Source organism: Dermochelys coriacea, chromosome 1 (assembly GCF_009764565.3).
Source record: "Dermochelys coriacea isolate rDerCor1 chromosome 1, rDerCor1.pri.v4, whole genome shotgun sequence".
Lineage (NCBI taxonomy): Eukaryota > Metazoa > Chordata > Testudines > Dermochelyidae > Dermochelys > Dermochelys coriacea.
This window is the reverse complement of record NC_050068.2, coordinates 82,656,941-82,801,119: the sequence shown is the minus strand read 5'-3', so window position 1 is coordinate 82,801,119 and position 144,179 is coordinate 82,656,941. Positions and strand designations below refer to the sequence as shown.

The 144,179-nt window shown below is 41.5% G+C and overlaps 1 protein-coding gene and 1 long non-coding RNA gene across 4 annotated transcripts; one reads left to right on the top strand and one right to left on the bottom strand.

Annotated features, from left to right (window-relative positions):
- The first annotated feature begins 60,137 nt into the window (after nucleotides 1–60,137).
- Nucleotides 60,138–60,616, top strand: LOC122457975. The gene is made up of 2 exons (XR_006277776.1): nucleotides 60,138–60,277; nucleotides 60,462–60,616. It is a non-coding gene; the product is annotated as an uncharacterized LOC122457975 (long non-coding RNA).
- Nucleotides 60,617–75,346: 14,730 nt separating this feature from the next.
- NDFIP2 (Nedd4 family interacting protein 2) lies at nucleotides 75,347–143,440 on the bottom strand. Of its 3 annotated transcripts, none has more exons than XM_038405944.2 (8): nucleotides 143,250–143,440; nucleotides 117,865–118,018; nucleotides 116,526–116,653; nucleotides 107,284–107,371; nucleotides 87,907–88,031; nucleotides 84,442–84,508; nucleotides 79,013–79,118; nucleotides 75,347–76,941 (listed from the first exon to the last, which is right to left on the bottom strand). In XM_038405944.2, exons 1-7 carry the CDS (start codon nucleotides 143,283–143,285, stop codon nucleotides 79,015–79,017), a joined length of 702 nt encoding a protein of 233 aa, XP_038261872.1. In that variant the 5' UTR covers nucleotides 143,286–143,440; the 3' UTR covers nucleotides 75,347–76,941; nucleotides 79,013–79,014. The 3 variants fall into 3 exon arrangements, with proteins under 3 accessions (XP_038261872.1, XP_038261880.1, XP_043360584.1); XM_038405952.2 differs by having other exon boundaries at nucleotides 75,347–78,111; nucleotides 143,250–143,417; XM_043504649.1 differs by having other exon boundaries at nucleotides 75,347–76,987; nucleotides 143,250–143,417.
- Nucleotides 143,441–144,179: the final 739 nt, after the last annotated feature.

Below are 144,179 nucleotides of genomic sequence, written 5' to 3'. Positions count from 1 at the left end.
CCACTCTCTGGAGCAAAATACTTGGCATTCTTATTATCAACTCTAAAGGCACCACCTCCTCCACTGCTCCAGGTTGTAGAAGTTATCATGAGTCACCATCCTGATCTGAGATGATGGATGAATTTACTGAGTTATCAAAGGTCCAGAAAGGGATGCCTACTCCCTTTTTTCTATGCTATGAAAAATAGTTGGAATAAAAACCACTACACCTGGAACTTTAGGGCACTTCCTCCATTGCTCCAAATTGTAAAAGGGAGTTCATTCTTGTTTTCAACAATATCTCATGAAAGGGGTCCCTGAAAAAGCAATGGGGAAGGTGGAAGGGACTGAAATAGGATAGAATATCCTTTTACAACATTTCCCGAACCCATTGATCAGAGGTGATTTCAAATCCAGGCTTCCCAGAATTTAAAGATGGTTGTTGCCAGAGGATTGGTGGTAGAAAGGAAGGGTGTCACAAGAGGTTCTGTCAGGGCTCTTGACACTGTCATCAACCCTCTGCCTGGTGGAAGACAGAGATCAGCAATAGCAGAAGATGTGGCGGGTCACCATTGCTTCTCTCTTGGCAGCTCTGAGGTTATGCTGAGGCTGCGTAATAGTACTGGCCAGCTGCCTGGAGGAATGTTGTGGTCTCACTTGCATACTTCTTGTGGCTGAGAAACAGATCCAAAGAATGCAGAGTTGCCCTGGCATCCTTTAACTAATGGAGAGCCTCATCCATCTCAGAATTTAAAAGTTCATTGCCTTCAAAGGAAAGGACCACATTTGTAGTTAAGACCTCCCTGGAATCCCTGAGAACTGGAGCCAGGAAGATCTTCCCATCACCACAGTTGTGACTGTAGTACCCCCCCACTATATCGGACTCATCCAGCTCAGCTTGTAGGGAAGTGAAAGTATCAGTTATCTCTTGGTCATGTTTGCTTCTAAGATCCACAGCTCCAGGGCAGCCTGTTAAGTGGATAGCACCTGAGCCCAGGACCCCAGGGCTTCCAGGGGGCACCAGTTCTGGGGCAGTCAACCAGAAGCACTACCTGAGCCAGGATTCCATTCCCCTTCACAGAGAATTATGAAATTGGAAGTGGAGGTGTTCCAATCCAAACCAGAGCACAACCAAATTTCAAATATCAAAAATCCTCCATGAAGAGGAGGAGAGCTCTACAAATAAGAACCTCAGTAAGAGACACCTTTGTGTCCTCTCATCCTTCTTGAAAATAAGGAAGCTCAAAAGATGCACAAACATAGTAAGTAACTAGGCAATGGCTTTATTTTTTCTTTGTAGCAGATCAGCTATTGTAAGTGTATATATTTTCTCAACCCATGAGAGTACATTTATGATCTTCCAGATTATACAGAATGTATTACAAATGTATTATAAGCCTCAATCCCACAAAAGAGTTAAACACATGCATAACTCAATGGGACTCATCATGCACATAAAGTTACGATATGCTTAAATCTAAGATCTATTATTGGATCCAGAATTAAGTCTGATTAATACTAATATTTTTCTTTGTCTCCCCAAAGTACTGAAAAAGCCCTCATTTTCAAGTAGCCTTTTCACTACTCACCTGTTTTATCAAAAATTTGTTCATTGACTTATTCATAGATACTAAGGTCAGAAGGGACCATTATGATCATCTAGTCTGACCTCCTACACAACGCAGGCCACAGAATCTCACCCACCCACTCCTGCAAAAAACCTCTCACCTATGTCTGAGCTATTGAAGTCCTCAAATCGTGGTTTAGAGACTTCAAGGAGCAGAGATTACATTCATATGTATTTGGAGATGAAGATTTCTATTTTAAAGCATCTTAACTTCAGTGCCTTCTCCCAGGATGTCACTGTGGAACGACACCATGAGATAACTTCTTGAACTGCCATAATAGCTGAGAGTGCTTCAGAAATGTGTTTCATCTTTTTCTGGTAGAGATAGTTTTTATACATTGCACCACAAAAATCTGTGTTATCATTATTTTTTGTATGCTGTGAAATATCCTGCATAAACTGAACTTGTAATTCCAGAGGATTCCTTGGTTGCTAACCACAGCATATGTTACATTTTATCTATTGATTGGGAACATTCGTCATGCAATGACAAATCACAATCCTCCCCTTCTTTTTCTGAGTTAGTACAAAAACCAGTCAGCAAAATAACTTCAGTTAAATACAATGTGATATCTAATTGAATTGGACAACAAGGTTTTTTTCTCTGTAAAATGGAAATATGGTCTTCTTGGCTAAGGCAGTAGAATGGGTGCCGGGGGGGGGAGGGGGAAGGGGGCTGGGCCTATTCCTGGCTCTCATACAGACTCCCTATGTGACCATGGACAATTCATAAAATGACAGATTTTGCTCCTCCCCTATACTCCTCTCCTTGTCCCTATACACCACTGGTTATGTGCCACAGGAAGACCACGGGAGAACTTCTCTGGCACAGGGTCGGGCCATTTATGGTGGTGTGGAGGGGAATGCTGGGCTGTTGCTGAGGGCTTAGGAGTAGGAGAGGCCAGTGAAGCATGATCTATGTGATTTCTGGGCAGCAGCGTAGCCCATATAAAGCTTGATGTGTCTGTCAGATATTACAGCAGCCCTTATCTGCTCCATCTTAACATGGTGGCCATTTTGACCTCATGGAGCAGCAATCTGGAGGATGCAGTGGTAGCTACCTTTTCCTTCCCTATGCCTGAGCTGTACCATCTGTGCTGCCCTTCCTGGAGGCACTGAAGAGGATCAGAGCCAGAATCTCTGTGTCTCTGGATAACACTTTAATGTACCCCAGAAAGATGATGGGAGGGTAAATCTTTTTGAGATGCTCAGACAACAGGTTGGTGCCAGCCACGGAAACATCTCTAAATAAATAAAACAAATCTTTTCAAAGGTAACATTTTATAAGGGGGGGGAAAAATTTTTTTTATCTCTGAAAGGGATATGAAGAGCTGTAGCAGGCCTAGTTCTCTAAGAACTAACTTCCACCCTCCGCTGGGTCTTCACCTCCCTGCATTCAGCATCCCACTCCTTTCGTGCCCTCTCTTATACCACCACAAGCACCCTTGTGCTGATGAGAATGGTCAGTCAGTGCTCCCATGTGGCACACCGTCTGGTTTTGCTACCCAATAACTCAACTGCGGCCCCTTTTTCACTGGTGCATTCACCTGCTAGTGCTGTGTCCAGAAGCCATTTTTAAATGAAAGACTGTGACTTAAGATTTCAAGTGCAGAGTCAAGAACACCTCTTTGTGGGAACTCTGAGGTGAATCCACATTCCTATTGTCCCCATGCGTCCTCCAAGACCATGATTATCTCCTTTTAAACAACATTTAGGGACTGTTCCTGCCACAGTGCAGGTATGGAGTGTTGGATACAAGTCAAATAGGGCCAGGTAGGAAGAGCAAAGGAATTCTATCCTGATGTGGTAGAAAACGAATAATGGGTGTGAGGAGGCAAAGTAGAGATTGGAATGAGATACAAATATAATTGGGTAATTTAGAAATTAGAACAGGAGGAAGATGGAGACTGGGAAGATGCAGAAGGCAAAGCCTGATAGAAATGGTTAGGATGCAAAGAGGAAGCAGCAAAGATTGAAGAGAAGGAGGGATTCTCGTGAAAGACCATGGGGAAGAATGAGAACACAAATGAGGGAAGAAAGAAAAACTAAGGTAGAAAGAAAGGAAAAGAGAAAAGGAAATGAAAGAAATTAAATTAAAATGGTGTTTGGTAAAGTGGAATGTTAGTTGAAGGTGTGCCAGCAAATGAAAGCACACAGAAATGTCTGCTTTTATGTACAGATTCACCACCCAATCTTTGAATATTCACAAAATTAGATGAAATCACCAGGTGAGTAATCCTTCCCTTGCCATACATTTTAAAGAACAATATGCATAATAGTAAATTTGTGGTATTTTGAGCAGCTCACAACACTTGACTTTAACTCCCCTCAGTTTAATCACTATCTGTGTATAATATGTACACAGATGACTCTGAGATGTGGGTGAGTCTTCAGTTTGAGCTTGATCCAAACAACTGTGAGGGTAGAAAGGACGTCCCATGTAGACCCAACAATTATTTCCCCCTCCACCTTCATTTCCAGTTCACTTGCTCACTGGCCTTTATTCTTATATCTACCTCTCCTTGCCCCTGAGTTTTCACCAGCACCTGCAACAAATACAAACGGTAATCTTAGCAATTCCAAAGAACCTGTTAACTCCATGCTCTTTGGGTAGTTTGACAATGATGGGGGCTGGTTTACACTGTGGTCTTATATGGTATGGAGATTTGTAGCTCTGAGCCCAGGCTTTGCATATTAATTTATTCCTCATAGGTGTGGGGGAAGAATTATTAAAAGGGAGAAAAAAAGACTTATTTAACTTGATATCATAAGGGAGTAGCAGAAACATTACAATTCCCTATGTCTCCAAAACACTGATCAGAAGAGAAAGTCATGACTTGTTGACCGATATGACTGAAGCTTTTCAAAACCAAAAACACAGCTGCCCAAGTCCACCTCTAACAATTACCCTTTTTTTTTTTTTTACCTGCTCACGAGCTTGCTAGTAGTCATTCTTGGAGATGACACTTGTCATATGAAACATCTTACTTTTTGTGACTCAGTCTCTCAAAAGATGCAAGTCTCAACTATAGCAGTAAAATGAAATAAGCCTAAGGAGTTACATTTTAGTTATTATTTTCTCTTAAAAGTTATTTCTTTACTGTCAGAGACTTTTGTCAGATTCATGTCCTGAATGCCACTGCAACATTCAGAAACTTGGTTTCAGCCCTGAATGTAGTAATCTGTGTGACATTTGCTGTTTGCATCTGCTTATACCTCTATCATTTAACACAGCAGAAAAAAATCTAATGCACAATCTTGTGTGTTAACAAATGGATTCTTCCAAGGTGCCCCATTGCGTTTAGCCACCTGTTTGTGGCTTGGCATAAATTAAAAGATTTATTCTAACAGCTCTGTAATGGCTTGGAATAGTTCCTCCCTGTCTGCATCGGAGGGAGTCCTAACGGCTGAGAGCCGATCAACAGGGGATTGGCACTGTAAGTCAGTAAAGTGTAGCCAGCCCTCTGGCTGTGGTAGGCCACAAACACCATCAGTCTCAGACCTCTGGGTGGGGCCAAGCAATACCCACCAGCCAGGCTCAAGCCCTCTGACTGGGACAGAGCAGAGGCAGTCTTTGGCCCGGCTCCCTGGCTGGGAGCAACAGCAAACAGTGTATGGCCCAGCTCCCTGGCTAGGAATGAGCAAAGCAGTGGCCCAACTCCCTGGTGGGGGCAGACAGCAAAGAAATGCAGGCCGTCTGTCCTAAGGTGGGTAGGTTGCAATCCCAGGAGTGGGGTTGGCAGCAGGAGTTAAGGGCACCTGAGCCCACCCTACTCCACCATGTCCCAACCCAGGCCCTAACAGTGGTGGGGAATCCTGCCACTGGGTCAGCAGGGATCCTGCCAAAACATGCTGACCATGACTTCAGCAAACACAACCGGACTAATGTCTGGTTTCCTTGGGCTACTTCCTACCCCTACCTGGTCGTAGGGTTTTGTCGCTCCTGGGCTCTCAGGCTCTTCAGGGTATTCTGCAGTCAACAGTTCCAGCAGCTCCTCAGGGTATTCGCAGGGTAGCAGCTCCTCCGGATATTCGCTGAGTGGCAGCTTCTGTATATTCCGCCAGAGGCAGGGGTTGATACAGCTCAGTCCATGTTTTAGGGGCCATAAGAACATAAGAATATCCATACTGGGTCGACCAAAGGTCCATCTAGCCCAGTATCCTGTTTTCCAACAGTGGCCAATGCCAGGTGCGCCAGAGGGAATGAACAGAGCAGGTAATCATTAAGTCATCTATCCTCTGCAACCCAGTCCCAGTTTCTGGTAAACAAAGGCTCTCTAGTCCCTGCTCTTGGTTGTTAAATTCTGCTGGCTCATCTCTGTAAGATCTCCATATTTCATACTTCCCATCCCTACCACCAAATTCTGGTCCACCCCTTGGTCATTTCTCACCTTGATTACCACCAATGTCCCTTCTCTGGTCACACTGATTCCTGCACTGTACCTCACAAGTCTATCTTCCCCATCGGCTTCTCCTGCCATGTCAGCACCTTCCCCACAATTTGAACCCCTGCATTGGATTCCGGACTCTCCTCTTGTTATTATAATAGTGAGTTATGCTCCATTGCTGGGGTAACTATTTCAGAATTAGGTCAAAGAAAAGAGAGTGATATAGAACCTGATTATCTTAGAAGTGTAAATGAGAGCAAAATCAGGCATGCAGTTTTTAAAGACTTTGTGATGGTAGGTACTAGAAGGCTGTAATTTACAACACTATGTGCTGCTTTTTAAAAAAAAAATTATAAATGCAGGGAACAAATTAATCCTTTGTCCAATATTTTCATCTGAATTTTTGAATACTGAAGTATAGGACTTCTGGTGGTCAGGAATTACTTGGCTGAATAAGTATATTTGCTCTGATTTTGTCCTTTTTAACTCTAGATGTAAAAAGTGTTTAGAGAAAGTAGTAAAAAAATGCATTCTAGGGTTAATTCTTGAGAAAGTAGCACAAATGCATTAAAAGCAAGCGAGACAAACATAAATCTAAGTTTTCATAACCCTATAACGCATCATAATGAAGTTTTTATTTCCATCCCTCAGAGTCTACTTTAGCAAATATCTATTAAGGAAACAGGGCTATCCAAAGAACAAGTGTTCTGTACAACAAATCTGCCAAATCATACATAGCTACATTATGTTGTTACCCTATCTTAAATGATTACCTATTTGTAAGCAGGGGAATAGTCCCGCTATTGTGGGGAACTTTCCTGGCTTCTGCACTACCCCGGTGAAGTGGGCTAGCGAAAGGATCGGAGTCCTCACTCCCACTTCCTTTACCCAGAGTCCTCCTTGCCCTTGAGGACTCCCCTTCCATTCTTCTGTCTGGCAGAGTCCTCGTAACCCCAACAAGGCTGGGCCCAGGATTCCTGGGGGGCTCGACCCCCAACCCTGCTGTGGTCACCTAGGATAGGGGCTAGGGTATCCCCACTCCGGGGTACTCTCTCTGCACTGGGCACTTCTCTGACCCAAGGACCATTACATACAAGTTAAAGCAAATGCAATTTATTTAATCAACAATTAATTTTAAAAAGAATAAGGGAAAATGAGAAAGGTTAAAGGAAACACATCAACCCGCTCTGTGGCAGGGAACATCACAAACAGTGTCTCTGGAATGTCAGGGCTGTTCACAGTCTGGTCCTTGTAAGTCCCAGGCCTTCTTCTCAGGCCCTGGCTGTGTTGCAGGGATGCTGTGGGTTGGACACTTGCTCTGGTGGTGGCCACATGCTCTCAGGCTCTAAGTGGTAGGACCCTTCTTCCCAGTGTCGCCCCTGCCCTGTCGGGGTTACGATCCAAGCCTGGCCTGCAGAGCCTCTTGGCTGAGGCATCTCCCTGTGCTGGGCCTGCTGCCCAGGGTCCTCCTCGCTCTCCCCAGCTGCTCACCACACCCAGCTCCAGACTGCTCCAACCCCAGCTCCAACACTTTGTCTCAGCACTGCTGCTGCTGCTGCTCTGCCTCCAGCTCCCTGGGCTGCTTCTTTGGCCCCTCTGCCTCTGGTTGCTGCAGTTCTGCTCCCAGGACAGGTCTGCTCTGCAGGCTGCTTCTGTGACTCTGCTCCCAGCACTGACCTGCTTCGTGGGCTGCTTTTCTGGCCCCTCTGGCTCTGGTTGCTGCAGCTCTGCTCCTAGGGCAAGTCTACTCTCTCTGGGCTGTGCCTCTGGCTTTGGGGCTGCAGCTCTGCTCCCAGGACAGGGTCTGCTCTCTCTGGATCTGGCACAGCTCTGCTCCCTGGCTCAGTGTGGGCCCCTGTTTTCTCCTTAGCTCAGCTCCACTCTGTCTGACCCAGGCAAATCCAGCTCACACTGAGGACGGGACCTCCCTGGCCTCCTGACTCCCTGATTAGCCTGCCCGCCCTGTCATTCAGGCTAACCTGGAGCATTGGCCTCTCCCCATTGTTACTGGGGACTATCAGTCTCAGGGTCCTGATTTCCCATAGACCCTTCCCCTTTTGGTACTGGGAGCTAGCAACTAAAACACCCCACTGAATGTTAGTAAGGGAGCAAGTGTCCCCTTACATATTAAAGGAATAAAGTCCTCAACCACTGCACACCTCTTTCCCTGCTAAGGAGATTGCAATAATAATTAGCTGAGTTGATAAGAGAAAAAGGAGTTTGTAGTGAGGCTGAACGGCTTCTCTCTGACACCAACAGGGAGGAATCATTCCCCACTCCTGGTGGATAGAGCCAGGCCGGGCCTGCCCCTTGCACTGGAAGCAGAGGGGCAGAACAGGAAATATAAGAGGCGGAGTCTCCAGTTCAATGGAGGGAGAGCCTGGGGGGGGGGTCGGATGCTGCTGCCTTGCTGCTGGCTATATGCTATAGCTAAGGTCTCAGTGGCAGCTGGAAGTAAATATCTGCATGTCAGTGGAATTCTCCCTGGTTGATCATTTCAAAGGATGGTTGATATTCTACCAGGTTTGTGTGGGCTCTATGGCACAGAACATTTTTTGATTATTGACAATTTTACTTACAACCTGTATGCAGCTAGGGTAGATATAAGATAAAAATACCAACTTTTTATCTATATTGCCCTCAACACTGCGTTAAATGAGCCTCAGTCTTCTCTGCAAAAGTCCCACACATATATCAATCCCACTTGCTCAAACACTGAGGGAGGCCAAGGCCTGACCCTGCAATTGAATCCACATGCATAGACCCTTGCACTTTCATGAAGCCCAATTGGCTCGACATGGGCTGAGGGGTACACCCACAAATATCCAGTTATAAGATCCAGGCTTTAGAGAGCTTTTCTATTCAATAAAAACATGCTTTCGGATAAATAGTAAATAGATTGGTTGTTTCCATCAATTGTCAAATTATTCAAATAATTTCGCTCTCATTGTTTGTCCTGCAGCAGCACTGAGCAAACAATATTAATCAAATTATTCCCAAATGTTTCTCTGTACATCTGCAAACAGTTAATTCGTGAATGAGTCTTTCCATTATTTTAGTATTTCATGACAGCTGAACTATTCCTTCCTTAGTGGGATCTTCAGTACATTCCTACCTGAAATCTATACACTAGTCCAGAGTATAGTAGACATGGATGGACTAGAACTTTCACCATTCTTTCTCTGTATTTACAAATATTATGTCACACTATTTACATGTGTATCTGAACAGCAACTGGAAGAGGTGTGTGGAGGGGCAAGTAGGCTTCTGCAAAACATACCAGTTGTTTTGACTATCTCCACGGCCTATCAGTAGAAGAGAAAGGAAGCATTGATTAAAGAAATTATAAATGGGTATTTCATCTCTGTCAAACATGACATATGCTACACCTTTACTCAGTTGATATATCAGTTGAGCTGTTATAATTTGCCAGTGAAATGGGGCGGAAGGTGGAGGAGGGTGAAGCTCATTCCAGTTCCTGACATCTGGTGACACCTCATTGAAGACTAAAGATAAGAAACAAGAGACATTATTGTGAGCTTTCTTTATCCTGTATAGTCAGAAGGATGTTTACTTCCACTTACCTGGTGGATACATATCAGGAGTTCCTCAATATCTGACCTGAAGCAAACAGACCTTTTTATGATGTTTGTGTCACCTCATTTCAGCTTTACATGCAGTCTCCATGGAGTCTGAGAAGCAGGCGGACGTGAATGGTTTTGACCAACAGGTGAGCTAAAATGCCCAGGGCAGGAAGATAGCATTCCTCCTTGTATAAACATACTTTTACTGAATAACTGTAGTGGCAGAGGGAGAAGAAATGAAGACTGTGATGGAGAGGAACAACTGGTTGAAGCTAAAGTGGCTTTAACAAAGGGCATGGGAGAGACTGAGAATGAGAAGAATGCATAAAGAACTATATCACAGAGATTAAACAGCCAAGATTACTCTTTTTTTATATGACTGGGCAGACAAACAAGGCCTCTTTAAGCTGAAGGAACGTTAAGAAGCAATTTAAAATTTAATAAAAAAGGTAGAACAAACAGTAACAGCATTTATTTTAGCAGATCTCCTTCAACCTCGCTACAGTCTGGTTCAAAAATTCCTGACCTTCTACTGAACCAATGAAAGCAGGGCGTGCTGCCTCTGTAGAACTATCTGCAATAGGCCAAGATAAACAGAATGTACTTGGTGTGGAGACGTTGCCTCCCTGTTAATTCTGATCTCTTCTTCTTCTTCTACACCCAGCAGCAAAATCCTGGAATATATATTTCACTTTTTCCTTGCATCTTAAAAGCTGGAGGTACTCTCCTTTAGCCCCAGACAGTCTGAAGGCCAACATTTTCTAAACTGGATGCCTGAAGTTAGGCACCTAAATCCATATTTAGGCATCTAAATACGTGGTCTGATATTTCCCCCCTTCCCCCACAGATGAGCTGATCAACAGCTGCTCTTAAGCACTTTAAGCTCAGCACCTCTGAACATCAGCTCACTTACTCAAATGCCTAACTGGCTTTAAATGACCATCTTTAGGCACCTAAGTTTGAAAATTTGGGCCTAAAGCATTTAACTGTAACTTAGTCTGGCAATGCCCATTGTGGTTGGGAGAGTTTTATTATTTTTTCACATAATCATTAGCCAATGATAATTTCAAAGTCATACATTTTAATCATGATGTAATTCCCTGTTAATATCTCAAAACTAGACAACTTCATTCAGCTTATTTGACACATTTTATTGCTGCTGCAATACTTGATAAGGAGAGGGTAGGGAGGAAGAGGTGTGAGGGAATGAGCTGTGAGTGTTTGCACAATCCTTTTTTTTTTTTTCCCAGCTCAAGTATGTAAAAAGTGAGATAAATGGTCAAACTGCAGACATACTGTTCTCAGCAGGAGCCAAAAGCTGCTCTCTGGATTGGCAACTCCAAAAGCCATCAGCACTGGATCCTTTCAGTAATTTCCAGCTCGGAAATGTCCTTCCATTGCTTGTGACAGACATAAACCAGCTGTGCTTCAAGAAGGGGAGAACAGAGAGAAGAAGAGACAGACTGGTTGGACACAAACAGTAACAAACATTGGAACCAGCTGCAGCCCGCAGGTCACACTTCCACGTCAACAAAAAACGTTATTTAGTATTTGCCAAACACTGAAGTAATTCATCACAAGATATAAGTGGATCTATAATATCTGAAATTGCCTGTTGAAGATTAACTGAATGTATCACATTTCCAATTTGATGACTTAAATGGGAATTGAAATGGTATGCGCTTTGTAGGAAAGGCACTTATTCAATTTGTGCAGTAGCAAAATTCTCAGGCTGGTCAATCTCAGCAATGTAATTTAGAAAATTCTAATGCTAGAATATTTGTATTCATAAAGAAGAGGGGGCTGTAAAATACAATGCCAGCCTGACAGAATTCAGTTGAGTCTGATCAAATATATGCAGCTGCTACTGACTAATCTAAAGCATAATAAGACAAAACTACCGTGGAACCACAGGTTGAAAGAGGAAGATGTTGATTATTTTAAACATGGTGGTGAATTGGTTTTGAACCACTCATTGCTGGCAGTTGCCGCTAAAAATATCTGCTTTGCTCAGGGACATTCCTCAAATGAACATCATGGTCCAGTCCATGGGGGGTGGAATCACTATTTGGCCTGGGCCTCAAGCTCAAAGGGGGCCTTAAATTTAGACACTTGTTAATTTTTTGGCATTTGATAAGTTTCACAACTTATTTTTATGTGCATCCCTATCGGACCAAAATGTGACACACTCTCAGCTTAGAGCTGCAATTTTAAGCAAATAAGAGATGTGATCTGTAAAAGACATAATTTTTTTGTTAATGGATATAGATTTTATCATATTAAAGAGTAAAATATGTTCATAAATATTAATAAAATTTGTCAGTTCTGATGGCATAAGATTAGACCATGTGTCGTCATTTTTTATTTGTATTATGGCTAGGGGCTTCAAAAGATGGAAGTGGCCCAGGCCTCTCTGGACCTCTAAGAGGGCCTGGTCCAATCTATGCAAGATGGCACTTCTAAAGATAATATTGGAGCACATTATTGTAATGCCCAGGTGTTCTTTCATCATCACTGAGCACTACTGCAACAGCATGGAAGAAATTAAAAAACAACACAGGACCATAAGAAAGAGAGGAGAACATACAAGAGATTTAATAAGAGAAAAAAAATTAAAGCAAATCTCTTAGCTGAGCTGAAAAGGAGAAGAGAGATGGGCTTGCGACTCTTTGTTAGTTATATGTATTTATTATTTCTGTCTCCCAAGAGAGAAAACACATTAATTCTGTCCCAAAGAGTTCAGAAATTAAGTTTCAGATTCTGCCTCCTTTTGAGTAGTATCTTACTTTGCGTATAATCAATGGGACTAATGGCAGAATGAGGTACTATACCACCCAAATAAAGGTAGAAGAATCTGACGATAAATGAGACATAATATAACAAGAGGGAAACAAGACAACAAGGAGGAGACGGTGGAAGAAAGATTGAGGAGATGGGAGAATTTCAACAAAACACAATTTTTAGCCAAAATCACCTGCTTGCATAGAAAATTTTGATTTTTTTCATTGAATATCCAAACACCTGAAAACGAAATAGCTTTCTGTTTTTGGCTGGAAACTGAAAATCTTCAGTTCAGAAATGCTGCCACAGTGCATCATAGGGGCTATAATTTCGGTGCTTCATACCCCCATTATCCTCTATGGACTGGGTTCCCCAGCTGGACTACATCTCCCAACATCCATCACAGCCAGGGACTCCTACCATGCATGCGGTGGCTCAGCAAGAGGGGAGATTATGCTTCATCATGGGATATATAATCTGGCAGAGGAGTCCACCCTGCAGAGAAGGAGGACATGAAATTCCCAACTATAATTCCCACAAGGCACCACAGTATTTCCAAATCAAAATTTTTCTCTTTTAAACCAACAGTTTTCAACCAACCCTTTTTAATTTTTCTTTGAAACTTTGAATTTTTCTATGAGGGGAAAAAACATTTTCTGACCTTCTCCACTGTTGGCTAGTTTTATGTAGATGTTGTGGCAGAAGTGGAATATAATGAGGAACTTAAATGTGGAGGGGGAAGGAACCTTGCAAAACTGTTCAGGAAGGGTATTCCAGCCATAAGGGGCATATGACTGGGCAGTCTGTCACTGAAGACAAGGAAAAGGTATTGGGAGAAAAAGCCAGCGTTTGCTAAACTTGTTTTGTTTTCCTGTTATTTGTTTGTTAGATGCCCAGCAGCTAGTTGCAGAGAGAAGGTTTCCAGTTTTAGACGGCTAGACCTAAGATCTGGGTTCCAATATAAATTTACCCTCAGACCTGTAAGTGGGATCTTAGGGCTTATGGAGCAGAGTAGGCTGGTTCTTCAGGACAGAGGATGAGAAGTTTAGCCATGTCAGGTATGCCTGAGCTACTCCAGTAGTGGGGAAGGGGAAAAGGCCTGGCTGTCTTTCAGATTACTATAAACCACTGAGCAATCTGACTTCAACAAGAGATAAAGTTGTTAGGCATCATACATAGTCACAAGAAGGACTGAGAGCTTTATGATGCAGTGAATACTCCTACATTATTAAATTAGCACTAAAATACTACCAAAATATTTTCATAGCATCCAAAACAATAGGTCTCTGATATTGATTGGGAGCTGCAGATGCTACCATAATATAAATACTAAATAATAATTGGTGGCTATTATGGTTGCAAAACGGGTAAATGGAGCAGTACAATTTTTGGGCTGTGTTGCTATATAATTCCTTCATTAATTCCACAGAACTACAGTTTCCTACTTTAAATGTGGTGAACTGGTTTTGAACCAGTTGAACTATCATTGCTGACGGTTGCCTCTAAAAGTATCTGCTTTCCCCAGGGACATTCCTCAAGTGAACATCGTGGTCCAGTAATTATGAAAAGTATTGAAGTTATGAAGGAACAGTAAGCTAGCAAGTATATACAACAGTCATTATACTATAACTAACCCATATAATGAAAAGGAGTACTTGTGGCACCTTAGAGACTAACAAATTTATTAGAGCATAAGCTTTCGTGAGCTACAGCTCACTATCGGTAGCTCACGAAAGCTTATGCTCTAATAAATTTGTTAGTCTCTAAGGTGCCACAAGTACTCCTTTTCTTTTTGCGAATACAGACTAACACGGCTGCTACTCTGTAACCCATATAATGGTTCTCTAATATAGTATTTCACAGGATTTTCTCAATAATCACTGAAGAGCCAACATAGGAGTGTTGTGTAAAACTATAACTATTCCTCTAGAGAACTGGATGCTTAAAAAGGGTTTTAAATTGCACAATTAAGGATTTAAAATAATGAAACATGTCAAGGTCACACGATGAAGAAAATTTACAGCATGCAGTGTTCTTTCATATGCCTCTCAATTTTTACTGGAATTGAATTGTATTAATTATGTAGGCTTCACAAAGGAATGTTCTACACATCCTGAAGAGGGAAAGAAAAGTTCAACTCCCGTTTCTGGGAAGGGTCTTAAAGCATATGCCCATTGCTGTAGTTCCTATGCCTGACTCAGACTAAGGGCTCACCTCCGGCCTTCGTACAGTGCATTTAGTAAAACATTGCAAGGTCTGTTCCTCATCCAAGGTAAAGTATTCCTTTACCTCCTCTATGGCTTTATGTGTACCTTTTCTCCTCTGCTGTTCTCTGCCCCATCCTCCTATATGACCCTTCCATTAAAAAAAAAACCATGTATATAGGATGTTACTCTGTCTCTCCTCTCCAAAAAGAGGTGGCAAAGGTTGCTTACATCCCAGTTTTGCTTGCCACTTCTGCAGTTCATAACCCATTTCACAAGCCCATTTTGCATAAAAGTGACTTTTTAACTTCAACAATAGCTACTGCCCTGAAATATCACAAAACACGCAGAATGCCAGGAGGCATGAAACCTCCTGTTTAGGAAGAGATACATTTTTCACTAAAAGTACCCGTCCTTTTGCACAGTTCTAATTTAAGTACAACAAACACAAGCCATCCCATTTTACAAACAGAGCCAGCGGAATGTAAAAGGGCCCCATCTTCCACCCCTCACTCAATCCTTCCTCTGGCAATTCTCCCATTCCCCAAGACCAAGAGCACTTTTACTTGAAGAAGTGAGTAATGACCTCAAGTCTGGCCTGTTTGAAAATTTGGACGATATCTTTAATTCCTTTAACTTTGTACTAGACGGCTTTCCTTCTTTCAGATAGAAAGAGATCCAATACAATATAATACTTAAGTGTAGAAGTAAGTGTCCCTTTATGACATTAAGATCATGCATTGCAACTGATCTGTGCACAGAACCCTGCTGATAGAAATGGCATGCACAGAACAAGACTAGTACAAGACCCATAGTTTCTCCCTAAACCACTGGATCTGATTCACTGCAGGAAGAGCTGATAGCCACTAAAAATGCTTTTCACAGACAAATGCAACAGAGTACATAGCTAATGGCTCAAAGGGAGGTTTCATAGAACCATTAAGGACCAAGTTCAGATCCCATATCGGAGTAGCTCATTCATTTGTGGGGGGAAACAAGTTACCCAAACCCTTGATGAATCTTGCTGTTGTGGGATGAGAACAAATTGAAAATACCTGTATAGGGGAATGAAAGACTGTAATAGCTACCAAGTAAACTCTGATTGAACTCACTGAAAGACCTGATTTCTTTAATTCCAGTTGGTAATCAAGAACAGCTGAGAGGGGGAAATGAACAGATGAAAACTGATGCTGAGAACAGCAATGGTGAAATCCCTTCCATTTCTGAAGGTAAATATTTTAATAGAGATCTTTCTGCTGTTTAATAAGGTTGTTTTACTTCTGATAAACGGGAATCCTCTATTCCCAAGAACCATCAAGGAGCCATGCTCAGAGTCCGAGGATGGCCATGTCAGTGTGGAGAGACAAACTCGAATCCTGGGACAGCAGATGTGGAATGGGCAGGAGCTGCTTTGCTGGACAAGCAACAAGGTGAATCAGATAAGGGTACCAGACCTGCCTCAGCCAAGTTGGTACCACTAGAATGACCTTGGCTGTGAATTATTTGATCTTGTTCAAAACAAAATCAGAGGTGTCAGAGGATATGCATACAGAAGGCTCCTGGTCCAAGGGGTAAGAAAGGCATCTCCCAAGGACTGAGGACCCAGACCTCCCCTCAAACAGAGCCCTTTGCTTTTCCTGTTGATGGCAGTCATGAAAAGGTCCATGTATGGAACCCCCCACATCAGGAATATCTGCCTAAGGATTTAAAGGTTCAGTCCTACTTGTCCAGAGAGCTGTCCAGAGAATGTCTGCTCAGATCATAGGCCTAATATTCCGTATGCCTGGAAGTGAAGAGGCTGAAATGAGAATGTGATTGACTACACACCAGTTGCACAGCTTTACTGCTTTGGCACATAAGGAGGGGAATTTTGGCCCTCTGTGATTCATAGATACTAAGGTCAGAAGGGACCATTCTGATCATCTAGTCTGACCTCCTGCATAACGCAGGACACAGGATCTCACCCACCCACTTCTGCGAAAAACCTCACCTATGTCTGAGCTATTGAAGTTCTCAAATCGTGGTTTAAAGACTTCAAGGAGCAGAGAATCCTCCAGCAAGTGACCTGTGTCCCATGCTACAGAGGAAGGCGAAAAACCTCCAGGGCCTTTTCCAATCTGCCCTGGAGGAAAATTCCTTCCTGACCCCAAATATGGCGATCAGCTAAACCCTGAGCATATGGGCAAGATTCACCAGCCAGATACTACAGAAAATTCTTTCCTGGGTAATTCAGATCCCACCCCATCTAACATTTATTTAGAACTTGCAGGCCATGTTGTTTGTCATGATTTTGATGGATTGTCCCTGATTAATGGAAAAAAATGAATGTAGGTATTTCTGAGTGTTCACAACTATAGGAGGTCGATATGAAAGAGTGACTCTTGAGGCAGACATTTGCCTCGATTGGCTTGTAACCCCAGATGAGCTCCCTACCCTACAAGCGATGCATCTAAAGACAAGTTTAGTAATTGTAGGTGCAGGTTGGGTGAAAAGGACTCCAGCACAGACTTTGGATGGATCCTAACTCCACTGAAAGAATCTAACACCTGACGGGGGACAGATATGACCTTGTCTAACCCATGTTTATTTGGGATATAAACTGTTCTGAGTCAACCCAGAAGTCAGTTTAGATGTAGCCTGGTAGGTGGTGTTATGAAAATACTAGCTGCCAAGTGACCCAGCAGCTGGAGGCAATTGCTTGCTGTAGTTTGGAGACTTGTTTGAATCATCATAATAAGATTTGTTAGTGTTGTAAATCTGTCCACAGAAAGGTAAGCTCTCGTAGTTGTGGCATCCAAAGAAGTCCTGATAAAGTCTATCTGTCGAACTAGAGTTAGAACAGACTTTTCAATATTGAGTTGAAGTCCTAAATTGTGAAATTATTCAAAATAGTTAAGTCCAAAGATGACTGTGAAGAGTTCCAGGGGGATCTCACAAAATGGGATAACAGGGCAACAAAATGGCAGATGAAATTCAACAAGTGCAAAGTTATGCACATTGAAAAAAATAATGCCAACTACACAAAATAATGAGGGGTTCTAAGTTAGCTATTATCACTCAAGAAATATCTTGGAATCACCATGGATAATTCTCCGCAAACTTCATCTCAATGCGCAGCAGTGGTCAAAAAAGGTTAACAGAATTTTTAGGAAATATTAGCAAAAAGAAAAGGAGTACTTGTGGCACCTTAGAGACTAACAAATTTATTAGAGCATAAGCTTTCGTGAGCTACAGCTCACTTCAGTAGCTCACGAAAGCTTATGCTCTAATAAATTTGTTAGTCTCTAAGGTGCCACAAGTACTCCTTTTCTTTTTGTGAATACAGACTAACACGGCTGCTACTCTGAAACCTAGGAAATATTAGGAAAGGGATAGAAAATAAGACAGAAAATATCATAATGCCACTATACAAGTTCATGGTGCACCCAAACCTTAAATACAGTGTCCAGTTTTGGTTACCCCATCTCAAAATAACATAGTGGAACTGGAAAAGTTTTAGATAAGGGCAACTAAGATGATCAAGGGTATGGAAGAGCTTCCATATGAGGAGAGTCTAAAAAGATTAGGGTTGTTCAGTTTGGAAAAGAGATGATTAATGGGAGAGATGATAGAGTTCTATGAAATCAGGACTGGTGTGGAAAAAATGAATAGAGAAGTGTTATTTATCCTTTCACACAGTAAAAAATCCAGGGATCATTCAATTAAATTAATAGATGGCAGGTTTAATACAACAAGAAGAAGTACTTCTTCACACAATGCATAACTAGCCTGTGGAACTCATTGCAGAAGAATAGCTTTTATGTCCAAAATGGTTGAGGAGCTTTTGGTCTTTGTCACCAGGGGTAGACATGGTGTGGTATTGTCTACAGCTATGAAACCAAACAGCTCCAGATTCTCCAAAAATACAATCAAGTTAAATGAAGATAAACAAAAACACTAAATTTCAAAACCAGAACTTGAAGCTATAGCTACTAAGCAGAAGGCGGACACTGCCAAAAGCTCTGTCTCAGGCTGTAGAGGAGTTGAGAAGGTACCGAGGGCTGTTTGCCTGCACAGCCCTATATCTCCTTGGTATGGCTTATGAGAAGTAGGGTGCATGCATGGGCCAAATGGACACTGCTACCAAAAACTTCCGATCAATGGCACATGGAGGACATGCGTACCTGATGTGGAGCACCCATGGGGACACTAGTCAAAAAAAGTTTTTTTGGACTCCTGCCCACAAAGAGTTTATACCCTAAGGGGAAACATCAACACAGGGTGATGACATGATATGCTCATAGCCAATGGCAGAGCGAGGAAAAGAATCAAGTTCTTTTGGTTCCTAGCAATCCAACCACTAGACCATGCTGACATCAATCCCAGAAATCTACTAGGCCAGTGATCCCCAAACTGTGGGGTGGGCCCTCATAGCGGGGCATGGAGGAACATGGACGGTGGGGCCCAGGCCACACACAGCCACGTCCCCACCCCCAGACCTGCTCCTGGCCCCAGACCGGCCCACAGCTGTGGCCCTGGCCTCAGTCCTAGCTCCCAGCCCGGTTGCAGCTCCAGCCCCAGCTCAGCCCCTGCCCCTGCCCCTGCCCATGGCCATGGCCCCAGACCCACTCCCAGCTGTGGCCCCAGCCCCAGCCATGGCCCTTCTCCAAGCCCCAGCTCCCAACCATGGCTCCAGAAGTGGGGGTGTAGAGAAGGGTAATGGGGAGTGTGAGGTAAAAAGTTTGAGGACCACTTCAGTAGGCCATGCTGCTTTTCTATGCATTCTATGGCATAGTCTGGTAGCTAAAGTAGCAACTGACACTTACCTCCAGAGGACAGTTTATGGTCTTATTCACAATTAAAAAAACCTCAAAAACCTTTAACTACATCCATGTTTAATAGAGAGAGGGAAAAAGACAAGGTGTTCAGGCCTGTGGGAGGCCTTTCTTTCCCTGCTATGCAGGTTCAGCTAAGGGCAGGTAGGCTTCCTTGTCCCACTATATTTGTCATCTCTTAATTATTTTTTAAAAAATTCACGATTAAAACCACTGATTTCTCTCTTTAATCTAGACCACTCTTCCAATGAGCATGGAGCCTAAACCCTGCTAAACCCTAAACCCTAAGCAATTGGGTTCAAAATTAGCTTAGTCATTGAATTCAATGTTTAACCCTAAATGTAGCTCTTTCCTAATTTCAAAATACTTTACTAGTGCAATAAATATTGGTTCAATGGAATGGTCTCTATAGGGAACAATTCAGACAGATTTAATCAACAGCAGAATGGACTTTATTTAGGTCCCAATAGTCTGTTTCATGGTTGCATACATAGTAGCCATCATTAAATAACAGTACTTCTGTAGCAACCCCTATTCACAGCCCATATAGTTACAGTTGTCATTGATCTATTTCTGATTACTCTCCGAACAAAGACACAAAACCCTTCCAGAGTCTCCCCAAAACACTAAAAGCTTTGCTACAGCAATACGCCTTATCTTAGCCCGTTGAGAGTTCTACTACTTCGGTGTAATTTCAGCTGTTTGGTTTAGCGTGTGGGTTGGTTGGTGGCCTGTGATATGCAGGTCGGACAGGATGATCTGCTGGCCCCCTTATGGCCTTAAGTTCTGTTCTTCATTTTTAAGGATAGTCATTAATGACATGCAAGGTGAGTCCCAGGAGCCCTTTCTCAGAGTTAAGTTTGCGTATTAACTCATTCAGGGCTCCGTCACAAAAGAATCACCTATTGGTGAGTTTACCACAGTACTAACAGAACCCCAGATTTATAAATAAAGCACATTTAAAATAAAAACTTAGTTAATGTCTTCTAACCTTTATGTCTCTAATAGAGGAGGAGGACGGTCCAGTGGTTAGATTAGTGGCCAAGGCCTGAGGTCCTGATCTGACACAAACTTCCTGTGTGAATTTGGGCAAGTCACTTTGCCCCTCTGTGTCTCAGCACCCCAGTTGTAAAACGTGGAGAATAGTATGTCCTTACCTCACAGGAGGGGTGTGAGGTTAGATACATTAAAGATGTGGGACTCTCAGAGACCATGGCACTGCTCTCCAAACACTTAAGATGGAACCTTGCTACTGGGCAGCAGTTAGGAAATGAGTACTATTTTTCAATGTCTCTGAGTATTTTGTTTTTAAAAATTCAGCCTCTGCTTCATATATCATTTGAGAAAGCAATGCCGAATATTTTCTTAAAACAACCTCTCCAACCCCTCCACCCTTTTGCGTAAGTGTCCAGATGCTTTTTGTTCCATGTTCTACGTTGTGGAGGGAGATCGTTGACTGTATTATCCTTTAAAGGGACAGATCTTCCATTATTTCAAGGTTTTGAAAATTTCCCCAAAACACAAGCTGTTCTCCACCCTATGACCTGCATGCACACTTATACCCATGTAAGCAGAGGAATAGTCCCGCTATTGTGGGGAACTTTCCTGGCTTCTGCACTACCCCGGTGAAGTGGGTTAGTGAAAAGATCCGAGTCCTCGCTCCCACCTCCTTTACCCAGTGGCCTCTCTGCCCTTGAGGACTCCCCTTCCACTCTCCTGTCTGGCAGAGTCCTCGTAACCCCAACAAGGCTGGGCCCAAGATTCCTGGGGGGCTCGACCCCCAACCCTGCTGTGGTCACCTAGGATAGGGGCTAGGGTGTCCCCACTCCGGGGTACTCTCTCTGCACTGGGCACTTCTCTGACCCAAGGACCATTACATACAAGTTAAAGCAAATGCAATTTATTTAATCAACGATTAATTTTAAAAAGAATAAGGGAAAATGAGAAAAGTTAAAGGAAACACATCAACCCGCTCTGTGGCAAGGAACATCACAAACAGTGTCTCTGGAATGTCAGGGCAGTTCACAGTCTGGTCCTTGTAAGTCCCAGGCCACCTTCTCAAGCCCTGGCTGTGCTGCAGGGGTGCTGTGGGTTGGACACTTGCTCTGGTGGTGGCCTCATGCTCTCAGGCTCTAAGTGGTAGGACTCTTCTTCCCAGTGTCGCCCCCGCCCTGTCGGGCTTATGATCCAAGCCTGGCCTGCAGAGCCTCTTGGCTGAGGCGTCTCCCTGTGCTGGGCCCGCTGTCCAGGGTCCCCCTCGCTCTCCCCAGCTGCTCACCACACCCAGCTCTGGACTGCTCCAACCCCAGCTGCACCGCTCTGTCTCTGCACTGCTGCTGCTGCTGCTGCTCTGCCTCCAGCTCCCTGGGCTGTTCTTTGGCCCCTCTGGCTCTGGTTGCTGCAGCTCTGCTCCCAGGGCAAGTCTGCTCTCTCTGGGCTGTGCCTCTGGCTTTGGGGCTGCAGCTCTGCTCCCAGGACAGGGTCTGCTCTCTCTGGATCTGGCACAGCTCTGCTCCCTGGCTCAGTGTGGGCCCCTGCTTTCTCCTTAGCTTAGCCCCATTCTGTTTGACCCAGGCAAATCCAGCTCACACTAAGGACAGGACCTCCCTGGCCTCCTGACTCCCTGATTAGCCTGCCCGCCCTGTCATTCAGGCTGACCTGGAGCATTGGCCTCTCCCCATTGTTCCTGGGGACTATCAGTCTCAGGGTCCTGATTTCCCATAGACCCTTCCCCTTTTGGTACTGGGAGCTAGCAACTAAAACACCCCCACTGAATGTTAGTAAGGGGGCAACAGTCCCCTTACACCCAAAATGTCCTGCATGTGCCTAAGGAAAGTTCTGTGTTACGATTACCATAGCAACTGCTGTCCAAGAGTGGCCTTGGTATTTGGTCTCCTGCTGCTTTTAAAATGCTTTTTCTTTTTTGCCAAAGAAAGCTTCTCTCAGTGACCTTATTTTTTAGAATATATTTTTCACTCCCCTAAAAAAAAAAAAAAAAGAATCAAAAATAGAGACTGCTGTGGTAATCAGCAATGTATTTGTTAGTTGTTTTTATGCTTCATTTCAGCCTTATGCATTTTAAAGCTTTTCTGGGGTAGTAGGTTGTTTGGCAATCATGTCCTTTTTGTAGATTGAGGGCCATGCTCTGCTGCACACAGCTACCATGACGTGCTAAGGGTCAAATTTAGCCACCAGGCACAGTGGCAGGCCTTCTACCTCCACATGGGGCGTGACAGCAGCAGCCACTGGGAGATGCCTTCACAACCTCCTGGAATCTTCATTCACTTACGTCTGGATGCATTGCTCTCATTTACTTTATTGCCCTTGACTGTTGTTCACCTTCCATCCTGCCTCTCACCTACCACAGCAATGGCTCTGCCTCGTTCTCTCTGCCCAATGCACATCTGTCCTTTCTACCTCTGCCCCTTCAATTTCCCTCCCTCTTTGCCCTCTATCTTATTTCAGCCATGACTTTGCTGAGCAGCCCAAGGTGAGCAGAGGGTAGACTGATGAGTTTGCTAAGTAGTGAATCTGTGGCTCTTCTCTCTCCTGCACTATCTATTTGGACTGCAAACTCTTCAAGGCAGGAAGACACTTGCTTTTGAGTAGGCCATCAGCCTGTTGGTACTGTACAAATAACAAACAATGATAAAAGCCACTTTCCGGATGGACAGCTGGTTTTGAAGCACAGAACTACTGAGGCACCCTTACCATTTGTAATTACAGTCAATGCCTCTTAAACAATACACACTTATGTAGGTGTTAGTTTGAATGAAAGACATGGCCATGAATCCACATCCTGAAATTTATTTAACAGGAATTAATTTCCACTTTATTGGGATACTTCCAATATCTCAACCTGGATAACAGAAATGGCTGGAGAAGGATTAGCCGTTTATCACCACATAGTGTAATCTGGTGTTTAGAGCAGAGCTCAGATTCAGCTATGAGCATTGAAACAATTTCTATCTTGAGCATTTCTGCTGGTGCCTCCAAGCAGAATGAACTTTCACTCCTTAGTTTACTCATAACATAAATGAAAAATGTTCAGGATCTTGAAAAGTCAAGCGGATTGAATCAGCCCTAATAATGACAAAACCATAGCATCATCTGCATCTGACTCTAACCAAAGTAAATGTGTGAGAGGAGCAAGCATGAGGTGAAAGATGCCCTCCCCATCTGTCACCTGCATGAAGGATCAGCTGTTTGGACTTAAGTTGAGACACAATATCAATGAACTTGGTAGGCAGCTACAGCAAGGCATAAGTAGTTTCAAACTGACAGGTAGCTGGTTATCGTGCATAGGCAATCAAGGCTGGAACTGGAATCAATCTGGTATCACAAGCGTATCAGCAGAACTGGGCTAATGTGTTTTCACATAACATGTACAAAGACTAGCCTGATGTCCAAGAAAATCAATAAGTCCGTAACTTTGATGTGATCAACATCAAAGCCACAGCCACAGAAATCATAGAACACACTAGGCCCTAGGAAAAAAATGCTTGCCATCTGCCGGCTGTTTGCTGGCTTATGTGAAATAAATTGAGAATTTATGTACAGATCCTACTGAATAGGGCATTAGATCACATTACAAATACATATTTAAACATTGTACCTGCCCCAAAGAGCTTGCTATTTAAATTGAACAGGAATAAAATGAAAGTTTGAAAGAAAGTGCATGGAAGTGGGAGCAGGTCAATGGAAGGCTTGATTCCACAAGGGGCCTGATTCTGATCTGATTTACACCAGCCTAAATCAGGAGTGGATCTGCTGGGATCACTGGAGTTACAATGGTGAAAAACCTATGTGAGAGCAGAATCAGCTCACAGGTGTTCCCATCAGTAAACTACTACTGTTACATTGGATACTGATTGGCATCTTTGCTGGTATTTTCAGCAGAGGACTCAAGAACTGAATGAATATGGAGACTGAAATACCCCCTTTCCCACAGAGATTGTCCTTTCTGAAGAAGATTGATAAGCAATAGCAGAGCAGAATGATGAAGTGTTTATTGACCTTGCCAATGCTGTACCTGTTCTGTAAATAAATAGAGAAATTCAGTCATCATGGCCAACAAGCTAGTTTCTTTCGAGAGCATTACATTCACTAATTAAGCCTACATTTTATAAAGTGACTAATGATTTGGGGCACTGCCATTTTAGGGCATCTAACTGTGACACTTTAAAGGGGGCAGATTTTCAGAAGGCAGGTGTTCAGTGCTTTCTACAAATCAGGAAAGTGTAAGGTGTCTCAAGTCTGGCACCCAAAACTTGGGGCACCCAAAATTATTAAACTCTTTTGAAAATACAGGCTTAAAATGTAAGAAGTATCCAGGTAGGGCCCCATCCTGCTCCCTTTGTAATCCACTGGAGTTTTGCCATTGACAGTAATGGAAGCAGGCCTGACTCCACAGGCACAGATACAATGGTAGAAATCTCCCCTAATAAATTAAATCTTCCTGATTCTTTGTCCTTCTCTAAAATGTTTGGAGCATGTAGAAGATTTTCAGTCTGGTCTCTGATGGCCAAAACAGTTGGCAGGAAAAGTCTGAAAGTCATTACTGCAGCATTTGAACATTAGCTCTGAATGTCAATCTCTCAGATGCTCTTGCTTTTATTGTATTTCTGGCTGTGGTAACTTTTTATCCTACATCATCAAGGTGTGGCTTAAACAACATTCACTTTGCCAGTGCCAGATATCTCACTTGCCTCTGTTCAGATTAACTTCTTTGAGAAATCCAAAACATTCTGGCACAAATGTTTACTGCTGCTTGCAAAAATGCATTTCAGACCCTTTCTAAACATTCATTTGACCTACATTTGTGTGCTTGTCACATGACAAAAAATGGGAATCACTTTTTATTGCAATATAAATTATATTAATTGAATTTCTCTCATAATAGCCATGCTATGCAACCTAATATTAATTCAAATACTAGGCTAGATTCTCAGCTGAAACCAACTATGCCAAGCATTGAATGAAATGGGGAGATGGTTACAGCTACCTGATTCTGGGAGCCATTTCTATGCCAGCCCTAGCCATGGTGTAAACTAGAGCAGCCCAAGATTGGCTGTAAAGTACCACAGTTAGCTAGTGGAGGAGCAGCTGAACTATTGTAGCACTGCATTCATACCCTAACGCATCTCTTGCGCCAAGGTACTGCAGGAGGAGATGGCACAGACAACTAGCAGCCAGATCGGGGCTCCCCATCACCCAGGGAAATCCAGTGGACTTCCATCTCCTTTCCCTTTGTGCTTAAATGGCACAAAGAACATCAAGATATTTTTCTGTTTTTTCCCCGACAGCCAACCACCCTTGATTACGTCCAATTCTTTGGTACTCCCAATCTTGGAATAGACCACAGCTAGCAATAGGCTACATGCCAAGAAAATCAAAATGCCCACAAAACACAGGTTAACGTATGCTTCTGGATTACAGAGACTGTTGATTTTTAAAAGATGTGACTAATATACACTAATTGACTGTGTGCACAGCTAAAAATGGGCCACAGGAAATCCACCTGAAAGCAAGTGATGCAGAATTGTTAATGTGGCTCTGCAAGAGGGATGTGCGTTGTAGAGAACAAACACACAGTTAATAATCATTTTCTAGGAATAGAGATCTATTAATAGTGCACACACAAAAATAGTTTTTACACTTTGTTTAAAGAACCATTGTGGTTTCAAGTCCCTTTTTTGTCAACAGAAATAAGGGTTGTATAATGCAAAGACACCAGCTATATATAAAATGCTAACTGGAAATAAGAAAGGGCTTTGTTATGTACAGCTGTATTTTTAAATCTTATGCACTTATGCTGTGTCTATTATAGTTTTATATTAACTATTAAAAAATTAACAATTTAGCACCATGCATACTCTTCTGTGTTGCAGTCATTACTATATTCTAAGGCAATCATGTATAAATAATATCAATGGTTTATTTTGGGGGTTAAAGATTCCATTAATCTGATTTCCCAGTGTCTGTACAAATGTGTAAAGATAGGAAGACTAAATAAATGTTTGTTGTTTTTTTTTAAAAAAAGATTGAACTATTTTATATAAATTTGCTTTAAACCACAGATGGCTGCAGTATTGGGCCTGACTCTCCTCCCAGTTAGACTGGTGTAAATCAAGAGTAGCTCTATTGAACTCAGCGGAGTTTTACCAGTGTGAAACCAATGTGAGTGAAAAGAGAATAAGGCTCTTTGTGCTTTTGATTTTGTTTAATGTAAACTAGAGGGGAGAAAATTGTTTTTAGCCTTGATCCTTTTTTCTCATACATGTCATTGGTTGAGTTTCATCCCTTGGAGAATTGGTGAATGTGGGAATACAGACTAATACAAAACACTTGGCCTGTTTTCAGTTCCTAACACATACTCCAGAGTTCATGTTATGGTTATCAGAAATAATCTATGAAAAATGAAGCTGCACACAACTGCAGATCATCAGCATGGCTTAACCTTGTCAAGTGGGGATGAAACAGGAAGTGCTTTGTGACACTGACTGGCAGAAATACAAACTGATGAAGAAAACACACTGCAGGAAAGAGGATCTCAGACAGTGAGTTAAAGCACAGGATGTTAACTAGAGCAATATTCTAGCGTGGCCAAGATCAGAGAAAGTTGACGTACTTGTTAAATATTTCAGCAAAAGAATCAGTTCCAGCAACTTTTTTTTTAACCTTTCTTATAACATAATTTACCAAAAGGTGGCAGAGGGCAACAGGGGTTGCCCTGAGTGATAACATTTTTAATTGTACAAATGCCATTCTTGATGTCATAATCCAAAGGTCAATGCAGCTGCAGGCCCTGAACAGATGTGCTCTACATCTGCTAAATGATATGGAGAAGTGGCTGTATAGTCCAAGTAAGGTGAAAAACATTGGTAGATCAATGGTGCCACTCACGTGGGTATTTGCCTCCTTCCTTTCCAACGTCTTCCATGTATTTCTATACTTCATTAAGAAACCGTAGCAAAACAAACAAAAAAGCCCGTATGCACAACTTATTGCTGAACAAGAGCCAATGTCCAGATGAAGTCACTATGTGAAGAAAAATATTCCATGTCTTCAAACTAAGGGCAAAATCTTGCCCTTCTTTGCAGTGGCTGTGAAAGTAACTGGGAGCAGAATGGGCATCAATTACTCAAATGGTCCCTGAGCCTGAGCTCCAAAACACCTTTTAATTCAAACAGTTGTACTGCGTCATCGTATTGTTAAAAAATGCTGAGATGTCCTGTTAACTTTTAAATCCAACTGCTAGATCTGTTTGCATAGGTCATATTTCCATATGCAAACATGAAGAAGAATTTGTGGAAGGCTGGTTGGTCAAGTGATTTTCAGCTTTTCTTACAATTAACACTTTTTTTTGAGTAAGAAGAAAAACATTTTCTTAAGAAATTTCACAATAGGTGCAAAGAGAAAAGTCATCTTCAGCTTTAAATAGAATACTGTTTTATTCTGTGTGTTAAACCACTGTTGATACACAAAAAGAAAAGGAGTACTTGTGGCACCTTAGAGACTAACAAATTTATTAGAGCATAAGCTTTCGTGAGCTACAGCTCACTTCATCGGATGCATTTGGTGGAAAAAACAGAGGAGAGATTTATATACACACACACAGAGAACATGAAACAATGGGTTTATCATACACACTGTAAGGAGAGTGATCACTTAAGATAAGCCATCACCAACAGCAGGGGGGGGGAAGGAGGAAAACCTTTCATGGTGACAAGCAGGTAGGCTAATTCCAGCAGTTAACAAGAATATCAGAGGAACAGTGGGGGGTGGGGTGGGAGGGAGAAATACCATGGGGAAATAGTTTTACTTTGTGTAATGACTCATCCATTCCCAGTCTCTATTCAAGCCTAAGTTAATTGTATCCAGTTTGCAAATTAATTCCAATTCAGCAGTCTCTCGTTGGAGTCTGTTTTTGAAGCTTTTTTGTTGAAGTATAGCCTATCAGAGGCTCGTTCACCTGCGCATCTACCAATGTGATATATGCCATCATGTGCCAGCGATGCCCCCCTGCCATGTACATTGGCCAAACTGGACAGTCTCTACGTAAAAGAATGAATGGACACAAATCAGACGTCAAGAATTATAACATTCAAAAACCAGTTGGAGAACACTTCAATCTCTCTGGTCACTCGATCACAGACCTAAGAGTGGCTATACTTCAACAAAAAAGCTTCAAAAACAGACTCCAACGAGAGACTGCTGAATTGGAATTAATTTGCAAACTGGATACAATTAACTTAGGCTTGAATAGAGACTGGGAATGGATGAGTCATTACACAAAGTAAAACTATTTCCCCATGGTATTTCTCCCTCCCACCCCACCCCCCACTGTTCCTCTGATATTCTTGTTAACTGCTGGAATTAGCCTACCTGCTTGTCACCATGAAAGGTTTTCCTCCTTCCCCCCCCCTGCTGTTGGTGATGGCTTATCTTAAGTGATCACTCTCCTTACAGTGTGTATGATAAACCCATTGTTTCATGTTCTCTGTGTGTGTGTGTATATAAATCTCTCCTCTGTTTTTTCCACCAAATGCATCCGATGAAGTGAGCTGTAGCTCACGAAAGCTTATGCTCTAATAAATTTGTTAGTCTTTAAGGTGCCGCAAGTACTCCTTTTCTTTTTGCGAATACAGACTAACACGGCTGCTACTCTGAAACCTGTTGATACACAGAGTGTCTAAAATGAGTGTTAGCTTACTTACTCTTTTCCTGTTTGTCTGATAACTATGCTGTGAGATTTAACATAATGATAAAAGTATACTAAAATGCTGACCACAAAAATATTAGCCCCATGGTTATACTTTGTATTAAAGAATGTTTTCAGGTATTTCTTGTTTCCTAAATTGATATCATTGTTTCAAATATCAATGCGGCTTCAGCTACAAAGGAGTCTGTGGTTATGATACACATTGGTGCCAGTGACATAGGGAGGCATAGAAGAGAGGTCATGGAAGCTATACTTAGATTATTAGGAGAAAGGTTTAAGTCCAGGATCTCTGGAGCCATTTCTTCTTTGATCCTTCCAGATCCCTACGCAGGATCAACTGGACAGCGGGAACTTCAGGGTCTTGGGCCTCGTCTACTTTAGAAAGGGTTTGCTGAGATCATTGTACTGACAAACCCTTCGTGTGGAGACACGGCTTATACGGGCAATTTTGTTTGTTTGCTGGTATAGCTTATATCAGTTCCCTGAATGAAACAAGTTATACTGTCAAAAGGACTTTTTTGCTAGTATAACTGTGTTGACTCTGGGGCTCTTGGCGGTGCAGAAAGGCCGCCAGAAATAATTCCCCACAACCAACATTGTTATACCAACAAAAACCTCTAATGTAGACCTGGCACTAGTGTGTGGGTAGGAAGACATTGTAAAGAGAAGGATGGTTCTAAACATAGTGGAACCAGGCTGCTGGTCCAGAAAACTGACAACTTTTAGGGGGAATACTAAGACTCGGACCTGGGGAAAAGCTGACAGGTGCTGAGGAGCACACAGGTCAGACATAGACATCTGCTAGAGATGCTGATAATACAAAAGGTATCTGGTAGAAAAGGGTATGATAGAAGTGACAACTGAACAGAAGGAGGGAAAGAGATTACAGAGGTGCATTCCAGAAAAGTAGCAGGGAGTAAAGCACAAATAGGCAAATGAGCAAAAATAAAAAACTATGCATGTCTGTAACATACTGTAAGAAGCATAAAGCAAAACACCGGGGTACTAGAATGCCCAGCAATGGAAGAGAATGGTGCCATAATCAACACTTCTGAAACACAGTGGAATGGTTAAAATGAAAGTAATAGTGTACTGCATTGAAACAGTGTCAATCAAGCCTGGATGTTTTGCTAAAAGATGTGCTAGCTCACTTAGAGACTATGGACCTGGTGCAAGAACCAATTGGTGATGTTCTATGGCCTGTGTTACACAGCCGATCAGTGGGAAGGATCATAATCACCTGAAAAATCTATGAATAACCCAGGTATAAATTATCCTGAAAGAACAGATTTGCTCATACAGATGAGGAAGTAGCCTTTTACCTAAAAGATTCCACAGAATCTAATGCTTTACCAAATTTGCCTGTCAGTTTATTCAACTTTTATTATAACACATTGCACCACCACCTAGTGTTAATTTACTTCTATGAGCAACTCAGAAAATATTAGAATAAGTAAAAAAAACACCACTGGAGTCTTTGTGCAATATATTTATGATCTAATACAAGATGTACAGAACCCTTCCAGTTAATTGTATGTTTGATCATCAATTTCCTGTCTTTCGCAAGTAAATACTCCCACACAGGAAACACAAATGTAGTACTTTTGAGTATAGAAGTTTTCAACCACTTTTAGTTTATTTTGTGGTCATTCTACATTCTAGTGTTAGTCTCTCTTTTCATAACAGGCCCTTAAACCAATCATGTTAATGAGCTTTAATGAAAGGCAATAAACAGTGCTAACAATATAAATTGAAAGCAAACACATAATACGAGATTTATAATGTTCACCACTCTATCAAGAGCAACAATTTACTAGATTTCTGTTTACAAATTATCAATTCCTACAGTACATGTGAGTGTGTAGTACATTACCAAATTTCCAGATTTCTACAGAAGTGGCTGAGGCCTCTTCCATGGTGTTCTGCAAACAAATCTTAGCATGCTACTGAGCGAGGGTCTGATCCAACTCAAATACAATTCAATAGCAAAACTCCCATTGACTTCAGTGGTGAAGGATTGAGCTCCTGAAGATGAGTTAGATACTTAACAAAGGCTCCCCACCCTCTCAAAAGTGTTAGAAATTTCCTGCTTAAGCAGTTTTGTCAGAACCCATCTTAATTGGATTCAATAAAAAATGGACAATAACTTGGACACAACAGAACCTCAGATATCTAGATCTTAAGCAGAAAAATTCTATAAGCTATATATATATGATTGGATGTTTAATTTCAGGGATTTTTGCTCACAATAATACGGTAGAATAAAACAACATCTGGGGCAGTAAGAAATTTCCCCCTGCTTGTCACAGGTCATATTGGGAGGGATTTTGGCTTCACCGAGATCACTATGATCAGGTAGGTATAAATCAGATAATTACTGTGACTGCAGAGACTAGGCACCGGGGAAGCTCAAATCTACCCATGTACTATACGTTCCAAATCAATGTTACGTAAGACTCTTCAGTCACAAACAATGAATATTGGCAATCTCAAGAGCCTGTGCAATTTGGAACCAAGCACTGACAACATTTGAAATCAAGGACAAAAATACAGCCAGTGTCCAGATTCCAAACAAGGCATGCCACAATCACAGACGGTTGTATGGGGCTCAGTAGCAGGGCTACAGGTACATACGTACGTACAAACACACTGTTGTAGTAGCCAGGCAAGGTATTTACAAACTTCAAGAGGACTTTATTTTTTAAAAGTGGAAACTTCTTTTCCAAGCTGCTGCTGCACCCTCAGTACCTCTCCCTCGACCTCTTCAACTCCTCCCTCCTCCTTCCTGTTTCCTGTCCTTTCAGGCTCCCAAACAGCCGGTGCTCCCAGTTCTAATAATTACAACAACATCTAAACACCACAACAATGGAATACAATCCTTTGATTTCATGGAAATAGCAACTAATCCACTTCAGCTCATTTCCTCAAATTTCTTATAAAAATATTTTACATTCTTTCTAAATGATCTATATTATAGAACTGGCACCAAGGAATGCTACAGTTTGCACCTCAAAGGGCCTGGCTCACCAATGCATTACTCCAGTTTTATGCCATGTAACTCCATTGATTTAAGAGGAGTTAATCCATTGAATAATAAGTAACACTGTGATGATTCATTATAACCCCCATTTTCACTCACTCAGGTTTTGTGAAGAATTCTCTTCTGGGGCTTAGTCTGTGACCTCTGCCCATAAGTGAATTTTTGTTTACTGCGCGTGACCTGTCCATGACTTTTACTAAAAATACCCATGACAAAAACTTAGCCCTACCCATAAGTGCATGCAGGAGTTACTGACACCCATGAAAGCCCTTGTTTGATTAGGAGATGGGAAGGTCTGAATGGAAAGTCCAACTGAACAACCAGTTGCAACGGGCACTCTCGAGATACCCAGATGTTTGATGGATGGCTATGGACTTGACCCTCAAAAGACAACAAAGGTGGGGATGAGGGAACAAGGGGTAAGGAGGGTGCTGAGGGAAAGCAGAAATAAGGGAGATCATCATAAAAATGTGTTCTCAAATTTTTCACCATTTTGGTTCACATGCTAGACCTGCATTTGAAACTGGCCCACTGTCAGGATTCAGATAAAAATTAACCCTACTGAATTCTTATTTTGGTAGCACCTGGTTCCAGACGACATCAGCCTATCCCTGCTCTTTCAACTGAACAAAAAGGATGGGGTTTTCAGGAATGCTTAGAATTGACCTGCCTTTGCTCCTCTTGAAGTCAATGGGAGCTAAACCATTCACTTCTAAAGGACCAGAATTAGGCCAAAACCAAGTGCTTTTGAAAACCCTGCCCAAAGACTTCTATAGTATTCACTTCTGATACACATCTTGCAGATACACATATTGTCACACCCAGTTATATTTATTCTTGCTTTCTGAAATAATGTTGCTGAATATATTATAAACAATCCATTCTAAGTACCCTGGAGCAAATTTTGGGAAAATACTTACATCAATAGTCCTAGATTAGAATCCCCTGTCAGTTCTTAACATTTAACAATACTATAAACCAAAGTATACATCTTTTCTTTTGGAAACAGAGGATGCCAAGGGATGACCAACCAACTGAATTACACAACTGTTGCTGTTCGGAAAAGCAATGTCCTGGAAAGAGGATCGTAAACTAGATTGTCCTTGCTGGGATGGAATGTGCATATGCAGTTCTCCCTCAATTTTCTTTGTGTAAAACTATTCAAGAAAGATGAATATGTTGGTTGTTTTACAATATATTGGCATGAAGGGGTTCACCAATGGTGGTGATATACAGATCTTTAAGTTTATTTTAGTGCGCTGTGTTCAGTTTTGGAAGGAAGCCTGTGGTGTTGATAGTTTTGATGATGAATCTTTTGGGGAGCTGTTGCAAGCCAGCAAGATAGTTTGCTCTTTGCCTTTCTCTCTCTAACAAGACTCAGTTCTTCCTGGGAGTTGCTTCCTGGGAACTGGGCATTGGTATCTGGCTCCGAGTTATGAAAGGGAGGATTTGCCTGCATTCCCTTTTGGGGCCACCTCTGTTCCAGGACTGTTGTATATGTGTAAATAAAACAACTTATGCTAAGCAAAGACCCAGACTCTGTATCCCTGATTGCTCCTTGAATGGGAAGCCAACTTGCAGGGCCTTGCTACCATTCAGCAGATGGGTGACAATACTGATAAGTTCTCTTAATGCTCTCTTTTTTCCTATTTGTGTTCTTAACTTGGGCAAAACTAGAACTGTTTGACTCAGCTTCATATTAATGGCCACACATTTTATATACCTACCTTGCAGAGACTTTTGAGGCTTAATTACTGCTTTTGCACTGCTTTGAAAATGTAAGATGCTATGTCACTGCTAAGTATTATAATTCGGATCTGAATTCAGTCTAACTGCAAGAGAATGAACAGTTTTGCAGGAATTCTTCACACTGAGCCACTGGTTCAACCAAGACATATACAGGGTTTAAAGGGCCTGATCCCAAACCCACTGATCAGGCCTAAAGTGAATTGAGTTTTGGTGGATCACAGACTTAGGAAACATTTGTCCAATCTGAGGCAAGGCTCAAAGGGCAGCACATGCCGCAGTCGGGAGAAGAGGGGGAGGGTAGCAGAACTCCCCAAGAGCCCCAGAGGGATGGTGGTTGAGCCAATCAGTACACTTCTTGGGGCTCCTTCTGCCGAGTAGTTCCCTCTGCACTATCTTAACTTAACTTACTGAAGAACTGCACCTTAAAGGAATAGTCCAGCCCTGAGGAAGGATTTGAGAGTCTGGCTCTGTGGAAATATGAGAAAGTTTAAAAAAATGAAGTCAAAATAAGGAGCAGACACAAATGTGTGATAAAAAATATAAATAAATGTAAAATGAACAAAGAACAGATCTTCTAAGAAACTTGAAGCACAAAGAAATGAAGTCAGCAGAGTCTTTCACAGGGGAAGTCCTTCACTTCCCCAATCAGTTGGAACATGCACAGAAAGCAAAACAATTCCACAAGACCTACGTATATGGGTTTCTAATCCAGTGAAAGTAATACATGCTCTGTTTTCCAATCCAGAGTCAACAGTGTTTTTCCTTAACAGACACAGCACAGTTAAACTATTTGTCTAACACTGATAAGGTTATCACCCAGGAATTTTTTTCAGAAAGGGTCATGTTTCCTTTGCAGAATTAAAATGCATGTTTAAAAAAAAAACCCAATATGTTGAATTGAGTTCTCTCTCTCAACTTAATTTACAGGGTACAGTGTAGATGACACTTAACATTAATATGCTGGCAGTCCTAAGGGACAAATATGATGACCCTAAATTATATCAAAAATCCTATCTGATTTGGAATCATTGGTCTCTGTAAATTACCAGAAGACAACAGAGCACATTTGCAAAACTTCCTTTATTCACTGCAGTAAAATACTAGCAGGATCTGTATTAATTGCTAGGAACAGTTCTTGTTTTTCAGTCAATCACTTACAAAACAAGATATATGGAATCAGACTTTCTGGATTGTCATAATTCTTCTAACAGCTCCAACCTCTTAGAAAATATGTGGGAAATAAAAATTAATGAGCCATTGATCATAAGCCAGAAGGCCCAGAGAAATAAATAAATAAAGCAGAAAGCTGATCTTCCCATTTGTTATAACTTCAGGTCAAGAATGAAATGATACCTGCCTAGAGCCAATTTTACATTTTTTGGATGCAGGAGTATACCTGTTTTTGACAGCTGCAAATGCAGGCATATGCTGAGGAGGAGAAGAGAAAGGAACTACAATTCCTAATTGAACCAAAGCTGATTTTACAGCAATTGCTTTAGATGAGGGATGTAAAGCTCATTCAGTGGAAGGAGTGGAGTTCCATTTTTAATTATGGTCAGTGGCCAGTACGCATGCAGGATTGCATAGTATCTTCAATGCAAAGCTGAGCCCCCACTGGCAACAATGGGAGGGTTACACAAATATCAAGTGTTGAATCTGGCCTTTAACTAAATGTTCAATTTTTATTGTTTATACTGTACTTCATTGTCATATGATACCTTGCCAAGAAGATATGCAGACCTTTAGGGCCAGCACTACTTCTGCCCTTTGTTCTGTTCCTTCCCCATTCTTCTTTGTCTGTTTCTGTCCAATTCCATGCAACTCAACACGGTCCCCTCTCAGTCCCCATTCAGCAGCTCCTGCCAACTGCAGTGGTCAGTGATTACTCAGTGCTTAATGTGCTTGCAAGAGATCTGCTTTACTTTGCTTCTGGTTTCAAGTTGCTGGCTGGGCATAACAAGTGCTTCACAGTGTCCTGCCCAAACTCTCAATCTGGGAAGCTCTGTCCTTAAAGGCACACTCCCCAACACCAGGCCCAGTACTCAGTCTGTCTGTCTACCTATTTCTAGTAACAGCAATCGCACTGGAATCTCAGCACTGTTATGCTATCTAGGCCAACTCCTCTTCCTCTGAGCATTCAAGAAGAAAGCCACTGATCCCATCTGGTCTTCTTTCTCCTTTCTGCCCCCCAGCCCTCCCCAAGTGACTCCTGAGGCCCTGCTGGAATCCTCCAGAGTCTGGACCTTTTCCTGGTGCAGCAGCAGTGGAGAGACGCTGTGAGGGTCCCCAAATTATTATCTCCTGCGCCAGATTGGAGCGAGAGCTGCTTCACATTTTATGTGCAGGGTATAGAGTTTTGCCTGTGGTGGATGTGAGGGTAACATACTGCGATGGGAGAGAGTGAAAGCTGAATGAGCGTGGAAAATAATTCAACCTCTCAGTGTAGGTGGAAAACACCACACACACAAACATACCAGAGTTTTGTAACTTGCCCCAAGAGCCACATGAGAAATGATACGTATGGCATTCTCTCCCACCCACACACATACACCTCACTGTACATTTTACCACCTGGCATAATATACAGTCCCAAAAACTACCAGAAGGAAACTCAACAAAGTATTCTTTTCTTCAGAAAGGATGTGCACATTTTTTAAGTGGAAAAAGAAAAAGGAATCTAAGTCTCTTTTCACAGTTAGCTTCTGAAGGGTTAACATCAATGCTTTTTTTAAAAAAAAACTAAACTAAAAGCTCTCAGCTACCGAGATATTATCAGTCTGCTAAACATAGGTAAGACTATGAGAGAGAAAGAGAAAGGAACAGATATACATGTAAGGAAAATTAAAACTCAGCATGTTGGATGTGGGGGGAATGTGCTTTGAAGTACAAAAGATCCATTGTTAATGTGGGACAAAACCTCCCCAGTATGGGACAGAGATAAAAAGGAGGGAGTTTCTAGAAGATCAAGGTCAACCAAGATATGTGAATAACATAAATGCTATTAATCTCGTGCAGCATGAATCAGAGAATTGCAACAGGGTAGAGTTGTATGGTGGAGTTCATGGCATGAGTGTTCTATGCCACTTTGTATTAGATAATGAATGTATTCATCAGACTCCTACGTACCATCCAAACTGGCAGAGAAGTAGCTTTAAGGAGCTTGAGAGAACAAATCAAAGAGCTGGCTCGAAAGCTCAGAAAGGTAATAGGGATGTTCAAAAACGCTGCCATAAGTTTAGATATTTGCGGCTATCCATACAATGTCACTCTGCAGGAAATAACGTGAGAAAGGAGTTCTGAGTTGGACAGCTTGAAGCTTATTATGCCTGATGCCGCCTCTGTGATTATAGCTATTTTAACAGTTAGAAAAGATGCAGAGTAATGCATGAAAAGACTGTACACTGGAAAATGTCACTTTTTTTCTTTTCATGACTAATTCAAAGTATAAAATGAACCATTGCAGAGGGCTACATCTAAACATGGCAGAGCTGCAAGAGACTGAGTCACGTGAGTCAAAACGTTCATAATCAAATGTAATACTGAAATCCCAGATCCAACTAATTCCCTCCCTCTAAAGTTTCCAAGGGTTTCTCAAAGTGAACCTAGATTTGTATTCAAATCTGTATTTCAGTACTGTGCAATTAGAGGAATTGGGCACCCTCCACAATGGGCCGAACTCTTTAGTTAGGAGTACATCCAAATTTTTAAAATTAGGGTTTTTCAATCTCTAGATTTTGCAGCCTGGGCTCATCTCTAAATTAGTCTTTATTATTTGTATTACCTAGAGCACCTAGAGGCTATGACAGATATGGAGCTCCTCTGAAAGAGTTTGTGAATACCTCATATTGACCTGGTTATAGGGCTGTTTTACTGTATGAATATATTGATTTAGTTTAAGGTGGGAGGGTGGTCAAGAAAAACAAGCAGGAAAGAAATAATGGCTCAAAATAAGCCACCCTCAGCAAACACTTGAGGGATGTTAAGGGACAATACCAGGACTATTAACTTTGGAAATTTTGCATCCTGTGCAACTAACCTACAAAACTGGTTTGAACCAGGACATAAAGAGGGCCACGCTCACAGGAAATTTTAAAAAAACATGGCAGGTTTAAAAAGGAACACTCACTCAAGGGGTGGGGGAGGGGGAGTGTTTGGGGAAAACTAGACAGACACAGAGACCTGACGTGGGTGACTGCAGAAGTTGGGATTGCCAAGGTTATATCGCCAACTTCAAGATAAAAAAATCATGAGCTGAACTCCCCAAAATCATGAGATTAATAAAAACATGATTTTTTTGGCCAAAGACTATACTTTTTATTAGTATTTTTGAACTCCTGTGTGTGTGTGTGTGTGTGTGTGTGTGTGTGTGAGAGACACTTATGCCCACTCTCCCAAATGTATTGGGTAGGGTTATTTTGGTCCCCTGCTGAAGGAGTACTCAACCCCGCACATCTTGGGAATTAAAACCAATAGTAAAAGGTTCTATAGCTATATAAATAAGAAGAAAACTAAGAAGGAAGAAGTGGGGCCGCTTAACAATGAGGATGGAGTGGAGGTTAAAGATAATCTAGGCATGGCCCAATATCTAAACAAATACTTTGCCTCAGTCTTTAATAAGGCTAAAGAGGATCTTGGGGATAATGGTAGCATGACAAATGGGAAGGAGGATATAGAGGTAGATATTACCATATCTGAGGTAGAGGCAAAACTGAAACAGCTTAATGGGACTAAATCGGGGGGCCCAGATAATCTTCATCCAAGAATATTAAAGGAATTGGCACCTAAAATTGCAAGCCCATTAGCAAGAATTTTTAATGAATCTGTAAACTCAGGAGTAGTACCGAATGATTGGAGAATTGCTAATATAGTTCCTATTTTTAAGAACGGAAAAAAAAAGTGATCCGGGTAACTACAGGCCAGTTAGTTTGACATCTGTAGTATGCAAGGTCCTGGAAAAAATTTTGAAGGAGAAATTAGTTAAGGACATTGAAGTCAATGGTAAATGGGACAAAATACAACATGGTTTTACAAAAGGTAGATCGTGCCAAACCAACCTAATCTCCTTTTTTGAAAAAGTAACAGATTTCTTAGATAAAGGAAATGCAGTGGATCTAATTTACCTAGATTTCAGTAAGGCATTTGATACCGTGCCACATGGGGAATTATTAGTTAAATTGGAGAAGATGGGGATCAATATGAACATCAAAAGGTGGATAAGGAATTGGTTAAAGGGGAGACTGCAACGGGTCCTACTGAAAGGCGAACTGTCAGGTTGGAGGGAGGTTACCAGTGGAGTTCCTCAGGGATCGGTTTTGGGACCAATCTTATTTAATCTTTTTATTACTGACCTTGGCACAAAAAGTGGGAGTGTGCTAATAAAGTTTGCAGATGACACAAAGCTGGGAGGTATTGCCAATTCGGAGAAGGATCAGGATATTATACAGGAGGATCTGGATGACCTTGTAAACTGGAGTAATAGTAATAGGATGAAATTTAATAGTGAGAAGTGTAAGGTTATGCATTTAGGGATTAATAACAAGAATTTTAGTTATAAGTTGGGGACGCATCAATTAGAAGTAACGGAAGAGGAGAAGGACCTTGGAGTATTGGTTGATCATAGGATGACCATGAGCTGCCAATGTGATAGGGCTATGAAAAAAGCTAATGCGGTTTTGGGATGCATCAGGAGAGGCATTTCCAGTAGGGATAAGGAGGTTTTAGTACCGTTATACAAGGCACTGGTGAGACCTCACCTAGAATACTGTGTGCAGTTCTGGTCTCCCATGTTTAAAAAGGATGAATTCAAACTGGAGCAGGTACAGAGAAGGGCTACTAGGATGATCCGAGGAATGGAAAACTTGTCTTATGAAAGGAGACTTAAGGAGCTTGGCTTGTTTAGCCTAACTAAAAGAAGGTTGAGGGGAGATATGATTGTTCTCTATAAATATATCAGAGGGATAAATATAGGAGAGGGAGAGGAATTATTTAAGCTCAGCACCAATGTGGACACAAGAACAAATGGGTATAAACTGGCCACCAGGAAGGTTTTTAACCATCAGAGGAGTGAAGTTTTGGAATAACCTTCCAAGGGAAGCAGTGGGGGCAAAAGATCTATCTGGTTTTAAGATTCTACTCGATAAGTTTATGGAGGAGATGGTATGATGGGATAATGTGATTTTGGTAAGTAATTGACCTTTAAATATTCAGGGTAAATAGGCCAAATCCCCTGAGATGGGATATTAGATGGATGGGATCTGAGTTACCCAGGAAAGAATTTTCTGTAGTATGTGGCTGGTGAATCTTGCCCATATGCTCAGGGTTTAGCTGATTGCCATATTTGGGGTCGGGAAGGAATTTTCCTCCAGGGCAGATTGGAGAGGCCCTGGAGGTTTTTCGCCTTCCTCTGTAGCAGGGGCATGGTTGACTTGAGGGAGGCTTCTCTGCTCCTTGAAGTCTTTGAACCATGATTTAAGGATTTCAATAGCTCAGACATGGGTGAGGTTTTTCATAGGAGTGGGTGGGTGAGATTCTGTGGCCTGTGCTGTGCAGGAGGTCGGACTAGATGATCAGAATGGTCCCTTCTGGCCTTAGTATCTATGAATCTACCCATCCCCTGCTCAGCAATTAATTCTGCCTCCATCCAGCCTTTGCCTCCTCCGTTTAGCCCCTCATCAATTTAGTCCTTCAGCAGCCCCAATTCGACCCCAACCCAGCACCCATCAGTTCAGCCCCCAAGCCTCCCCCTCTGCTCCTGCTGAGGTTCTTCAGCCTCCTTTAAGCCTGGAGTGGCTATAGCAGGATCCTTTCTTCTCCTCCCCACGCTGCAGGAGGCACCTCCAAGGGCTCTTTGCACCTAGCTCTGCCCCTTCCCCAGACCGGATGCTGCAGGGAGTGGGGGAAGAGCAGAATCATCTTGTCCCCATTACTCCCATGAAGGGAAGGGAAGGGAAGGAGGGAGTGGAAACACCTTGAGCTGCTCAGCGTCTTTAACTCTCTCCTCCCCTCCTGTAAGAATGACTGCAGATCGCTTGCTGAGAGGTGGGAAGCGGGGAAAGAGAGCCTGGTCTCTAAGCAGCTCTGATTGGTTGCTCAGCCCTAGGAGGCTGCTTAATGTGGCAGACAGCCATTCACTGGAGGGCTGGAGCTTCTTGGGTCATCCTAAAACTGGGCTCAGCCAAAATTATGTCATTTGTGAAAACAATACTGGAGCTGTCAACACCCAAGTTATCAGCAGGGATGGACAAGCCATTAGTTAAGACAGACATGTGTTGACTGCTTTAAAATCCTTTTTCTTGAAATGCTTTGTTCCTACTGTTAAACAAATACTTTGGTTTGAGAAGGCTGTCTGATCACTATACACACCACTGGCCATGCTCCACAAAAGGGAAGAGATGCAGGTGCCTGCACTCAGTCCAATCTGCTGGGTAAGCAAGATTGATATACTTTAAGGATACTGTAGTCCAGGGATTGGTCTAGGAGTGAGAGAATTCCACATCAAGAGAGGTAAAGGCACGAGGCCTGACACCTGAGAGGATCCATTCAAAGAGACCACAAAGAAAACTTAGGCACAGCTGCCCTGTAACTGTGACAGAGGGCCCAACCAAGATCTGGGTACCATTGTTCTACAGAAGCCTAGCAAAAGGCACACCTTGCTTCAAATTACTCACAATCTAAATAGACAGGACAGAAAAAGAAAAAGATGAAGTACTCGCCCATAATCAGACAGCAGGTTAGTGGCAGACCCAGGAATAAAACCCATGTGTTCTACTCCCAGGTGCCTTATCCACTGGTCCAGACAGCCTCTCCCCAGATGAAAAGGAAAATAATAATATCCTAAATATAGAAAGTCAGGTTCCACAACCATTTGAGGGCTGTAAAACGATTATTTGTGTTCGTATTTTCCTGTGGCTTACGTGCACATTATTTCTAAATTACTCTCAATGTTTCCATACCTGTACCATAAGATGGGCCTCCAAATCAAACCTAGAGATAGTGATGCCACTATAGAAGATCTGAAAAAACAAAATCTAATGGAGGTGTGGCCTAAGGGAAAGAGGAAGGCATGATGGGAAAAAAAAAAACTATGCAACATTTGATACCCTCTATGAAACCAACCATAATATACTGTACTACAGTTCACAAATTAGGATCACCTTAAGCACTATCTTGCCATAGGCTACCAGTGTAAGTCAAGGGTGGCCCCGATAACAGTACTACCTCCCCACAGAGAAGTTAAGATTAGAAAAGACTGTTTCTTACCTCTCTGTGCTGCAAAGAACCTGTTCAACCTATTGCTATGGGTCATTTCTGAGTTACTTCTTAGGCATAGAGTATTGGGTTAATAGGTACCTCCAAGAATGCTTCATTTAATGGTATTGAATCCTGGGGACAACGTAGGCAGAGACTCCACAGAGGAGGCTGAAGTTCTTCTCTGTATGTTTTGACTTCAGTTTATCTTCTTTCTGACTCATTCTGGGAAAACCTGTTTTCAGATGCAATGGAGAAAGAATATGCTTCTGAACAAAGTGGAGAAAACACGGTAGAAAACAAGCGTGAGCAGGGAGATCTTACAGCCCTTGACACCCAACTATTAGTTATGTCCTTGTGCGTGTCATGTGGTGAGGGAAAACTATATGGTCAAATAGCTCTCAGTAAAACAGAAAAGAAAAGAACTCAGCAGCTCTTCAGAAGCAGGTGAAAGGAAAATATCTGTACTATCCATCTCACTAATAACTTCACCTAGTTAGATTACTGTTTACTGCTGGATTCCCAACATTTATTACTCATTAAAGAAAAATAGAAAGAGTAGCCTACAGAGAGAAATATTCATCCCTGCTCTGATCCCTTTACACTAAGTAGAAGTGCCATGTTTTAATTCAAAGAGAACAGCTTTCCAGCAGAGAACAGCAGACAGCAGCTTCCAGTGATTAAGACACTGCTCTAGTAAGACTTGGGATAAAAGTCCTGTTGAGGTTACAGGGACAAACCATCCCGATGAGTCGAAAGAATAGTAAATATGGCAGGCGACCAGCTTGGCTTAATGGTGAAATCCTAGCGGATCTTAAACATAAAAAAGAAGCTTACAAGAAGTGGAAGGTTGGACATATGACCAGGGAAGAGTATAAAAATATTGCTCGGGCATGTAGGAAAGATATCAGGAGGGCCAAATCGCACCTGGAGCTGCAGCTAGCAAGAGATGTCAAGAGTAACAAGAAGGGTTTCTTCAGGTATGTTGGCAACAAGAAGAAAGCCAAGGAAGGTGTGGGCCCCTTACTGAATGAGGGAGGCAAGCTAGTGACAGAGGATGTGGAAAAAGCTAATGTACTCAATGCTTTTTTTGCCTCTGTTTTCACTAACAAGGTCAGCTCCCAGACTGCTGTGCTGGGCAACACAAAATGGGGAAGAGATGGCCAGCCCTCTGTAGAGATAGAGGTGGTTAGGGACTATTTAGAAAAGCTGGACGTGCACAAGTCCATGGGGCCGGACGAATTGCATCCGAGAGTGCTGAAGGAATTGGCGGCTGTGATTGCAGAGCCCTTGGCCATTATCTTTGAAAACTCGTGGCGAACGGGGGAAGTCCCGGATGACTGGAAAAAGGCTAATGTAGTGCCCATCTTTAAAAAAAGGGAAGAAGGAGGATCCTGGGAACTACAGGCCGGTCAGCCTCACCTCAGTCCCTGGAAAAATCATGGAGCAGGTCCTCAAAGAATCAATCCTGAAGCACTTAGAGGAGAGGAAAGTGATCAGGAACAGTCAGCATGGATTCACCAAGGGAAGGTCATGCCTGACTAATCTAATCGCCTTTTATGATGAGATTACTGGTTCTGTGGATGAAGGGAAAGCAGTGGATGTATTGTTTCTTGACTTTAGCAAAGCTTTTGACACGGTCTCCCACAGCATTCTTGTCAGCAAGTTAAGGAAGTATGGGCTGGATGAATGCACTATAAGGTGGGTAGAAAGCTGGCTAGATTGTCGGGCTCAACGGGTAGTGATCAATGGCTCCATGTCTAGTTGGCAGCCGGTGTCAAGTGGAGTGCCCCAGGGGTCGGTCCTGGGGCCCGTTTTGTTCAATATCTTCATAAATGATCTGGAGGATGGTGTGGATTGCACTCTCAGCAAATTTGCGGATGATACTAAACTGGGAGGAGTGGTAGATACGCTGGAGGGGAGGGATAGGATACAGAAGGACCTAGACAAATTGGAGGATTGGGCCAAAAGAAATCTAATGAGGTTCAATAAGGATAAATGCAGGGTCCTGCACTTAGGATGGAAGAATCCAATGCACCGCTACAGACTAGGGACCGAATGGCTCGGCAGCAGTTCTGCGGAAAAGGACCTAGGGGTGACAGTGGACGAGAAGCTGGATATGAGTCAGCAGTGTGCCCTTGTTGCCAAGAAGGCCAATGGCATTTTGGGTTGTATAAGTAGGGGCATAGCGAGCAGATCGAGGGACGTGATCGTTCCCCTCTATTCGACACTGGTGAGGCCTCATCTGGAGTACTGTGTCCAGTTTTGGGCCCCACACTACAGGAAGGATGTGGATAAATTGGAAAGAGTACAACGAAGGGCAACAAAAATGATTAGGGGTCTAGAGCACATGACTTATGAGGAGAGGCTGAGGGAGCTGGGATTGTTTAGTCTGCAGAAGAGAAGAATGAGGGGGGATTTGATAGCTGCTTTCAACTACCTGAAAGGGGGTTTCAAAGAGGATGGCTCTAGACTGTTCTCAATGGTAGCAGATGACAGAACGAGGAGTAATGGTCTCAAGTTGCAATGGGGGAGGTTTAGATTGGATATTAGGAAAAACTTTTTCACTAAGAGGGTGGTGAAACACTGGAATGCGTTACCTAGGGAGGTGGTAGAATCTCCTTCCTTAGAGGTTTTTAAGGTCAGGCTTGACAAAGCCCTGGCTGGGATGATTTAACTGGGACTTGGTCCTGCTTTGAGCAGGGGGTTGGACTAGATGACCTTCTGGGGTCCCTTCCAACCCTGATATTCTATGATTCTATGATTCTATGAAAAGATTCAAAAGCACTTTCAAAAGTGTTACTCTCACATCTCAGTTACTATAACATCCTTTTTTCTGGGCTTGACAAATGCAGTCTTGACCTGCTTATATCCATTCAGAATACTGCTGCAAAGATCATTTTCCAAGCCCGTCACTTTGACCACATCACCCCTCTCTTTCAATCCCTCAAACATAAGCTACTTTTCTTCACTTTCAAGCACATAAGAATGGCCATACTGGGTCAGACCAAAGCTCCATCTAGCCTAGTATCCTGTCTTCTGACAGTGGTCAATGCCAGGGGCCTCAGAGGGAATGAACAGAACAGCTAATCACCAAGTGCTCCAACCCCTGTTCCCCATTCCCAGCTTCTGGCAAACAGAAGTTTCATGACCTAACACCACCTTACCTATCATCTCCCATTCAGTATTGAAAGGTCAGCTCCTGTCTCCAATCAGCCCATAATATCAGATTATATTGTCCACTTGATACATTTTCAAATAAACACTTTCCTGCTTTCTTCTGTGCTGCCCCTCACACCTGGGACAAGCTCCCCACAAAACTAACTCATTATCGTCCTTCTAAACTCTGCTTTGCTATGAAACCTACAAAAACACTGACAATGGTTAATCTGCTGGTATGCTGAGACCACATCCTACCATGCTGACCACATTTTCCATTTTTCCCTCTTGTACTATCCTGTTTGTCTGTATCCATTTGTTGTCTCTTATCCTATACTTAGGTTGGAAGCTCTTTGGGGCAAGGACAGCACCCAGCACAATGGAGTCCTAGTCCACAACTAGGGTCTTATATGCTATGCAAATAATAACAAAAAATAGTAATATCCATTTGTAGTTCAATGTAACCAAACTATAGACAGTCAGATGAGCTTCTTCAGTGCTGCAAAGTCACTGCAGCTCTGGGTCAGCCATAGGACTGCTCCTACCCTGAATAATTCCATTCAGAGCTGTGCAGAGAATGGAAGTTCTCTTTTGTGAAGGATTCTGAGATTGAGATTTCAAAATTTGGCTTCATTCTGAACTGGATCAAAAGCTTAACATTTCTAAGTTCTCTGTGAAAAAACATTTCAAACAAATTTTCATTTTGATTTTTTTATTTTGTGTTTTAATACAAACCTTAAAAAACTCAAAACACAGACATTTAAAAAGAAAATTAAAACATTCCCATTCAAAAAAATGTCAAAGTGAGAATGTCAGAGGTTCCCCAACCCAGTTTTCTTCTGAAATGAAATTCCAGCAAAATCGTTATGATTTAATGAAGTATTTTGATTTTAACGGACTCAGGCATTCCAATGGAATATGGATCCATTGAAGTTTCTCCAGCAAGCACTACTTACAATAAAAAAAACTCTCCTTTCCCCACTGTAAGAAACCATGAAGACCAAACACAGTTGTGCAACAATGCAGTCTCCCTCAGCCCTCTATGGAACACTCACTGCATTGGACTTATAACTTAAGCAGCCTTTATTCAGATAGAAGAGAATTCACAAGTGTGGGCAAACTGCAGCCTATTTGTATCACTGGCGGGGGCTAGGTAACCAGCATACAGGGGAGCTATAATGATGAATTCCTATAGATCTTGGTTGGCAACCTGCAGCCCATCAGGGTAATCTGCTGGTGGGCCGCCAGACAGTTTGTTTACATCTGCATGGCTGCCCAGAGCTCCCAGTGGCTGCAGTTCGCAGTTTCCGGCCAATGGGAGCTGTGGGAAGCGGCCCACGGGTTGTCCAGCATTGCTATAGATCAGTGTTTTTCAAACCATGGGTCGCAAGCCACTAATGGGTCATGGCTTGTAAGGTGCTGGGTCACCTTGCTCTGGTCAGCACCATTGACTGGGATGTTAAAAGTCCTGTTGGCAGTGCTGCCCAGCTAAGGCAGGCTAGTGCCTACCTTTTCCCGACACTGAACTGCACCCCAGAAGCTGATAGCAGGAGATCTGGCTTTTAGGCAGGGGGATCATGGGGCTCCACATGCTGCCCTCACCCCGAGCACCGGCTCCCCACTCCCATTGGCCGGCTGACTGGCGGGGTGGTGCTTGTGTGCCTCTGCCTAGAAGCCAAACCTGCTGCTGGACACTTCAGGGGTGCAGCGGGGTCTGCGGTGTGCCCCGACTGTGCCACGGACCAGAAGCTGTTGCAAGTCCACACCCCCTCCCATACCCCAACCCCCTGCCCCAGCTCAGCACCCCTCCCACACCCTGAACCCCTCATGCCTCACCCTGCAGCCCTCACCCCAACCCTCTGCCCAAGCCCTGAGCCCCTCCCACACCCGAAACCCCTCATCCCCAGCTCCATTGGGTTGTGGGCATCAACAATTTTCTTCAACTTGGTCCCCAGAAAAAAAGTTTGAAAACTACTGCTATAGATAACCTAACCTCAGACAAAATATGCAGCATGTATGATTACCTACCTTATGGGTGGGTGGCATGTGTGTGCATTCATTGCAAGGAGCTCCTGGCCCTCAGACTGCATATGGGCTTTGGAGACCAGAGTGGCTGAACTGGAGGAGCTAAGGGTGACAGAGAGATAAATAGATAAGACTTTCTGGGACACAGTGGAACGGTCCCACCCTCCTCCCGCATCTGACAGCTTCTGTGCTGTTGAGGAGGATGAAAGTCTCAGGGAAGAAGAACATCAAACTGGAGGAGAGGGAAATGATCCCCTAATTGGAACCCTCCTCCCAGATGATGTCATGGTATCCTCTCACACTAAGAATACATCTCTGGGGGAGGAAATTCCAGTTATTAGGAAGACAGGTAATAGTAATGGTGGATTTGATCATTAGAAACATAGCTGGGTTTGCAATGACCAGGAAAACCACATGGTGACTTTCCTGCTGGGTGCAAAGGTTGCGGATATCTTGAGACATCTAGACAGACTTATGTGTAGTGCTGGGGAGGAGCCAGTGTCGTGGTACATGTAGGTTTATTAGGAACTGGGAAACCTTTTGGGAAAGGGGGGGCCTATATAGGAAGGATGGGCTCCACCTACACCAACTGGATTGTTGGCACATAAAATTAAAACAGTCATAGAGCAGTTTTTAAATGAAGGGCTGGGGGAAAAGCTGACAGGAGCAGAACAGCACATGGTTCCGACAGAGACATCCCTTAGGGGAGAATCTATTAATGGAGTTTCTCTATATCCTAGTAAGGAGGAAAGGATGGAAGATGATAAAATACAGGTAGGATCTGATGAGAAACAGTCAAATGAAAGAGTCCCATTCAGTTACATCACATAATGTCAGACAACTAAAAAATGACATTTGTAAGTGCTAAAATACAAATGTTTGAAGTCTAAATACTAAGTATGTGAACTAGAGTGCCTCGTATTAAATGAGGATATTCATATGTAAGCAGAGAGTCAGAATGAGCTCTACCTTGACATCTGGTGGTGAGCTGTGGAAAAGGACTTCAAGGGCTGATCTTGTTTGCATGAGCACACCCACCCCGCCTAGCATGATGGGATTGCTTGCCAAAATGGTCACTTTGGCTGCTGTGGGATCCCCAGTCTCTTTGTTATTGGGGCAGGAGTAATAAAGTGTTATCCTGGTTATGTGAATCAAGGACAGTAAAACTGGATCTGGCATTTTATGACAGAGGGACTTGCCCTCAACTAAGTAGCACTTGCTAGGCAAGGGACATGGGTTCTAGAACCCAGTGAGTTGAGAGATGCTGGGGGCAGGTATGTGTACTGGTGGTGTTTAGGGCTCTAAACACCAGTATCACCCTCTCTACTGTGTAATATCAGAGATAATTTTGATTCCATTAGGAGTCTGGTTACAGGCTGCTGAGCTGAATTCACTTTGGGCCAATGTTGTACCAGTACTGAAACTCCCCTACTATGAGCTGAAGTCACTGAATGCTATTAAGTAGTGGGCGGGCCTGAAGATATATTGGTAAGTGGCTACCAGGATGTCTGCTGGAGATGAGCGGCTCACGGTGAAGGCTGCAGCAGACCCCTGTGGAAAGGCTGGGCATTCAGGCGTCAACACAAGCAGCGGAGCACGTAAGGCGCCCCCATACCTCCCCCCTTTTCCACCCAGGCTGGGAGGTAAACTCTGCAGATGAACTTTTGAACTCTGGGTGCCTTTTGGGTTGCTGGACTCAAGAATCAAAAGAGAAAGAACACAGCTCAATCTGTTTGGGGATAGGTCTTCTGGTTCATGGTTTGTGTTTATGAACCCTAGTTGTGGTGTTTCCCTAACATAATGCCGCATTGTTTCCCTCCTTTATTAAAAGAGTTTTTTTGCTACACCCAGACTCTATGCTTGTGAGAGGGAAAGGATTGCCTCTTAGAGGCGCCCAGGGGGTGGTATGTAATTGTCCCAGGTCACTGGGTGGGGGCTCGAGCCAGTTTTGCACTGTGTTAGTGAAACAGAACCCCTAGATACTGAACCCGGCTGCCAATTCTGACAGGCAGAAGGATTACACGCATAATAAGCATCACAGAAACTTGATGGAAAGATAATCAATGGGACACAGTAATACCAGGTACAAAATATATTGGAGGACAGAATGGGATGTACTGGTGGGAGCGTGGCACTATATGTGAAAGAAAGCATACTTAACTGAAGTAAAAATCTTAAATAAACCAAGCTGCACCATAGAATATCTATGTGTAGTAATTCCACGCTTGAATAATAAGAATATAGCAGTAGGGCTATACTACCGCCCACCTGTCCAGGATGGTGATAGTGACTGTGAAATGCTCAGGGAGATTAGAGAGGCTATAAAAATAAATAAAAATAATAATAATGGGGGATTTTAACTCTTCACATACTGACTGGGTATGTCACTCCAAGACAGGATGCAGAGACAAAGTTTCTTGACACCTTAAATGACAGCTTCTTGGAGCAGCTAGTCCTGGAACCCACAAGAGGAGAGGTAATTCTTGATTTAGTCCCAAATGGAGCATAAGATCTGGTCCAAGAGGTGAATACTACTTGGTAATAGTGATCATAACATAATAAAATGTAACATCCCTGTGGGGGACAGGACACCAAAGCAGCCCACCACAGTAATATTTAATTTCAGAATGGGGAACTACACAAAAATGAGGAAATTAGTTAAACAGAAATTAAAAGGTGCAGTGCCAAGAAGTGAAATCCCTACAAGCTACATGGAAACTTTTTAAAGGCACCACAACAGAGACTCAATTTAAATGTATACACCAAATTAAAAAAACATAGTAAGAGAACCAAAAACCTGCCATCGTGGCTAAACAGCAAAGTAAAAGAAGCAGTTACAGGCAAAAAGGCATCCTTTAAAAAGTGGAAGTTAAAACCTAGTGAGGAAAATAGAAAGGAGCATAAACTCTAGCAAGTGAAGTGTAAAAATATAATTTTGAAGGTCAAAAAAGAATTTGAAGAAGAACAACTACCCAAAGACTCAAAAAGTAACAGAATTTTTTTTAAGTACATCAGAACCAGGAAGCCTGCTACACAACCAGTGCAATGGATGACTGAAATGCTAAAGCAGCCCTCAAGGACAATACGGCCATTATGGAGAAACTAAATAAATTCTTTGCATCAATCTTCATGCCTGAGCATGTGAGGGAGATTTCCAAATCTGAGCCACTCTTTTTAGGTGACAAATCTGAGGAACTGTCCCAGATTGAGATGTCATTAGAGGAAGTTTTGGAACACATTGATAAATTAAAAAAAGTAATAAGTCACCAGGACCAGATGGTATTCACCCTAGAATTCTAAAGGAATTCAAATGTGAATTTTCAGAACTAATAATTGGGGTATCATTTAAATCAGCTTCTGTAACAGCTGACTGGAGGATAGCTAATGTAATGCCAATTTTTAAAAAAGGCTCTGGAAATGATCCCGGTAATTACAGGCTGGTAAACCTAACTTAAGTTCCAGTCAAATTGGTTGAAACTATAATAAAGAACAGAATTGTCAGACACATATAGATTAACATGATTGTTGGGGAAGAGTCAGCATGGTTTTTGTAAAGGGAAATCATGCCTCACCAAACTACTAGAATTCTTTGAGAAGGTCAACAAGCATGTGGACAAGGGGGATCTAGCGGATATAGTGTACTTAGATTTTCAGAAAGCTTTTGACAGGGTCCCTCACCAAAGGCTCTTAAGCAAAGTAAGCTGTCATGGGATAAGAGGGAAGGTCCTCCCATGGATCAATAACTGGTTAAAAGATAGGAAACAAAGGGTAGGAATTAATGGTCGGTTTTCAAAACAGAGAGAGGTAAATAGTGATGCCCCCAGGAATCTGTACTGGGACCAGTACTGTTCAACGTATTCATAAATGATCTGGAAAAAGGGGTAAAACAGTGAGATAGTAAAATTTGCAGTAGTAAAAAAATACTCAATAGTTAAGTCCAAAGCAGACTGTGAAGAGCTACAAAGGGATCTCACAAAACAGGGTGAGTGGACAACAAAATGGCAGATGAATTCAATGTTGATAAATGCAAAGTAATGCACACTGGAAAACAATCCCAAACATACATATAAAAGGATGGGGTCTAAATTAGCGGTTACCACTCAAGAAAGATCTTGGAGTCACTATAGATAGCTCTCTAAAAGCAGAGTGTTCAATGTGATGGCAGCAAACATATTTGTTCCACAATTTCTAGGTTGGGGTGGGGAAGCTAGTTAGGAAGGGATATGCTAAATGAAAAGAATAGAGAGGGGAAGGGGCTGAGCAGGGCAGGGTAGCGCAGAAAAGGGCAAAGGGGCAGGTGTGGAGTAAAGCTGAGAAGACATTGTGGCGCAGAAGGGGGGGCTAGAGCAAAAGAGTCAATCAGCAAAAGGCAGAGAGGGTCCAGTCAAAACTGTAGAAAGTGCTCAGACTGTCAGAGGTCTCTTCTTTGGCTGCATCTGGTCCTACTGGCTGGAGTCTCTGGCTGGGTCATCGCTGAAGTTTTCCTCCAAGACCACATGGCTGAGGGAGGGGAGGAACCACCTGAGTCCTACTTTCCTCAGATCATGGAAGATCATCATGTCTTCATGGTAAATTTTGATCTCCATCTTTAGACAAATATTATGCTTCATCCATGCTCGTTTCTTTTGTCTGATGAAAGAAAGACTTTTTAGCATAAACAACCAACTTCCTGGCCAGTTGTTACATGACTGGATAATTTGTTCCTGAGAAGTTCAGATACTACACTGTGGAGAGCCAAGTAAAATTGTAGATTAGACAGATACACACTGGAATCATGAGTAAGTTTGTTTATAGTAATATTAAGTCTATTGCTGCTGGTTGGTGCAACATTTCAGTCTTCTTCTCCAAATCTGCATCATTTTGTTGAGGCTTCAAAGTGGTGTATGCTTACTTAACTTGTGGCAGATGTAGACCAAATGACAGCTCAGTTGTTGGCAAACCGGAGTTATACTCAAGGCTTTGTGTATTCCATGAGTCCCCAAAATTCACCCTTTGCTGCAGAACTATACTCCAGAACCTCAGATTACATTGAAAATCAACATTATTTTTCTAACCTTTCTGGTGCCAGAGATAAGCTGGAAAACATGAACTTGGTGCAAAAAGCACTGCAGTGATGTCTGCCAGTGTCTGCAGACAGCCTAAAACAATAGCTCTTAGACATATGAAATGTTCCACTCAGCTCCTTCAGGGTCACATTGGGTCTGGGATTCTACAACCATAACATTTGGCATTTTTCCAAGACGTCAAGGAATTCACCAATTTGCCAGTTCACCAGTTCACAATATTTAATTTTCAATCTCCCTTTCTCATGGAGAAATGCCTGAAGCTGCCTCTCGCTCTCTGGCTTCCCCACAAGGGATTACAGTGTGTGCTCCCTGCATTGTTCCATGGAGCCAGGCAGTAGAGGTCTGGGGAACCAAAGCTAGTCTCGTCTCCAGTTCGTAACCAGTGCGTGGAGAAAGCCAGAAGTGTAGGCTGGCCTGCTGAGGTCCAGGATGCTGGGAAGATGAGCTGCTGAAGCCAACTACAAGCTCCCTGACATGAAGGGAAAAGACCATCTGAGCTGTTCTGTCTGGACAACATCGCTGCTCTGTCCTGGGTAGTCAGAATCACTGGAGAACGGGGGGCAGCGGGGGCTGGGGGGGAGAAGGAAACCATCCACAATAGAAAGCATTGTTGCAAAAAGTCATCAAGGAATTTTATGTCCCATGAGTGTTTTCAGCTATAAGCCATAGCTGTGAATGCTTCTGTGGGAGGGAGGATGGTTACAAAGAGTAGGTCAAGGTGATGAACTAATGTTGTTGTATAATTTAGGAGTTCCTGCAGCGGAGCGTGGTCCCATCATGTCATACAGTGCACAGGCCCCTGCTCATGGTAAGTTTTGCTCTGACTTTTTGAGTCTGGAAAGTTGCCATCAATTTTCACTTGACAAAAAGTCTCATTTTACCTTTTCCATTTATTATAAACTGTTTTCAAGTTACATCAGCTCAAAATATGTACAGGGAGCAACAGTTAATTTCTCCAGCTAGCTAATGCTAACAACATACAGAAGAAGGGTCTGCCGGGCCAGCTCTATAAATCTAGCTCTGTCCCCTTAGTTTTCTCACTGAACCTCTGTTCTATTACCTCATTCCTGCAGAGAACTTCATAAAGGCTTTTGACAGCAAAGCTCCAGAAGACTTTACCGGAGTCCAAATACATGCACACAGCAGGACAGAAAGGGACTGAAAAGGCTGAGTCTCTCCCCCTCTAATCCCCAGATGATTGATAAACCGCTTCTTGCTTTGCAGTTTCATATAAACATTTATAAAGTTGTTGAGGTTTTCTTTATTTTGTTTTGTTTTTGTTTTTTATTTGGGGGTGCAAAATTTCTTGTTCATGGAAGTAAGGGACTATTGGTACTGGTTAGAGCCAGAAACGCTGCGGAGAGGTATTGTGCAAGCTTCCTCACAGCTCTGCCAATTGACCTCGATTCTTGACCTGCAAAATCTCAGCTATTCATGACCTGTGCCAAATTATGCAGTGGTTTTGAGAGGCACACAACTAAACCAGCAAACTCTTTCTGACATGTGACCGAACTACTATTTGAACTCAAGTTTCAAGGCGACAGCTACGCAAACCCCAGCATTACATAGTGACCAAAAAGTTGGCGTTTTAGGGCCAAACTTTCAAAAACAATCTAATTTTGTCTCTGAAGTCAACTGCTAAAGGAATATTCAGACACAATCAACTGTGCGTGCAAATGATCATTTAATACTCCCAGAGTAAATATTTTTATATAGTATTTACTGAACTGCTGATGTACACACAGGGCTGCTGACTGGAGGAAATTAGATACTAAGACAGTGTCTCAGTGGATATTTAAAACAGGCACTTTACTCTTAATTGTGTAAGTAGAACCTCAAGGCAAGTCTGGATGTCTTCTTCCCCATTTCCTGCCCATGGTATCAAAGCACTTAATTGCAAGTACTTGTGCAGTGATGCTCTTCTTGCAATATTTGCTGGAGTGCATAGTATATGTTGGCCGTTCCATAAGAAACTACTTCTACCATGTTTTCCTGTGTAGCCTCAAGCCAGGGCAACGTAACTATTTTTTAAAAGTCGCTTTTTATCCATTATTCTAGTCTTTTTTTTTTTTAAATTTATGGTCCACAATACCCATTTAAGCAATTAATATAGTATACCTGAAGAATGTAAGTGTACAGTAAACAGTACCACAGGTAAAGAGCCTTTTCTTTGTATGGATAAACTAAAAAAAGTTTCCTATGTTTGCAGCAAGAAAAAGAAAGACGCTGTTTTTAAACATTGTTATCCCTATCAAGATGAACACTAATACTTTCCTTTTAAAGAACACATTCCAGCTCCAAATCCATTGCTCTTTTAGTTCCAGGAGTCATTACACCTTTTTTTTTTTTTAAAAAAAAGGAATCAAGCACTGAAAGAAAACACTGTACTCTATGAATGCTGCTTTATCGCTATATCAACAATTGCACAGGGCTCAGCATTTAGCAAGAGCAATTTACTTTCAGCCTAAAAACTTCCACATAGGCCAAAGCAGACAGCACACACAACATCAGGATCAATACAATGTCCTAATTTGCTGCACAGTGAGAGCAAAGTGCAAAAATGCTGTGGACAGCTGTTGTCAGCACTATATTTCATTGCTGTTAAGTTTACTTTATGCTATTCCTGCCTTGGTCATGTTCCAGCCAGAGGGGAAAGAGGAAAGGGAGGTTACAAAACAAAAGGCATTAGAAGTTCCATATCAACTCTTATTTGCCAATCCGGAAAAGAGTTTCGCAAATAGGTCACTCATTAAAAGTTTATATCGCTGAATTCAGGAAGGCCACCTCTAAGTTGAACAACCGTAGAGAAAAAAGGGTTTTATTGAGCCTTCTGGGTGGGCACAATCATCAGGCAGAATCCAAAGCTTACATAAAACATTACCTTTCAGATACTTATCTAGCCACTCAGTAAGCATTCAGTTATTATTTACCCTTATGCAAACAACTCAAAAAAGAAAAGGAGTACTTGTGGCACCTTAGAGACTAACAAATTTATTTGAGCATAAGCTTTCGTGAGCTACAGCTCACTTCATCAGATGCATGATGCTAGCTCATGAAAGCTTATGCTCAAATAAATTTGTTAGTCTCTAAGGTGCCACAAGTACTCCTTTTCTTTTTGCGCATACAGACTAACACGGCTGCTACTTGCAAACAACTCAGTAATCATTTTTGTTCCTCGTTAGGGAAACCTTAAGTAGTAAAACTTGGCTACAATATTAAACAAATCACCTTCATACTGCTTCTTACCAATAAGGTAAAGTTATCAAGCAACCTGAAAAATAAAGGAATGACCCTAACAAATTAGGCCCCAATCCTACAAATGCTTACCCTTGTCTTTAACTCTATGCACACAGACATCAGTAGAAGTACTGGCACATATAAAGCTAAGCATGCGTGTAAGTGTTTGCAGGATGGGGGCCTTAGAATTTGTGAAACTAGCTATATAGTGTCACACTGGAATTTGAAAACAATCAAAACACAAGTTATTCTCCATACTCCCCAAAACAAAGGCCCAAGTATTAGTGTTGCCCCATTGACTTCAATGGGGCTATGACAAATTTACACCACCTAAAGTTCTACACCAAGAATACGGGTTAGAAATTGAGACTACAGAAAAAGATTTGGGGCCTGATGGTAAATTAAACGAGAATGCCTGTCAATCTAGACTGCACAATGTGCATCTCCTGCTACCCGACTTGCATTTTGCAACCTTAATGGTTCTGAAGGTTTTAAAATATTCTATAATCCTGGATCCCATATCATACTGACCTTTGTGGAGTACTGCTTGACATCTCTCCATACTTTATTACAATACTAGTAATTTCTGTCTTCATTCTCCTTAAGCTTGTTCTCATTTCACGTAAAAGATTAAAATGTTCAGATTTAGTTATTAAAATACACAAAAGAATCTGCAGAAATACCTTAAAGAAATCTCTCTTTTATTAGTGCAGGTTGTATTCAACTTGATACTGAATTGGCTCCCAGTAGCTCAGAGAGACAGGTTTAAGAGTTTTATTGTTACCTATTTAATGCATGTATGGCCTTGCTCCAGGATTACCTGCCTGAACTTGCAACTGAGTAAATTCACAGAATAAATTTACAATAAGTAGACAAGGGTCTAAAAAACGTCCCCCAAAACACATGCAAGAACTAGTTTCACTCGTAACAAACAGAACATCTCATACCTTCCTAAATCTTGTCCATACACTGTTTGCTAATATTTCCAGAGCAATCCTTTTTCACTGGGATTCAACAATCCCTATATAACAAACTGTATATTAGGACTCATCACTAGCAGAGCCCTTGCCCTTTTTTTGCAATGAGATTAATTCAGGAATCTAAGGGACCCGCAGCATCTCAAGGACTTGGATCATTTTAAATCTTAAATTTATCCAGCAAGTGATCAACTGTAAATTAATATATTACAAATAGGGCTGTCAAGTAATCACAGTTAACTCATGTGATTAACTCAAAAAAATTAACTGCGATTAAAAAAATTGTGATTAATCGCACTGTTAAACAAGAGAACACCAATTGAAATTTATTAAATATTTTTGGATGTTTTTCTACATTTTCAAATATATTGATTTCTGTTCCAACACAGAGTACAAAGTGTACAGTGCTCACTTTATATTTTTTTTATTACAAATATTTGCACTGTAAAAATGATAAACAAAAGAAATAGTATTATTCAATTCACCTCATACAAGTACTGTAGTGCAATCTCTTTATCGTGAAAGTGTAACTTAAAGATGTAATTTTTTTTGTTACATAACTGCACTCAAAAACAAAACAATGTAAAACTTTAGAGCCTGCAAGTCCACTCGGTCCTGTTTCTTGTTCAGCCAAATCGCTAAGAGAAGTAAGTTTGTTTACATTTACAGGAGATTCTGCTGCCTACTTCTAAAACAGGAGTTCGCATGGCACTTTTGCAGCCAACGTTGCAAGGTATTTATGTGCCAGATATGCTAAATATTCGTATACCCCTTCATGCTTTGACCACCATTCCAGAGGACATGCTTCCATGCTGATGATGCACGTTAATTAAATCTGTGTCTGAACTCCTTGGGGGAGAACTATATGTCTTCTGTTCTGTTTTACCCACATTCTGCCATATATTTCATGTTATAGCAGTCTCAGATGATGACCCAGTGTTCCTTTTAAGAACACTTTCACAGCAGATTTGACAAAAACGTAAAAAAAGTACCAATGTGAGATTTCTAAAAATAGTTACAGCACTCGACCAAAAGTTTAAGAATCTGAAGTGCCATCCAAAATCTGAGGGGGATGAGGTGTGGAGTATGCTTTCAGAAATCTTAAAAGAGCAACATTTGGATGCGGAAACTACAAAACCCGAACCACCAAAAAAGAAAATCAACCTTCTGCTGATGGCATCTGACTCAGATGATGAAAATGAACATGCATCGGTCCGCAGTCCTTTGGATTGTTATCAAGCAGAACCAGTTATCAGCATCAACGCATGTCCTCTGAAATGGTTGTTGAAGCATGAAGGGACATATGAATCTTTACACATAAATATCTTCCGTTGCCAGCTACAACAGTGCCATGTGAACACCTGTTCTCACTTTCAGGTGACACTAAACTAGAAGCAGGCACCATTATCGCCTGCAAATTGTAACCAAACTTGTTTGTCTGAGCAATTAGCTGAAGTAGGACTGAGTGGATTTGCAGGCTCTAAAACTTGACATTGTTTTATTTTTGAATGCAGTTATTTTTTGTACATAATTCTACATTTATAAGTTCAACTTTCGTGATAACAAGATCGCACTACAATATTTGTATTAGGTGAATTGAAATATACTATTTCTTTTGTTTTTTAGAGTGCAAATATTTGTAATAAAAATAAATATAAAGTGAGCACTCTCCACTTTGTATTCTGTGTTATAATTGAAATCAATATATTTGAAAATGTAGAAAACATCCACAAATATTTAAATAAATGGTATTCTATTATTGTTAAACAGTGTGATTAATCACGATTAATTTTTTAAATTTCTTGACAGTCCTAATTACAAATACCATCCAAAAATTGGGTAGGAGTCTTATGAGATGGCAAATTCTTAGCGGAATCTGAGCATCAGAGTAGTTATCAGTGGTTCACAGTCAAGCCAGTAAATGCTAGTAAATAAACACAATTATGACATAGTTGGCATCATGGAGACTTAGTGGGATAATACACAACTGAAATACTGGTATAGAAGGGTACAGTTTGCTCAGGAAGGACAGGCAGGGAAAAAAAGGGAGAAGGTGTTGCCTTATATATTAAAAATATACACACTTGGACTGAGATTGAGACCCTGCTCCTGAGCCAGCAGCAGCACACAGGCCCCTGCTGTTCCCCAACCTCAGCTTAGAGTCAGCGATGATCAGGAACATGAGCAGGAGGAGGGGTCAGCCTCCCCCTTCCCCACCCCCCGCCCACACACACAGAGGAGGCAGGATCCCAGTCTGGAGCAGCTTGGCCAGGGGGTGGGGGGCAGGGGAGGAGGAGGTGGGAGCCCAGCAACCTGACATGCAATTAATGCTCATTAAAAAAAATGCTTTAATTTGTTTTGAATTAATCACCTGTGTTAACGGTGATTGGCAACCCTAATAAAAACTGAAAATGAAAGGTCTTAGCTACAATTCTGTTTCACTGAAATTATATTGCAACCGTCAAAGTTTATAATACCTAGAGTAACATACCTAAATACTGATTTAAAATACAGTATAGATTTACGAGGTGACCTACTGTGTAAGCGAGAGTGCTTTGGCACCTCTACCCCAATACAGAGAGAAATTATACATTTTTATAGTTTCTCTAGTTCATAGAATACTTCATTTTTCTGTTGATATCATTTCCAAACAGCAAACACATTAATTTTGAGTTCTTTGATTCTATTCTGCAGTTACTATCTCCTTCTGAGCCAAAATTTTTTATGCTTTGGGACAGGAACTGGGCTTGTTTTAGTGCAATCCCCAGATCTTCACATTGAAATCAGGAAACATTTTGTGGTTGGAGTGCCCTGGAATTCAAATTAATATTTTCCAAGGCCAGAAGGGACCACTGTGATAATCTACTTTGACTTTTATAGACCATAGGTCACAGAACTTCCCCAAAATAATACCTAGAGCAGATGTTGTAGAAAAACCATCTAATCTTGATTTGAAAATTGCAAATGATGGAGAATCCACCATGACTAGAGCCCTACCAAATTCACAGTCCATCTTGGTCTATTTCTTGGTCATAGGATTTTTAAAAACTGTAAATTTCATGATTTCAGATATTTAAACCTGAAATTTCATGGTGTTGTAACTGTAGGGGTCTTGACCCAAAAGAGGGTTCAGCGGAGGGGGAGGTCGCAAGATGATTGTGGGGTGGCTTCAGAGCTAGGCCCTTGGCCAGCAGCCGCCACTTTCTGGCCACCCAGCTCTGAAGGCAGTGCAGAAGTAATGGTGGCAATACTGTAATGTCCCTACCCCTTGCAACTCCCATTTGGGTTGGGACCCCCAGTTTGAGAAATGCTGGTCTCCCTCATTAAATCCGTATAGTTTAGGGTAAAAGTACACAGAAGACCCGATTTCACAGTCCATGCCATGAATTTGGCAGGGCCCTAACTGTGACCCTTGGTAAGTTGTTCCAATTGTTAATAACTTTATTAAAAATGTACACCTTATTTCCAGTCTGAATTTGTCTAGATTCAGCTTCCACACACTGGATCCTGTTATACCTTTCTCTACTACATTGAATAGCACATTATTAATTATTTGTTCCCCATATAGGTATTTTACTGATTAATCAAGTCAACCCCTTATCCTTGTCTCTGTTAAGCTAAATAGCTTCATGAGCCTATCAAGATGATGCAGGTTTTCTAAAGTCTAGAATGGTAGGTTTCAGAGTAGCAGCTGTGTTAGTCTGTATTTGCAAAAAGAAAAGGAGTACTTGTGGCACCTTAGAGACTAACAAATTTATTTGAGCATAAGTGAGCTGTAGCTCACGAAAGCTTATGCTCAAATAAATTTATTAGTCTCTACGGTGCCACAAGTACTCCTTTTCTTTTTTCTAGGATGATAGATATGCACTGAGTCACTTTAACTGGAGTTTAATCTTAACTACTTAAGACCTTGGAGTGTGCTTGTATTTAGAGAAGTGACTATGTAAAAAAGACACCTTCCTGCTCAAGAGATCTGTTCTTTGTGTGTATTCAGAGTTATATTAGACCCTTTGTGTCTTTTGTGTTGCGTTCTTTTTTTAAAATGGCACCTTTTTACTCTATGGTGCAGTCAGCACAGCTAAAGGTGAGATAGCTGGGTTCTATTTCTTCTTCCGCATTGTCAAAAGAATTAGGGATGATAGGTATCATCTCGTAAGACACTCTCAGATTTGGCAGACCTGTCACACATGCTTACATTTTAGGGATTCCACCCACTCAACCTGTCCCCTAACAAGAACTCGCTTGAGGAACAAAAAGTAATTAAAAGAGTTTCTCAACAATTGAGAATGATGCAGAATTGTTAGTTCCTATTGCAGGGCAGAATTCTTCCCTCAGTTACAAAATTATCAGTATAGTTCTTTAGACTATAACAGGTTGTACAGGTGTTAACTGTGGGAAGAATGTGAACACAACTGAGCTGTACAAGTCTAACTGGGAGCATACATTGGCCAGCAGAACCTTTATTACTAATGATGACATGCAAGATAAGAACTCAAGTTGCAGAACTCAGGTGGGTTTTGCAGGGCTGGCAACTCTAGAAAAAAACCTCTTTTTTTAATGCATCATTGAGCAAATATGATTTTTAAAAATCACCGAGACTCATAATATGGACACCCCCTTCCCCCAGCCATCTTTACATTCACATTTCAAAGAACTGACACATTTTAAAACATTTAAGTGACATCACTTCAGGAGTAAAGGTGTAAATTCACCCTTCAGTATTTCTTCCCTGAAAAACCTCAGGGAAATTAAATGCAAAAAAATTAAGTTAATGCTGAGTAGACAAGCACTCAAACGTCAGGAAATTCATAAAAGTGATGTATCTGCTGCAACATTATCTCAACCAAATCACACATTAGTTGAATTCCCATAGAGCCCAGAGTCCCAGTCATGGGCCAGAACCCTGTTATGCTAGGCCATTGGTGGCCAACCTGTGGCTCCGGAGCCACATACGACTCCTTGTATTGGCACAGACTCCGGAGCTGAAGCTACAGGCGCTAACCTTCCAATGTGCCGGGGGGTGCTCACTGCTCAACCCCTGGGTCTGCCACAGACCCTGTCCCCACTTCACCCCTTCCTGCCCCCTCCCCTGAGCCTGCCATGCCCTCACTCCTCCCCCTCCACAGAGCCTCCTGCATGCCACAAAACAGCTGATTGGGAGGTGTGAGGAGGAATGGGGAGGCGCTGATGGGTGGGGCTGCAGTGGGTGGGAGGTGCTTGGAGCAGGGGTGGGTGGAGCTAATGGGGGGACTGCTGATGTATTACTGTGGCTCTTTGGCAACGTACATTGGTAAATTCTGGCTCAGATTGGCCACCCCTGTGCTAGGCGCTGTACAAACACAGAACAAATAAAGGTCCCTGCTCCAAATGTTTAAAAAAAAAAAAAAAGTCTAGTCAGATCCCCCCGAATCATAAAATTTTTAAAAGTAAAATAAAAAAATTGGGGAGGGAGAAGGAAAAGTGGGGCATTAGTCTTCCGCTTTTTAAGCCTCTAGGGTTCATGTCTCCATGCTTCTTTTGACAACCATGACTGGACTAGAAACATAAAAATAAACAAACCAACCTGAGATTCTCATGTAACCACCAGATTCTGGAAATTGAGAAGAAAATCACCAGGTATTGTGATACTTGTGACAGTCATAAGAAATGGCAACACTATTTCATGTAAACCTAGTATTGCAAAAGTTGAAAAGGAGGACTATGGTATAATTTGCAGATTTTCTAGTTTAATATAGCACTGCAAATTACATTGCAATTGGCAGGGCTGAGAGAGGCCTGAGGCACTGGTACAGCAACACAGTTCCCACTGGTCAAGCTAACAACTGACTGAGGCCTGGCCTACATCTAAAACTTTTGCCATCGTAGCTATGTTGCTTGGTGGGAAGAAAAAGAAAGGATCACACCCTACCCAACACCTATGTGAACAAAAGCTCTGGGTTAGAGAGATTATACTAGCAGAGTCCTTTTGCTAGTATTTCATTCAGGAACCAATGTGACCTATACCAGCAAAACAGTGCTTTTGGCACTACAAGCTGTGTTTTCACTAGGAAAGTTTGCTAATATGGTTATACTTGTGTATCTATACTAGCAGAGGCAACGTGTAGGGGAACATGCGGGATCATGTGCGCCCCAGATTTGCTGCTTGGTTTGTACTGAGCATGCTGCCTTCACTCTGCTGCCCCACTATCTGCAGGCCTGGGTCATCTCTGTAACCAGCAAACGCTTTCTAGTGCATACAAAGCCTCTGAGTATTACTAGGCAATAAATGGGAGGCCTCCCTCAGTGTCCAGAATGCAGGGAAGGTTGTTTCATAGCTGCTGGGCTCCGGCAAGTCAAAATTATTGCTAGTTATTTATTTTGCACACTTCTCTGGTACAAAATAGTGGAAAATAAACTAAACAGCAACTAATCAGGTTTGCAATACCTTAACACAGTGGTCCCCAACCTTTCTGTAGGAATAGCATATTCCTATTCCCAGAAGACTGTGGCAGGCACCCCACCGTTGAAATGCCAGAAATGTCACCGCCGAAATCCCGCCGACAAATGGCAATGCTTCTCGGCAGCATTTCAGCAGGCGGTTCACCAGCAGTCGCGCTCGGCAGCGGCCTTTCGGCAGCGTGGTGTCCTGCAGGCGCACACAACTGCCCCGGCAGGAACCACTGAGCCTGCGGGTACCACGTTGGGGACACCGCCCTAACATATCCAGGATGTGTAATGTAGCTTAACACTACATGAGAAACCTAAACGCTACATGAAAAACAATGTGCCAAATTCAGACCCGATGTAATTCCACCAGGTCTAAATTTGGTCACGTAAGTGAGTTTCCTGAATACCTATACTTGGATTCCTTAACCACGGCATTACATTAGCATTACTTTTTCATTTAATACATATTTTTGTAAGTTCAAACGTTATGGACTTCATTAAACAATGTTACAGTGCTAAGCACCAGCCTAAGAAACATGGATAGATACTTTGATGGATGCTCTAACCAGCAAATTTGAACACTTGACTCTCCAGCATGCTAACGGCATGAGTGACACCACTTCAAAAATATAGGGATATAGAAAGTTAGCTAGCTAGTAAGAGACAGTTACCTTTTCCGTAACGGATGTTCTTCGAGATGTGTTACTCATGTCTATTCCACAATAGGTGTGCGTGCTCACCACGTGCACCAGTGCTGGAAGTTTTTCTCCTAGCAGTACTCATGGGGGGGAGGGGAGGAGCACCCCCCGCGACCCCTGGAGTGGCCCCTGCCTCACGCGGTATAAGGGGAGCTACGCGCTCCCCCCACCCTCAGTTCCTTCTTGCCAGACAACTCCGACAGAGGGGAAGGAGGGTGGGATGTGGAATAGACATGAGCAACATCTCGAAGAACACGAGTTACAGAAAAGGTAACTGTCTTTTCTTCTTCTATTGCGGAATACACATGAGCAATCACTCGGTGATTCCAAGCCAAATCTGTTGGAGGTGGGTAGGAGTTCACAAGTTCCCAGGACAGAGGGCAGCCCTGCTGAACCCGGCGTCATCCCTGGTTTGGGGGACAATTGCATAGTGCAAGGTGAAAATGTGAACCAACACCAGGTTTAGGTCCCACCGCAGGACCGGGGATCTAGCATACGGAAAAAGACTGTCCAAACCCTTAAGAGAACTGGCCAGTCACAGCATGGGAAAATACTGTGTGCCCTTGCACCGTCAGATGGAAGGCAGATATGGCTGCCACGTGCACCTTGACTGATGAGGGCATCAGGCCCTGGGCCCTCAGGTGGAGGAGGTAATCAAGGATAAGCTGAATCGGAACGGTTACCGGAGAGACACCCTGGTCTGCCACCCACCTAAAAAACCGGGACCACTTTGCCAAATAAGCACGGCGAGTGGAGGGCCGTCTACTTGCGAGGAGGACATGCTGAACCTGTTCAGAGCACGTCCTTTCCTCTCCACCTAACCACTGAGAAGCCACACCGCGAGGTGAAGAGCCGCCAGGTTGGGGTGGAAGAGGCGGCCCTGGTCCTGAGAGAGCAGGTCTGGGCAGGGCAGCAACGGCCACGGCGGAGCTATCCCCAGCCCATGAGGGTCCTGTACCAATGCTACCTGGGCCATGCTGGGGCAATGAGGAGGACCTGGGCCTTGTCCGTCTTTAACTTCTCCAGGACCCTGCTGATTAGAGGGAACAGGGGAAAGGGATAGAGAAGCTGGCCAGACCAGGACAAGAAAAAGGCATCAGAGATAGCGCCCCGCCTGAGCCCCCCTCCCTGGAGCAGAACCGGGGCCATCGCCGGTTCTGCCGAGTCATGAACAGGTCCACCTGGGGAGTTCCCTACCTTCGGAAGAGCTGGTGGGCCACTTCCAGGTGGAAGGACCACTCGTGTTGTGAGGAAAAGTCCCTGCTCAAGCGATCCGCCCACTCGTTCTGGGCACCCAGTAGTTGGAAGGCTATACAGAAGTTCCACAGCCTGAGGGCTTCGTGGCAGAGGATCAGGCCCCACCTTCCTGTTGATATAGAACATTGAGGCCGTATTGTCCGTGAGGACCCTGACTACCTTGCCCTCCAGATGTGAGCGGAAGGCCATACACGTCAGCTGCACCGCCCTGAGCTCCTTGATGTTTATATGTAAGGTCAGGTCTTGAGCTGACCACAGGCCTTGGGTCTGAAAGTTCCTCACATGGGCCCCCCCAACCCACGTCCGATGCATTAGACACCAGCTCAAACGATGGGGCCCTGTCCCTGAATGGGACCCCTTGGAGCAGGTTGTTTGGAGCAGATCACCACTGTAAACAGATGATCACAGAGTCCAGCATGGTGAGGACCATGTCCATCCTGTCTGTAGCCTGGGAGAACTTCAAGGCCAACCAGAACTGGAGGGGCTTCATGGCGTAATGGACGATGTATGTGCACGCCGACATATGACCCAAGAGTTGTAGGCAAACCCTGGCTGTTGTCACTGGGAACCTTGTGACCGAGTGAGACCTTCCAGGGTCTCAAATCTGTCTGGCGGGAGAGAGGCCCTGGCTGACACTGCGTCCAGGAGTGCCCTGATAAACTCTATGCGTTGGACGGGGACTAATATGGACTTGGTGTTGTTTACCAACAGGCCCAAGGCAGTGCACGTGGACAGGAGGAGGGCCATGTGATCCCTCACCTGCGACTGGGAGGTGTCCTTGACAAGCCAATTGTCCAGATAGGGAAATATCTGGACCCCCCGCCCACCTTCTGAGGTAGGCCTCTACCACCGACAAGCATTTTATAAATACCCTGGGGGCAATGGACGGACCAAATGGGAGGATCATGAATTGGTAATGATTCTATCCCACCACAAAATGGAGAAAGCGCCTGTTCCCCTCGAATATGTGCACATAGAAGTACGAATCCTGTAGATCGAGGGCAGCGTACCAATCCCTGGGATCCAGGGAGGGGATGATGGAAGCCAGGGAGACCATGCGGAACTTGAGCTTCACCATGTACTGGTTCAGACCTTGGAGGTCCAGGATGGGCCTGAACCCCCCTTTGGCCTTTGGGATAAGGAAATAACAGGAATAATACCCCTTGCCCATAAACTCCTCAGGCACTGCCTCTATCGCTCCTAGACCTAGGAACCGCCCCACCTCCTGCTCGAGCAGAGCTTCATGCGCGGGGTCCCCCAAGGGGGATGAGGGCAGGGGCTGGTTGAGGACCCATCGGTTGGAGGTTAGCCGCGATCACTCCAGGAGGAAAGCACACAACCAGTTGGAGAAGGGAAGCTTTATTGGGGGGTGGATCCCTGATGAGGAATGGTGGGGTGCCCCGGAGCGTCCTGTCAAAAACGCCTTTTCCCCCACTTGCTTGCCCTTGGAGGACCCAGGCTGGGGGGCAGGCTGAGATTGCCTTGGAGGGCATCTCTTATAGACCCACTGCTTCTTATGGGCGGCCTCATACTTCAGAAGGGCAGCTTGGGCGGGAGTCTGCTGCGGCTTGAAGTTAGATTTTGCTGGATCCAGGACATAGAGGCCCAGAGTCTAGAGGGTCTTTCATGCCATGCAGCCTTGTATCTGTTTCCTCCGCAAACAGAGCTTTCCCGTCAAACGGGAGATCTTGCATGGAAGACTGTGCCTCGTTGGACAGCCTAAAGAGCAGGAGCCATGATGCCTGTCTCATGGACACCACAGAGGCCATGGATTGTGCAGCTACGTCCGCAGCATCCAAGGCTGCCTGCAGGGGCGCCCTAGCAGCCGCTGCCCCTTCCTCCACTAGTGCCTTGAACTCCTTCCTATTATGCTCCTGGAGGGAGTCCTCAAACTTGGGCAGGGATCCCCACAGACTGAATTCATACCGGCCCAGGAGAGCCTGATGGTTTGCCACTCGTAACTAGAAACTCAAAGATGAATAAACTTTCCTTCCGAAAGAGTCCAGTCTCCGAGAGTCTTTGTTCTTTGGGATCAGGGCTGGCTGACCCTGCTGTTCCCTGTGGTTGACCAACTCTACCACCAGGGAGTTGGGCACTGGGTGGATATACAAGTACTCATGCCCCTTAGCAGGTACAAAGTACTTGCGTTTTGCCTCTTTAGAGATGGGGACCAACGAGGCCGGTGTTTGCCACAGGGCATTTGAAATCTTAGCCACCCCTTCATGGAAAGGCAAAGTTCACCCTACCCGGTGCCGATGGGGACGACATGTTAAACAGGGCGTCTGAGGGCTCCTCCATCTCCCATGTCTGGAGGTGGAGGCTTGCTGCCACCCTCTTTAAGAGTTTTTGGTGGGACCTGAAGTTCTCCTGCAGGACGGAAGGGGGTGGGGCCACAATCACCTCCTCCGAGCGGGGCGAAGAGGCTGGTGCAGTGCTCTGGGTGTCGGCCAGCATGGGAGGGTCCACCTCTTGGTCAGACTCTGGGCACGGTGCTGAGGACACACGACCCACCGCTTCCTTTCTCAGGGGTCTGGAGAGGGAGGCACAGAGTGCCTCCAAAGCTTCGGCCACTGAGTGAGCTCCCACTGGGGGCTGTGCCGCAGGCCACGGTGCCCACTGGTACCATTGGGCTGGCCTCGACGCTCGTTACCACTGCACCTACTGTGGCACCAGTGGGGCCGGCTGTTCGGGTTGGCTATGAATGGAGACCGGGCTGGTGTAAGATCTGCTGCTGTCTCTCGACCGGGAGGAGAGGCGGTGCTGAAATCTAATGATGGCCAAGGGACTGCGATCTTGACATGGAGGACTGGTACCAGCAGTAACAGCTGCTCCATGAACGGCATCGACGGGCGGACCCACAACGGCGAAACACTGGTGATTGACGACCAGGGTTGTGATGTCTTGGAGGAGACTTGGAACGGGAGTCCGAGCGAGAACTGCATCGACGATCATGCTGTGATTGACTGCGGTACCCTCTCCGAGACGAGAACCAATGGCGACACCCACCACAGTCCTGCCGATATTCACTCCTTGAGGACGAGAGGTGCTGCGAGTCCCAGCTGGACAGAACCCAGCCCAGAATCGGTGTTGAAGGCAATCCACCTGGACTCTGCCCAGAGCAATTGCTGGGTGGTAATCGGCGTCGGGAACATTCCCTCGACCAAGACCGGTACGAGGCTGGAGGCGACTGCAGAGATCCCAGCGTCAGCTTGCCTCTGGAGTGCGGCATGGACATGAAGCCTCCAGGCAGCCTGGGGGCTTCAAGCATGGACAGCATCCAGAGAGGCCGGTTCTGAAGGGAACAGGCTACTCCGCTCAACATGAGTTGGAGGCCTGGGGCCCGGTGGTGATCAAGCACTGCCCGACATGGGCCTAGCCTCTGTCCCAGACTCCCCTTGGTACTGCTGCTAACGGGGAGTCTTCCTGGCCCTCTTGGCTTGCCCCATGGATGGTGAACGGTGCCGACTGGTCGATGGAACTGGAGGGTTGCTGGGTACCGACGCCACGGTGCCGGGTACCGGTTCGGAGCGGCGTGCCAGGGTCAGGGTCAGCGCTGACTCCATGAGGATGGCGCGGAGCCTAATGTCCCTTTCTCTTTTGGTCTGAGGCTTAAACAAACTTGCAAATCTTGCACCTGTCACGAATATGGGTTTCTCCCAAGCAGCGCAAACAGTCTGCTCGCGGTCACTTCTTGGCACAGAATGCCTGCAAGAGCCGCACAACTTAAATCCCGGGGTGCGGGGCATGCCCCGGCCCCAGCTCACTGACTAAACAGCTAAACAACTACAGGTACTAACACTGAACAAACGAACGAACAGTTCTGGGGACGAGCTACAGCAAAGCTGGAGCAGAGCAGTTCCGATGCACCTTCGCTGGCGGCAAGAAGGAACTGAGGGTGGGGGAGCGCACAGCTCCCCTTATACCGCGCCAGGCAGGCACCACTCCAGTGGTTGCAGGGGGTGCTCCCCCCTACGGGTACTGCTAGGGGAAAACTTCCGGCACTGGTGCACAGGGTGAGCAAGCACACCTATTGTGGAATACACACGAGCAATCACTCAAAAAAGAAGTAATTATTTATAAATGCAAATTCCAGATCATATTGAATCACAGACCCAGACCATGCCCTGAAATAGTTTATGACTCAGAACAGACTTCATTCTCAATTTACCAAAAATAAATGTCTTTGGGTTGTCAATGAGATGCACAATGACTTTGAAAAGCAAGGAGTATGCATAAAATTAACACATTGGTCCAAATTCAGCAGTAGTGTATTGCCCTGATTTAACTGGAGTTGCATCAGGGATCAATTTGACCCACGCAAAATAATTAGCCCCCTTCATTCATATAGATCGGGGTGGGCAAAATACAGCCTGTGGGTTGGATCCGGCCTAACATTTCTGTCCAGCCCACCAGGCTCTTTGGCTGCCCCTTGTGATCTCCAGGGTGATAAAAGTTCACCATGGCCCCATGCTGCTCCCGGCTGCTGTCTCTGGGCCTCTGTGTGCTGCCCGTGCCCACAACTACCACCCCTGCAGCTCCCATTACCTGGTTTCTGGCCAATGGGAGCTGTGAGGATGGTGCTGGAGGCAGAAGCAGCACATGGAACTGCCTTACCTCCCTCTCCCCCGCCCCCAAACCAAGGGCATAGAGACACGTGGGGGGGGAGGGGAAGAAGAGGGAGGTAAGGCAGTTCCATGCACTGTCTCTGCCTCCAGCACCATCCTCACAGCTCCCATTGACCAGAAACCAGGCAATGGGTGCTGCGGGGATACTGGTTGTGGGCACGGGCAGCACACAGAGACCCGCTGCCCCCCTCCTCCTAAGGGGTGCTCAGAGACATGCCAGCAGCAGCAGCACCATGGAGCCACGGCATGCAGGCAGCCTGCCTGAGCCCTGCTGCGCCAACAGCGGGGAGCCACCTGTGGTAAGCACCTCCTGGCCAGAGCCTGCACCTCACACCCCCTCCTGCACCCCAAATCTCCTGTCCCAGGTCAGAACCCCCTCCTGTACCCAAAATTCCCTCCCAGATCCTGCACCCCCTCCATTAATATAGTAGAAATGTGCGGCCCGTAACGACTTACCAAATTTCCCCCCTGCGAAAGTTACTGCCCATCCTGGATGTAGATTAAAAAATAAATCTGCACATTAAGCTTCTAAGGAAATTGCAGGAGACATTCTCAAATGCAGAGGTAAGTAATTTAAAGAAAAAACCTTGGAAGACAAAAACTAGCTGCAGACTAATCCCACAAAGATTCCCATCAGTAGTTTACAATAGTTAAGCAGTGATTTCTTCCAATAGATGCTCCAGAAAGGCCTGCCAACTTAACTCTGCAACACCCAGACACCACTGATAGAAAAATATAATACACCCTTCAGAATGTGGATTGTGAAGCTGCCAAGAACACTACAGTGGCCGCAGCAGCAGCTGACTGATACTACAGCAGACAGAAAGAAGGAGAGCACATTTAACAAAGTGAGCAACTGGGAGATGCCAAATGAGTATTGCAGATGAATGTGTACATGTGCCAATTTGCTTTATAGCTGTGTTATTTTTAAACAGAACAAATTATGCCAGCAGCAGTCTGTATTTATGAGACCACATCTGGACATTTGCAAATTGCAGTACGATACTAATCTACAAAACTACAAGCAAGAGGGACATCCGTCTGTAGTCATGTATAATGAGGAACTGAGAAACTGCTCATTTGTTTAAGAGTCCCACCCAAGAGAGAGTTTTTTAGACCACAGAAAAAGAAAAACGAACAACAAAGACAGGCAGACAGGAGAAGAGGTATAAAGTTGGGATAATCATATCCCATTACATTATATTTGCTATAGCCAACCAAAAATACTTTAAAATGTGTTCTTTAATCAGGAGTCCATTCTCATTTTAAATAAGAGATGGATATTAACTGGGCTGTCAAGCAATTAAAAAATTATTCACAATTAATCACACTATTAAACAATAAGAATACCATTTATTTAAATATTTTTGGATGTTTTCTACATTTTCAAATATATTGATTTCAATTACAAAGTGTACAGTGCTCACTTTATATTTATTTTTGATTACTATTTGCACTGTAAAATATAAAATAGTATTTCATTCAACTAATACAAGTACTGTAGTGCAATCTCTATCATGAAGGTTGCACTTACTAATGTAGAATTATGTACAAAAAACAGCACTCAAAAATAAAACTATATAAAATTTTAGAGCCTCCAATTCCACAAAGTCCTACTTCTTGTTCAGCGAATCGTTCAAACAAACATGTTTGCTTACATTTGCCACTTCTTGTTTACACACCAAAAGCGAGAACAGGCATTCTCATGGCACTGCTGTAGCTGGTGTCACAAGATATTTACATGCCAGATGCGCTAAAGATTCTTATGTCCCTTGATGCTTCAACCACCATTCCAGAGGATGAGTCCATGCTGATGACGGGTTCTGCTAGATAACAATCCAAAGCAGTATGGACTGACACATATTCATTTTCATTACCCGAGTCAGATGCCACCAGCAGAAGGTTGATTTTCTTTTTTGGTGGTTTGGATTTTATAGTTTCCGTATTGAAGTGCTGCTCCTTTAAGATTTCTGAAAGCATGCTCCATACCTCATCCCTCTCAGATTTTGGAAGGCATTTCAGATTCTTAAACCTTGGGTTGAATACTGTAGCTATCTAGAAATCTCCACTGGTACACTCCTTGCGTTTTGTCAAATCTGCAGTGAGAGTGTTCTTAAAATGAACATGTGCTGTCTCATCATCTGAGACTGCTATAACATGAAATATTAGTGTCATCAGCATGATATGTCCTCTGGAATGGTGACTGAAGCATGAAGGGGCATATAAATCTTTAGTGCATCTGGCACGTAAATATCTTGCAATGCCAGCTACAACAGTGCCATGCAAATGCCTGGTCTCACTTTATGGTGATGTAAATAAGAAAAAGATAGCACTATCTCCTGTAAATGTAAACAAACTTGTTTGTCTTAGCAATTGGCTGAACAAGAAGTAGGACTGAGTGGACTTGTAGGCTCTGAAGTTTTACATTGTTTTGTTTTTGAGCGCAGTTGTGTAACAAATTCTACATTTGTAAGTTGCACTTTCATGGCAAAATTTTGCACTACAGTACTTGTATGCTGTGATTTGAAAAATACTATTTCTTTTGTTTACCATTTTTACAGTAGAAATATTTGTAATCAAAAATATACACTCTGATTTCAATTACAACACAGAACACAATATATGAAAATATAGGAAAAACATCCAAAATATTTAATAAATTTCAATTGGTATTCTATTGTTTAACTGTGCGATTAAAACGATGATTTTTTTAATTGTGATTTTCTTTTGAGTTAATCGCGTAAGTTACCTGTGATTAATCGCCAGCCCTAATATTAACTAACCACTGCTGCACAGCCTTTGCTATTTGTAGAAGTTTAAAATCTCCCTGGTAACTAGTTTGCTAGTCTAGAAAAAGGTTACAGAGCACAAGATACAGAAGAGGAGTAGGACATTGTCACTGTTTAATTGTTCTTCCTTGTGTGATATCAGAAGGGATGAGGTTGACCATGCAGTGGAAGCAAAGAAAAACCTACCAAACCATAATTCTCAAGCCCATACTGACTTACATTTGTGAGAGTGACCACACAACACTGCATCTGTTCTAGGAGGTGTAGAATGGCAACCACATAGTGGCTATATGTAAAATTTCCACTAGTTCAAAAGTCACTGGTTTGAGAGAGTTCCCTTTATAAATAAGGACCTACGCAGAAAGATATGCAATACCAATAATGTTAATAAAAACTATCGAACTGGTGGAAAAATGTTTAATTTCAACCACTATACTACTCCTACCCATGTACCATCATACAAATTATGTTTGAAAATCTCTACATAGATACAAGCCTGACATTGCTAGCTGACAACTGCTTTCTGTTGGTATTATAGAATTGAGATCCATTAGACTGTCAAGCCAGGAATAGATATATTAGACTAATATATTTAAAATTATTTAAATTTCTATAGTGAAAAATACAAAAACATGCAACAATAACTTTCTAGATTACGTTGTGGAGTAATATAGTCTGTTACACTTCAGGTCAAAAGAAACATACAATAAATAAAACAAAACAAAAAAACACACACAACAGGTTGTGGACCAGAGTTCATTTGTGTGGTTACCCCCTTAAAAGCTCAGCCAAGATTTTCAGGAGTAGAATTAAGTTAAAATTAAGCTCTCACTACATATGTAGCCCCCCAAGTAAGTAGTCTGCTTTTCAACTGTAAGAGACTAACTTTAACTACCCATATTTAGTATTAGCTTAAATATGTATTAAAACCAAATCAGCTAGAAATTGATAGAAAACAAAAAAATACCAATCCAGCCATTTACAAATATCAAAACAATGCAGCAAAATGGCTGACAGTGAGTAGGGTCTTTCTGCAGTTAGGTTATCAGAACACCCTAAGTATTATCCAAGACTGATATGCCATATGGCTAAAATGTTCCCCACTTCAAACTTCAGGGGTGGGGAAACTGTCTGGGTCAGTAGGGAAAGAAAACACTGGTGCACCTTTAAGAATTGCTCCTTTCCCCTTCCACTCCTTGTGGGAGCTCAGCTTTGTTATGGGCATTTGGGGGTTCCTAATGAACTGGCTGCATGGAAGGGGAACATCAGAAGCCCACTGGCTCCTATGCATCTAGGAGGGTGGTTATTTTTGTTTTTATAAGCCCTTTCCCCTGCTTGGGGACCATTCTGCAGCAGGGAGCAATAGCTACCATCCTTCCCCCTTTGGGATTAGCTGTTTCGGGTCCTTACAATGGGCATCACACTAGTTGTTTTTGTCCTGGAAAGAATATTTCCCTCACTGCCCGATTGGTCTGCAGCAACCCAGGATCCAGTGGCTAGGGTCATTTGTAAAGTTCATGATCTTGCAATCTGGTAAGTGTCCAGAACAAGTCTGGTTCCTCGATAAACAGGAACTGGATTAGAGGACGGCATCTCCAAAAGAATGTGGAGAATGGGGCTGGGGCTCCTAATGACTGGTACAACAAGGGATCAACCCCTCTTCCCCCACTTCATTAACTTGTATACCTGGGAAGGGCAGTACAGGGTCCCAGCAACAGTGGTGGGACCAGCTTAAATGGGTTGAGAAGGATGGGTGAAGGGAGCCCTCACCAGGTGGTACAAATTACGAAAGGATAACTTGCATCAGACAAGTTATTGCCAGATTGTTTCCCAGTTGCATTAATAAACTGTGGCCTAGCTGAACCACATTCCTGATGTCTTGGACAAAGGAAACAAGCAAGAAAGCAGCTATATAAACAGGGTTTATGCAAGTTACTCAAAAATTTAATGTTTTTTCCTCAAACTTCAAAGCTCTATTCTGCATTCAAACAAAAACTGTTTACAGTCAACCTCATATTAGTCTGTTTTCTAACTTTAAGGCACAAAGCAAAGCTGGCCAAATTTCCCCAAAACATGGAGGCAGCTGCTCCTATCCAAGTTCACAGGAAATAGCAAGAAAAGTACACAGCATTTGACACATCTGGAAGAGATTGCACAGTCTTTGAAAATATTGTCCTAATTCCTTTCCTCCTGCTGATGATATTTCAGGCTACTAAAGTGCTACATCAACTACAGAGGATTAGATAACATGTAGGCTTTAGCTCTACCCATTTTTTTTTTTTTTTGGTCAGAACAAAGGACAAATTTTTCAAGCTAGCCTGGAAACAACAAACATCCTGATTCAGAAGAAAGAATATTGTAAAATGTACTGGCATAAACAGAGAAATGAACTGGAATGTTGATATTTAACTTGGGAAAATTGGTATTTACTGTACTAGGTGACCAAGGTAAATTTAAAAAGGAAATCAGCATTACATGCTTTTCATGTTTGTACTAAGTAGTGAAAAGAAATGTCAATGTAGTAAGTTTTAAGTAATAAAAGCATGGAATGAAGGGGAGAAGAAGTACAGGAGTCTGGGATTTGTACTCATTTAGCCAGAAATTTATGTGTAATTACATGCTAACTGACATGCGTGAATACTGCAAATGGGTAATTCTCTAATGTAAGGTGCAAAATCCAAAAGCAAACATCATAATTAGCAAAACAAAATGTAACGTTTTATTCTCTCTAAGGACAACGAATGAAAAAAAAACAGATGAACTTCAAAGGGAAATGCAAATCAACTATTAAACAATGAATTTTATTTTATTTTTTCAAGAAAGGCTGGAAAGAGGAGTTTTCCCCTGAAGTGTTAATCTATGATCATTTACTTTTTAGGTAGTTTTGAAAGATTAAGAATAACGAACAATGTGACCAGTTTACATATGCATTTAAAAAAAAAAAAAAAAAAAAACATTCAGTATAGAAACAAAATTGAATATAGCACTAACTTAAGACAACAAAAATCTCGTTCTTTTAATGTTAGTATTAAAGAAAAGCTCCAATAAAAAACAAAGAAAATAAATGTGTTTCAAAGATGCAAAATATATCGATTACTGGTTGCAACTGAGATTCCAGTTGTAGTAAAGAATTGAGAGGTCTATTCTCCCATTGTGTCAGAATCATAAGTCTCACAGACATTAGTGGGAGTTATGTATGTTTATGAACAGGAGAATGCACCCTTCTAGAGAGGATATATTTTAAAGAGTAATATGCTACTTTTAAGTAAATACGACCAAGAACCCATTTCCTATTTTTGCTAGTAGAGCCTTAAAAAAAATAAAACGCCCATGAAGAAAAAAAATGTTATTTCCAAAGCGACAATAAAAATATACTCATCAGCTTCATTCTTATGTAACACTGGAGTATTTATTCTAAACAAGCATGGTAAGACAGCTATAAAAGCCGTTTTGAGAAATTTAAATAAAACAGATTGTGTTTATATAACACAAACCTTAATTAAGATGATCAATGTTACAAACCAAGGAACTGATCTGCAATTGCACCTATGCAGAAACCCAGGCCCAACTACATAGATCCAATTGCAAAATCAGGGCCCAATAGCCCAGTGCTTGCTTGTGAGAGTAGCGCCATACCTTTTAATGGGACTTTCCATATGCGTAAGGATTTCCAGGATGAGGCCCAAATTAGTTATTCAAATCATACCGCGAGGAAACTGAATTGTTCAGATGGACATTTAAAAGCTTTTGCCCTCTTTTAGAATTATATCTAAAATAAAATTATACTTTAACATCCAAATTAGCAAAAAAATAGTGTGTATATATTTTGTCCATATGAAGATTAAACATAATTTACACTGAATGAGAAAATACTGTGGTTACAAATATATTTTGACATAATTCCTAAGAAGCAAACAGTAATCTATGCATAGTTATTTACACAGGAGCTAGCTAGAAGGGGTATTTCATTTTTAAATCAATACATATTTTGGTCAGAAAGTTTGATAAAAGCTGATCAATACAGGTTTTAGTAAACTTTGTAACAAAAATGTTGTATCATTCAATGAACCTAAATTACATAAAAAAAACTAACTATAAGTCTGACCTGGTTAATCTGAATCATTTAGTATATCCCATTTTTACTCTCAATTTAACTTCAGATCAACAAGACAGTGGTACATATATGCTGAGACAAACCACCACTTAAATCTTTCACAAACAGGCACAGATTAACCAAGTCTGACTGTACTTAATCTCTATCATCAGACTGTACGTATGGTTTGTTCTCAGTTCAATTCTATCCTTTAGCTAGCACATATGCAAATGTGCAAAAACAAAAGGCAATACTTAATATAAATATTTACTAGAATGAACAGAACTGGCACTTAAGCAAAAACCACCCTGTCATTCATTTTAGAAGCTGTATCTTTTCTTCACAAATTTGTCTTCTGTTTTTAGTAGTCTTCTATCCTATTAACTTGGAGGGTTACCCATCATCTGGAAATTTCACATTGGTAAAGGAAAGGAATGTCTGGTTGATGCAGTCTGGAGATAAAGAAAGAATCATACTTCAGTTCTTCAGACTGATTACCTGTAAGCAACACTGATAATTGAGTTAAGATTTACAGCGGGGGGGTGGGGGTGGGGGGTAGGGGGGAGGAAGGGGAAAAAAAAAAAAAGCAGCTACTCCCCAAATCAGGATAACAGGAGAAAGTGACAGGATTAAAAAAACCCCCAACCCTTAACTTTCAAAAATATTCTATAGTTTTTCTCTTGAAAGATTTGTATGTGTCATGGTATTTTAGAGCTGCTAACATTGACAGGTAAGTAACTTTCTGTCCAGTGCAATTATTCCTTGTATTAAATGAATAAAATTCATTCCTTTATGCTTGTTTGCATTTGCTTTGACTGTATTATTTCAATTTAATACTTAAAACCTTTGAACAAATATTAAGTCTTTTCAAGAGCTGGAGAGCTTCCCCCCCGCCCAGCCCTCACTGTGACGAGGTCAGAAGTCTGGGGACCAACCCAGCACCCGCTGAAGTCAATGAGTTGACTTCAGTGGGTGCTGTATAAATCCATAATCTTTGATCCTATACCAGATTTCCATCTCAGATGATGGAATCACCGACCAAACTATCACAGATTCTCCTAGTTTTTCCTTAAAGCCACTGTGTTCAGACACAACGTTTGCAGTTAATTTTTAGTACCCCGAGTTTTAAAAGTTTTATGCCCGCACATGTATTTTATTCATCACCATAAATTATTTAGCAAATAGATACTAGATGTTTTCATGCAGTGTTTACTGTACTTTTCCTTACTATGTAGAGGCCATTGTACTGCTCAGAAAATGAAAGACGTTATTGCTATGAAAAGAATAAAATATTGCAGTGTGGAGACCACTACCTTAGTAATAAATATATGGCATTTAAAAATCAGCCTAAAAGTTTACCTTACTGCATAGTTTTGACAAAATGGCACAAAGTAAACACACAGTACATTGCAATTTCGCTCACTTAGATTTATTTCTTGATTAAGATCTGTAAAGCATAGCACAAGTAATTATTTTCCATATTTTAAATGAGTAGGTGTCTAAGTGGATGTCACCATCTTAAATAAGAGACCCATCATTTCTAGACTAAGTGTCTCCGTTTTTTTCCCCCCAGACTTCCAATACTGTGTTGCTGGTTACTTCATACTGATCCTGAAGCCAATCTTGAAAAAAAAAAAAAAGTTAAGAAAATCATCTTTATAAAGTTAAATATAGCTTCTAAACGAAATCAAATTAAGAACCAACACCAAACATTTCAAGTTGTTCATGAAATAAGGAAAATGCTACTATAGTTACTTGTGGACATGAAGATAGTGGTTAGTAACGCTAAAGGCAACGGAGTCTCCCTGTATTAAAGTTATGTAGCAAAATCCAAAAGATCTACCTAATGGATAAAAAGTCTACAGGAGCAAAAAAGTAGACATGTGCCAAACTGATTAGTCAGCTAGCTTAAAGTTATACAGAGCACACTGTTAGATACATCATAAAAATCGTGGCTCACAACTGGCTTAAAATAGTCATGTACAGAGTCAATGTATGTCTGGTTTCAGAGTAGCAGCCGTGTTAGTCTGTCTTTCTTATCTCTTCAGAGCAATATCAATCAGACTTAATATTCAGATCGCCAGTAAGGAAGCACTGATCTGACTGATTAGTTCACATTTGCTAATGACTATCCTGATTGGCTGCAGATTGATTATGCAAGATGAACAATTTTCACCTTAATTTCTGAAGTTTGTTTTAGATTTAGAATGCTAGTTTCAAAAGAAAACAATAGTTTTACTTTCAAAATGTAGCGTTATAAAAAGCATCATATTTCTAAAGTACCTTCAGAATGCATGGCACAAAACAATTCTTTTTTTGGTGGCCAAGATTTAAAGTTCCTTGAAATAAATCTTGATTTCAGCTTCTCTGTGCTCAGCATTTACCTCTAGAGCAGTGGTTCTCAACCTATTTACCATTATGGTCCACGTACAATACTACCTGTACAACTGTGTGCTGACTGGGCCACAGGTTGAGAACCACTGCTCTAGAGTTTTAATATTAAATATTTACAAAATTGCTTACCTCTAATACAAGAAGAAAAATCTTGTTCTATGAGCAGCTGCCATGCTTTCAGACATGTTTCGGACTTTAAGGTAATTGATAAACCCTCGGAAGAACAGGAGGAGACCTGAAAATATTTAAAATACATATCATGAGAAGTGCTAAGGTAGCTAGTCATATTAATAGGTTAGATTATTAGCTGTATTAAAATAATGGAAAAAGTCAGTATTATCTGTATAACCCTGATCTTCCACAAACCAACCCATGAGTTGTGAGTCTTTAGTGTCTTGTCCCATTCATATCTATATAAATTTATGTATCTAGATATATAGTTCCAACATCAGGAAAGATTTTACAATGAACTTCAGGGTTTTAGGTTACTAAACAAACATACAAAATTTTTTTTGAAGTACACAAAGAATGTTTGCTATACAGTTTTACAACATTGCTCCGTTTCTTCCTTTTTTTAAAAAAAATAAAGCTTCTAACTCAGAACAATAAAACTGCTGCTGTGTCAGAAGACCATCTGAATTCTAAAACATAACCAGAAATATATAGATGTAGGAGAGTAAATGTACTTCCAGACAAATAAATAAAATAAAAATAAAAGCGCTAGCGGAAGATGATAAATGGCAGTTGATGACTGCCTGATGTTTGGACTGGTGAAGTTTTTTGGCTGGCTAAAAGAAGAGGCACAGTGTTGACTGATTAACACAAGATTTGTTGAGCATTAGTTGTAAATACATGCTTTTTTGGTGTAAGTCACTTAGAAATTAACACCACACTTTCTCTAAATTATTAGAGCTGAAAGATGAGGGAGTTACTTATAACAGTAGGTACAAACTGGTCAAATGGAAGTTATTTTTCAAGTTTCAATGTATAATAAATGAACTCACTTTCATATGATGTTGATGACAATGTAGCAATTCAATGACAGACTGGATATTTTTTTTAACAAAACGACTATCAATAAGCATAAGGCTGGTAATATGGCCTAGGGGATAAAGTATACTGGGACTCAGGAAACCTTAGTTCTATTCCCAGCTCTGCTATTCCCCTGCTGGGTGACCTTAGGCAAGTCACTTTACCTCCCTGTGCTTCAATTTCCCCATCTGTAAGATCCGGATAATGATATAAAGGAGGTAAATAAAACATTTTGAAATCTACTGCTGAAAAGGGCTATTTAAGAGAGTTAGGTGGTATTAATTTATTATTAATTATTATTATTATAGTAAATAGTGAAAAAAGTAGTTGTAGAAGGTACATCACACTTCACGATTATGGTTTTACACCAATCTCTAACTTTTAGGCATTAAGAGGACACTAATACTACATCTGCCTATTGTGAGGTTTTTTGCACTTTCTTCCATGCTGCTGGCCATTGTCAGAGACAGTATAATGGACTAGATGGATTCTGGTTGTGATCTAGCACAGCAACTCCTATGTTTGAGATGATGGTGCCCCTTTAGGATTAGCAAGCTTCTTTTAGAACACTGAAAAATTAATTTCACCAGCCCATGTATGTATTTCTCACTAGTATAGCTAAGCTTACATAGGGCAAGTCTACACCATAAAATTAAGTCAACCTAAATTATGTCAACGTACTGCCACCGCAGTAATTCCATCGCTTTTACACATCCACACTATGCCTTGTGTTAGTAGCGCACATCCCCACCAAGAACATTTGCACCAATTTAACTGCTAGTGTAGGGCATTGTGGGAGTGTTTCTGAAAGGCAGCAGTTGATGTAAGCAACACAGTGTATACAATGACATTGTGTCGACACAAACTACATCAATTTAAGCGCTATGTCTCTCGCAGAGGTGGAGTTAAGTTGGTGTCGTGGGAGAGTTACATCAGTTGGAGCTACATTTTAGTGTAGATGCTTACAGAGTTAGGTAGACGTAAGCTGCCTTACGTCAACCTAACTCTGTAGTGTAGACCAGGCCATAATTCGAGCTGTATGCTCATCTGAGGACTGGATATTTTACAGTAGTCTTGAAGTTTATACTAGTGGATCACAAACTTTCTTGTGTGTTAGTCAAAAACACTTCTTGCTAAGGGAATGGCACACTTTCTCCCCTCCCCTGTATCCCAACAGGCTATGTCCCAATACAGTTACTGTAATTGCCCTGCTTTTATTCATCCCAGCCCCCACACTATGCTGGCCTAGGACTTTTGTTTCCTTTTCACTGCGATTTCTTTCCTGTGTGTTTTTTCCCCCATTGAACTCTTTTTTGCTTTTTGTTGTGTAGAAATCACCCTACTAAAAAACTAAAAACTCATTCACCCAGCCACCAACAAATGGTGCCAGGGGCTAGGGGAAGTTTTGCAGATTGTTGACTTTGAGAGTAGAGTTATGTGAATAACTTGTTGTTGGCAGTTCCAAAAACCTTCACTGGCAGTTCCAAAAACCTCTGGAAAAAAATTAATGTCAGATCAACCCAAAGCAAAATTTTCCTGAGTTTTCAGCAAACGGGGGAGGGGGGGGGGGAGTTTAGGGTCAAATTAAACATTTGTTTGACCTGAAATTAAATGTTTCATTTCTGCGCATTTTTAACCTTTTAAAACAAAAACAAAGGAAATTTGAAACAAAGGGCTTGATTCACAAGGGAACTTTGGTGCCATTCATAAGACTGAGTAGATAGAGATGCTCTCCACATGCCTAATAAACCAGTGGTCAGGGCACTCATCTGGGATGTGGAAGATCCAGATTCAAATTCCCATTCTAGAGCAGGGACTTGAAACCAGGTCTCCCACCTCCCAGGTGAGTGCCCTAGCCACCAGGCTATTCTGTGATGGGTCTCTCTCCCCCATTGCAGCTGTTCTGCTTTGTATAAATTAAATATTCATTTGAGCAGGGACTGGAACATTGGTGTCTCCCCACCATCCCTAAAGTGCATGCTTTGTTAACTGGATTAAAAAAAAAAAAAAAAAAAATCACTCTCACTCTTTCTGGTCCAATGAACATTTAATTTTTTCAAGTGAAACAAAACACAAAAAATCAACATGAATTCATGAAATATTTCAGTTGACCTGATTCAGCATTTTTCGATGAAAAAAGTTTTAGCCAAACCATTTCACCCAGCTCTATCTAAGAGCAAGTCATATGTTTTTGTGACTAAGATGAATGCTGTGGGAATAGAGAAGTTTAGACTGCATTCTACTGCATGAACCTGCAACCATGCACACAAACTGCTTCCATGTCCAGCTGTAGGGGCTGTGCAAGAGCAGGAAAGGAGGGCAGGTGGCTTTCAAGGAGCCACAGCTGAAAGCTCTTTTTTGCATAGCATGTATTGAGCAGCAGATCCAAGCTCAATCAACTTTCTGCATTTCTCCCAGATGGGAAACTTAGCCAGCAGTGCATTAATTTTTTTAATTTAAGAAACTAAGCACCTTTTTTTTTAAATTAGTATTTTCTCCTCCCACCCCACCTTCAGTGTGTTTACTTTGTGCATTTGACAGTACTTCATGAGCAGCCAATCTGACTCTTGTGGGTAGTAAACCCCTCTCTTCAGGCTCTAAAAAAGGGAATTAAGTACGCAGTACGAATCTAACCATGAAAAAAAGAAAAGGGAGATGATGGGTGAGCCTGAGCATATTTGATGGTGCCACTCAAAGTATTGTCCAAAAAATCCTTCTGAACATAAGCAAGATAGCAGAAAAACTTTCAGTTGTTTTTCCTTTTTTAAAAGGATTTTGTTTAAAAAACAAGGATAGATCATGCCCTTTAAACAGTGTTCTAACAAGAAAGTTGTGTTTTTTTTAAAGTAGTAAAAAAAAATAATAATAATAATTCTATGTCCCTTCAAGCTCAGAATATTCTTTTCCATGTTCTGTTAAGAGAGTCTCTACTTAGTTAAATTCTGACCCTGTGATTTTTATCACTGTAATACATAGCCCAAGATGTTAAAGACTGCAATTTTAAAATATTCACACAAACAAACAAACATTTGGACTGACAAAGCGATCTTTAGAAAGTGAGAATGATAATCTCAAAAGGATTCCAAAAAATATTAAAGTTTACGAATTAAGGTCAACATTTTCAAACTTGTGAGACTGAAGTTAAGCTTCTTAATTTGTATCTGGCATCTAAACAAAAGTGGCCTATTTTATTTTATTTTTTTTGGAGGTCCTGAGTACCCACAAGATGTTACTGAAATTAATGGGGGCTGCAGGTGCACAGAACCTCTGAAAAGCACCCTCCTTTTATATAGGTGGGCAAAGATGAGTTAAGAATCCTTACTTTAGGCATCCAAGTTTGAACATTTTGACTTAAAATGATTTTATATGTATGCAGGGAATCATTTCATCCACTACTGAAATACAGTCACCTCTGGGATGAAACATGAAAGCTATTTAAAGGCCTGGTGCTAAGAGATTGTCAGCAATTGCGATTCCCATTGATTTCTGGCCCCAACAGTGCATCGCAACAGAACAAAAGCAAGTTGAGGATAAAAAGTGAACAATACCCCTCAGATCCAACTGAAATCGAAAGGGAAAATGTTAGGTTGCTAGAGCGTTCCAAGGATCTTTAATGATCATAAACAGTCAATATCTGGGTTCTACATCTCGCCCAACAGCGTAAGGCCCTTAACATACTGTTGCCAGATCCCCTACATCTCAGAGGAAAGACTGCCACCTACTGATCCAGCAACATCACATTTCAGTGCATTTCTCGAGTTAGAAAATGGCAGGAATTAAAATAAATTAATGGTATAGACTGAACTCTCACATAAGGAAAAAGCTACAATGGCAGTACGTTTATACATCATAATTATTTAACTAAAGCAGAGACAAAGGAACAAAAACTAGAAATCTATGAAAACTTCTCAAAAGTTTGTTTAGCTTCATGCTCAAAGAAAAAAAACAGACTGAACGGAAGAACTGTGATCAAAAAGCATGACGCCTTTCCCCTTGCCTGACTGAGTAATGATTAATGTAATACGCATTTCAAAGGCAAAAAAGGATACTTTCATGACTCAAATAAAGACTGATTTTGAATGGTAGTATGTCATATCCATTAAAATCTTCTGAGAACTTTAATGACTGAATACGTGCAAGTTACACATATAGATATTGAAAATTAACACCTACAACTAACATGTTTTTTAATTTAAGTTTATAGCTTTAATTGTATAACGCTACACTCTTGTCATGTTTGTTTATTTTTGTTTTAAAAAAGTTACAAATCACAGACATCTGCATAATTATAATATTTCCAGCATACAACTCTGAATTGAAGATTAATAGAATAATCAGAAATTCACACAGGAATAGGATGGCAACCAAGACTTTGGAAATAAAGTACACAAGATTTTTAATAGATGGAGAAAAAACATACAGCTTTCTAATATTTATTGCAATGTTTTGATTTTTTTAAACATATACCCAACTCATCTTTAAGAAAATCTCCATCAAAATAAGATGTGTTTTGAATTGTAACTCACCAAGTACAAGAAATATCCACCAAAGCCAGTACTGTCCATTGAAATATCCAGTAAAGTAATCCGAGAACTAGAACAGACAAGGATTAACCAAAGTCATACACAATATAAATTACATTTAATATCTGAAATGCATCTAGAACAAAAGAAAAAAAACCAGTGAAACTACCACATTTAAATATAAAATAATGTATTGGAGTAGATAAGCAAACATGTCTTTCGAGAAGCTGTAAAATATACAAATAGCTTCAGTGTTGTGTTTTTGAAACAAAGAATTTCCAAGCTCTCTTGTGAAAAAATATATTACTCATTTGAATCATCTGACATTTTTTATTATAATGAATTACTGTCAGCTCTTTTTCAACATCTGCCATCCAAAACACACTGCAGCAGCCTGCTGCTTTAGATATTAAGACTAAAAGCCACATTAGTTTAATCTTATCAGACGGGGATGTTCTGCTGACCCTTCAAAAGAAGAGCTTTTGACCTTCTGTACACCCCCAACTGTTAATCGCTGCCAAGAATACCAGTCCCATAAAGACCCCCAACTCATTAAAAAGTCTTTTCATTTTCAAACTCGATGCTCCAGCATTCAGTTCCCAGCAGTGAACCAAACACAGCTAAATGAACCTTGAAGTGGCATTTCATCTGTTCCTGTTAGTGACCATGGTAGACAGTCTTGTCCTCTCTGTGATGTGGGACTATGAACAGGCAGCTGGAGGGCAGGGTGTGATGGTATTGGAGACGGGAATCTTTTCCTTTACCAGACTGCATGCTTCACTGATAGAAAAAAGGTTAATCAAATGCCTCCAGAGCTCACTTCAGATCTCTTGCTACTCCTACACTTTCAACTCTCTTTCCTAATGATTATTAAAACAAACAAAAATAATGTGTTGTAGCAGTTCTATAATTTTCGGAGCATTTCCTGTCCTACCGCTACTCAGTATGCTTGATGCATACTGTCACAGAGTTTGCCTATATTGTCATTTCCAGCACATTTTGTAAAGTAGCTAATTAATGCTTAAGTCCAGACATCACTTATGTTAAAATGAAGATATGTGCTCAGATCCTCACTTGATGTAAATCAACAGAGTTCTATAAATTTAGTCCAGTGATGATTTGGTTTATGATCCTCATTAATTTTTTTTCCAGAGTGAAAATTTTCATTCTTTATTTAAAGTTAATTACAAAAGGTTTCTGTTTCTCACAGCATTCACTCACTCCAAGTAACTTCTTTAAAATAAAAAAATAAAAAAAATAAAATAAATAAAAGTCTGTGCTGGAATTGGGAGTGGAGACATTTTTATAATTGTTTCAGTTATCAAATTGATCTCTCATGGATTCCTAGATCGTTAGCATCAGTTGCTTCAGACACACAGAATCACAGAAATGCAAGCAGGAAAGGACCTTAAGAGGTCACAAATCCAGCCCCCTACACTGAGACAGGACCAAGTAAACAGACTATCTGTATGCAAGAAACCCCATAGTAGGCTTATTTCGTATAATCTCAGGAGAGCCTCCTTCTAATTTTTAACAAGGGTGAGATTCTGACCCCCCCACCCTCTGGCCTCAGTCCTTTTTATCTAGTGTACAAAAGTAGCACAAAGGGACTCAAAGTCCCAAATCAGCCAAGAGAAAATTCCCCTGGCACAGAAACTGAGGAAACAGCTATAGGCGGTCTTTCTGAGAAGCAGCTCACAAGTACTGGAGAGGAGGCATGGCCGGGAGGAGTGGGACATATTAGGGAGAGGCCACAGCACATAGTGCTACAGAGATTCTTGGCAACGATGCCGCATTCAAGGCAGCCAAATGAGGTCATAAATTAGACAATCCTCCAGGGCTGAATTACACCAATAGCTTCTGCAGCCCCTGGAACAGCCCAGAATTGGGAGGGCACAAAAGATGGCTTAATACCTTAGCCTCCACCTTCCTTGGATTGGGCTGAAAGTTCTGTGCTGTGCCTCTGAAGAGGTGCTGCAGTTTCACAGATTCATAGAGTTTAAGCCCAGAATTGACTATTAGGTCATCTACTGTGCCCTGGATATCACAGGATATTAAATTGCTCCCAGTTAACCCTGTATCAAGCCTGGTAACTTGTGCCGTGCCTAAGCATCTCCCCTAGAACGGCATCCAGAGAAGACATCAAGAGAAGGAGAATCTATCATTTCCTTTGGTAGTTTGTTCCAGTGGTGAATAATCCTCACTGTTAAAAACGTGCCTTTTTTCTAATTGAAATTATTTGTATGGCTTCAGCTTCCAGATTCTTGTTATGCCTTTTCCCATTACATTAAAAAGACCATTTTCTCCCCATGAAGATATTTATACACTAATCAAAGTACCTCTCAATCTTCTTTTTGATAAACTGAAGAGATTGAGCTCTTTAAGTCTCTCACTGCAAGGCATTTTCTCCAGTCCATGAATCACTTTTTGAAGCTTTTTTTTTTTGCACACACTTGAATTTTTCAAAATCCTGTTTAAAATGTTGACAACAGAACTGGATATAGTATTCCAGTATCACTCTAGATATTCTTGTTATCCATATACATGTCCAAATCCTTTTCAAATCTTGACAAATTCTTGGCTTCAACAGCAGACTGTGGTGATGAGTTCCATAGTTTGTTTTTTTTGTGTTTTTTTTTAAAGTGTTTCTCTTTTTAGGTTTAAATTTTCTACCTATCAGTTTCATTTAACGCCTCCTTGTTCTTGTATTATCTCCTCTTTATTATTCATTATTTTCTATACTTCACCATATTGTCTCCTCTTAAGTCTATTTTTCTTCTAATATAAACAATCCCTGGGGGAAATCTAAAAAGACAGACGTATAAGCAAGCATCCTAGTGGGAAAACAAAGGTCTGTTGGTGGAGTCACTATGTTGACAGATTTGGGGAATGTCACAGAAAACAGAAATGGACCTATTCAGAAAGGGGACAGAGCCTTAAGATGCCTTCACCTCCCTAAAGGTCAAAGGAGGCCCTGAACCATTTTTAAAAGTCCTCTATTATATTCTACATAGGCTCTTGTACCGATAGATTTGATGGCAGATAAAAACCCAAGTTGATTATGCACCTTAACACGCACACACACCAAAAAATAAACACACACACACACACACACACACACACACACACACACACACACACTAATCTTTCACAGTTAAATCCTTTTTGATATAAAAATAATGTAGCAAGGTAAAACTACTACAGCAGATAAAAAGTAACTAGAACATTCAAGAATCTACATTTAGAAAACAGTAAAAGCTGTTAAGGGAATAAAAACAAGCAAGTTCACTGACAAAACACTGCAATTTCCACTTTAGTAAATATTTCATTAACTTAAAATATAAGAACATCTAATAAAAGTCAATACATCAGTTTAAACAGTATTTTAAAGAAACTAGACACCATGAATCATTTTTCTAGTTTCATTCAACAGAGACACAGGAACAATATGTGCATCAAGAACCTTACCCGTACAATGAGAATCCATTTGATCAGCGATAGGCCAAATCCACAGATTGCACCATATCTTCCTGCTATGGTGTTAGTTATACAGAAGGATAAACAAAATCCAATCCAGTTGAAAATAAATGCCACTAAGACCAAGAGAAACAGTAGTTGTGTCAGTGCACTCTTGTTTAGCCATATAAAATAAATATAACTAATTTACTTTAATGTACTAATAAGCAAGTATATTCACAAGATTAGAGACCCCTATTGGTATTTCAGATAAAAATAGTATCCTTCAGAAATGTAGGTATTCCTAATGGTATATAAACCTTAGAAAGTACACTAGCTAACATTCATCAGCCAGCTATTTTAAACAGAGAAGAAAACCAAATAAAAGTAGATTCCCTCTTTTAAAAAAAAAAAAAAAAGTGTTATAACCTCCACAGAACTCTGACTGGAAGCTACAGAACCACAGGAATGAACATCAAATAAGCACTATGAATTAGATAAATACATGAAGTGATATATTTGTCTTAGAACTATGAAAAGCGTAACAAGATTAACAATAAGAAAAATGCAATTACAAACACTTGACTGATTCTATGCAGACATTTGTCTAGTCTGTATTAAAAAAATATTTATTTTGCTCTATAAATTGACAAGGTGAAAAAAGTCTATTGGGAGGCTGACATATTACAAGAACAGGACTCTGTGATCACCATGATTGGTGTCAATGAAATCTGATACCAGGACCTGGTGGTATAATACAATCTGCAATATATTATTCAGGTAAATGGGATACATTTTCATAGTCTCTCTTATTTTCATGGGAAGTCAAAACAAAAATACCACTGCGCTTAAAGTTTTCATACTGCTCTCATTAACAGACCAGCCTCATTCTTCATACAAGTTCTCAATGATTGGCCTTTAACATTTTTAGCAGCAGTCAGCAAGTGAGAACGATAATGTCCGTACTTACATCAGCTTGTACATGATGGACAAAGTGTGTGAATTCTCAATAAAATGACCTTCAAGCGGGGAAATAACTGGAAGCTTTGTGCCTTTTTCTTTTTTTAGGAGGGACCAGAACAGTTTGGAGAGAGAAGTAGGACAAGAAAGCTTAAAAAGAGTTCTGGAGTGGATGAGACAGTGGGAAACTGAAGAGATCAAAGGGTACTGGCTGCACTGCAGCTGGGAGCATAATTTCCCAGCCTGGGTAGACAGATACATGCAACCTCTGCTCGAGTTTGTGTGTGAAAAAGAACAGTGCAGATGGTGCAGCATAAGCTATTTGCCCAAATACAAACCTGCCTATCCCCTTGGGTATGTACCTGGGTGGATAGTCTGTGCCACTGCCTTTGCTGCAGCATCCTTATTGCTATTTTAGCATGTTAGCGCAAACGAAGGTAGTACATGTCTATCTGGGCTGGGAGACACGGTCCTAGCTGCAGTGCAGACATACTGTGTCTTACTTCCTGATTCATCAACCACTTGTGAGAGATCACAGAGGCTAAGTTGGTCTGCCAGAATACTTGCTTAGCTTAAAGAAAGGGAGATCAGTAAGGTCTCCTTACAAATATCTAGCTGTAAGCTTCCATGACTTATCCATACAGGGTTGAGGTGAGCTGAGCTTGTCCCCTCCTGATTACCGTCCAGTACACTTATGTTCCAAAGGGAGCTATCTTTCAGTAGTCAGAATTTCTAGCCATAAATGAAATCCAGTGTAAAACAATATACTTTGTACTGTAACATAGCTGACTGGAGCTACTTTAATGTTTGTCAGGAAAGCAGCACTTCAAATGCTTGGTTTCTGAATATTTGAATACACTGGAGATAATTGCATACGGTTTTTTCCCCTACTTTTAGTTCCCCCCCCCCACCCCAATGTTCCAGATATACAGTAGCCCAAGATCCAGGAAGGATCTGTGACCTCTGCCTGCCCCCTTCCATAGGCAGGTCCTTGCCCCGAGTCCAGGGTTAGATTAAGGTCCCCATGTCCAGGGGTCCCCACCTTCCCCAATACTGAGACCCCTCATGGGGCTCTTCTCCTCTCCAGTCCCCCCTTAATATTTGCTCCTTGCTCCTCCTCCCCTCAAAACAGATTCAGCAGCAAAACTGGCTCTTATCCTGCAAGGATTAAATCAACCTCCTGCATAGGGACAACAGGAAAGGAGGACTCTGCCCTGAACAGGGCATGGTCACAAGGCAAAGCTGAGTCTCAGCTATCTTTGTTAAAGACAATCCTTTCAAGCATTTGCTGACACAGAAGTAAGTTGCAATTGCAGTAAACTTTATTGGCAGGACAGTGTAAAAGCACATCAGGGTGACTCTTCCCCACAGAACCCCCCCAGGGCAATAAAAGGATACAGCTAGAAGAGCAGGTCTGGGCCATGTGCTGGACAGTGAGAAACACGGCTGCCCCATTATGCTGTGCAATTGAAGTGCCTGTCTGACTAGACTCGTGCCAGGCCCCACTGTCAAGGGACCAGCTCTCCCCATCAGCACAACAGGCCCTATTGACACCTCCTTGCCTGCCAGTTGCACTGCCCTTTTTGGCACAACAAATACAATAGTGGGTCCATGACAGTATCTAGACAGACAGGCAAAAGTTGATAGAGCAGCTGCTGCATGCTCCTTCTCACAAGGCCTTAGACTCCAAGAACATTGCCCATGTGTTCCTGCACTGGGTGCTCTCATTGAAAAATCAAGTAACTCTACAATACAGACCACCCCGTTTCAGTTAATCCAGCTACTCTCTAACTAATGCACTTATATCCTGCTTTCTTTATAGGCTGGTACCATTCATTTTAGCACTGTATCACTTCTGCAGTCAATCTCACTAGTTTGCTGCAGTTTGTACACAGAATTGTGAAACATGAAAGGTGCTTTACAAAATAAAATACTTTTGACACTCACTCTTACAACTACATTGATCAAAGCCCTTTTATATTACTCATTCTTGAAAAAAATAGGTTTTTCAATGGGAGGAATTATTCAGACAGCAAATTATTTGATATTAAGTGCAGACTCTTTCACTCAATAGTTAACAATAAATAATAAATAGCACTTCTATAGTATGGTACAATAGAGCTAGATATCAGTATATCCTGGAATTCTTAAAAGCATTTTTTTTTAAACGGTCTAAAGAAGTGTATTTTTCCTGCAGAAATTTTTATAGTTTAACTGACCAAAAACAAACAAACAAACAAAAAAAAAAAAAAAACAAAAAACTAAGTTGTGGATGTTTTACTTCAAAATATAGAGCTTACTTTCAAGCTATTACAAACTTCTCTGCACTCACTTGGAAAAATTCAAATGAAAATTAAGTATGACAAAATTTCTCTTCTTGATATAGAACTGCCTAAATATCTTGAGGGGAAAATGACAGAAGTCCAAAGTTACTTTATCAAACATGCATCAAGGTTAAAGAATCTCCCAAGCATACCAATGAAGGGGGGGAAAAACCTTAATTTTATTATATAAAGCACTCTTGCTATCTACTATAGTGGAATCTGTATCTATCATTACATTTTGTTTACTTTATATGTGAAGTGCACACATGAAATGAAATTGAATTCAAGCCAGAAATTTGTCCTGAAAGCCCTCAAGTCCTTACCAAGCTTATAACAAGGCTGTGGAAACAGTTTTCAATGTACATGATTACCCTTTAAAAACGTGCAAGTTTAAAAAAAAAACCCACCAAACCTATTTCTGCATCCAAAGCCCTCTCCTGATTAGAGGCAGTGTTCAGCATACATTTACTGACTAAGTGCAATTTTCTTTTTACCTTTGTAGTCTTTACTTCTTGCCAGTTTTCATTTCTAAATGACATTCCTCCTAGACCCCAGCTAATATGAAATTTTAAAGAAAGATACAAGATGGATTTCTGAAATTCAGCAACATCTGTTGCCTTTCTTCCAATAATTCTGTAGTTTAATTTAAAAAAAAAAGAGTAAGTTTGTCTGGCATTACTAGTGCTATATAAAGCCCATGCTGTTTCTCACTTACAGGTTTAGTTACCCTCTAGGATTGTACCTCCCAACTGTCTTGCACAAAAAGGATTTGTGCACAGAATTAAGTTGACGGGAGGATGGAATTACTCTACCCTCTCCCAACCTGGAGACAGGCTGCAATGCAGCCCCTCTTTGGTCTTCTGTATACAATACACCATCTTGTGGGGCTAGCAGGCACCACTGTGTAAGGGACAAAAAGGAGTTCTAGGTTCTTTGCACTCAGTAGAAGGATTGTTCCAAAACACAACTGAAGCCTATTACCAGAGCAGCTGTCACCGCTGCTGCTCATACTGTACTGTACCATGGACAGATTTCAGTCTCCAGGACTGTCAATCTAGGATCTGCCAAAAACATTACCACTTAACTCAGTATTGAAACAGCTGAATATACCTTAAGAACTCAAAGTCAGCAACATAAGTTGCCACATTTAAAAGAACCCTTACAAGCAACATCTCTCTGGCACTCAAGAAAAATTATGAAGACAGTTTTTTGCCACCTCCTATTATGATCCTATTTGGATCAAACATGGCCTTCTGTGTCCTAAGCCTTAAGGGCAGGGGAAACAGGACAACTTCACTCTGAAGAACTGCATGCAATAGAGGATGCAGAAGATTAAAAAAAATCCTAAGCCTCAAAGAAAGTCTCCGCAGTTAAAATACCATTAATAATAATATTCTCTACTCTACTCCCTTTCCATTCTGTCCGCAAAGGTTGTTATACTGCCCCCACCACCATCTGAGTCTCTCTCAGCAGTACACTAAATGATCAGACTAACATCTGATACATATTTATTCTCTCTCTCATATCCTCTTCCCAGGGGGAGAATTGTGGATTTAGTGTTTTGATTGGTAGGGTTGGGGTTCTGGAGTTTTGTTTGTGTGTTTTAAAAATTGCACATGCTCAAATCTCATCATCATCAAAATTGACAGAAAAGAGAAGTGAGATGGATTCTGGTGGCGAAGCTGTCATTAGACTCAATGGCCCAGAAGAAGATGGAATTTATATTTATCAATTCTAACAATAAAACTCGGCTTTTGCTCTTTAAAAAAGTTTGGCTGTTGCTGAGAAACTGAGGCTCAGAAGCTCCTAAAAATTCATAACAAATGTAATCACATAATGTAGTTGCTCTCTCTAATATAGATTTTGAGAGAATCAAGCAGGAGTAAGATTTGCAAGCATTAGTGGTAATGCTTGTGAGATCCCGCACATCTTTAAAACAGCTTTGATGACAACTTAACTTTTGTCTGTCTATGTTGAGGGACACATTTTGAAGACAAATCTAATATAGCAAAGAAAACTGAAAATTAAACAATGCAATGGTTTGAACTGCAAAAACATTAACTACTTAAAGAACCAAGAGTAATATTTAAGTGCTTGATATTAAGCTTTAAAAGAATATACACAAGCACAATCTAAATGGCAATAACACTTCTAGAGTAAAACGCAAGAAGTGAGATTAAGTGATATGCAACTGCAGAACACTTATAAATATTTATACCTTTAGTGCATATTCAGGAGCTTGTATCGAAGGCCCAAAGTCTTTGAAAATGATTTCTGGATTCATATTCAGATGAGTATACATAATCCAAAAGTCATGATTTATAAAGAAATACATACTGGCTTTATGAAGATTGGATGGACAAATTTTACAGGGATGGAAATGGCAGGGATACTATGACAGTTGAAATAAGGAGACAGATCAGCCACTGAAAACGAAAGGGGGAAAAAGGTTGAAGAAAAAAAAAAAAGTAGTACATAAAATCTTAGTAGAAAACAAGAAAGGCCAGAGGCAGGTCTTGTGGGTTCCCCCTGCCCCTCTTACTCAGATGAAGAAGTTACTCATGTTGTGCAGTAACGATGGTTCTTTGATGTGTCCCCCTATCGTGATCCACTGTAGGTGCATTTGCGTCCCTATGCTACTGATTGGAGAACTTCAGTAGCAGTGTCTGTTGGGCCCCCGCATGCGCTGTCTTTGTGCTGCGCCACAAGGCTAGCCAGCGTGCCTGGGCTAACCCCCATCAGTTCCTTCTCTACCAGAGAGTCACAAATGAGAACTCCCAAATAGAGAGGAGGAGGGCAGGTTGTGGAGCACCCATAGGGATACACAACTTGAAGAATCATTGTTCCGATCTGAAATTTGTACGCCAAATTGGGGGCAAAAACTTGTACAGAAAGTCTCCAGACCCAACTGGATGAATAATCACCTCAAAAAGGTTATCAGGAGTAAGCAGAAAGCCTTTAGGGAATGGAAAAAAAAGGGACCGATCAGCAAAGACAGCTACATCATGGAGCTTAGAAAACGTATGAATGAAGTAAGAACTGCCAAAAGTCAAGTTGACTGAGCTCTTGTCAAAGAAATTAAAATAAAGTAACAAAAGTACGATTGTTATATAAATAAAAAGAAAGGATGGATATGGCTGGGCTGCTGTGCAGTGTGGATGGGGAAGAGTTTAAAAATAATCTCTACAGCCCAAAAACTAAATGAATACATTGCCTCTGTTTTCAATAATTATAAGATGGAACATGGATATGAAGGCAAGATGGCTGATGGCAATGTGTGTTTTGAAATGGAAATTACCACATTTGAGGTAGAAGAAAAACTCAAACAGTTTAACGCACTCAAATCCGGGTTTGGGCATGGAGACGGGACAGGATGGAACAGGAGACACCTAATATTTTTCAACCCAGAATACTGAAAAAGTTAGCACACGAGATTGCTAGTTCATTAGCAAGGATTTTTAATAAATTCTATCTACTTGGGGTTAGTTATTCTCCAGTCATACTGAACTAACCTTGTATCTATATTTAAGAAAGGCAGAAAAAGTCATCCAGACAATTACAGACCTGTTAGTCTGACTTCAGTATTATGCAAAGCTTTAAACAAATGATGAAGAGAAAAAAATTAATGGAGGCAAATGGAAAAGTAGATGTAATGCAACATTGGTTTCCTGATAGTAGAGCGTACCTCTGAGAAGGTAAAACTGATTTTTTAAAATAATTTTAAAGGAGAGAGAAATATAGCAGATTCAAAATACTTGGACTTCAGTAAAGAATTTGTCAGTACCGTATGGGAAATTATTAATTAAATTAGAAAAATCAGGCTTGGTACAAGAACAGTAAGGTAGGTAAGTTACTACTTAAAAGAGAAGGCAAAGGTTGTGCTAAAAGGTAAACCATCCGACTGGAGGAAAGTTACTAGTAGAGTTTCTAAAGGACCAATGTGATTTAATATTTTTATTATTGTCACGAAGTTGGAACGTCCTAATGAAATCTGCTAATGGTACAAAGTTGGGAAGCATTGTCAATACAAAGCAGTATCGGAATATTAGACAAAGTGGATGATCACGAAGACTGGAGTAACAGAAATAGATTGAAATTTAATAGCATAAAGTGCAAGATTATGCACTTAGTGCCTAATAAGAATTTCTGCTACTAGTGGGGGCTCATCATTTGGAAGTAATGGAGAAGAGATTGGGGGTATTGGTCCATCATAGGATGTTGAGCCACCAATGCAATGCAGCTGCAAAAGAGGCAAATGTGATTTGGAACAGCTTTCCACTAGAAGGTGTGGGGACAAACAATGAAATTACTTTTAAGAGAGATGAACAAATTTACGAGCAGGGTCATATCACTGGGTTGCTTGCGATGACGTGGCACAGGGTTCAGCGGTGCCAAAATCTCGTGCTTCAGGGCTTCAGCCAGTCAGCTGCAAGGTAAGGAAGGGATTCCGATCCCCACTGCCAGTGTATTCTGTTTTGTTGTTGTTTGTTTTGGTCTCCTTGCTCTGAAGGATCAGAGCTTGCAACAGGTGGAGACAGGACACTCTACAGAATGGATGAGTGCTCTGAAGCGACACCAGTTCTTTTCCCCCACCCCCACACCGCTAGGGCTTAGCTGACTGGTTCTTGCCCACATGTTCAGGGTCTAGCTGATCACCATATGCGGGACTGACAGTGACCTTGGAGGGTTTTCACCTTCTTCTTGCAGCACGGAATTTGGATTGTTTTTTATTCCGATCATCTGGGTATATCTCAATTAATTCCTGCCATTGCAGGGAGCTCAGGCGTTGGTGCACCGCGGTCCCTCCTAGTCTTTTCATTAGGCACTCAATATTTCAGTCTCCTTTGGGCTGTAACACTTTGGTCTAGTTTTGTTTGTTGAGTTTAGTGAGAGGGTTCAGGGTGGTTTTGGTGACCTGTGATATACAGGAGGTCAGACTAGATGATTTAGGGGTCTCTCCAGGCCTTAAACTATTACTTTAGCTAAGGTCTCTGCAGCAGTTTTAAAGCCATTTTCCCCAAAAATAGTTTTTAGTTATTTATAAAACGAAGAAAAAAAAAAACCACCATTAAAGGTGTAATTGCACTATAAAAAAAGATTCAAAGAAAAAATTTTGTATTAATGTTTAAAACTCATCTGTAAGTAAGGTAAGAACACTATTAGACTTCAGAGTAATTTGCTGAATTACCCAAATAGCAAGTGGCAAGGCAGCACTCAGCTAACTTCAAGACATAGCTGCATGTTAATGTCCTCTGAACTTGCAGATATCTATCCCTCACTCCTGCAGACACCCCTCTGTAACATAAAAGTTAAGTACAGATTGACGGTCATATCTGATCAATTTCTTGGCTTTCATTAAAGTCACGCTCTCAGAATTAAACATTTTTGAATTTACCTGCAATGAAAACACTGGAATCCGGTTTGTTCTTGAAACCTTAATCAAGAGCAGAAGCCTTCAAGGAGAATGATGCATCACTACAATGTACCTGTGCTTCATTCAACACTGAAGAGCTGATGCAAAACTAAAGCTGCCTTCCTGCATATCTGACATTTAAGGTTTTCTTTTAGCCAATTCACATGCTGGTATGCCCACCGTTAATACATATAAATATTATTCCAGTATTTACATCCAAGAGTTGATACTTGGCAGGTATATACATTAACTTTTGATGCTGTTTAAATTTTTGAATGGTAGAACTTTATCTTTAGAACAAACAGATAAGTAACAACTAGAACTTCCACTAAAAGCTCCTACAAAATTAACACCTACCAAAGTCTTTGGATTTCAAAATGAATACTAAAAGATATTCCACTCTACTGCCTATTGAACACCTGATATATTAGCACTTAATTCCAAACCCAGGCTTATGAAATTGTAGTAGTATAATACTGAACCATCCTAAGAAGATTCTCACAAAAAAGATGTAAAAAGATCCCAACAAGGGCAATGGGTTAAGATTGCCGTTTGTATCTGCATCTTTCTTTGAATTATTACATTAGTAGACATTTACATTAGAGGTGGGCCATAGGTTTACATTAAATAGTGATGAATTAACCTATGAGCCAAGGCCCAGGCTAAAAATATCAAGGGATCACATCTGGCATCCAAAAGACAAAAGGAATATCAGCAATTTTTCATGAAGTGGTTTCATTTTACTCTTCTGTGTATACTTCAGTATCCTATACAAAAATCCTTGCTGTATGAAGACACTTTATAGAATTGCTCAAGGAGATATGATCACATGAAAATACACCATTATTCTGATTCCCAACCACTCCTTCTCATTACTACTAAACAACGTAGGGGCCCAAATTAGGACAACAGTCTTCCTAAGCAACTTCAGCAGGATTGGAGAAATGGTAAAGAAACAGATCAGACAGGTTTCCCTTGGGGGGGGAAGGAGGGGGGAGTTACTTACCCTCCCACAACAGTTGTTCATCGAGATGTGTTACACATGTCCATTCCACTGGAAGTGTGTGCATACTCCAATTCGCAGTTCTCAGGAAGTTTTTCCTTTAGCGGTACCAGTTAGGGTGGCTCGAGCACTCTCTGGTGTCTTGTGCACAGAGCTCAGGCAAAAAGGGTGGAGACATCTCTAACCCCCCCCCTCCACCCTCCCCTGTTCCTTTCTAGTGGAAGACTCTGATAGAAAGGAGAAGGAGGGCAGGTTGTAGAATGGACATATGCAACACCTCAAAAAACAGCTTCAGAAAGGTTAGTAACAGTTTCTTCTTTGATTGACTAAACATGTCCATTCCACTATAAGGAGCTGCTCACAAGCAATCCCAACTGGAAGTGGGTTTAGAGTCTATTTTAAACAGGGACTGGAGAACCATTTGTCCAAATTTAGCATCATTTCTAGGTCGTTGAGAGATAGTGTAGTGAAAGCCAAAACATGACATGATGACCACGTTGCTGCTTCGCTGGCCAGAAAAGCCACAGAGGTTGCTTGGGACCTAGCTGATTGACCCAATGCTAGCTGGCAGATTCAGGTTAGCCTACACGTAACACGGACAAGTTCAACTGAATATCAAAGAAGAAATCCTTTGAGCGGAAACAAGTCTGGCCTGCATTCTGTCCGCAAATGCAATGAACAATTGAGTTGAAGACATGAAAGATTTAGTCCATTCCAGATAAAACACTAAAGCTCTTTGAACATCCAGAGTGTGCAGTTTCTCCTCCCGCTTATTTTCCATGAGTCTTTGGGAAGAAGGTCATTAAGAAGACTGCTTAGTTAATATGAAAAGTGGAGACCACTTTCATAAGAAATCTTGGGTGACGACAAAACAGACTTTTCTGCATAGAAAAATCATATATGCCAGATCTGATATTAGAGTCCTCAACTCCACCACTCTCCTGGCTGACATAATGGCTATTAAAAACGTCAGCTTCATCAAAAGATGCAACAGAGGTCACTAGATGCTCGAGCTTACTGGCCTGAGCTCCAGAGAGTTGATATGTAGGGCAGACTCCTTAGTGGACCACGTGCCCTGGACAGTGTGGTCCTGTAGTGAGCTCCCTATCCTAGGAGTGGTGCATTCAAAACTATTGCAAAAGCAGGAGGGGGATGGATGAAGGGAACTCCTGAGCATACCTTGTTCGGATTCTTCCACTAGTTGAGAGAAATTAGCACGTGGCTGGGAATAGAAAGCAACTTGTTCAGAGTGTCTCTGTTAGTGTCTCTATAAACTATCCTGAAAGCAGAGTAAATGTAAACAGGCATGTACTGTGACAAAGACTCATGCTGCCATATGCCTGAGGAGCGGCAGGCATGAATTGGCAGTTACCCATGGGCTCATTTGGACTCATGCAATAAAGTGCATAAAAGAAGCACTCCTCCCCACCCCCCTTGAAAGATGTCCCTCAGTGTCTAGACAGACCACTCATGGTGAAAGGAGAAGGAACCAACTAGCAGATTGCCTCAGCAGGCCTGAGTCCTGGGAAAGTAAGATGCCCCTAGATTGATAGAGTGATTGATACAGAGCTCCCACAGGCTGATTGCTTCCTGGTTGGGAGTGAGGGGGAGGGAGAATGCACACGATGACCTGCCTGTTTTTGTAGAACATAGCAGTCATATTGTCCGTGAGGATCAAAATAGATGTGTGTGACAGGTGGAGTAGAAATGCCTGGCAGGCCCTGAACTCCCTGACATTGATGTGCAGGAAGAGCTCTTCTTGGAGTCCAAAGACCTAGAGATCTGAGGAACCCCATGTGGGCTCCCCAGCCGAAGGCTGATGTGTCACATACCAGCGACAAGGATGGCTGGGGTTTTGAGAAGGGCACACCAGCACATACCATGTGGCTGTGCAGCCACCATGTCAGCAACTCGAAGACCTGTACCAGAACTATGAGCACAGAATCAAGGTGATGGCGAGAGGGGGAGAAGACTGGCTAGCCAGGCTTGTAGAGGTCTGAGTCTAAGTCTTGCATGTTGCACTATGTATGTGCATGACTCCACATAACCTATGGGACTCGGGCACTTTTGCACAGTCATCATCCAATGACCTTGGAGAGATCTTATCAGGGACACAATCAAGAGGAACCATTTGCCCAGAAGTAGAGCCCTTGCTTGCACCGAGTCGAGTACTGCCCCCCCCCATGAACTCTATGCTTTGAATAGGGATCAGGGAGGACTACTGGACAGGTTTTTTTCTGGGGCACTGGGGAAGATGATTGATGCCAGGAGACACAGGATTATGGAGGAGCGCTCTGCACTGAGGTCAAGGCACTTGGTGCCAACTCCAAGTACAGCTTTGAGGCCAGTCTTAGGGCTGCATCCAAGAGCAGGACCTTCAAAATTGAGCAACTTAGTCCTTCTGGGTCCAGGGCTTGAACTCCTTGAAAATTTGGTAGTGACCTTTCCTATGAGCTTCCCCTAAGCACTTGAGGCAGGTCAAGTGCAGGTCGCTCAAAAAGCATAGACTTATCGCATGAAGCGCAAGGCTTGAACCCCAGTGACCGAGGCAAGCCTCGGCATCGGGACAGTGGACAACTCCACTATCTAAGAGCGGAGGAGCCCCAAAAGCCCCAAACTATATAAAACTACTAAAACTAAACTAATTACTAAAAACTACAATAAGTATTTACACTAAAATTGACAGAAAATCCACTAAGAGAAGAACTGCCTAAGCAATGAGGGTGCCAGCAACCATTATGGGCAGTAAGAAGGAACTGAAGGGGAGTGGGCTCAGCAGGGCTCTTTATACAGACACTGAGTGTGCGACACCAGGGGGTGCTAGAGCAGACCAAAGGATACCACTTAGGGAAAAATGCCCAGCAACTATGCTAGGGACACACACACACACACACACACACACACACACACACACGCCCCCCTACACTGGAATGGACAGGTGCAAGCACTCAAAGAAGACTATTACTCTCCATTGGCAAAGCTGTGTGGGGACAGTTGAGAATACCAGAGAGGAGACTCTACTGATAGTGGTCCTGAAAAATGGATGTTATAACCTCCAAAATCAATTTGCTGGAGGTAATTTGATTATCCCCAGAAGTGAGAGGATTGAGAGGGCAGGGATGTACAGCATCAGATCTGGGTAACGGAGATGTTTGTGGTCAGAATGAAAACTTTGTAGATGAAGGCTGTTGCATCAATTCAGGTGCAATGATTGAGAACTTTCACCTCTGCATTCTGGATTTCTTTTTAGGTGGCTCCAGCACCTATGGTAGAGATGGGAAACCGAGCTGTCTGAAACCAAACTAAATCTCCTTGCTTATAGGCCTATATATGCCCAACAATCCAAGGGTGGTCCTATGGCCCTTCAACAAATGCAGGGAATCACTGTGGACTCGAGTAAATTATAACCACCACAAGGGAGGTCCTCTACAGTGTTCTGGACTTCATGTGGAAATCCTGAAGACTGCAGCCTCAACACAGGACACAGAACTACAGCTGTGAAGACAGTGGGCTGCTGTGTTGCAGAATCAAGAGAAGGTCACACAGATGTCCTTGCAAGAAGCCGTCCCTCTGTGATGAGAGCCTGAAGATGTTCCCTCTGCTCTTGCAGGTGGTGTTCAATAAAGGAATTAAATTTTGAATAGTTAATGTGGTTATGTTTGTCAAAATCGCCTGGCAATTAGCAATTTTGTATTGCAGGGTGGCAGATAACTAACTTTTGCAACCAAAGTCTTTGCATTTTTGGTCTTTATCATTTGGGACAGCCTGGGAATGGTGTTGCCTGTTGTAGTCATTTACTGAATCCACAACTAAGGAATTTGGGACAGAATGGGAAGATATGGCTAGCGGTTCAGACTAATGTAGTACTGTGTCTGCTCTCTCAGCTGTTCAGGGAGTTAGTAGTGGGGGTGAGGGGGTCTACCAAATTGTCTTGGCAGTATCGAACAAAACTTGGTTTACTGGAAGGGCTACTTGTGCTGAAGATGGTGTGTGAAAAACACCTAGCAATTTGTGCCGAGTCTCCTGTGATCCTTCTAATGGGATATGAAGAGAATCTGCTACTCTTTATATCAACTCCTGAAATTATTTAAAGTCATCTATGGAACAGAAAAGGCATATCAACTTCATCTCGGGAGGATGATGAAATAATAGTCTCTGGGGTCGCCTTTTTATCAGCTCTCCTTTCTGGGATCCTCAACCTTCTCCTCCGGTGGTGTAGATTGTTGTGGGGGAACAGAGGGAATCAACTGAGTGCTGACACTGGCATTCCCAGTGACCCTGGAGAACTGTTGGTGATAAACAGCCCAAAGGTCCCAATATGGGCATGGAGGGGCAACAATGGAACAGGAGAGGCATCCAGGACTGATTGAACCACGGAGGGTTCCGAGCACAGAGGTCTCCCAAGCTTACTAATACCCCTCAATGAAGCAAAATTCAGGAGAGGGTGGTCTAGGTAGGAATCTTAAGAGCCCTGAACAAAATCTGGGAGTCTGAAGAGCTCTTATCCACACAGTCTCATGGAGGCACAAACAAAAAAGCAGTGACAGTTTCTCTCTCTGTATACATGGGTATTGGGGAATTAGGTAGCACCAGTCACATGTGAGGTACTGGAGATAGTGGAGTTTGCAATACTGGGGGTCTGACAGATCAATAAAGACGACAGGTTCATTGGAGACAAGCAAATCCTTGGAAAACCTGAACTCCTGCAACACTGGGTGCAGTTGTGTGGGAACCTGGTGGGCTGCAGAAGTGGAGGCCTGCAGCACAGAGGAAGGTATGGGAGGCACCAATGTCTGCTTGAATGCATGCTGGGGTACCAAAGACTCAGTCAGAGCTGCAGGAAGTGCCAACTTCTTCTATGTGAAGTCCCTGGAATCTCTATCACCAGTGTCATGTTTCGATGGTACCGAAGCCTTCAGTGGGTACTGAGGAATTTAGATGTGCTCAAGGACTTTGACCAAGACCACTTGAAGCTTCTGTGGAAGCCTTTGAGGGGTATGGGATCTTTGTTACAGTGCATCTCAGAGGTATGCTCTTTGAGGAGATTCAGTACTCCTCTAGGGAGAAGTGTTTCCCATGTCATTTGTAGGTCTCCCAGATGCTGATGGGGAACAATGGTCACTTGGGAGGCCACTGTACTGGGTGGGGTGAGGGTGTGGTCTTCAGGACTGGATTGGACAATGGACAAAGGGAGGATCTCATCATAAGGAGATGAAGTTAATTTCCCTACCCCTCCTGGAGCAGCTCTTAAAACTAATGCAGTTTTTGCACTTGGAAAGCATGTGCAAATCCCTGAAGGCAGGAGACTGCAAATTGCCATTGCTAACTGGAAGGACTCCCAGGAAGTGAGGCAACATTAGAAGCCTGGGGACTTAGGCATTCCCCAAAAATAAAAACAGGTTTCTTCAAACAGGGGACTATCCTATACTGGGGGACGTGGAGGTAGAAGGCAAAAGCCTCAACCAATGAAAAAAGACCTCCAAAAAGAAATAAACACAAATTAAGTAAGAGAAAAGCTATTATAAAAAAAAAAAAAAATACTAACACAAAGTAGGAAAGTACCGAGTACTATGCACGCTCCATCTTTGGCCAGCACAGTTGAGAAGGAACTCAGGGCAGTTCAGCTGTTGCAATTCTAAATACCCGAAGTACAGAGCAAGAGGATGCCTGGGGCGCATGGCAGACCGAACGAGTACTGGTGCCAAAAATCTCTGATTGAAAGCGCATGCGGTGCGCAAGCACCTCAAGTGGAACACCCACAGGGACACTACTCAAACAAGAACTAGCCACTCTTCTTAAACTCTAGGATACCAGAAATACACTCCTAAGAACAATTAGGAATGTCTCTCTTGGCATCCCCACAATTTCTACAATGTGCCATAAAGCCTCGTTGGATGGCCCTTTTTTCTTGTTATTCATTTGTACTCCTTAACCTCAGCATTTCCCTTTACAACTCTGTCCAAATATTGATATAAAATTGACATAATCTGGTCTGATGGATTAATTTACTGTTCCAAACTACTGCCATGTTCTTTAACATTACTAATCCTGGCTCTCGCTCATATTTAGTCATTTCTATCCTTATCCTATCTGATTTTTGGATAATCTATTTGAATGTGGAATTCAATGGAATTCAATAACCAGTCTACATTAAGATGTGATCCTAAAGAGGGCACAGCTAGAGACGCATAAAATTTTGCTATATATTTTGGATGAAGAAAAAAAAATAAGTTATGTTCAATATTTTTACTTTTAATCATTTAATTTATGCCCAGATTTTCTGTTCAGCTATAACACTTCTGAAACAAATATTTTACAGCATTAAAGTAAGATGCTACTGAACGCCCATGTCTCATTTTTTACATGAAGCAAAGGCAGCTAATGTCAGCAGTATCTTCTATGAAAGGTGTATTTACTCTTCATTCTGCTATAATTTTTATCTATATGAATCACTGCATTACTCCTACAATGTACCATTTCCAGCGCATGCTGTATTGATATTTTCTACGAGGAAACATGTTTGCTCATATAGAACTCTAGTTAAAATGACTTTTTTTTGGTACTAGCACTGAGGTTCCCCCCGCCGCATTTCTAAAATACAGACATGGCCACTAGATGGCTTGAAAACATGACTTTCAATGCAATTTAGAGTTTTACCACTAGATGGTAGCTACAGATCATAAACTGATTCTGAACACTAGCTTGACTAGCTTATGTTTATGTCTCGCTCAGTTGGGCTAAAACAAGTTTAGATAATGAATGACCCCTTTGCTGTTTTACACAACTAAAACTAAAAGTGGCAAGTCTGGTTTTAGGGGATCTTTGGTTTCAAAAATCACAACATAATGCTGGAAACTACAGTCAGTCAGTCATAGGGTCTGTCTACACCGCACACTCCTTTCAGCAGCGTGAAGAGCACATGCACTACACAAACCCTACCAATAGCAGTGCAGATGATACGGCAGTGCTTAGGCAAGTGGAGTAAGGACACATCTGAACCCTACTTGCTCAAGCAGTGTCTCCGCATCAACACTGTTTTTATCAGTGTAGTTTCCCCACTGCTCAAACAGCTCCCCACTGCCAAGCCTTTCCTTGCTGCCTTCCCTTGCCAGAGCCTCACACAGAAGTATGTAGCTCCACAGTGCAGTGTGGACACTACCTACTTTTCACTGTGGTGTGTACCAAAACGTACCCTACACACCACTGCCAGTGATGTGCAGCGTAGACATAACTCTATGCTATGTCCCTGTTAGGGCAAGTCACAAGAAAATGTGCTGTAGGGAATAAGTCAGAATTATCTAGTTTTACATACAGTTACTCCTCACTTAACATAGTTATAAAAAGAAAAGGAGTACTTGTGGCACCTTAGAGACTAACATATTTATTTGAGCATAAGCTTTCGTGAGCTACGAAGTGAGCTGTAGCTCACGAAAGCTTATGCTCAAATAAATTTGTTAGTCTCTAAGGTGCCACAAGTACTCCTTTTCTTTTTGCGAATATAGACTAACACGGCTGCTACTCTGAAACCTAACATAGTTATGTTCCTGAAAAATACGACTTTATGCGAAATCATGTTAAGTGAATCCAATTTTCCCATAAGAATTAGTTTAAATAGGGGGGTTAGTTCCAGGGAAATTTTTTTCACCAGACAAAAGACATTATATACATCTACAGTATACGTTTTAAACAAACAGTTTAATACTGTACATAGCAATGAATGATTGTAATGCTTGGCTGAGGTGGTGACGTAAGAGGGAATGTCTTACTGCTAAATGATGAACTAGCACTCGGGTGAGCCCTCAAGGGGTTAATTAATTAATACGCTGCTGTTAATGTAGCCTCACACTCTACAAGGCAGCATAGACTGAGGCAGGAGGGAGGAAACACAATAGATGCAGGGCAGTAACTGCAAACACTTCCCTGCAAAAGCTGAACATGATGATGAGCCCATGCTATCCACTCCCTCCTCCTGACAGCACGTGCAAGGCTGCACAGGTGCTGACTTTCCAAAGTGCTGCGGGGTGCATGCATGAGAGAAATGTGCATTGCCCCTTTAATTATGCTGACCCCACTTAAAATATGTTGCCCTTTTAAGCAGATCAGCCAGTTCAGACAGGCAGCAACAGTTTCCAGCAAGCTCCCTCCTTTCTGTCCCTGAGCCCTGTCCCCCTCCTCTGCCTTGTGGAGAGGGTGTAAGGAGTGGGGGGCAGGAACAGGGGGACATCCTGATATCAGCACCCCTCCCCCAGCAAGCAGGAAGCTCCCGGGAGCAGCTCCAAGGCAGAGGGCAGGGCAGGAGCAGCACAGAGGGGGGAGGTACAGCTGAACTGCTGCTGGACAGCTACTAAGCCACATACCCTACAGGGAATTTAGGGGAGCTGATGGGGAGAGGGGCTGCGGGCCCCCCCCCAGATCTAATCCCTACCAGGAGGGGCTGCTCTTCCAGAGAATCCTGCAAGCAGCGGACAAAGCAGGCAGCATTGCGCAACTTTAAACGAGCTTGTTCCCCTAATAGATCAGCAATGTAACAACAAAACGACGTTAACTGGGACGATGTTAAGTGAGGAGTTACTGTACCCCAAGGAATGGGGACAATCCTCCAAGCTCTTACAGATCTCACCTTCTGGAAAGTGTTTGGTTTTTATTTCCATGCTGAAGTACCCCTTTCGTTATTTCACCCCATTCCTCTTTAACATAACCACTTGCAGAACTTTAAATCATTTCCTTCTTCACTGTTGATGTTTAAACCCGAGCGCTGGCTCCGCAGCTCCCATTGGCTGGGAATCACAGCCAATAGGAGTTTGGGGGTGGTGCCTGCAGGCAGAAGCAGTCGCAGAGCCGCCTAGCCATGCCTCCGCCTAGGAGCAACAGGGACAGGTTGCCGCTCATGGGAAGCTGCCCAAGATAAGCACCACCCGGATCCGGCACCCTGCACCCACTCCCGTACCCCCTCCCATATCCAACCTCCCTCCTTCTCTCTTAGTTAACCGGAATTTTTCCACTTACCAGCACCCCCCATTCCCATAACATGCCAGATAAAGCTTTTACTGTTTCTCTGATAGAACAGAAATGGCGCACAGCACACAGTTTCAGTGAATGTAAGTGCTAAGGCAGTGTTGGTGGCAATCCAAAGATTATCTGAAGACAGAGTGCTTTACATTATTAAACTGATTATCATAATTTAAAAAGTTATATTTTACATACCTAAGTTAGTTCAACCTGAAAAAATGAATACTATGTAGGTCTGAACAAATCCCTCCATAGCTATTTAGTCTAGTAGGCCGCCCATATAAGTGTATTACGTAGATTTTCAGGTAGAAGAGTAATTAATCACATTTCTGCCATCCAGATTTTTTAATTCAAGTTAGCAGTTCTGCAGCTGTTAGAACTTTATTATGTGGTTCACCATATAATCTTGATATTCCTGACATTATCAACTAAGGATTTGTTCAGACCTATCTGTGATAGGTGTAAGTTAGTTTTAACACCATTCTCAGAAGTGACTGAAAAAACACACAACATACTTGCTTTTTCTGAGTAACAGGTACTGTTTTACATCTGTATACAAGTAAAAAGATTTCATTTGTTACAGTGTGTTCATGCAGTTTACTGTGGCTTTCTTTCATATTCTACTGTTCCAATGGAAATCTAAATTATACACCTCAAAGATCTGGGATGTAAAAACTTACTGAAAAATGCCAACATGAAGATGCCATCATTGCCAACTCTAAGTTGATCTGCATCGCTGAAGTCATCCCGAGGTGGATATTCTTCTTCCTGGATTTATAGGTTGGAGAAATTTTAGTGAAGGAAAGTTAACTTTAGGCTAATGCCTTGTCTTGTAGATTTAAACGTTAAATTGTGTTTTTAAAAACGTCAGACTGCCATTTGTTGAGAGAGCTACATAAATGAACCTCAAAAGAACAAAATACTATTAAATCTATTAAGCTTCAGACAAATGAAGTTTATTGCTTTACTATGATAAAGCCCAGTTATCAATGAAACTCAAATGAACTTTGGAGAAAGAAACCGGAACATGTACATTGGAATTGATATATTTAATTTATATTGAGCTACAGACCATTATTTGAGACAAAAAATTATGTTCAACACAGAGCAGAAAAAAAATCCATTCTCAATGTAATTCCACTGTCTTCAGTAGTTAAGTTATACCATGGATGAATTTAGCCCAATGTATTTTAACATACCCTATTCATGTACTCAGTGTAAACAGATGAAAATAATTGCAGTGTACTTGCCAACCAAATATGTAGACATAATAGCTAATGTCCATTTTCACTGTTTGTGCTATTTATCCTCATGTTACAGGTATCATCTTCCAACTTGAGAGGATATCACTAAGTTGCCAAGGAATTCACATTCTGTATGTTGACTAATATTTACCATATTAGAAATACTTGACTTAAAGTTCAAGGGACCACCACATTTTCAGAACTACAAAATTCACTAAGGTTTCTGGTTTTATTTATTTGTTTGTTGGTGGGTTTTTTTTTTTTTTAAGTAAAATGTCATCTTTCATCATAACATACTTTATAAACTATACACAAGGACATCTACGATAGAGACATTTTTAAATAATTCCCATAGCTGTGACCACCATTTAGCTCCTTATTTCCAAACAGTTTTTATGTAATGACAGTTCAATCACATTTAAATACCACTGAAGACTGGATTTTAAGGGTCTATTGGAAGCCTCAGATCCCAGCACTAGCAATAAGTTTGTATTTGTACAAGTTGTGTGACCTACAAAAATCTAAGATATAATATGTATTAAGTTATTTATTTATATACAAAAAGAAACTATTTTAATTCATCTTTTTAAAGTGAGATCTTCATATAGTTTTCAGTTGTTGGGGTAGAAGGGCGACAACTTACATAAGAACATTTTACACTACCAACGTAGACTAAACTAAGGTTATTTCCATCTTTTAAGCTTCCAAATTTAAGTATTTGGAATAAGAAAGATCAGTTTAATATAGCACACAGTGAAGTACCTAGTTTCTTAAGAAGCTAAACTTGCAGGCTTACAGAGTCCCAAATTCAGACGTTTATGGTTATATACACTTTCTAAATAATCTAACTTTAAATAAAATGGTTATTTAAATGTAAATGCACTATATCACTAAACATATCCAACCAAACCTAAGTAGTACTCATTTTATATTAGAGCTGTCATTTTCTCTGACAAAATTTTTTTCTTTTCAGGCTCTAACTACACTGCCTTAGGGCTTCCTGGTGTACATTTTGGGAAAGTCGAGCATGAACTACTGTCATGAGAACAAAATGAGCTCCTGTTACAGTAACAATTGCCATCCTAGACAATCTCACATGTGCTAGCATGCTTCAAAATAAAGTATCAAAGCAAATCAAAAGCTTCACTAACATGGTGCCACCAGGGGGCACAATTTAAAGTTTGGCAACTCAACAGGCGCCTGCACCCAACAAGAGTCAATTACAAGTGTTCGGTTGAGGTATGCACGCTGAGGAGCGAGTGCACTGATGAATCTGAGTGCCACTCACTCACATGCCAAACAGTGCAGTGAGGTGTGGATGGGCAGGAATAGGGCATACAACTGCTGTTGCACCAACCTCATAGGCAAGAGGCAGCTAGAGACAGATCACAGGCACAGAAAGTCCCCCCAGACAGAGCCCAATGGATGAAGTGAGCTGTAGCTCATGAAAGCTTATGCTCAAATAAATTTGTCAGTCTCTAAGGTGCCACAAGTCCTCCTTTTCTTTTTGCGGATACAGACTAACAAAGCTGCTACTCTGAAACCTGTCAGTTTATTTTCTAACTTCTTTAAGAAGTCAAGTCACATACCAGGAGACACCTACAAGATAATGATCCACAAAATTCATGTTAAAAACAATGAAATCCCTAATCCTTGCTTTGTTTTAATGATTTAAATGTCTCATCTCAATCTTTGATTTTAATAAGAGATAAAATGTATACATAGTTTGGCATTTGTCTTGCCTACAAGTAGAATTGTAGGTGTAATGACACAGTGAGAGAAAAAAATATTCATTTAATTTGATAATTATGAATTTACATGGCAAAACTGCAAAGTTGTAACTGAACAAAAAAACAGTACACAACAGTCCTCTTTAAAGTACAGAAAATATACATATTTTAAAGTCCCTTCATATAACTTTGGGCATCCAAACACTGACTCTTTCACTGTTATTTGATCTTATTCCAGGTCCAATCTCAAATGCTAAGCTAGAAACAGCAACTTTCACACAATAAAATTCTTATCCATACACGTGAAATCTGTATTATCTGGTTAGAGGAATTTTAATAGAAGGTTTGAAAATTAGTATTTAAGATTTGTACTTAAGGCTAAGTGAATAAAAAATGATGCAAAGCTAAAAATAATGATGCAGTTGTTTAACAGTGGCAAGACAGGCTTCCTCTAGCTGAAAATAGCATAATGGTCAGGAGAGAAAATATAAATTCCTGTAGCTTCTTAAAGAGTCTCTCCCCCCACCCATCAGCCCTAATATTATTTTAGTTCATCTACATGAAGGGGAAAACAGACATACAATACCAAACGAGCAAGATTAATTTGCTTATTTACTGTTCTTATCTACAGCAAAATATAAAAACTTATAAATTTTACAAATTAAGTAATACTTCAGACGGTATGATCTCCTTCCTTTGAAGTTTTTTAAGATCAGGCTTGACAAAGGCCTGGCTGGGATGATTTAGTTGGGGATTGGTCCTGCTTTGAGCAGGGGGTTGGACTAGATGACCTCCTGAGGTCCCTTCCAACCCTGATATTCTGTGATCAAAATACTTCCCGGATGCTGTTCTAACCTTTGCTTTGTATCTTCTATGACATCTAAACTCTTTTTTTTTTTTTTTTTTTTAAAGTGTTTTAAACTAACACTATGTGATCTGTAGATGAGACATCTGACTAACGCACCTCCTGTTAACAGAGGGTTTGGAGCACTCATTTTTACCAGGTAAGTTTTATTACAAAAAGGAAGGACAACTGGGACACATTTGCAAAAGGTAGTCATCTTCAACCTGCACAATGCCTCATAATGGCCACTAAGTGCCCAGAGCCATTTTTTAAAATTCATGGTAAAAATACCCCTGGGTGCAGAAAAATCACTCTGCTTTGAAAACATTACTGGACAAACAAGCAGCTGCAGTTTTAGCTTGGAAAATTAGGCATCTAGAGAACTCAGGCAGAATGCAGCATTTCTGTAAATGCCAAATAGGCTCACCATTTAGGCACAAGCTCTAGGGGCCTGTGTGCATCTTTCAGCACCTAAATAGAATTGAACATTTAGCCCAACTGCTGTTATAGCTTTAAAAAGAGAGTCATGTTTTTGAAGTTACATTACATAAAAGTTTACATATAATGTGCACATTTCTCAAATTCATGTGCCAAAGTTTACTTTCTCAGTCTTTGATGGCACAAAATATAATTCTTCTTGATTTAAATAAAAAATGTTATACAAATCAGACATCAAGAATTATAAAACCTGTTGGAGAACACTTCAATCTCTCTGGTAACTCAATTACAGACCTAAAAGTGGCAATTCTTCAACAAAAAAACTTCAAAAAAACAGACTCCAACAAGAGACTCCTGAATTGGAATTAATTTGCAAACTGGACACCATTAAATTAGGCTTGAATAAAGACTGGGAGTGGATGCGTCATTACACAAAAGTAAAACTCTCCCCCCCCCCCCGCCCTACTGTTCCTCGCATGTTCTTGTCAACTGCTGGAAATGGCCGACCTTGATTATTACTACAAAAGGTTTTTTTTCCCTCTCCTGCTGGTAATAGCTCACCTTACCTGATAACTCTCCTTACATTGTGTATGATAACATCCATTGTTTCATGTTCTCTGTGTACATAAGATCTCCCCACTGTATTTTCCACTGCATGCATCCGATGAAGTAAGCTGTAGTTCACGAAAGCTTATGCTCAAATAAATTTGTTAGTCTCTAAGGTGCCACAAGTACTCCTTTTCTTTTAATGTTGCTTTAGTTATTTATTTTTTGAAAAGGTGGAAAGAGAATCACATTCTTCATTATTTAACCATAGTGCACCATGGTATATCTACATAGATGGTGTGATGTTGCACCCCATAATGCTTTATGGGAATATTCTTATGAATGTATATATGACATAACTGGAATGTGTTTTATGCTACATATGCCACACAACATCTCTGTAAAGGTTATGATCTACTGAATATATTCATCCTATTTGTATGCATGTATCATTTTTGTACTTGAAGTTATGAATACTGGCTATGTACTTGTTTAATTTTAAGTAGCCTCAGTGAAGCAGTTGGTCAGTTTCCTGAGAAAAGACTATTCTCGGTAAGTTCCCAATCAAAAAACACTTAAGCTAAGAATGAACTTGGAGACGCCAATCCACATCTGAGCTTTCCCAGGAATGTGGCCTGGCTGGTGAGGAACTCAGTCATACATGGACATGTGACTTGCCCAGGTGACTCCAAAACTCCATCTTGGAGCTGAATTCTGGATAGGAGAAAGGAGGGGGTCTCCACCCACAAGAGAAAGTCTATTTAAGCCCCTGGGAGACCCCTCCATTTTGTCTTCAGCTGGCTCAAGAGATCTTTTGGGGGTGGAGAGGCTACCTGAAAGAAATTGGAACAAAGGACAGTAACCACAGGGGTGTGAGTGATTGCTGGACCCAGACTAGAAGGAGGCTAGTCAGTAAAAAACTTCTTGGAAATCATCCTCAGAGATGTTCATCTGTAATCATTTTCTAACTGTACTAGGTTTAGGTTTGTGGGTTTTATTTTATTTTGCTTGGTAATCACTTTGTTCTGTCTGTTATTACTTGGAACCACTTAAATCCTACTTTTTGTATTTAATAAAATCACATTTTACTTATTAATTAACCCAGAGTACGTATTAATACCGGGGGGGGGGGGGTAAGGGGGGCACGGACACCAACAACTGTGCATCGCTCTTTATCAGTGTTATAGAGGGCAAACAATTTAGGAGTTTACCCTGTATAAACTTTATACAGGGTAAAAAAATGATTTATTGGGGGTTTGGACACTTTGGGAGCTGGGTACCTGCGTGTTGGAGACAGGAACACTTCTTAAGCTGTTTTCAGTTTAGCCTGCAGCTTGTGGGAGACCTGGGTCTGTGTTTGTAGCAGGCTAGCACATCTGGGTTGAACCAGGCAGAGTTCTCAAGTCCCAAGCTGCCAGGGAAAACAGGCTCAGAGGCAGTCCCAGCACATAAGATGGCAATTCTCAAGGGGGTTTCTGTGATCCAACCCATCACAGATCGATCACAACTTTTTGAACAGCAAAACGTATTTGCTGGTATTTTTATATACAAACATAAGAACAGCCATACTGGGTCAGACCAAAGGTCCATCTTGCCCAGTATCTTGTCTTCCGACAATGGCCAATATCAGGTGCCCCAGAGGGAATGAACGGAATAGGTAATCAGAGATGATCCACTCCTTGTTGCTGATTCCCAGCTTCTGGCAAACAGGCTAGGAAGAGGATCCCTGCCCATCCTGGCTAATAGCCATTGATGGACCTATCCTCCATGAATTTATCTAGTTCTTTTTTGAACCCTGTTATAGTCTTGGCCTTCACGACATCCTCTGGCAAAGAGTTCTACAGGTTGACTGCGCGCGGTGTGAAGAAATACTTGTTTTGTTTGTTTTAAACCTGCTGCCAATTAATTTCGTTTAGTGACCCCTAGTTCTTTTGTTAGGAGAAGGAATAAGTAACATTTCCTTATTTACTTTCTTCACACCAGTCATGATTTTGTAGATCATATCCCCCTTAGCCATCTCTTTTCCAAGATGAAAAGTCCTAGTTTCATTATTCTCTCCTCATACGCAAGCCATTCCATACCCCTAATCATTTTGGTTGCCCTTTTCTCAACCTTTTCCAGTTACAATGTATCTTTTTTGAGATAGGCAACCACATCTGCATGCAGTATTCAAGATGTGGATGTACCATGGATTTATATAAAAGGCAAAATGATATTTTCTATCTTAATATCTATCCCTTTCTTAATGATGCCCAACATTCTGTTAGCTTTTTTGACTGCCGCTGCACATTGGAGTGGATGTTTTCAGAGAACTATTCACATTGACTCCAAGATATCTTTCTTGAGTGATAACAGCTAATTTAGACCCACCATTTTATATGTATAGTTGGGATTCTGTTTTCCAATGTGCATTAACTTTTCATTTATAAGCAAACAATGAATTTTATCTGCCATTTTGTTTCCCATTTACCTAGTTTTGAGAGATCCTTTTGTAGCACTTCGCAGTCTGCCAAGGACTTAATTATCTTGAGTAGTTTTGCATTATCTGCAAAATTTTGCCACTTCACTGTTTACCCCTCTTTTCAGATCATTTATGATTCTGTTGAATAGGACTGGTCCCAGTACAGATCCCTGTGGGACACCACTATTTACCTCTCTCCATTCTGAAAACTCACCATTATTCCTACCCCTTGTTTCCTATCTTTTAGCCAGTTACCAATCCATGAGTGGACCTTCCTTCTTATCTCAATAAAAATAAATGATAAAGTTCTGTCTAGATCCATGAAAGCATTATAAACTCAGATTTCTGCTATCTTTACATGTCTAGGTCCCACATATGAATGGAAAGCTACACAGTGAAATCAAGATCTTTCCTAGGGAATCTGAGTGCAGAAATAGATTAAAATTATTAGAATTACGTCAATTTTGTAAAATTTGAGGGCTCTTATTGTATGAATAGTGCAATTCAAGACCAGGCTGTATTAACAGTGTCATAACATTTACATATTAAATTCTGAACCTTGAAAATAATGCAGTTGGGCACTTTTATACTAATCTTAGAGCAAGAGGTTATAGCTGCATGTAAAGTTTAAATAACCCCAGATTATACAAGCCATCTGGCAGCATAAGGCTTTATAATCATAGAAATGACAGACTGAAGACACCTTTCAGGCCAGTAGTCATGCCTCCACTAATACAGGTTTCCCCTGGACAGAAAATCTTGTTTTGTATAGTTTTGTTTTAGATGTTTCAGTCTTTCTGCAAAAGTAAATACCTCCAGCCTCTTACTGGTGTTTTTAATGGGGTCTTTGAATTTAATGTTTTGGTCATGTGGTGACCTGAACTGAATCCCAATTATTGCTTAATATCTTTTTATAAAAGATTTTTTTAAAATACGTGGAAACTGCTACAAACGCATAATGTTGATTCAACAACATTCTATAAAAATTAAAGACATCTCTGCTTCCCAACTGTAAAATCCTGATGTCTTTTGCGCTCTAAACAAAAGCTTTAATTCACCTAATAACCTAATAACCCCTTTTATTGTATAGTTCATATAGTGGATTATGCAGCCCGAAAGATTCATACACATTTTTTGTAACTGTTAAAGATCTTATGAGATACTTGTGCCTATACAACTGATTTGGTTTCTAAGACCAGAACTAAAGGATTGCAACATTTAAGGAGGTAAAAATACATTAACTATCTAGATAAGTATCACAAATACAATAGCATATCCTGTAAACAGAAAGGCACTAACTTTTCAGCATCTTCAATTTTAGTGGCACCTGTTACTGCCACTATGAATAAGGTTCTACCATCAGCTCCATTATGAACGTTTTTCAGGGGTTTATAACTATCTTGTAACTGAAACTTGGAATGTAGGGTCTACCCTAAAAAAAATTGGCTAGTCAATTAAGAAAGCTGAGTCTTAAGGAACCCGTTTGACAGTTAGCTGGTGCAGTTCTATACAACGCAAATGGTTTTCAGAATAATTTTTTTAAATTGGATTTATAATCCCCTGAAAAAAAAAAAAAGGGTTGACTTACATATTAGCAGAATTCAAATATAGATTCTAAAATGGCACATATTTAGCGTATGCAACAATTTTGAGATTTCAATAAGATAATTCTGAAGTGGGTAAGGGAATCCATCATTATTTACCAGCAGGAAAATTCACAGCAATGTCTAAACTAAATAGAACTTTACCATACCTCTGGTGGACTGAGGAATATTTCATCAAACAGACTCCTAGACTCCCTAAACTGGCCGTGCTAAGCATGTAAAACAAACATAAGACAAAAGAACTAAAGAACAGTGTTAAGAGAAAATTACAGACAAACCATTCAATTATTTTAAATATTCTGTTTTCACTTAAAATGTCACTTAGATTCTAATAGAACTTTCCTGATTTTCATTATACATTTAAATTCTAAACTTTCAAAAGGAATGAATTAGCGAGGGGAAACTTAGGGGTGGAGAGGGTGGAATAGCACCCATATACCAATATTACACACAAAAAACGCTACATGAAAAAACAGTAAGGTTGAAAAGTCAAGCAGTAAAAAGTTAGGAAATACCATAATTAAGGTTGCCAGGGCAACATTATTACCCTTAACACTCTAAAAAGATCAAAAATATTTGTTTCAATTTGTCCATTTATTGTCATTAATAAAAAGCAATACACTTCACTGACTTAAGTTACCTCTTTGCTACTATCAGAAACCATTCATAATATCACAGCACTATCCCAGAAACTGGAATTGTTAACTAAATGAATCTGCATCCTCCCCTCCTTCCAGATATATACTAGCTATAGAGTCAAAATCTAACTGAGTATGTGGCTTTTTAAAGTGTTTAGCAAACAGCTGTACTTCAAAGAAATGCTCTACAGTTCTATAGCACTTCACATCTTCAGAATGTCTTTCAAATATCTAACTAAATTTTAAAAGCTATTTAGCATCCAAAAGACATCACTTGATAACAATGATTATGAAAAAAAAAAGGTTGAAGTGTGGGCTTAAATGCTTTTTAAACACTACTTTAGAGTACTGTACATTATCAAAATCAACTTTGTTTACAGATTCCCCAAAAGATTTACACAGAGATATTTCACTTACTCTTTGGGCAGCTTCTGCTGCAGCAGCTGCCATTGCTGCAGCTTTGGCTTTCTCTGCTTCATCATAAGTAGGAAGAGAGGTAGCTACACTATATGGAGGTGGTACAGGGTAAAATTCATTAGGTGTTTCTGTTAAAAACAAAAAGAGATTCATGCTTTGTATCTCAGAAAAATATCAACAAGAACCATAGACTACAGCAATCTTAAAAAATGCGCACTAAAGTAACAGCAAGCCTGGTGAAATTTAAACTGTCCAGTCATTAATTTCTGTCTCTTTGTTCTACAGCAACTTGACCTATAAGTGCTCTCAGACATTGTGAGAAGTTTTTTCATTTTATTTTTTAATGAACAGGAAATAGTGAATCACAATTTAAACATGAATACTGCTGCAACTCAAAAGTAATTAATTAATTTAAAGTTTGACCTAGATATTGCAAAAGGGCGAAGAGTTTTGGAACTAAGATTACATTCTGCTGAAAAGCAAATGCAAGCATTCATCAGATACAATATTTGCATATGAGTGGGTGAAAGAAGGGTGCAAAGAAACATCCTAAAAGAAGAGTTTCAGGTTCTTCGTGTTAAAAAAAAAAATAAAATAAAAAAATTAACTGAGGCTTATCCTGGTCATGTAACATCTCATCAACTGCAGAGCCCTGTTGCAAACTGCAGCTGGTCTACCGAGGCAAGACAATTGCTTGTTCTTGGAATGGCTCAATTTTGCTAATTTAGTATGTAAAGTATTGCTTTTAAAAAAGTAATGTGAACAACAAATTTTGTTTTATGACATTTTATTTATATACCAAAGTGCACAAATTATTAATACATTGCAAAACCAAGCAATATTAACAAGTGTCTAGTACTTGGCTTCCCATCAGCATATAACAGGATTCTAAAGCTGATTAAATGATGCCAGCAGAGATGCTTCTCCTGCAAATACTTCATATGCGTGAACATTTATTCATGGTAGTCACATGGTATGCACTGTGGCCCTGATCCTGCAAACCTGCGGACTATTCTGAATAAGAGCCAAAGAATGACTGTGGAATTAAAGTACACAGAACTTCAAAAAAAAATTAAGGGCTATCTTGAGCTAATAATATGCTTCTTGCACAATCTGGTAATTTGGGCAGTCAGCACAATTCTAAAAAGTTGCCTGGGTTTTGGTTAAACACACACAAAAAAGAGAAACGTACATCTCTGGGTCACCTTTAATAAGATAACAGTAAGCATGGGGGGGGAGGTTTGCATCATACACACCCAAATCAGTAGCTGACTCATGATATTTGTACTTCTCCAACAGTAATACTATCTAGAGCGGTTATATAATAAAGGGAAAATACCTGAGGTTGCAGCTGCTTCTACAGCAATACTACAATAAGGTGGAGGAGAAACATCTGCTTCAGATAAAGCTGCTGGTTGAGAATTTTGTGCAGTCTCTGTCGAAGTGGATGGCTCCTCAATAGTTGACTCTGGAGGATCATCTTCATTGTGAAGCTAAAAAAAAAAAAAAAAAACACCCCACATACCAACACAAAAAGTTTCAAAAAGCATTCAGGGAATTCTATATGTACAAGTCAAATATTGACATTAACCTCTTCAGATGTTACCAAAGAATAGAAATTTAGCACTATTTTTAGGTTAGTGGAATAATTTAAAACTTCTGCTAATAAATTCAGGGACTAAGCTAATATACCCAAACAGTTAAGATTTAATAGACACAAGAGACTTTATCAAAGTACTTCTAACAGCAACCTTTCTTAAGCAATCACTTCAAAAGTACCTCATGGTGTTCAGTACAATTCCATTCTATTTTAAAACCTCCTCTGCTATCAAACGGATTTCTGATGCTTAAAATGGGCTTTGCTAAAGTGCAAAGTGTTTTCTTAAAAAAGCATTGATGATCCTAAACCACAAGTGGGCAAACTATGGCCCGTGGGCCACATCCAGCCCGTGGGACCTGCCCGGCCCTCGAGCTCCCGGCTTGGGAGGCTAGCCCCCTGCCCCTCCACCTCAGCTCACCATGCCAGCAGGGCTCTGGGTGGCGGGGCTGCGAGCTCCTGCCACGCAGCACAGTTGCAAGAGTGTAGTGTATTAAAATTGCTCACCGTAGGAACATGCTACTTACTAAGCACCAGGACTGGCAGCTGTAGGTAGTACACAGTAAGCAGCACGTTCTTATGGGGAGCAATTTAATACACCACACCTCCCCAAACACCCTGGCCCCCCACCCCCTATCCGCCCCCCCACTGCCTACCCCCTGACTGCTCCCCTCAGAACCCCCCACCCATCCAAACCCCCCCCCCGCTCCGTCCTCTGACTGCCCCCTCCCAGGACCCCACCCCCTATCCAACCCTCCCTACTCCCTGTCCCCTGACCCCTGTCCACACCCCATCCCCAACAGGCCCCCCGGGATTCCCATGCCTATCCAACCGCCCCTGTTCCGACTGCCCCCCAGGACCCCCTGCCCCTTATCCAACCCTCCCGCGCCACGCCCCCTTACCATGCCGCTCAGAGCACCAGGACTTACAGCTGTAAGTAGTACACCATAAGTAGAACATTCCTACAGGGAGCAATTTAATATACTACACCCAGCCCTCCATACAGTTTCGGAACCCCGATGTGGCCTGCATGCCAAAAAGTTTGCCCACCCCTGTCCTAAACCATTAAAGAATACATGATATGTATGTGTAGATGAACAAAATGAATCCATTTAAAAACAAAATAGATGAACAACTCTTACCCTTTCACTGTATTAATCCAAAGGCAAGTAATACACCCTATTCCAGGGATTCTCAAATTTTTGTACTGGTGACCTCTTTCACATAGCAAGCCTCCGAGTGTGAACCCCTTATAAATTAAGAACACTTTTATATATTTAAACACCAATATAAATGCTGGAGGCAAAGCGGGGTTTGAGGTGGAGGCCGACAGCTCCCAACCCCCCCCCCCCCCCGTAATTACCTCGCGGCCCCCTGCAGGCTCCCAACCCCAAGTTTGAGAACCCCTACCCTATTCTGTTTATCTCATTATTATTTGAACCCATGCATATTCTGTTTTATGGTCTTCTCAACTCAAATTCTGAGACAGCCTATATTCTTATTAAAGCCCCTGCCTCTACCAATAATCTCTTTCCCACATACTTTTACAGTAATCAGTTATGGCATTGCAGGATTTATTTTTTAAACTTTGTGTTTTAGAGCTATTTTACAGTGAAGTATACAAGTAAACATGATCTACAGGAGAAGAATTTGGGGAGGCAAGTATACCGATTTAAAAGAAAAAACAAAACAAAACCTTATTTGGCCATGATGCTGTACTAACACTCTTAAGTAGAGAAAATCCTTGCGGTTATTTGAGCCAAAAACAAATATCCTTCAGAAAATGAAAATCTAATCTAACAAATTCAACAGAAAGGAGCACAAACTATGGCAAGTAGAAAGTACTGGTATTAGGAGGGCTAAAAGATTTGAAGAGCAAAAACCTAAAAAGATAAAAAAACATATGAAATTAAGCATATAAAGACTAGTGGTTTCTTTGGATTAATTGAATTAAGAAAGATAAAGAAATTATTTCTTTACATCAACCTTCACTGTAAGAGATATTGGTGAGATACTTAATCAGAGTAAGATTGAGATAGGTAAGAAAGATAAAGTGCTATTGCAGACTGATATGTCAAAAGAGGAGATTGTTGAATAAATTTGGTAAGGGATAACAAAGTCCCCAAACAGACAGCAAACATGTGGAGGAACTTTAAAAATAAAACAGATCACCTAATTTGCCAGAGAGAACTGAAAAGTTGTAAATATTGTTCCAGTGCCTGTCTTTTTTTCAAAAGGTACTAGGAGATATTGTGGGAATTACAGACCAATAAAACTTAGTTCCATTGTAGATACTACTACAGCTGGTTGAAAAGACAGTTACCAAATAGTTATAAAACACCTGGAGAAAAATTATTTTTAGGACAAGATAGCATGGTTTCTGTAAAGGAAAACCGTTTCTCTTTGATCCACTAGAAATCTTTAAATGTTTCACAAAATAGCAGATCAAATATAATTTATTTGGACTTTTTTGAAAGTCTTGGTCAAGAATCCCATACAAGATGTTACTCAAGGAACTATGTATGCATCAGATGAGAAGTAAAAATATCATGAATTAGGAAGTGGGTAAAACAGAAAATCAGTAGGAATAAGTGATCAACTTTCATTATGACAAACGGTTAATACTGGGGTACCACAAGGATATATTCCAGGACCTGTAATATCTTATTACTGATCCAGACAAGTGGATGAATGAACATTAATGTGAAAAATACACAGATGACACAAAATTATTTAGCTCAGTGAAGACTAGAGAAAACTCTGCGGAACTTCAGAATGACCTAACAATTCAGGCATATGGGTAGCAAACAAAGACAAAATTCGATCAGGACTATCAAGGCAAAGTGGAACAAAAAACAGACTGCACTAATGCAAATGGCTGGGTTCTGAATTAACTATAACTCTTCAGAAGAAACATTTGGGTGTTTTATTGGAGACAGCTCAAGTATTGGGATGCATGAGGAATAGGGATGGGGAATACAGGAAATACGTTTTATAGAAGCTGATTGTACACCTTCATTTGGAATACTCTCTGTATGCAGTTCTGTCTACCCTATCTCAAAAAGGAACAAAAATAGAAGAGATCCAAAGAAAGGTGGCAAAGGAGACAAGGAAAAACTCCCATATGAAGAGACTGAAAAGACTGCAGCTGTTCAGTGTAGTGAGGAAGCATAATAGGAGATACACAAAATAATTCTTGTCTCATTCAACACGTTTAACTTCTCTTGTATTCAAAAGCAAGGGGTCATTCTATGAAACAGAAAAACAAGTTCTATAAGGCAACACTTAAATAAGCAATGCCTATGGAACTCATTGCCACAAGGTATGATGGAGGCCAGACCTTAGTATGATTAAGATGATCAGCCAGTTATACTAGACAGAAAAATCAGAAGGGATATAACCACACCTGCCCCCATGTTCCAAGACATGAATCAATCATTAACTGATGAGGATTAGGAAGAAGTCTACAGGTTTTTCCATGATCCTTCACCACAGGATTTGTTGGGCCTTTTCTGAAGCACCTGATGCTATCATTGGCAGACACAGTATCCTCATGGACTAAATGATCTGACATGGTACATCAATTGCTCTGTCAGCTAAGTCACTACATTCTGATAAGTTGATATTTAATAGTAACATTTTTAAAAAATACCTCAGGATACCGCTTTAAAACAGTAATCTGATTTATGCCATTCCATTAAGAGGAAACAGATTTTGTTTATTTTTTCATCATAACAAGTGAATTGCTGCCAGGCAGTTATGAAGACTTTCTGTGCTAACCATTGTGCATCAAGGAGTCTCCTACGACTAACTGAACAACTTGAAGAACAAACACTCTCAGTTACCAGTGCATTTTAAGTACAGGTTTCGAACAGTGGTATATTCCTCTTTTCATGTCTACAATTTTCTGTTAGTTAAAGGCAGCAAATAGAATATCTTTTTGTTTTCCTAACCTTAATTCAGTTTGCCATCTCTAGAATAAAACAATTTGCTTGACAGCAATTAACTGACATTCTATGGCAGGTCACACACTTATCAAGATAGCTTGCTGACTGTACAAAGCTTTACTGTTAAAGCAGAGCGTGCCTCTATCAGCAGGTTTAGATTCCCCTTGAATTGTTTATGAATGACTATATGCTGCCCGATTTCCCAACCCCTGTCAAAGCTGCCACACGCTGCATGCTCAGGAGGCATCAAGGTCACATTACATGAACTAAATACTTTGGATTTCTAAATTGATTTTGAGTTAGGTATAAATGATTCTTCTGAAATCAAAGGTTCAGAGATATATGGAGATCACTGGAGAACACAACAGTCCAAATCATTCATTTCTATCACACATATAATTATTCAGAAAAAAGAAACTATTTTGTATGTAAAAATTGTAAGTTACATTATAAAGAATTTGTACCTCAGACAACTTAAAATCATCAGCCATACTCAATTCCAGGACTGGCTGTTTTCAGTGGCAGAATCTGCAATTCATTCAGTTCTTTTCGATCTTTTAGGATGAAAGGCACTGTATATAAAATGCATGATAGCACCATTACCTGCGATTTTCACGCTTCACTTCTGATTACCATAACCATGTGCCTTCAAAAAGAAAACACCGCATCTCCTTCTATCCTTTATTCCCTAACTGAAGTACTCATTTTCTATTTGTGACACACCATTTCCACAGCAACCAGATGTGATGTCAAATGATTTATGACTTCAAATATAACACTGAACACACCATATGGCATCTGCTTACTCCTGCAAAAATCTTCAGAGTGGAGGGTGAAGGAAGAAAAAGAAATGGCTGCAGGTGGCCTGCTTCCTCCCCCCCATTATATTTCTAAATCTAAATTCAAACCAAAAATCTATATCATACACTCTGTCTATAAACTTTCATTTTACCTTCAGAAGGTTTTGTGTGTTTTGCATAAATCTCATTACTTGCATAAGTTGAGTCTGCCTCTCCTCTGTTGTAATGCTGACTGATTGCTGAAAGAACAACAACGCAGTTGAATAAGGATCTCATTCAAATGTGTCAAATTCTCAGCTTGTTGAGATAGTGGTGACATTTTGCAGATCTCTTTAAGCACAGTTACATCCCATGACAGCCAAAAATGCAAAGTAACTATACAAGAGAACTGGACATATCCTGTGACACATACGACCCAGTTCATCCCTGTTGTTACTTCACTAGAGCTGGTAGTTACTACAGAGATGAATTTCCATCATTGACATTTATTGGTTTCCAGTCAGTTAACATACTTTGGCTATCTTCATAACTAATCATGCAGCCAGGCAGGATGTGGTTGTCACTTGTCAACCCTTTCCTCAAACTATCTGCTGCTTATGTGATTTCAAACGTTTTGCTGTAGTCATAATGTAATATTGTATTTTAACCACCTTTGCTAATCTCATGGAGTAATGGCTTAAAATTGAATTGGCCATCTGTTGCGCATTTGGGCCATAATGAGCTACTAAATACAAACAATTAAAAATAAAATATCTTATTACACTAGATAAATTTTATCCTAAGGGATACTGTGCCATATACCAGTACCAATGACCTTCACATAGGAAATGCTTTATAAGAAATAATTCTCTTTCAGGACAGTCACCACAAAACAGTCTTTCCAAGAGTCTTTTTGGGCTCTTCGGTCTAGCAGGCAAAGGTTTAATAAGATCTAATAGCTGGAAGTTGAAGCTATATAAATTGAGACTAGAAATAAGGTGTACATTTTTAACGGTGAGGATAGTTAACCACAAACAATTTATCAATTCTCTATCACTGGCCACTTTTAAGTCAAGAATGGATTTGTTTTAAAGAGACATATTTTAGTTCAAATAGGAAGTAATTCAGGCGGTTCTATGGCCTGTGTTATAGAGGAGGTTAGAGCAGATGATCATAATTATCCCTTCTGGCCTTGAAATCCATGAAGCTCTACAGCAACAGCTGCCAGCATCAACCAGACCAGCAACTATAGAACTGGGTTCATCTGTCCTGCCTTCTTCCTTGTGGACTCCCATGAGAACTTGACTGGGACCTAGATTCCTACCTCCCATCAAGCACCGCCTCCTTTTACTATGGTATCACCCAACACAGCTTCATGGTTTCAAGCACTATGGTTACATTTACACAAAAACTGGGACTGACTTCCCAGCATGAGCAGATAGACACACTCAAGCTAGTGTGCTAAAAATAGCAGCGTGGTCACAGCAGCATCAGCTAACTATTTAAGTACATACCCATGACGCTGGGGGAGTTTGTACCCTGATGGCTCACCTGAGCCGCCGCTTGTATCACTATGGCCATAATGCTGTATTCAGCATACAAACTGGAGCAGAGCTAGCATGTCCATCTACCCATGCTGGGAAACACCCTTCCAGCTGCAGTGTAGACAATCCCTGATGGACAGGAGTTAGGAAGAAGCCTCCCCCCCCGTTGACAGTTTATTTCATAACTGTCCATTGCACTTCCTTCTGAAACATCTAGTACTGTCTAGTGTTAGAGACCCCCAGTCTGTTCTACTATGGCAAATCCTATATTCTCATAGTTGTTCTGTTACCAAAGAGAACCATTCACTATCCAGGGATGTTGGTCTTGGACCTTTCCAAAGCATTAATCCCCTACTAATACACTGATCAAGGAGATATTCTATAGCTAAACCATTTCAACAAGTACAAAAGAAAACCCTCACAAAAGCACATCAGTTCCTGCCAATGTGGTGCATTCACTGCTTTGTGCATATGTATCCTGCAACAAAATGATTACTAAATAAAAAGTTGCAAAGCGTATCAAGAAGCTTAAAACTGATACACAATCTTTTAGTTCTGGGAGCAGAACTACTAGCTTCAAATGGTTGATGCAAGTTTCCCCCGATCCCCTCCCCCATCATTCTACAAGTATTTGCCATAGCGTATATCTGGATTTGGTATGCCTGCGCTGATAGTTCGTTTTTTGTATATCCTCCATCAGAGAAGTATGAATAGTATACCTTCAAATCAGCAGCACTGCGATGGGTACCCGCATGGCCCCACAGTATGCCAACATTTTTATGGCCGACTTAGAACAACGCTTCCTCAGCTCTCATCCCCCTAATGCCCCTACTCTACTTGAGCTACATTGATGACATCATCATCTGGACCCATGGAAAAGAAGCCCTTGAGGAATTCCACCATGATTTCAACAATTTCCATCCCACTATCAACCTCAGCCTGGACCAGTCCACACAAGAGATCCACTTCCTGGACACTACGGTGCTAATAAGCGATGGTCACATAAACACCACCCTATATCGGAAACCTACTGACCGCTATTCCTACCTACATGCCTCTAGCTTTCATCCAGTTCACACCACACGATCCATTGTCTACAGCCAAGCTCTACGATATAATTGCATTTGCTCCAACCCCTCAGACAGAGACAAACACCTACAAGATCTCTATCATGCATTCCTACAACTACAGTACCCACCTGCTGAAGTGAAGAAACAGATTGACAGAGCCAGAAGAGTACCCAGAAGTCACCTACTACAGCACAGGCCCAACAAAGAAAATAACAGAACGCCACTAGCCATCACCTTCAGCCCCCAACTAAAACCTCTCCAACACATCATCAAGGATCTACAATCTATCCTGAAGGATGACCCATCACTCTCACAGATCTTGGAAGACAGGCCAGTCCTTGCTTACAGACAGCCCCCAACCTGAAGCAAATACTCACCAGCAACCACACACCAGAACCACTAACCCAGGAACCTATCCTTGCAACAAAGCCCGTTGCCAACTCTGTCCACATATCTATTCAGGGGACACCATCATAGGGCCTAATCACATCAGCCACACTATCAGAGGCTTGTTCACCTGCGCATCTACCAATGTGATATATGCCATCATGTGCCAGCAATGCCCCTGTGCCATGTACATTGGTCAAACTGGACAGTCTCTACGTAAAAGAATAAATGGACACAAATCAGACGTCAAGAATTATAACATTCAAAAACCAGTCGGAGAACACTTCAATCTCTCTGGTCACTTGATTACAGACCTGACGGTGGCTATCCTTCAACAAAAAAAAATTTCAAAAACAGACTCCAAGGAGAGACTGCTGAATTGGAATTAATTTGCAAACTGGATACAATTAACTTAGGTTTGAATAGAGACTGGGAGTGGATGAGTCATTACATAAAGTAAAACTATTTCCCCATGGTATTTCTCCCCCTACCCCCCACTGTTCCTCAGACGTTCTTGTTAACTGCTGGAAATGGCCCACCTTGATTATCACCACAAAAGGTTTTCCTCCTTCCCCCCCTCCTTCCTGCTCCTAATAGCTCATCTTAAGTGATCACTCTCCTTACAGTGTGTATGATAAAACCCATTGTTTCAAGTTCTCTGTGTGCGTGCGTGTATATCTCCCCTGTATTTTCCACCGAATGCATCCGATGAAGTGAGCTGTAGCTCACGAAAGCTTATGCTCAAATAAATTTGTTAGTCTCTAAAGTGCCACAAGTACTCCATTTCTTCAGGGGTTCTCAAAATAGGGGTCGGGACCCCTCAGGGGGTCACAAGGTTATTACATAGGGTGGTTGTGAGATGTCAGTCTACACCCCAAATCCCGCTTTGCTTCCAGCATTTATAATGGTGTTATAAATTAAAAAACACTTTTATATACTAAAGGGGGGTTGCACTCAGAAGCTTCCTGTGTGAAAGTGGTCACCAGTACAAAAATTTGAGAATCACTGTTGTATACTCTATTTAATGCTGTCAAACTTTTTATTTATTAAAAGTGTAACTTATTACATTTCTCATCTTTGTTATCCCCCCTTTTCCATCCTGGCTACACTCCTCTATTCCCTTCTTTCCTGAAACAGATCTTGGAATCTCTCCCCCTCTCTTTTACTTAGAGTCTTTTTCTTCTTTTCTTTCTCCTGCACCCCCATCTTCCTGTATTGTCTACTTTGGAGCTATTTTTTCCCTCCATTTTTCACTCTCAAATCTCTCAACACTTCACTTTTTAACTTAGTATATACTATCTCTATTCCACATGTCCCCTCACATGCCTTCACATTCATCTACTCAAACATATGTATTGAATGTTTTACCACACTCCAAACAAACAACCAGAAGACTAAACCTGCTAGTCCCAGAGAAATACAAAATATTAGGATCTGTAGTCTCTAGCATCGGTCCCCACGTAACAAGCCAAATCCCCTCCTCTCCCCAGTTCCCTCCAAGCTGCACAGCCATGTAGCAGCTATCAAAGACTGCACAGATGCGCCTCCCCAGCCCCGGGCTGCTGCAGTGAGAGAGGGCTGGGGGGGAGTCCTCTCTCCCCGCTGCAGCCCCTGGGCAGCCTGCACGCCAGAGCCCACACCCCCAGCCAGAGCCCTCATCTTCCCACACACACACGCCCACCCACCTCAATCCTGTGGTTCCGAGACCCCTGCCACCCCTGTCCCAAACCCCTCATCCCTGGCTCCACCCCAGACAGAGCCCTCACGCCCCACACTCCAACCCCCGGCTCTAGCCCCGAGCCCCCTCCCACACACCCGAACTGCTGCTGCTGGCCCAGGGCCTGCCCAGCTCAGGCAGCCCTTGAGCCAGCACCGGCCCCTGCAGAAGTCATAGAATCTGTTACTTCCGTGACAGACACATAGCCTTAGACATCTGTAAACAAATCCTCCTTATGCTCTTCAATGGATCATCGTTGCTGTCTGAAGGTTGGGTTCCCTGAGCAGAACTTCCTGCTACTCCCAACTCCAGCTTACTGCGGTCATGTGTGTTCATATAGATAATACTGGTTCTCAACCTATTTACCATTGTGGGCTGCATATGCAGCTCTCTCTGAGTTATATGAGCGTCATCCACACTGTGTTATATGAGCATCATCCACACAACACTACTTGTATGTCCATGAGGTCACCTGGATCGCAGCTGTGTGCTGATTGGGCTGCAAGTGGCTCACAGACCACAGGTTGAGAACCAATGATATAAGAGAATACCTCCATACATGCATGCACACAGCTCAACTTCTTGCTAATCTTTGCATATCCAGACTAACGGGGAGGAGGAACTATTTTTATAGTTCCAGTATAGAGTAATAAGGTGGACATTAGATGTAAATTACATATGCGATAAAAATGTACTTTTATTACTTTTAAAGTTGATGTGCGTATATATTAGCTTAAATCACATGCAAATTTGTAACATTTAAATCTTAAATTCTATTATTTAACATGCTAACTTAGAAATAAAAACTACTTATATAAAAGGTACCTTCCTGAAGCTGTTTTGTGTATGCTTGCTGATGTACACAGAAATAACTGTATAAAGCTATTGCTTAAAGGAAAAAAGGAAAACTGAATTAGCTTCCACCATTCAATTACCTGCGTTTCTTGGCTCAATCCTTATCAGTAATAGGTAGTTGACTACAGTTACATTGTATGCAGCTTTGTGAGTCTGGTGTGACCTGTACAAAGTATAGCCCTTTCCTAGATCAGAATAATTATATGCAACAGTGAGTCAAAGATGAGACTCCTCCTCAAAATAAATCTGAAATGAAGCATGATGACATGGAGATGCTTTTAAATAGTCTAAAATCAGATCTGTAACCTAGTTACTGAAATAGACTGCAACTTATTTACTGCTCCAATATGTTTATTATTCACCTATAATGCTTGAATGCAATGGGGACTGTTTAGGGAGGCAAATCAACTGCTCTTCAGATAAGAGCAACGAGGAGTCCTTGTGGCATCGTAGAGACTAACATTTATTTGGGCATAAGCTTTCGTGGGTTAGAACCTATCCTTTCATGTATTTTCACTCCATGCATCTGATGAAGTGGATTCTAACCCACAAAAGCTTATGCACAAATAAATTTGTTAATCTCTAAGGTGCCACAAGGACTCCTCGTTATTTTTGCTGATACAGACTAACATGGCTACCAATCTGAAACCTGTCAGATAAGAATATCGCAGTACACACCTGGAAGACAACAGGTGAAACTACCAACTTCCACAATCCTATATCCTGTCTCCAGCAAATAAACAAGTCTTAATATTTCCAGGCTGGTAGCCTGGAGATCAAGAGGATACTGAACAGCTAAAAGCCCTCTGACAAGACGCGGGGTGATTGCCAGGAGCTGGCTAGGAAGTTGTCAGTGACCTCAGACAGCCACATGTCCTGCAGAAGTGTAAACAAGCCTGAGCCTTCCCCAGTTCCAGGGAATGGTAAGCCTTAGAAAGAAACAAGCACGCACGTAGAATGTATATTGTATTAAAATGTTTTCTCAGAGATATTTTTTTTCTAAGTAAATAATATTTTACTTGAGGAAGGCTGTTTGGTCACTAGTTACCACTGTCATTGCTGCCAGAGGAAACAGATTTTAGGTGCCGGGCAAACATCAGACCAGCCGAGGTAATCACAACTGATACCCAGAGGGCTACTCCCAGAACAAGAGTGGGAGAAATCTCTCAATTCTGTCCTGAGAAATCTCATGATTCTATCCAGCCTGAGGAGGTGCACTCAAGGAGACCAAAAGCAGTCAGAGGCGTGGTTAGTCTGGGAACTGTGAAAATCAGTAATGCTAGGAGAACACAAACTAATGGAGACAACTTTAGTAATGCCTATGCAATAATAAATGTTTGTGACGTTAACTTTAAAAGCCACATATCATTCAACCATTCTATAAGTTCAAAAAAGGCTTTGTTTAAAAATATTAAATTATATTCAAGAACTGATTCCACATTCCATAATGTTCGTTTAGAAAAAAGTGTTGAAACACTAAAGAGCATATTAGAGACCTTTGAAATACTCACCAATTTCTTAATTTTATACTAAGAACTATAGTACTAGAGTACACAAAGCTACAGTGAGCCCACCAATCAAGACATTTGGAGAAAAATACACTAGAGGGATTGCATCTGCAAGAGTCACCAGATGTAACAATTCTTTACCAGAAAACTGAAAAAGCACTACTTTTTCCATATTAAATGCAAATGGATCAGATGTGGTCTCTTCTGTCGTTTTGTGAACATTTTTCTTTGTCAGGAAACAATGTTTTCTTTATTAAAACTTGAGATAGACAAAACACTACTTTACAACTACTACAAGATCAAGAAACTTTAAAGGCCCTCTCTTCATCAAAAATGTGCAACTGTCATGCGTTCAATGTTGCAGAAAGTGAAATTGTGCAACTATACAGCACTAACTCAACTTGGAATGACACCCAACTATAGGAAGTCAGTTGAATGTTTTAAAGCTTGAAGTGGATCCAAAAAAGGACAGCTTTCAATAAATGTAATAGGCTGGGAAAAAAGATCAACTTGGTCAATTAAGCTCAGGAATTCTTTCAGAAGAGTATTATCGCTCCAAAAAAATTTCTTAAACTGTCAAAACTACGCTGTCAAGCGATTAAAAAAATTAATTGCGCTTAAGCACGCTGTTAAACAACAGAATACCATTTATTTATATATTTTGGGATGTTTTCTACAATTTCAAATATATTGATTTCATTTACAACAGAATACAAAGTGTACAGTGCTCACTTTATATGTTTTTATTACAAATATTTGCACTGTAAAAAACAAAATAGTATTTTTCAGTTCACTTAATACAAGTAATGTAATGCAATCTCTGTCATGAAAGTTGATCTTACAAATGTACAATTATGTATAAAAAACAATATTCAAAAACAAGACAAGGTAAAACTTTAGAGCCTACAAGTCCACTCAGTCTTACTTCTTGTTTAAGTTCAGTACAGATTTAGGGGTAGATTGTGAAACTCCTAATTATCTTGTCAGAAAATCATTGGAACTTGCAACCTAAATGACTTAGGCATTTCTAAAAATCTCACTTAAGGGCCTAACTTTAGACCTCTATTTTTTTTTTTTAAATTCTTGGCCTCAATCCCTGGTTTTCCCCCTCCAAATCTGGAAAATACAGAGTTAATGACAGTTTGCATTTACATTGTGTTTTTTCAATTGAGGATTTAAATGTATTACAACAGAGAGCACAAAGTAGCCGCCACATCTTTCAGATATCAAGGCCACGTATAGAGATGCAATTTTTTTTGTTTGATATATTGCGGCATAATGGAGCAGACTTGGATCTACCATGTCAGAAACCCCAGGTCTAATCTCAATTCTCACAAAAACTTCCTTTAACCTTGGGCCACCTCTATCCTCAGTTATTCATCTGCAAAGTGTAGATCGGATTATATTTGTCTTAGAGGTGTGAGACCTTGCTAAATATGGGTTGAGAGTATTCAGGGCTTATTAAGCCCAGTTACCTTTGTAACTCGTGTTCTAGGCTGAGAGCCAGGAAAACACCTTTCCTTATACTGCTACAATTGCAGTTTCTTACCCCCATGCCATTTTGATGGGGAAAGTAGCTGAGCAGAATCATTTTCCCTAGATTTGTTCTCTCAATATCTAAGGCATAAATGCAAGTCTCAATACTAGTGGTGCCTCTTTCATTCAGCACAGAGAAATGCACAGGTCTGCCCATGAACTTCCTATGGTTAGCTCTGCACATGCACAAATGTTCCAAGAACCCTATCGCCAACTGGCACAGGGGTTACAGCAATCTTCTGATTTTGGTATGTACATTCAGGTTCACCAAACAATGTCATGTGAAGTCTCAAATGAATTGTGCCACTGGTTATTCATATTATTGTGAAATGTATGTACAGATACTATGTAAGGAATTATCTATATATACTGAAAATATGAGCTTAAAGTCTGTTTCAAGGTATTAGTCACCAAAGGTGCCAAACAGGTTCTATCAGACAAGAAATGTACATGCAAACTGAGTATTGACTCATTCACAAGAGGTCTCGCATTACAAACCTGAACTGAATGCAAATGAAGAATTGTGGAGACTTCAAAAAGAATCAAAAAGGAAGGGAAAAATAGGGAGAGAAAAATCTGGTGGGTGCACTCCAAAGGTTTGCTTGACTCTTTGGAGGCAAGTCAACATGCTGGAACCCTTCACTTGGCAGGACGGGATAGTACTTTTGCCTCATGAAAGGGATCTCAGCTAGGCATGGTTGAAAACAAGGAAGAGAACTGTGTGATATTAACAAGTTATTCTTGTGTCAAAAGGTGTTAAATTTAGTCTCTAGAAAGAAAGAGTACTTGTGGCACCTTAGAGACTTACAAATTTATTTGAGCATAAGCTTTCGTGAGCTACAGCTCACTTCGTCAGATGCATTTGGTGGAAAATACAGTGGGGAGATTTATATACACACACACAGAGAACATGAAACAATGGGTTTTATCATACACACTGTAAGGAGAGTGATCACTTAAGATGAGCCATCATCAGCAGCAGGCGGGGGAAAGGAGGAAAACCTTTCACGGTGACAAGCAAGGTAGGCCATTTCCAGCAGTTAACAAGAACATCTGAGGAACAGTGGGGGGTTGGGGGGAGGAATAACATGGGGAAATGGAATTAATTTGCAAACTGGATACAATTAACTTAGGCTTGAATAGAGACTGGGAATGGATGAGTCATTACACAAAGTAAAACTATTTCCCCATGGTATTTCTCCCCCCCCCCCCCCCCCACTGTTCCTCTGATATTCTTGTTAACTGCTGGAATTAGCCTACCTTGCTTGTCACCATGAAAGGTTTTCCTCCTCCCTCCCCCCCCCCCCCCCGCTGCTGGTGATGGCTCATCTTAAGTGATCACTCTCCTTACAGTGTGTATGATAAAACCCATTGTTTCATGTTCTCTGTGTGTGTATATAAATCTCCCCACTGTATTTTTCACCAAATGCATCCAATGAAGTGAGCTGTAGCTCAAGAAAGCTTATGCTCAAATAAATTTGTTAGTCTCTAAGGTGCCACCAGTACTCCTTTTCTTTTTCCGAATACAGACTAACACGGCTGCTACTCTGAAACCAGTCTCTATACATAAAATAAAATCATAACTTGCTTTCTAATCACTTATTTTCAATATTCTTACTTACTACTGCTTGACTCTCTCTCTCTCTCCGACAACAAAACTTGTTCTTTTTTCCCCCCTACAAATACACTTAAGTGCTGTAATGATAAGCAAAGTGCTGGTCATGGGGAGAATCTTACAAGCTGGTGTATATTGTTACTTTGAGAATAGCAGGCCTGGTAATTCTGTGAGCGTTCAGGGAACAAGGGACTGGACACTATATAGAATGCTCCGACAATTCGGGGGTTGGTGCGTGCCTATCGCTACCAGTACAGAATGAGAGTGAGCCTGGAAAGTAGAACTTTGTGTTGCCAGAGGCCGGTGATTTTAGCGAGCTGATCCACAGCAGGCAGAAGCAAGACTGCTTCACACTAAGTGCAGGTTCTGGTGAGGTGTCTTAGATTATTCAAAAGATTCTGCCACAACCCAAGAACTGTCTCCTTGCCAAATTTAAAATCTATCACCTACAGCTGGTATAAAAATATTGTTGATTTTTTAAACTGGGAAAATAATTTTTCACCATCAAAAACATCTGATTTTGCATAAATAACCCCCCCCCCACACACACACACACACACAGGGATAAGAATATCTCTCCGAAATTTTAGCCCCAAGAGTAGAATAGTGACAAAGTTTAAGCAGCTAAAAGTCATCCATTAAAATGGAAAAGCTTGTGCAACCTTAACTGGAAGTGTCATTCATGCTCCGTGTATAAGATTCTTTACTTTGACACACAATCCATGAATACTTCTAATGTAAATTTCTATTAAAGGCGTTAAAATTAAAGGATAATAAAATGAGCCAATAATAAAAAGGTTAGAGTACCTTAATTAACCATCTTACTTGTAAGATGATAAAAGAAATGAAATTTGTTTCAAGCACCGAAGATTACAAACTTATGATAGTTGTAAGAACTGTACAGGACTGAGAAAATGTGACATCTCGGAAAGTCCACAGGAGAAAATAACTTAAGTGTTTATATAAGTATACCAACAACTTCCAAGTATAGGCAGAGTAAGAGAGGATAATTTTTTTCCTCGAACACTGAGACAATCACATTTACCAGAGTAAAAGATGATATTACTTGCCCAGAAAACAAGTAATGAGTGGAAAAAAAAGCATAGATCCAGGGTGGATTTAAAAAAAAAAATATATATATATATCAATGATCTTAAAAAACATAAAAAATAAAAAAAAAATCAGATTTTTTGGAGACAAAAAACTAAGATCATTAAAGCTCAAAGATATCTCATTATGGAATTCGGAAAGTCACACCAGTGAACTGGTGGAAGTCATTTAAAAACTTGGATTCAGAGAATGTTGAAGTGATAATCTCACTTTTAACAGCAGTAGCTTCTTCTGCTGGTGTAGAAAGAATATATTCTTTCTTTGGACTAATTCATTCCAAAATTGAGAAATCATTTGGGAGCCGAAAAAGCAGGAAAGCTTGTTTTTCTTTTCCAGAACAAACAGGAAAATGAAGGTGAAGACGACTGAGTTAGCTACAAAAGCCAATATTTTAAGTTTCTCATGTTGACTTGGCTGACATAGTCCATTTAATATTTTTTTTAAAAAAAATATTTCATTTAACTATTTTAGTTATTTTAAAATCAGGTTTGTTTTTGTTAAAAAACTTGAATGTTTAACTAAATTCAAATGCTTCTTTTGTTAAATTATATATTTGCTGTTGAAGAAAAAAAAATCCAGAATACATAACATTGTTGTTTCAGTTAAATAAAACAATTTAAATGTCTGTCTGGTGATGTTCTCCTCCTAATACAACATGACAAGAAAATCCTCCAAATATTAAAAGATTAACCTGTTTGAATTGGACACAGGTATTTATGAAGTCATTGGAAGGTGAACTGTGTCAATTACCTTTGGTAAATGAAATAACTAATCATTCATTTTCTGATATAGCTGTAAAACTAATCTGAAAAGTTTTCAAAATAAATCACTTTAAAAATGTATAGCGTGTACCTTCTGAAAACAAAACCTACATCTGAGTTGTGAAGTGTGTTAAAGTTATAACAACCAACAAGAATGCACTTTTATGTAGAAATCAATGATTAAATTAAGTCTTCCTGACTAGTGATTTAAATCAAATCTACCCTGCATAAAACCATCACCTTTGAAAAGATACTAATAATTGAGAAAATATATGGTATGTCACAATGTTACACTTTATCATTTTTAGCCAATGGGTTTGCCAGTCAGTATTAAGAATACTTAATCACCAGCAAATAATTTGGAAAAAGAATAATTCAAGCCTTTCACAGTTATCGCTGGTGTTATTCTTTTAGATGCATTCATACCCGATTGTGACATATTAGATTGTAAGCTTTTTGGGACAGGAACCGTCTTTTTGTTCTGTATTTGTACATCTAGCACAAGGGATCCCAGTCTATGACTGGTTTCAGAGTAGCAGCCGTGTTAGTCTGTATTCGCAAAAAAGAAAAAGGAGTACTTGTGGCACCTTTGTTAGTCTCTAAGGTGCCACAAGTATTCCAGTCTATGACTGGGACTTCTAGGCACTACAATACCACCAAAAATAAGGTATGATGCAACCATAAGAAAGCAGTGGACCTTATCTTTCACAATGACCCAAGGCATACATTGGCTCGTTATTGAACAGACTGACGATTCAAAAAGGAACTGGAGGTCAATGAGCACTTGCATTTCACAATAAAAAGTTTGGGGAACATGAAGGTGAGAAACCCAGAACAGTGGAGGAACTCAGATTTATTTTGCTTCTTGGTTTATATTGCTCAATTTACTGGATTAGTCAAAGTAGAAATGTACCACTAGTGACGGGGCAAGGCCAGATGGCTATAGAAAAGTAGTCCTTTTGGGATCCGGGAAGTGGGTGGGCGAAGCCCGTCCACTGCTAAAGGATCCCCCCCAGCCTAGAAGGGGGATCCACAGGACCTAGATTCCAATTAACTTCGGGGGACTAATGAAATAACAGGGACAGGAGTGTGGTCAAAGGGTCAAACGAAGGGAACCGGACGGGGACATCGAGCAGAGAACCCCGGACAGCACCCACTGCTCCTCAAAGGCATCAAGGGAGTCAGAGGACGCCGCCCAGAGGAACTCTGCCCAGATACGTGAACGGACTGAGGATCGGAAATAGGCCCCACAGTCACAGGAGACTCCATCGGCCAACCTCCTCACTCTGGTTTTATAGATGGCCGTTTTAGTTAGGGCCAGGAGGAGGTTGACCAGGACATCCCGTGACTTTGTGGGGTCACGGATAGGGAGTGCATAAATAAGAAGGTGAGGGGAAAAGTGCAACCTAAAGCATAATAAAATATTGGTGAGGAGCCGGAAGAGGGGCTGCAGCCTGGCACGCTCCAGGTATATATGTGCCAGGGTTTCCCTCACACCACAAAAGGGGCAAATGTCTGGGATTGAGGTGAACCGCGCCAAGTACACACCCGTGCTCAGGGCTCCGTGAAGGAGCCGCCAACTGACATCCCTGGCGGACCTTGGGACTAAGACGGAATATAGGCTGGCCCACCAGGGCTCCTCACCCTCCAAAGGTGGCAGGAGGTCCTGCCATTTTGTATCGGGACGGGACACAAGGGTGAGGGCGTGAAGGGTGTGGAACATGAGCGTGTAAAGATGTTTTCTTGGCACGGTTTGAAAGCAGACCGGCTGCATCTCATGCAGTTGGCTTAAAGTGAAGGGGTGGGGGGGGGGGGGGTCGGTTGGGTCCACGGGGCAGGGGTCCAATTAAAAGGTCCAGCAGGCCTGGGGTAGAGGTATAGAAAAGTAGTGGGAGATAGATATATTAGCTCCAGGCTAAACAAATCCCTGGTACCAGAATAAGTGAAATGGCAGCTGCTCCAGGTCAATTAAGACACCTGGGGCCAATTAAGAACTTTCCAGAAGGCAGGGAGAACACTAGGTTGATTGGGACACCTGAAGCCAATCAGGGGCTGGCTGAAACTAGTTCAAAGCATCCCAGTCAGTCAGGTGGGTGTGCATGTCAGGAGCTGTGGGAGGAAGTTGTGCTGTTGGAGAGACTGAGTAGTACACACCATATCAGGCACAAGGAAGGGGGCCCTGAGGTAAGGGTGAAGTGGAGCTTGAGGAAGTGAGGGCTGCTGGGGGGGAAGTAGCCCAGGGAATTGTACATATCATGTTTCTAAAAGGTCAGCTACCATAGCTGACACTATTAGGGTCCCTGGGGTGGAGCCTGGAGTAGATGGTGGGCCTGGGCTCCCCCCTGCATCTTCGCCCGATTAATCACTGAGACTGGGAGACAACGGAGACCGTGCAAGAAAGGATAACTTCTCCTCACCTCCCTCGCTGGCTTATGATGAAAATGGCTCAATAGACTGTGACCCTTGTCTCTAGAGATAGAAGGGTTATGTGCAGGGTCACGGTGAGCCTCTGAGGCTAGTAAAATCCGCCAGGAAACGTGGGACCCATGGAGGCAAGTACAGAGCTTTGTCACACACTCCATTTGCCTGATCTGTCAGGTGTACATGGTCAAGCTAAGACATGCATTACCTCAAGAATTTAAAATAATAAGTTTACCATGCATATAAAAACCATATACTTCTGTAATTTTAGCTTACAAATGAAATTATGTACACATCAAAAAGTTAAACAGTAGGTCAAACAGAATCTGCTGTTTATATTTTAAGAAATTTAAAATAGCACCCTCTGCCCCATCTGAGGTTATATCAAGAGGAAATTTGATAGCTATCTTCCTTCATGCGCTAACGAGACGGTCTTTTTCAATTGTGGGGTAAAAAACTGATTAAAGTTTCTCAAACAAAAATGTACCTACTCAAGCCATTAAACAAAAAAGATGCTTTTACTTGCAGCTGAAAGTATTGTCCATTCATGGTTACATCAACTAATTTTCTCATTTTTAAAAAGTTACTCTAGGTATTTCAGTTCTTAGTACAGCACTAAATTCCAGACTGAGCTAGTATGAAAGAGGTCTGCTCTTTGAGGGTATAACTCATCTCACTACATTAGTAGTTCAGTGCTATATAACATGGGGACAAAAAGTCTTGCACAAGTCCACTGCACTGAAGAAAATTTCACCTTCAACGGACAGTGGATTTATACTCATTAAAAATGTCAGTTTGACTGATTGTCTTAGGCATTACAATGGAGACAGTAAAGGTTGTCAGTGGGATGTGGCAGTGTTTCACTGTTTTTAAACACGTGTTTAAAAGTAAAACACTATCTTCAATTTATGGTACAGCAGACACTCAACAGTAGCAACATATCGGTGCCCTTTCACTATGTTGCTCCCAAGTGGCTGTTGCTCCTAGGGGAGAGAGGGAATGTCAAGAACTCACAGTAGGGAAACGTGTTCCCAGGGGAAATGTTGCTTGTAAGCAGTGGTTGCTCTTGCTTGTTTGCAGCAAGACCTTGTATCTACTGTATAACAACTGCGTCAATGGAAAAAAAAAAAGTGGAATATCATTATATAATTAGCTTGATCTATTCCGTGATACCAGTCATCTAAAGGGTCTCCAAGATTGACAGGATCAAAATTGCTAATGTAAACAACCTCTCTCTCTCTCTCTGTATATATAAATAAAAAAAATAAAGCAATAAAAAATGGAAAGCCAATATCTTTCTCTGGCACTCAAATTTTAGGCTCAGTGCCATGGGGTGCTGGGGTGAGGGAGGGAAAGAAGAGGAGACTTGACTAAGGCTTCTTACGAGTTTCTTGAGTAGGTCCACTTTCATTTGAGTGCATGCATGCTGACAAACTGAAGAAGCTGAACTAACGTTGATGTATTTTATTATTTCTAACGTGGTATTTTAATTAGTTGCAAATATAGCCAGAGTTTGCACTGGATGCATGTTTTAGAAACCAAAAACCCTACAAGCACTCAACATATTGTAATGATACAGAAAGATGCACAATCTCACAGAATGGAAAAGATGACTGAGAAAATTTAGCATGTGAAGAAGTTGGAAAGAAAGTTTGTTTAGATGGATATCAACTGCATGCAAAGCGAAAAAATAACATTTTTAAATCTTTTAATGCACTATGGACGGTGTTAGGTTTTCTAAATCACACCTCCCTGTACTGTAACATCAAGAGGTTCAGATGCATGTACCTTGCAGAAAAATGATCTCGCATTTATACAATGACTTTCATCAATATAGATACATTATTTAGAAAATGTAGTGAGTAATGAATGTGGGTAAAACACAGCCATCATCAGTAGCCTACACCCTGCATAGCATCCTGTACTTAGAGCCTGACGTCCCACACACGTGACCCAGCAGCCAGAGCATCATCCCTAACTCCCATATGTGGTTTTATGTGACTCCGAGATGGCAGACTGCAACAGGTTTTATAAGCTAAATGGAACCTTCCTAATAGAGGGTTATGCTTTGGTTAAATCTCCTAGCTTCCCACTCTGTGGGTTGCAGGTGGGAAAGCATGTTCATCAGGGACAACTGAACCTCATAATAACTAAGGGGTGCTCCTGGGGTGCTAAAAATTTTTTAAAGATTCCTCAAGAGACTTAAGCACTTATGTCCCACTGAGTGGACTTGCAGACTCTAACGTATCACATTGTTTTATTTTTGAAGGCAGTTTTTTTTATATAAATTCTACATTTGTAAGTTCAACTGTCATGATAAAGAAATTGCATTACAATACTTTATTAGGTGAATTGAAAAAAATACTATTTCTTTAGATTTTTTACAGTGCAAATACTTGCAATCAAAAATAAATATAAAGTGAGCACTGTACACTTTGCATTTTGTGTTGTAATTGAAATTAATATATTTGAAAAATGTAGAAACATCCAAAAATATTTAAATGGTATTCTCTTAGGGTTTAATTACACCACTGATTTTTTTAAATCATGCAATTAATTTTTTTAATTGCTTGGCAGCTCTAGTTCTATATATTTGCAGTTCTACTATTCTCCTTTTCTTTTTGCGAATACAGACTAACACGGCTGCTACTCTGAAACTAGGGTTGATGTCTCCCTTCAATTGCCTAACAATGAACAGAGCAGGAAAAAGGACACAAAGGGATGAAACAGGAAGGGCATAGCAGCACTGTTCACGTTCATAATAAGATTTTAGAATTGTAAAGCACTTCAACCAATAAGACTGCAGTTTACAAGCTACTGAGGGGAGAAAAAGTATGGGAAAAAAAAAAGGGTGACAATTGGCCAATGTCATATATCCCCATAGGATAAGGATGACAAAATGCTAACCAGTTGTTCACAGCACAGCAAAAGTGAGGACAGAAAAGGACGTGTAGAGAGCATTACCAATCACAGGTGTCCTAAGAGAGAAAAGAACAGAACAGGGGTACTTGTGGCACCTTAGAGACTAACAAATTTATTAGAGCATAAACTTTTGTGGGCTACAGCCCACTTCAGTGGATGCATAGAATGGAACATATAGTAAGAAGACAGACAGACACAAAGAGAGAGAGAGAGAGAGAGAGAGAAATTGGAAGTTGCCATACAAACTGTGAGGCTACTTAGTTAAGATGAGCTATTATCAGCAGGGGGGGAAAAAAAAAAAAAAAAAAACTTTAGTGATAATCAAGATGGCCCATTTAGACAGTGGACAAGAAGGTGTGAGGATACTTAACTTAGAGAAATAGATTCAATATGCGTAATGACCCAGCCACTCCCAGTCTCTATTCAAACCCAAGTTAATGGTATCTCGTTTGCATATTAATTCAAGCTCAGCAGTTTCTCCTTGGAGTCTGTTTTTGAAGCTTTTCTGTTGCAAAATTGCCACCCTTAAATCTTTTACTGAGTGGCCAGAGAGGTTGAAGAGTTCTCCTACCGGTTTTTGAATGTTATGATTCCTGATGTCATATTTGTGTCTATTTATTCTTTTGCATAGAGTCTGTCCGGTCTGGCCAACGTACATGGCAGGGGGCATTGCTGGCACATGATGGCATATATCACATTGGTAGATGTGTGGGTGAACAAGCCCCTGATGGTGTGGCTAATGTGATTAGGTCCTATAATGATGTCACTTGAATAAATATGTGGACAAAGTTGGCATCAGGCTTTGTTACAAGGACAGGTTCCTGGGTTAGTGTTTTTGTTGTGTGGTTGCTGGAGAGTATTTGCTTCAGGTTGGGGATCTGAATAGAGACTGGGAGTGGCTGGCTCATTACACATATTGAATCTATTTCCCTAAATTAAGTAACCTCACACCTTCTTGTCAACTGTCTAAATGGGCCATCTTGATTATCACTACAAAAGTTTCTATCTTAATTAGTCTCTCACAGTTTGTATGGCAACTTGTGTGTGTGTGTAATATGTATCTATCTATCTATCTTTTCCATTCTATGCATCCAGTGAAGTGGGCTGTTGTAGTCCACGAAAGCTTATGCTCTAATAAATGTGGGCAAGATGCCAATATTGTACAGTAAATCTAAAACAGTTTTGGTTCTTCCACTCTTTGGAGCCATTACAATATATACACAATTGTATGAGAATCCAGTTGATAGTGTCAGATCTGCATGCTGATGAACAGGCTAAAATATGACAAACAGTCATGGTTCTTCCTAGGACACTACAATAGCACTATCAAAATGATCTTGTTAGTATATACTACAAATTAAGCATATTATTCTCACTGTGACCTAATCCAACTTCAGTGCACACTATTTTAATGTAAAAAAGTTTAATGAAGTTAATAGCAAATATTGCTATAATTTCAAAATTCATTTACTTAACCTTTATGTAGTCATTTTCAGGTATTTGATGTGGTGAGCTATTTGAAATAAACACAAGACATAGTTCAATTTCACTCATAGAAACTCCCCCCAAAAGGAGTACTTGTGGCACCTTAGAGACTAACAAATTTATTAGAGCATAAGCTTTCGTGAGCTACAGCATGCATCCGATGAAGTGAGCTGTAGCTCACGAAAGCTTATGCTCTAATAAATTTGTTAGTCTCTAAGGTGCCACAAGTACTCCTTTTCTTTTTGCGAATACAGACTAACACGGCTGCTACTCTGAATCCACCCAAAAGGACACTCATCCAAAAATTGGGGCACCTTATTCATATTTAAAAAACAAAAGGACATGCAAAAGAAGTTAACTAATGCTTCGGCCTTCCATCGTACACAGATCTATCAAATTCCAACTCCTCCCACACGAATTACACTTTCAACAACTTCCGCCCTCTGCCAATGCTGTTCAGATTACAGTACGCTGAGAAGGTTAAGCCTATTTCAGACCCTGGAGCAATGGGGCATTTCAAAAGGAAGGGGCCCGTATGAAGAATGCTCTACCAGCAACCCTCTCCCCTTTTTATAAACGAGGGGGATCAAAACGCAAGGCCTCTGCTGAAATCCCCCCGTCCCGCTTCATTTCCCTTCCATGTTTTCAACGCCAGGCAGATGTAAAAATAAATCACTAATCTCAAAAAGAAAAGGAGTACTTGTGGCACCTTAGAGACTAACAAATTTATTAGAGCATAAGCTTTCGTGAGCTACAGCTCACTTCATCGGATGCATTTGGTGGAAAAAAATCCGATGAAGCGAGCTGTAGCTCACAAAAGCTTATGCTCTAATAAATTTGTTAGTCTCTAAGGTGCCACACGTCCTCCTTTTCTTTTTGCGAATACAGACTAACACGGCTGCTCCTCTGAAACCACTAATCTCAGATTCACTCCCGCTTTGGATAAACCTTTGTCGAGCAACGACTGGAGACATCGGCCTGCAATTTAACTTTCAGAAGCGCTGAAGCCACCCTCCCCCCAACTCTCCAAAAAACGAGGCCGTTCAGGAGCCCGGGGGAGGGTGGCCCAGCTCGGTTGGGCGTGGACCACCTACGTGCCAGCCACTCGGCCGCCGGGGCACGAGAGGGGATCAAGGTGAAGCGCTGCGGAGCCGTGTCGCTCAGGCCTCCCAGCGTCCCCACCCGCGCGGAAGCTGTGAATGACCCACCCCCCCCTCCGCCCCGGCCGCAAGACAGCACATCAGCGACACCGACCCAGGCCGGCTCCTCCGGGCCCCCCCGGGGGCGGGCTCCCTGCGCCCAGCCTGGGGCGGGAGCTCCGCGTCCCTCCACAGCCGGGGCAGAAAGGCTCGGGCAGCGGCCGAGCTCCCCGGCTCCGGCCACAGGCCCCGACGCCGCCGCCGCCGCCGCCGGGGAAGTGGCCGCGGTGAGCTCCCCCGCGCGGCGGAAGGAGCCGGGCCGCTCACTCACCACTTGGTAGCGGCTGGCGGGCTGGTGGTGATCCATCGCGGCCGCCCGCGGGGACAGAGTGGCGCGGCCCTACCCCGGATCCTCCGCCCCTCGCGGCCGGGCCCGGCCCTGCCTTCCCCCTCCGGATGCGGCTGCCTCTCCACCGGAGCCGGCCTCCTCGCTCCGTCACCACCCGCCTTCCGGGGGCGGGGCGCGACAGCCCCTTCCCGGCGGAGGAGCACGGAGGTGAGGCCGCCGCCGCCTCCCCCCGTGAGGCGCATAATAAGGGGGGGGGGGGCGGATACACGTCGCCCCGGGGCCCCTGTGTTACACACCAGCTACTCTGAAACCAACACACCTGTGTCCCTCGCACACACACACGTGCCCCTCCCCGTCCCTTACACACCCCTGTCCCCCCCCCCTCGACTCCCCGACACACACACACTGCTGGGCCCCAGGCCAGCTCCCTACACACAGATGCATACATCAGTGCCCCTCAGCCCAGCCCTTTACCCACACCCGTGCCACAGGCACACAGATCAGGCATCCGATGAAGTGAGCTGTAGCGCACGAAAGCTTATGCTCAAATAAATCTGTTAGTCTCTAAGGTGCCACAAGTCCTCCTTTTCTTTCAGCTCCTTATTGTGCCTTCCAGCCCAGCTCCCTACATGTACACATCTGTACCCTTCACATACAGGGTGACCAGACAGCAAGTGTGAAAAATCGGGACAGCAGGAAGTAATAGGAGCCTATATAAGAAAAAGCCCCCAAAATCGGGATTGTCCCTATAAAATCAGGACATCTGGTCACCCTATTCACATACATCAGTGGCCTATATACACACAAACCTGTGCCCTTCACAGCCCAGCCCTCCATCACGCACACACTTGCTTTGTGGTTTCTGACCCTTTGTTACTGGGATTGCTTGAATTTTTATTTCCTACAATCATA

Bases quoted from the DNA above. Each gene is read 5' to 3' on its own strand.
- NDFIP2 (XM_038405944.2), bottom strand. From the start codon at position 143,285: ATGGATCACCACCAGCCCGCCAGCCGCTACCAAGTG. The intron at 116,654-117,864 runs GTATTTTCCCTT...TGTTTTTAACAG, and splicing joins AGAAGCAGCTGCAACCTCAG to AAACACCTAATGAATTTTAC. The intron at 79,119-84,441 runs GTGAGTTACAAT...AAATATTTTCAG, and splicing joins GTGGATATTTCTTGTACTTG to GTCTCCTCCTGTTCTTCCGA.